At 40.3% G+C, this 142,076-nt stretch overlaps 9 protein-coding genes and 2 long non-coding RNA genes across 21 annotated transcripts in view; 4 read left to right on the top strand and 7 right to left on the bottom strand.

Annotated features, from left to right (window-relative positions):
* vap (vascular associated protein) overlaps positions 1-7,454 on the bottom strand; it is a 10,878-nt gene extending 3,424 nt beyond the window's left edge. The window contains exons 1-8 of the mRNA XM_078276268.1: positions 6,964-7,454; positions 5,839-6,225; positions 3,391-5,436; positions 3,202-3,290; positions 3,005-3,063; positions 2,319-2,482; positions 889-1,054; positions 160-351 (exon numbers count right to left, since the gene is read on the bottom strand). Coding sequence (XP_078132394.1) covers positions 160-351; positions 889-1,054; positions 2,319-2,482; positions 3,005-3,063; positions 3,202-3,290; positions 3,391-5,436; positions 5,839-6,225; positions 6,964-7,006 — 3,146 coding nt within the window. The 5' untranslated portion in view covers positions 7,007-7,454. The remainder of the gene's footprint in view (positions 1-159; positions 352-888; positions 1,055-2,318; positions 2,483-3,004; positions 3,064-3,201; positions 3,291-3,390; positions 5,437-5,838; positions 6,226-6,963) is intronic.
* A 1,204-nt stretch (positions 7,455-8,658) lies between these two features.
* Positions 8,659-17,054, bottom strand: LOC144534351 (perforin-1-like). 2 transcript variants are annotated; one of them, XM_078276256.1, is made up of 11 exons: positions 16,791-17,054; positions 16,677-16,707; positions 15,950-16,236; positions 15,783-15,862; positions 14,389-14,434; positions 13,977-14,119; positions 13,751-13,889; positions 13,558-13,638; positions 11,563-12,056; positions 11,373-11,466; positions 8,659-9,458 (listed from the first exon to the last, which is right to left on the bottom strand). In XM_078276256.1, the coding sequence occupies exons 3-11, from the start codon at positions 16,217-16,219 to the stop codon at positions 9,246-9,248; spliced, it is 1,560 nt and encodes a 519-aa protein (XP_078132382.1). In that variant the 5' UTR covers positions 16,220-16,236; positions 16,677-16,707; positions 16,791-17,054; the 3' UTR covers positions 8,659-9,245. The 2 variants fall into 2 exon arrangements, with proteins under 2 accessions (XP_078132382.1, XP_078132372.1); XM_078276246.1 differs by having other exon boundaries at positions 16,677-17,054.
* A 15,850-nt stretch (positions 17,055-32,904) lies between these two features.
* pin1 (peptidylprolyl cis/trans isomerase, NIMA-interacting 1) lies at positions 32,905-39,689 on the bottom strand. Its single transcript, XM_078276221.1, has 5 exons — positions 39,539-39,689; positions 36,447-36,529; positions 35,539-35,647; positions 35,334-35,444; positions 32,905-33,752 (listed from the first exon to the last, which is right to left on the bottom strand). Exons 1-5 carry the CDS (start codon positions 39,594-39,596, stop codon positions 33,643-33,645), a joined length of 471 nt encoding a protein of 156 aa, XP_078132347.1. The 5' UTR covers positions 39,597-39,689; the 3' UTR covers positions 32,905-33,642.
* Positions 39,690-39,799: 110 nt separating this feature from the next.
* ubl5 (ubiquitin like protein 5) lies at positions 39,800-43,592 on the top strand. The gene is made up of 5 exons (XM_078276234.1): positions 39,800-39,909; positions 40,270-40,334; positions 42,856-42,939; positions 43,033-43,070; positions 43,248-43,592. Exons 2-5 carry the CDS (start codon positions 40,279-40,281, stop codon positions 43,289-43,291), a joined length of 222 nt encoding a protein of 73 aa, XP_078132360.1. The 5' UTR covers positions 39,800-39,909; positions 40,270-40,278; the 3' UTR covers positions 43,292-43,592.
* A 294-nt stretch (positions 43,593-43,886) lies between these two features.
* On the bottom strand, positions 43,887-61,463 carry vav1 (vav guanine nucleotide exchange factor 1). Of its 7 annotated transcripts, none has more exons than XM_078276173.1 (29): positions 61,306-61,463; positions 60,611-60,705; positions 60,389-60,505; positions 57,723-57,839; positions 56,432-56,490; positions 55,299-55,364; positions 54,254-54,362; positions 53,404-53,499; positions 53,176-53,244; positions 52,969-53,072; positions 52,733-52,832; positions 52,202-52,297; positions 51,201-51,269; positions 50,741-50,827; positions 50,571-50,656; positions 50,345-50,480; positions 50,148-50,257; positions 49,331-49,432; positions 49,125-49,219; positions 48,989-49,011; positions 48,757-48,790; positions 48,416-48,552; positions 47,506-47,571; positions 47,172-47,200; positions 45,851-45,961; positions 44,934-45,021; positions 44,622-44,754; positions 44,219-44,370; positions 43,887-44,132 (listed from the first exon to the last, which is right to left on the bottom strand). In XM_078276173.1, the coding sequence occupies exons 2-29, from the start codon at positions 60,695-60,697 to the stop codon at positions 44,079-44,081; spliced, it is 2,532 nt and encodes an 843-aa protein (XP_078132299.1). In that variant the 5' UTR covers positions 60,698-60,705; positions 61,306-61,463; the 3' UTR covers positions 43,887-44,078. The 7 variants fall into 7 exon arrangements, with proteins under 7 accessions (XP_078132299.1, XP_078132309.1, XP_078132326.1 ...); XM_078276183.1 differs by having other exon boundaries at positions 47,172-47,197; XM_078276200.1 differs by having other exon boundaries at positions 48,536-48,552.
* Positions 61,464-63,396: 1,933 nt separating this feature from the next.
* On the top strand, positions 63,397-80,654 carry sh2d3a (SH2 domain containing 3A). 4 transcript variants are annotated; one of them, XM_078276117.1, is made up of 20 exons: positions 63,397-63,616; positions 63,831-63,922; positions 64,057-64,174; positions 64,819-64,848; positions 64,950-65,008; positions 65,108-65,265; positions 69,688-69,727; positions 69,866-69,982; positions 70,735-70,878; positions 71,307-71,599; positions 71,724-71,809; positions 72,338-72,457; positions 73,489-73,646; positions 73,764-73,958; positions 75,949-76,110; positions 76,695-76,810; positions 77,345-77,516; positions 77,626-77,737; positions 78,387-78,563; positions 79,448-80,654. In XM_078276117.1, exons 2-20 carry the CDS (start codon positions 63,833-63,835, stop codon positions 79,639-79,641), a joined length of 2,541 nt encoding a protein of 846 aa, XP_078132243.1. In that variant the 5' UTR covers positions 63,397-63,616; positions 63,831-63,832; the 3' UTR covers positions 79,642-80,654. The 4 variants fall into 4 exon arrangements, with proteins under 4 accessions (XP_078132243.1, XP_078132260.1, XP_078132235.1 ...); XM_078276109.1 differs by having other exon boundaries at positions 63,398-63,616; positions 78,378-78,563; XM_078276125.1 differs by lacking the exon at positions 64,819-64,848 and having other exon boundaries at positions 63,398-63,616; positions 78,378-78,563.
* Positions 80,655-82,365: 1,711 nt separating this feature from the next.
* Positions 82,366-97,622, bottom strand: trip10b (thyroid hormone receptor interactor 10b). The gene is made up of 14 exons (XM_078276146.1): positions 97,390-97,622; positions 92,024-92,139; positions 91,814-91,867; positions 90,715-90,862; positions 90,541-90,603; positions 90,092-90,196; positions 89,711-89,839; positions 89,353-89,499; positions 87,751-87,912; positions 84,524-84,633; positions 84,018-84,150; positions 83,369-83,436; positions 82,654-82,760; positions 82,366-82,568 (listed from the first exon to the last, which is right to left on the bottom strand). The coding sequence occupies exons 1-14, from the start codon at positions 97,411-97,413 to the stop codon at positions 82,423-82,425; spliced, it is 1,512 nt and encodes a 503-aa protein (XP_078132272.1). The 5' UTR covers positions 97,414-97,622; the 3' UTR covers positions 82,366-82,422.
* Positions 97,623-101,281: 3,659 nt separating this feature from the next.
* LOC144529305 (microfibril-associated glycoprotein 4-like) lies at positions 101,282-110,695 on the bottom strand. Its single transcript, XM_078268317.1, has 5 exons — positions 110,620-110,695; positions 106,812-107,009; positions 103,533-103,629; positions 103,138-103,305; positions 101,282-101,664 (listed from the first exon to the last, which is right to left on the bottom strand). The coding sequence occupies exons 1-5, from the start codon at positions 110,632-110,634 to the stop codon at positions 101,387-101,389; spliced, it is 756 nt and encodes a 251-aa protein (XP_078124443.1). The 5' UTR covers positions 110,635-110,695; the 3' UTR covers positions 101,282-101,386.
* A 4,412-nt stretch (positions 110,696-115,107) lies between these two features.
* LOC144529295 (P2Y purinoceptor 14-like) lies at positions 115,108-123,765 on the top strand. Its single transcript, XM_078268307.1, has 3 exons — positions 115,108-115,223; positions 116,843-117,099; positions 121,748-123,765. Exons 1-3 carry the CDS (start codon positions 115,200-115,202, stop codon positions 122,331-122,333), a joined length of 867 nt encoding a protein of 288 aa, XP_078124433.1. The 5' UTR covers positions 115,108-115,199; the 3' UTR covers positions 122,334-123,765.
* Positions 123,766-130,311: 6,546 nt separating this feature from the next.
* On the top strand, positions 130,312-133,683 carry LOC144534265 (uncharacterized). The gene is made up of 2 exons (XR_013503526.1): positions 130,312-130,660; positions 132,834-133,683. It is a non-coding gene; the product is annotated as an uncharacterized LOC144534265 (long non-coding RNA).
* A 112-nt stretch (positions 133,684-133,795) lies between these two features.
* On the bottom strand, positions 133,796-135,121 carry LOC144534256 (uncharacterized). The gene is made up of 4 exons (XR_013503525.1): positions 134,933-135,121; positions 134,297-134,411; positions 134,135-134,194; positions 133,796-134,052 (listed from the first exon to the last, which is right to left on the bottom strand). It is a non-coding gene; the product is annotated as an uncharacterized LOC144534256 (long non-coding RNA).
* Positions 135,122-142,076: the final 6,955 nt, after the last annotated feature.

Here is a 142,076-nt window from a genome sequence, read left to right as displayed (position 1 = left end):
TCTTTTTAACTAGATCGTCGAAACATCTAATTGTTTATACAACATGTCATGTACAGGGTATCTGTGTGATATCTGTGGATTGTGTGTATTAATCTTTGTATTGCAGGTTGTATGTTTTGAGCTGTAATTGTATGTGTACATCAGTGAGTCAGTGCATACCTGCTCCGAGTCTGATCTACTTTGGCCTGGATCAGAATGGCTCGGTAACGTCGCACTGCCACAAAGGCCAAAACGCCAATCACTGTCACCATGATGAGTAAGATGGCAAGACATGCGCCCACGAGCCGCACTCGAGTCATCCTCATGTCACACCGCTGACCCATGTACCAGAAGTCCTCTCCAACAAGGCAGCTGAGACACAAACAAAAAGATGCTTTAATGCACAAAACGTCCTTGGATGGACAGAGCGATACACAATTTGTGTATGTAAGGCTGGGCGATATGGAGAACGACAGATATCACGATATTCTTGACCAAATACAATGATATTGCGACGATATTGTAGGGTTGACAATTGGTGCTTTTGCAATATTTTTTTACAATGACATTTTAGATAAATAATCATCAATAATGTGGTAAACAGTTTCAAGTGAAATTATAGAGAAAAAAAAAGTTAAAAAATTGTAGCGATATACTGACGATGTTTACATGCATGCACAAAAATAGTGTGATGTTAAAACAAATCTGCAATTATTCAAAAGGATATTACCTCAAAATGTTTCACAATAGATTTTCTGAGAAAATTGAGTTAGTATGTGCTTGTAATTATATAATTAGACAATCGATATATGATTTCATCACAATATGATTCCGTTGAAAGACGATAAATTATCATATTGAATTATTTGCCAGCCCTAAGTGTGTGTATTAGTGCCTCTGTGCTCTTACCGGCAAACTGGACGTTGGCCCGGGTGGTGAGTACAGATGCCATGGTGGTGGCAGTAGTCAAAGTGGCAGACAGAAGAACAGCTGTAGTTTGAAGGGCCAGGCTGGAACACACACTTGTAGCCTGCTGGACACTGCAGTAACCAGTCACACACATCACCCTGCAGACCTGGAGGGAAGATGTGTTGAAGGATGTGGTTGGTGTTATTCTACAGTTTTATTACTGTCAAGAAATGCCATAAAACAACAACAAAAACATCGCATTAGTCAGTCTCAGTACTTCCCTACCCTGTCTCTGGCACTCCCAATCATTCTAGTACCTACTGAAGAGGTAAATCTTTAAAAATGGGTCACAAATATGTTTGTGTCATTTATTTCAAAAAAGCAATGTCTAAAATCAGCTAGAACCGTAGTTTTTAGCAAATGTTACTCAAACAGGAGTAAATAGTGCATTTGTTGGTGCAGTGCTGAGTATTCAAGGTAGCAGGATGGTATGTTTGGAATTGACTTAAACTAAACTGCAGTGGCCATGTTCATCATAATGACAGTACATACCAGCCAGTGTGACTTATTTATGGTTTAGTTTCATAACAATGGCGCTCTATGGCACAAAGGAATAATATCAGGCATTGGCTACACAGACAATACTTGTTAGTAGGATACTTTTTTTTTTTTTTTTTTTTTCCCCCCAAGGAGTTTGTTGACTGTACCAAATATAGAATATTACCAGCATTATCCTTTAAATGTCCTTGTCAATGTTAAAACAATAGCTGGAATACCTTGCAGATGGCGGGGCATGTGTGCCAGAAAATGTATACATTAAATATATATGTTTTGGAAGTCTATATAGCGTAATTTAGTGACTGTTTAGATGTAGAGTTGGTTGACTTTTGTTTATACTGTATTATTTGATACAGTGCAAACAAGTATCCTTATTGCCCCAAATGATCTACAATCAGAATACACTAACCTAATTTGTCCACCCATAAACATGCAGCCACAGCACAACAACCGAAAGTAAAAGGAGTACAGTAAGATGATTACATGCCACAGTAACAGGTTTAATATCTGAGTAAACCAGACACATTAATAAGATTTCTCATAACTGTATTATATGCTTAATTAAGTCAATCTAACTGAGTTATAATGTTTACATGGGTCTGTCTGTAACCAGGTTAATTGAGTAAGCAGGTTAAGAATGGAGTTCCCTCCCAGGTAAATGTAGCCACTGTGGCTGACTGCTAAACTGGCTGTTAAAGTATTTTTTGTGCCGAAGTAGAGATGACAGGAAACCAGGGGAGCGAGGAAGAGAACGACATGCAACAAAAGGTCCTCGGCCGGACTCGCCTTAAACCACTAGGCTACAAGGGCGGCCCAAAAGTTAGGAATCTTTGGTCAGCTGTCTATAGGTGGCCATCTCAACCTAGCCTTACCTCCGAGTGTGATGTTGGTGATCTTGGATGATCTGAAGCTCCTCCCGTCACAAACCGCCTGAGCTAGTCCTGTTCGTTCCATCAGTGATGTGGGTCCAGTCATGCTGAGCCACTGCAGAGCCCCACTGGTTTTAAACTCCACCAGACTCTGCACTGCATTGCCACTAAGACGATAGCACATTCAACTTATGCAACGTAAGCCCAGTCTGTCCCTGTCATGTATTACCATTATATTTGAGTCACAGAGCTTGGCATCCGATTTTCTGAAAAATTAATACCTGGCCATCTCTGAAAAACTTAGAAGGTTATTCAACAACAATTCTTTGCTGTTCTGAAGGTATATTCAAATGGCAGATAGTTAGCAAATACTGTAGCTGATGGACATACTGCAGCATTCAGCTAAAGAGCCAAATATGTCCCTCCTCTGGAGTTAAGAGGAGACCACAAGAGAGCTAAAAAGGACACTGAACATTTTATTTACATTTGTCAATTGGGAAAAACACGACTTTAAATGAATAGATAGGTCTGCTGGATGCATAAACAACTTTATAGTGTGTTACATTGTCAATGTTGTGTTTAAAATTTGAAACTTGAATTTAATGGTAATATATGAGAGACACAAACTAGAGCTGACTGGAGCTTACTGTAGCTACAGAACATACAGTATGTACTCTGTAAGACCTCACCTGCTCCAGACTCCCAGCAGTCTGCTGAACCCCGGAGCTTTCTGTAGGTACGGCTCCACCTGGAAGAAAAAGGTTTCAGAAAAAAAGTTAGAACTTTGTAGCAGTTACTAAATCAAACTCTAAAGCTATTATACAATACCATTACTTATATGTGCTTTTTTGTATGCCACTATGTATGTGTGTACATAATCTCTTACCCAGGCAGTGGTGTCTTCCTCCAAACCTGAAGTAAAAGACGACCTGGATTCTCCAACAATGATCTGCAGCAGCAGCTCAATGGACTCCACTGGACAGAACAAATACAGACAGGCAGAACAAATATTTCCATTACAACAGGCCTGGACACCCCAACCTATGATTTAATTACATACAAATATGTACAATACCTCTGATGGCTGTAGGTTGGTTTGGCACAATGTAGAACTTGGGTGTCTGACTAGTTGTGGAGCTCCAAGTGGAGGTTAAAACAGAAGGTGTGAGTGTCAAATGGTTCTCTTGGCTGGGGTGTGGGGTTGTCCTGGATGGAGATCCAGCTGTGGGAGTTTGTGTGGTTGTGCTGCTGGGAAACCATTGCCAAGACTCATCCTCTTTAACTACTTCTACCTCTCCATTATCTGATTTTGCAGTTATGAGTGAGAGCAGAGAAGTATATGTAGTAGTAATATAGTTGTGGGGCTGTTTATGCATAACTGGGACATCAGTAGAAGATGGTAAAGACAGGTGGTTCTGTGTATGAGGTGTGTGTGAAGATGTAGATTTGATTGTTGAAGTTTGTGAGGGTTTAGGTGTGGTTTTATGGCTGTTCAGGGGTGTGTGTGCAGCCACTACCACTTCAGTGGTAGTGGAGAGCAAAGGCGGAGGTGTGTGCGTTAAATGTGAACTACCAGGAAAAGTAGTGTGTGTTTGAAGTGTGTATGAAGGTGTGTATGAGTGTACGGATGAACTGGATGACAAAAGAGGAACAGGAGTTGATGAATCTGTAGACGAGCTGTCATGTAAGAGTGTGTAAGTGGGATGCAGCGTGTATGTTTCAGTGTCAGTAGTGGCTCCTGTGGGGGCGGAGTTCTGGACTACATCTCCCAGTGTCAGAGCTGCTCTTGGCGTGGAAGAAGAAGAACCGGGGAAACTCGAAGTCCGGTCATCAACTTTGGTAATGTCAGGCGAGTAGGAGATAGTGTTAGTAGTCATGTATGCATTAACAAAATTGCTGTGTGTACTTTGTGTTGCTGTTTGTGTCTCTTTGTTGCTTGTCTGTGTGAATGGGAAGGACGTGTCAGGAAGTGGCGAGCGTGTGAGGCTCTCTGTGCTTCGTGGAGAGTTTGTTTGACTCGGCGTGGAAGAAGTGAAAGTGTGAAGCATCTCCGTGTTTTCAAATTTATCAGAAGACTCAAGCGCAGCAGTTTGACTGTTAACATCTGATGCGGCTGATAAAGATGAGTCAGTTCGACTAATGTTCGGATGAAATGAAGCAGCCTTGACAGCATCAAAAGTTGTGTCATGCCCTGTGATGTGGGTGGCGGACGAATGAGTCCAGCTGGAGCCGTGTGAGGATGACGATGATGACGCAGTGGGTTCAGTATCAGTGTGCGCGCTGCTTGAGTCATCCTGCTGAAGTTCGGTGGGTGATTTTAAAGGATCAGAGGTGATGGCGGAGGTCAGTTCAGAGTTAAGTCTGGCGGTGCTTCGCTGGCTCCTCCAGGAATGGGGACGTTTTTCTCCAGGTGTCCCACTAACAGCTCCACCATGTGGGATTAGGATGGTACCACTCTCCCAGGTTGTCCTGGAAGGTAGCAAATGGGGAGAAGAGGTGAGAGGTGGGGCGATGGAGCTGGACACGATGGGGTGAGCTTGTACGGTTATAGATGGTTTAGATGTCTGAGTGTCTGTATATTTGTGTATATCTGTGCCACGCAAGGCGTTGGAGCTACTGTCTGTTGCATGTGTCAGTGCCATCTGGGTTTGAGGGAGCTCGTTGCTTGATTGTTTTTCTGTGTATGCTGTGTCTGATGTGTGAAACAGCGTATCTGTACTGAGTGTTTGCAGAAAATAGGGGTGTGTTCTCTGTCTGGCAGACATTTTGCCATCAGTGAGGTGAGCAGCTCCAGATGTATCCGCTCCATTGTGTGGTTCTTCCTCAGGAAGAGGGAGAGTTTCCCTATCGGCTCTCCCAGCCACAGTGACTCCCTGCAGAGGTGAGGTGGGGGGTAGCAGCCTCTGTCCCTGAGAGGAGGGACTAGATGCAGACTGAGGCCCAGAACTCCACTCCAAACCTTCGTAGAGGCGACCTCTGCCCCCTTGTGTTCCTCTTACCACCTCTTGACCAACAGGAGCTGTGCTTGTAAAGCTTGTTCCTGTCTGAGACCAAAGCAAGAGGTCTTGGTCTGTATGTGGGCTGGTGTGGTCCTCTGAGGAATTCCTCTCATCTTCCTGGACTGGATAACCAGGAACAAACACAAAAACAGAGAGGGAGAGGGTGAGGAGAGACAGAGTGGAAATCACAACAACATAACATGTGATAAGAACTTTCCGACAGACAAATTTACAGCTCACAGGACAGTTTGAACAATACATTTCCACAGAATGTTTCCACAGTTACACATGGTAGAGCTGAGGTAACCATACTTTTCTTCTACTGTAACCAAAAAATGCTTTTCATGTATTCATTGAGACAACAAAATGTAAAAAAAAATAAAAAAAAATAAGCAAAAGGCATCTCAAAAACCAATCCAAATGTCATTACAACAATTAGATTAAACTCTCGTGATCAGGGTGAAGGAAAGTGGGCCGTCCTGACTCAATAAATTAAACTAGATAATTGAGTTATGGTTTCTCACCATCATAGGACAGCTGAATTTCATTTGAGGAGCGTCCTGGTCCTGTCCAATTCAAGGTGACTTTGTTTCCATCACAGCCGGAGAGCAGAGCCGTCCCCCCACTCTCTAGGACCTGATCTTCCTCGTTCAAAACACAGCGCACTGATACGCTCAAACCACTTTCCAACCATACTGACTTTAAAAGTACTGTCTGACCCAAAGGAATACCTATCGTCCAAGTGCAAGTTAAAACACTTAGGGTTTTGTCAGACTGGTGGTTCAATGGGTTGAGTCTGTCGTTTGTGTCAGTAAAAAGTCCAGGTAAAGTGAGATTGATGCGACCAGCAGGCTTTTGGTCCAGGCTGACATTTCCACCACAGTGGTTGTGCGACAAGGCCAATGTTTTATCTGAGGAAAGAAATAAAGATGCTGGTAAACTCTGGCATATATCTCCTAACCTCTGTGTGATGTTGCAGAGAAAGCTAGTTCATTATGGATAGAAGAAGAAGAAGAAGAAGAAGAAGAAGAAGAAGAAGAAGAAGAAGAAGAAGACATGCCTTTATTTATCCCATGAGGGGAAATTACATTTTCACTCTGTTAGTACAGTTGCACACAGGCCTGAAATATATACACACACACACACACACACACACACACACACACACACACACTCAGACCTATACATGCTATCAACCCTTATGGAGAGATGTCAGAGTATAAATTGTGGACAGTTTAACCAAAGGGCTATTCATTCTCAGATAATCTCTTTTTTTAAAAAGGAAAAAGTAAAAGCAAAAATAAGAGAAAATTTGTGAAAACAAAACTTAATTTTGCAGTAACAGATCACAGATATTTTCCCTTTTTTTTCTTATCCATATATTCCATCTATTGGCCCCTTAGATTTGGGTCTGGGCTTGAAGCATTCAGGTTAACACAAAACCCAGCTCTATTATACAGAAACCTACCAACCTATTTCATATTGACAATAGAGCATGCACTATTGTGACTGAATTTAAACTAATCAGTTTTAGTAATACAAAATGTGTGTCCAGTTGCTACAAAGCCCTATGATAACAAAAGGATATAGTATAATAGTGTAAACAATAGGATATATAACAGTTCCCAGGCACTAGCAGATTTCCTTACCTGTTGTGATAATAAAAAGCAACAGGCAGACGTGGAGCTGCATTTCCAATCCTGAGACATTTCAGTGTCGGAGAACCTATTAATCCCAAATCCATACAGATTGTTCAGATTTACAATTATCTGTGCGTTATGAGGAGTAGGCTACGACCAAACTGCGCAACGCGAAAAATGATCTCCAATTTTCCTGCGTACAGTCCCAACAAAACGGAGAGGCGTCAGATTAGAAACTTTCCTTCTCCATCATTTCCTTCTAACGGAAACCGCTGTGCTGTCAGGGGCTCAGCGTCGGCACACTCACCTAAATTAGATGCACGTGTGTCAGACGTTATGTCCTGTAATGTGGGATGGACAGAGGGGCAGTAGGGAGAGAGGTTTTTACACCGCCTCCAGGCTGTTCCGTTTGTCCGTTTGAATCAATTGGCATTTCCAAAGATGAGAGGAAGGAATCCAGTGGTCGCGGCAGGGGCTGGTTTTTACACACATGCTTAAACTCAGCACAGGAAACCTTTACCACAGGAGGCATGAAGACATAACCGGGCGGGGCAGTTCATTAGCGCTTTTACATTTACACCCCACTGTGTGTCAGACCTCCTACTTTTTATACAGTCTGTTTGTCTGACAGATAGAGAGTGTTGGAAACCAAAATCCGGTAAGCTACCAGAACAGAATGGCTCGTTTGGGTTTTGCTTCAATATCCCTCATCACACATGGGCTACTAACAGATAAGCAATAGAGTTGTAGGCTAGTAATTGTTTTTTGGCCACATTGGGGCAGAATTGCGCTACTCCAAAACAAGCTGCCAAACAGACAGCTCTGAGGCAGTTGCCTGGTTACCGGTCGCAGAGGAAATATTTCGATCCACTGTGAAACATTGCCTTCTGTAAGTAGGCTATAGGCCTGTGTCAAAGTCTTGCATTGAAAGGATTCGAAGAAAACCAAACGCTGGCACTCTTACATAAGTAGGCTAAGGTTCTAATGAATTGTCTAAAACAAACGCGTTGCAGCTAGTTTTGTTTTCTTTGTGTTGTAGGCTAAATAACCTTTAGAAATGTAAGGATGAGTGTCAGATAGAAATGTCTCTCTAATACACCACACACATACACACACATACACACACACACACACACACACACACACACATACACACACACACACACACACACACACGACTTGTTTAAATAAATACATACATTTATGTTGTTAAAAAATAACATTGTTGTTGTATCAGCAATATCTCCAAGTTTTGTTTTTCACTGTAGAAATCTCAAATGTTATAATGATTTGCCGATGCAAGAGAGTACCGGCACCTTTTCTTTCCCACTTCAAGCACTTCAACCAGCCAAGCAGTTTGTGTTGGAATTTTAAACTCTGGTCAATTTATGAGGACAAATGTTAACTGCTCCTCAGATCTCTGCAAGGTAAGACAGCTAGCTAGACTATCTGTCCAATCTGAGTTTTCTCTCGCATGACTAAAACAACTTTTGACCGTACACGTTAAACCAAGTTTAAAGAAATGCCAATAAACCAGAGCACGTTTTTCTCCCATCCCAGAATGCTGTGTGGACTAGCCAGACTCTCCTTTGCAGCGCTGTTAAGGAAGGTGTGGCAATGCGAGACTAGTGCATCCTCGGTTCCACCCGTCCAAAGGAGATCCGAGCCGAGGAGTCGAGGAAGAGACTCGAGGAGTCAAGGAGGTACAAATTTGGGAGCAAGGCCCCATGGGTCTTTATTTGCATGAGAAGCTGACACAAAAAAAGTAAGGATATGACAGATTTTATGCAAGTGAAATTTGAAAATAAACAGCTACATAAGTGCTAAAATACCTGTGCTCACAGGCCTATATTCTTAATTATAATCAGCTGAAACCAGACAAAATGATTATTTTCCATTGTATAGTGAATATTAGTAAGTATGTGAATTTAACCATAATTTAAGTGGTCAAAATATGTTTTGTTTAAAGCTTTAACAAAGAAAACTGAATATTGTGGTGTCTTAATAGGAAAAAAAAAGGTCCTTAGTCATTTCACCTATTACATTACTGGTTCATTGCACTTAAAGCAAGTAATTAACAGATCTGATATCACACTTGAGTGAGTCCAACTGAAACCAAGATGCTTTTTTGGTTTGCTACAGCATACATATCTGCTTTGTACATACCTTTCCCTGTGTTCCCCTTTAAGAAAGTTAACAACCAACACGTTGACAATTTTGACTACAAAAAGGGATGACTACATGTGATTTCAGTTGAACTAGAAAAGCGAGCAGCAGTAAAGGCATCTTTTTTACTGTGGAGATGGTTTGTAAAGGTTACACATGTCTCCAGTCAGATGAGGGTCACAGGTCAGAGTATACTCAAACTCAAAGCCGCCCGCCTGGTTTTCACAGGTGAATCTGTGTGTTCCCTCTCTCAGGTCCGTCTTACATGATATCAGAAGGTCATCGTATTGCAAGTCCTCGTCCCAGACCTCCAGCTTCAATTGATGGTATGTGGGCACCTTCATAAAAAAAACTCATCCTGATTAACTAGTAACACAGAACCATCTGAGAAGTTGTCATTGGAAACTGTTTGGAAAAGGGCAGGCACTTTTAAACAATACATGGCAGGTGATTGGATGAACCGTCTGTCTATCACGTCCGCAATTGTTGTTTTGAACAAACTGTTACCGTCACACACACCATAGTCTCGCTTTGCCAGATCATCCACACTCTGCAGAGCGGAGGACTGTCTGGCTAGTCCACACAGCATTACGGGATGGGAGAAAAACATGCTCTGGTTCATGGGCATTTCTTTAAACCAATCACAATCGTCATGGGTGGTGCTAAGCGCCGGACGGAGCCGCTGCAAAATAGTTGTGCGAGAGAAAACTCAGATTGGACAGATAGTCTAGCTGTCTCAATTTACCTTGCAGAGATCTGAGTAGCAGTTAACCATAGTCCCTTATAAATCCACCAGAGTTTAAAATTCAAACAAAAAAGAAAGCAGAATGAAACGGAAAGCGGCGAAAATACATGCATTTGGCAGAATTTCCTGCGGCACCGGCGCAATCTCAGAAGTGGAACGTCAAGGATATAGACTACACACACCAATAGAATAGATCGATAGAATCGCTCACCGGCGATCGCCGCCCAATGCATGTCGGTTAGATTTGTGTCCGACTTGATCCCGACTTGCTCTGACTTCATGAACAAGTAGGCAACGATAACCTCACGAGATCTAGGTGGCCTCAGTTTTGGGAGGCAGACAGTTTAGTATTAAGGATCTTTGGCAAGACCCAGGCGGACCCAGGGCATGATGGCAAACGCCTGGCTCTCAGCTGATCTAACAGCTGATTTGTTCAGAAGCGACTCAACATGATGACGTTTTATATAAACTTTTTATTGTTTTTGTCTGATTTAAAGTTGTGTGGCTGATGGTGACGTTTAGAAGTCAGAGAGACTACATCCATTCAGATTACGGATATTCTACAGTCTGTTGTTTATTAACATCAGCAACAGATCGCATGTAGCCTAGGGCATTTTAACAGCTGCTCTGTCATAATAACAACAACTGGAGACTGTGTACAAGCTGATATATGGGTCTGATAACATTTATTAAATTGGAATCGGTCCTAACAGGATGTGAGTGTTTCTGTGACTTCCTGTTCAGACTGAAGGCTGCTGGAAACGGCTGTAAACTGTCCGACTTGACCGCAGGTTTTGGTCACCACCCCCGGCTGCCACTGCCTGCTCTCGTCCACTTTACAGGCGAGGCGCAGTTCATCTCGAACGAGCCTGATGTGTTTGTGTCTGAACTACCAACTCACCGAGCCAATCAGTGTTCGGTGAGGAGCTACTGGCACCGGCCGCAACTGTTAAATAATGGTGGACATGATAGACGGATTGTTCATCCAAAAATGGGTTAGTGTGCATCATATGAGGATCCAGGAAGTTGAAATGTGTGGCCACTATGCAAAAATCATCTCATAGCCCACTGCTGTCCCTGGGGTTTTGGTCAGATGGTTTGCAACTTACTCTTTGTTAAACACCACCCCCCTTATGTTAATGTTGCTACACCTCTCAAGGTCGCATTGCACATATGCAGTTTACAGTTATATAAATGATGGTGTTCTTTTGAAAATGGGTCTTCAATTTTAAACAGATGTAAACAAGAGCAGACTTCTCATTTCTAGTTGACTATGCATTTTGTTGTCTGCAGCTAGCTAATTTGATCCGCTAACAGGACAGGCCCAATATTGTCACTCATGCAATTCCTGCCCTGAACAGGTATATTTCTAGTGTAACTTGTAACACACTTATCTTTTTACAATGCTAGGCTCACACAGGTGATAGAAATAGTAACTTTAGTCTACAGTTCATCTAAAAGTACATCAGACCTACTGAGCTGATCTGTAATGAGAAGATTTACTGACCGTGCCCAGAAAATAACGAGCGTTCCATCTGGGATTGTTTGACTGGATCATGTTAGTCCTGTGATAGAAGGATCCGTACCGCATCTTAGCATAGCTGTGAATAGGAGGAAACAAGGAAAAAGCAACTCTTGAATTAATGTTGTTTGATATACCACCTTCAGATCTTAATTCCTGACCTCATTTTATTCACCTATCAGTCTCGCCAACATAATCTCCGTGCAGATCCCATGCTCGGATAATGGTCACAACCACTGTTCCCCTCCAGTTTTGTAGAGGACAGCAGTTGTAAGCCAGGTTAGAAGTGTACCAGCAATTTGGTTCTCTATGTGAGCTGCTCATGGCATTGTCTTTTAAGTACTGCTCTATGGCCGCCTTCATCCCTGCCTTCTGTGTCTCAGTTGGCATCAGCTCATACATTGGCCTGAGGGAGTACGAAACAACATCCGGGTGGTCCTTAAGGGTTTTCAGCCAATTCCCATAGCCAAAGGAGTCACTGTGAGTAAGAGAAAACTCCCCCAACCAACCAATGCCTCCTGACACCTCTGTGAAGTGATGGTGGAGACCAGAGCTGTACGAGGTGGAGACGTCCTGGTTCTGTAGGACCTTGGTGCAAGACGGTTGGTTACCTGATAATTTCACCTTCCCCAGGCCTACAGAAATACCCAGTGATAGGCAGGAGTGGACCTAGAGGACAGGAGGGAAAAAATACTGTTTACTATACTATTTATATTCATTCAGGCCAGCTTAGGTCTGACTCTCGCATTAAATGCACACACTCAGGGAGAGACAATATTTTTAATGTTACAAGCTAGGTTAGTCTTATGTTTCGTTGTTCAATGAGCCCAGGCTAGCTTTGCCTTGTAACAATTGTCACATTCTCCCTCTCTGTCCCTCCCTCCAGCCACATTTCCACTCCCCAGGCCCTTCATTGCCATTCTTTAGCCAGATGCCCTTAGACTTTTACACCTGTCCCAGTCACCTGACTCTCACAACCAGCCAGTACTGCCAGTAAGTCTTTGTATCTACACCTCTTCAATAAATCGATGAACTCTTGCTGTCTTCTGGATTGTCTGCATATGGGTGCTTCCCTTGTCACCTCGCAGTTGCCCCAGTGACAGAACAATATGGGCAAAAATGGACGCGGAAGATTAATCATTTTTTGTGGATGAACTTAATAGAGTGACTCACACCATTCATTGCCTTCTGAACTACTGCAGTGAACACCTTCAGTATTAAGCAAAAATATGCAGCTCTGTTACTGGCCCTCTGGGCAGTGTCTCATAAATCTTTGATGAAATTTCTACCTGGACTGGCAGATAATTTTACTTTTAACACTCCAGCCCCCCTGTCTACTGGTGTTGGCCTGCCTCTCAGTCGGCTAGACTCGGCATCTAGCCTGCCCAAATCCTGTATTTCCTGGACCATATGAGCCTTCAATGGACTAGGTGAGCCTCCCTGATGTTCAGCAGCCATAATTAATTGGGACTCACCTTGCCTTTTTCCATCCCTGTGTTGGAACCCCAAGAAGGAGTGGTCATTACGGCACACAAGGCCATTTGCTTTCTCTGCTTTTTTAGCTGGCCATCTCTGCCAAAGCCCTGCCAGAACATCAATTGGCCATCCGCCTGAGGTTCCCTGCTCCGCCGCGCTCCATCATCCAGGCCACCCATCTCTTAGGTTCCCTCTGAGCCCCTTTTTGCAGTCAGTCGCCTGATTGCCATTGTTGCTTTGCACCTATGCATTCAACCCTCTAATAATCCTTTAACCTAGAACTTGGAACCTGTACCAGTATCTATCACTACCTGCCTGCATGCCTGACTGCCTGACTGTCTCGTTGCACCTTTTTTTGGTTTACCTGTGGACTCTCACTTACTTCTATTTGGACTCTATTCATGGTAATGAGACTTATCTACACATTTTCTGATCCCTGAACTCTTCCTGTCTACCTGAACTGTTTGCATTTGGGCCCTTCCCTTTTCGCCTCAACCCAGTGACATTTATGAATTTAGCATAAAATTGATTGACATTACTGTATGATAATTGTTGCATAAATCAAAAATGTTTTTTTCTGAGAGTCTTTCAAGGCAGTGTAAAAACCTTTGTGTTTGTGTGCATGTGCAGTGTGTGTACAACTATCCATTTTGCTTACTGCGTACACTGTAAAAGGTACGTCTGCTACATGTACCTCGCTTGAGGAGAGCCCATTCAGTGAGGACAAACAGGTACGTACAGCTGTGACTCGCCTGAGTCGGCCCCCTAGGTAAACCTGAAATGAAGTACAATGTTGTTAAGACAAAGAAATATGGCATTTTTTTAAATTTGTGAATTAAGGACATTATTAATGGAAATTAAAATGGTCTGTGTGTATGAGTTTTAACCTGGTGGATGTAGTGTGTGCCATAGGTTTGTATGAGCTCACTGTACTGAGCCCTGGTGGAGGAGACGTAGACACTCGGCAGCCTGGCCAAATCCATACTGAACTCGGAGCTGAGGGGCGGTCTGAGGGACACACGGTAACTAGACACAAAGAGACGAATAATAAATTATCCTAAAACAACTGAAGAATCCAAACTTCAGTGGGGATGCATGGTCTTCAAACCCTACCTATAATGGCTGCAGGTGACCATGTGAGTGCTGAAGGAGTAGCGGTCCTCTCTGGTCCTCTTTGTAGCAAAGGCATACGCAGTGGAGCGTGTTCCTCCGACCTCCAAGCCGGCAGTCACAAACTTATCTACATTTAGGCCACTCTGATAAAAAAAAAATAAAAGCTCATGAACTGCTTGATGTTTACCCATAATCACCAAAAAGGAGGTAAAATAAAAAAAGAATCATATGTCTACATATACGGAAGAGGATTAGGGCCACGTGAAAAATTTGAGTTCTGAGTTTAAAGTCAGAATTCTGAGATTTTTTCACGTGACCCTAATCCTCTTCTGTAGTACACATCTATCAGTTATAATAATACTATTATAAAATTATAATTTAATGTCAACAATAGCTGTGAGAAGTTTCCCACCTTCCAGTTGTTACTGTCCTGGGATGTGAAAGTGTTAATCAGTGAGCTGTGGACACAATTTACAGGAAAGAAGAACCATTAAAGCTTTTTCATTTCTAAATTCATTTGTAGCTTTTTTTTTTCCTTTTTTTTTTTATTTATTTTTTTTAGGCTCATGTTATTAAGGGTATTGACACCAGAGTTGATCCGCACCAGAGTTCAGATGAGCTTTCGCACCGCCACAAACTAACCGGACTATCCGACCAAACGCTCCAAGGTTTGGAGCAAATGAGGTAGGCCTAGGTGTAAAAGCAACCTTAAACCTAACATCTATGTCAGACTTTATGGAGAGACCCCGAATGGAAGAGATAATTGGTGTCCAAGTCTGTGATGTTCAAGATATTACGAAAGAACAGAGAAGTAAGTCATTTTGCTTTTAGCTTTAGTAAAGTCTGGTGCATATTTCACAGGAATTGACTGACATGTCATGGTGGATATGATCCATTCAGTAATAACACTCACCTAAAGGATTATTAGGAACACCTGTAAGATTTCTTGTTAATGCAATTATCTTATCAACCAATCACACGGCAGCTGCTTCAATGCATTTAGGGGTGTCGTCCAGGTCTAGACAATCTCCTGAACTCCAAACTGAATGTCAGAATGGGAACGAAAGGTGATCTAAGCCACTTTGAGCGTGGCATGGTTGTTGGTGCCAGACGGGCTGGTTTGAGTATTTCATAATCTGCTCAGTTACTGGGATTTTCACGCACAACCATTTCTAGGGTTTACAAAGAATGGTCTGAAAAAGGAAAAACATCCAGTATGCTGCAGTTCTGGGGGGTGAAAATGCCTTGTTGATGATAGAGTTCAGAGGAGAATGGGCTGACTGATTCAAGCTGATAGAAGGTCAACTTTGACTCAAATAACCACTCGTTACAACCGAGGTATGCAGCAAAGCATTTGAGAATCCACAACACGAACAACCTTGAGGCGGATGGGCTACACCAGCAGAAGATCCCACCAGTTACCACTCATCTCCACAAAAAATAGGAAAATGAGCCTAAAATTTGTACGAGCTCACCAAAATTGGACAGTTGAAGACTGTAAAAATGTTGCCTGATCTGATGAATCTCGACATTCAGATGGTAGAGTCAGAATTTGGCGTAAACAGAATGAGAACATGGATCCGTCATGCCTTGTTACCACTGGGCAGGCTGGTGGTGGTGGTGTAATGGTGTGGGGGACCCCTTTCGCCTTCAGAACTGCCTTAATTCTTTGTGTCATTGATTCAACAAGGTGCTGGAAGCATTCTTTCGAAATGTTGGCCCTTATTATATAGGATAGGGTCAAACACGGTATTAGTATGGTGTTCCTAATAATCCTTTAGGTGAGTGTATAATGCGGTATAATACCTAACAGAGTTGTGCACACTGTCGAAGAGATGAAAATTGCAGCGGCTGAATGAGCGCCAATCCACTGCAGAGACTGGAAGCTGAAAATGAAGGTGGGTACACCATGTTTAACATTCACAAATGTTAAAGTTGATGTAGATGTATTGTTTACTTAATTAATTAATTACTTTCTGCAGGCTGTTGCCTTGAAGAGGGTTGCTGCAGAGAGTACAGGTGCCAGCTGGGGTGAGGAAAGTCTTCACGTCAACCACGTAGGCTCCTTTACGCCGCAGGGTGACAACGTCAAAGCCCTCCCCCACCAGGTTGTGGCCTGGTACAAAGGGAGCGGACTGACACTGGCTGGAGTTTTCAGTCCGACAGGAGAGAACAGGCGAGTGGTGCGACAGAAAGAGCAGGAGACTCGGGTAGAGAAGGAATGGGGTTGAAAAGGTGAGCATGGCTGCAGTCAAAGAGACTGAAATAATTCAGAGAAAGACAAAGAGAGTGGATAAGGACAAATACATATTTGGGAGCTTAAAAAGCAATATATTGGCATATAGCAACTGTCTCTAACCTCAGTCATATTGATTTGCAGACAAAAGGAAAAAAATACTCCTCTTCTAACAATGGCTCCATTTAGGGAGGGGCACGACAGAAGCAGTCTAATAAACAACCTTGTTTAATCAGGCCGCAAACCACCACACACGGAGACAAAAGGATAAATGTTGTAAATGAGGTGCAATGGGCTAGCGGTTGTAGAGTCAACAGCAATTATTACACGTCAAATCACATCAAACCCCTCCTCATACTATGTCCGACCAATTCGGAAATCAAAATCGAGCATACATAGAGATCTGTACAGGAATACAGTACAACTTGTGATTCAAGCCAATAAAATGTAATTGTCAAACTCACCAAGGCACGATCCAATGACCAATGTTGTGATCTGCAAAAAGCAGAAAATAGTTATGCTGGTTGGCAGAGGAGCTACTCTTTCGACAGAAGGTAAACGAGTACAAACTTGTGAACCTTTGTCAAAGCGTGTGGTCACATTGATAGAGCAAGTTTCTCAACCTCCTCAGTCTTATTCTATAGTGGCTGATACAATATGATCATTTGTCTTTCTAGTTGATGCTACAAAATGTCTAAACGTGGCCCAAATCAGTTCCAGCCTTATGAGTTTGTTGTGCAGCAAAGATGACACTCTATCTTGCAATGCACAGCCGCATTCTTTCTTCAGCCTGTCTCCCTGCCAGCTTTGGATCAACCAACTTCCTTATCTTCGCCCATTCACATCTGCTTGGTCCAGAGGGCTGTGCTGTGGCAAAGACTCGGACTAATTTGCAACAAGAATTGTTTGGCGTCATTGACTCTTCGCCTCACATTTCTTTTGCTGTCTTGCCCACTTTCTAACCATGTGATCTGGGACTATGGTAAAGGTGTTTTGCTTAAACAGACTTTGCATTTGGTTACATGTTGGTTGAACATGGTGTTGCTCTGTAGTTTTGTTGGTTTATGTTATTAAAAGCTCATCTGGCTCAAACTAAAAATAAAAGTTTATGGATGCAAGATGTTACCTGTACACTGTACGCCATATTGCAACCTATCCATCCAATCCATCCATTTGTTGTTGTGGGAGGCTGTTACGTCCCTAATTTGTCTAGGGGTGGAGGATGCAAACAATTTAAAATAACAAAACTGGGAGATCTAGACAAACGGTAAATAAGGTAATTTACTGGACACAAAGCAACTGAAAGCAATCTCTAAAAGGAAGACGATTACTGGCTCTTTGTCACTGATTCGATTCAGGTTTTCACAGCTTCTCATGGCAGCACTTCTCTGCTCACACGGCTCACTCTCTGCTCACTCTGTTGGCTTCCACTGAAGCTTCACCTTCACTCTGGCTTGGCACCTTAGCGTCCACTGGCCGCATTTGCCCCTGGCCAACCTGCTTACCAGGTAACAGTAGCCTTACCAAACTCACACTTGGCCAAATTAAGGGTAAGAGAGGCGTCTGCCAGCCACCGGAATACAGTTTCCAGACTGGACATGTGACTCCCCCACTCACTGGAGTAGACCACCACATCGTCAAGATACACACTGCAGTTAGGTACATCTCCTAATACACGCTGCATTAGGCGCTGAAAAGTGGCAGGCGCGTTCTTCATGCCGAAAGGCATCACGGTGTACTGCATAAACACATCAGGCATGACAAAGGCTGATATTTCAGAAGCTCGCTGTGTCAAAGGAACCTGCCAGTATCCTTTGAGTAGATCAAGCTTTGAAATACAATTCAATTTTATTTATAGAATCAAATCATTTATCTATCTATCTAAATACAGTTATCTCGAGACACTTTACAGATAGAGTAGGTCTAGACCACACTCTATAGTTTACAAAGTCCCAACAATTCTAGTAATTCCCCCAAGAGCAAGCATTTAGTTTGACAGTGGCGAGGAAAATCTCCCTTTTAGGAAGAAACCTCGGCAGACCCAGGCTCTTGGTAGGCGGTGTCTGACGGTGCCAGTTGGGGATGTGATGAACAGTGAAAATAATAGTCACAATAAAGATAATGGAACAGTGACTAGAAATAGTAGTCTTAGTTTATGTCATAGTAGGGCACTGCGGGGCGTTACAGGATGTAGCGTGGTACGCCAGAGCATAGCTGGATGTAGCAGGACATGGCAGGGTTCAGCTGGATGCAGCAGGACACTGCAGGGCACCGCAGAGCGTAGCAGGGTGTAGCAGGGAGTGCAGCAGGACCACGTTGACAGCTGCAACCAAGATCTTGGTGCCATCCTAATCCAAGGAAATATGCTGGGCGAAAAAAGAAAACATAAGGACTCCGGGGAGTAAACTCCCCAGAGCTAGGTTAGTAACAAGCACTTCTGGGACAAGGATGCACACAAATGGAAACAAATGGAAAGAGTGAGGAGAGAGCAGCTCAGTGTGTCGAAGGGAGGAAGTCCACCGGCAATCTAGAACTATAACAGCATAACTAATGGCGCTTTTCCATTACGTGGTACCTGCTCGACTCGCCTCGACTCTACTCGCCTTTTTTGGTTTTCCATTACGAAAAAAAGTCCCTGGTACCTGCTAACGGGTACTTTTTTTAGTACCACCTCAGTCGAGGTTCCAAGCGAGCTGAGCCAAACCCAAAAGGTGACATGAAAGCGACAGACGGGGGTGTCCTGAACAAACCCGCCATTTTTAAATAGTTTAGCCAGCTGTGTTTATTTTTGCTGCCTCCAGCTTCATTTGAAACAAAATGTGTCTTCTGGCTGTGGCAACAACAACACATCCTCGACGTTCTGTGTGTGTGTCGCGTTAGGTCACGGCAGTTTACTGCGGCGCCGCTATGACGACCAGCCACGCTGAGGCGGTACTAAAATCTGGAATGGAAAACGGACGCACAGTGAGGCGAGTCGAGCAGGTACCATGTAATGGAAAAACGCCATAAGAGAGAGAGAGAGAGAGAGAGAGAGGTTAAGGAGAGGAGCCTGGTGGGGCTAGAACTCTCCCCAACTGGATCGGGCTGTACTGGCCTGCCTCCCTCTACTTTTATTATATTATTGATTATATGGTAGATGAGTCTGACAACTATGAAGAGAAGCAGGTGGGCCGGGCTAGGTGGACGCTGCAACTCCTCACTCACTAACTATAAGCTTTATCAAAGAGAAGGGTTTTCAGTTTATTCTTAAACATGGTGACGGTGTCTGCCCCCGAACCCAGACTTGGAGATGGTTCCACAGGAGAGGAGCCTGATAGCTGAAGGCTCTGGCTCCCATCCTACTTTTAGAGACTCTGGGAACCACAAGTAGCTCAGAATTTTGGGAGCGTAGTGCTCTAGTGGGACAATAAGGTACTAAGAGCTCTTCTAGATATGATGGTGCTAGACCATTTAGAGCTTTGTAGGACAGGAGAAGGATTTTAAATTCAATCCTGGATTTTACAGGAAGCCAATGCAGAGAAGCTAATACAGGAGAAATATGATCTCTTAGTTCTTGTCAGAACACGCGCTGCAGCATTCTGGATCAGCTGGAGAGTCTTAAGGGACTTATTTGGGCAACCTGATAGTAAGGAATTACAGTAGTCCAGCCTGGAAGTAATGAATGCATGGACTAGTTTTTCAGCATCTTTTTGAGACAGGATGTTCCTAATTTTGGCAATGTTACGAAGATGACATTTTTTTAGATGGGCGTTAAAGGATATATCCTGATCAAAAATAACTCCTAGATTTCTGACAGTAGTGCTGGAGGCCAGGGCAATGCCATCCAGGGTAGCTATATCTTTGGATAATGAAGTTCGGAGGTGTTTGGGGCCCAGCACAATAACATAAAAAAGTTTTGTTTGAGTTTAACATTGTAGGTCATCCAGGATTTTATATTTTTAATGCATGCTTGAAGTTTAGCTAACTGACTGGTTTCGTCTGGCTTGATTGACAGGTATAATTGGGTGTCATCCGCATAACAGTGAAAGTTAATTGAATGTAAAGCATATATACGGAGAATAGAATTGGTCCAAGCACTGAGCCTTGTGGAACGACATGACTAAATTTGGCGTACTTGGAGGATTTATCATTAACATTAACAAATTGAGATCAATCAGAGAAATAGGACTTAAACCAGCTTAGTGCGATTCCTTTAATGCCAACTAAATGTTCCAATCTCTGTAACAGGATGGTATGGTCAGTAGTGTCGAATGAAGCACTAAGATCTAATAAGACAAGTTTGGAGGCAAGTCCTTTGTCAGCAGCAGTTAGAAGGTCGTTAGTAATTTTCACCAGTGCCGTCTCTGTGCTATGATGCTTTCTAAATCCTGACTGAAAGTCCTCAAATAAACTATTGCTACGTAGAAAATCACATAACTGATTAGTGACTACCTTCTCAAGGATAGAAAGGGAAGGTTAGATATAGGTCTATAGTTGGCTAAGACTTCAGGATCGAGGGTGGGTTTTTTCATAAGAGGTTTTATCACAGCTACTTTAAATGACTGCGGTACATAACCTGTTAATAAAGACATATTGATCATCTCTAGTAATAAAGTGTTAACCATGGGTAACGCTGGCAAAAGGAAAGAGTCTGACACAGTAACAGCATTCACTTTGCAAAAATCAGTACAGAAGCAAACAAGGAGTCAGAAAAATTAACCTCTTGGGCCTGCTTATGACCCTGCACCCTAGTGGTCACACTAGCTACAAACACATGAGGGTGTTTTATGGCTAGCTCATCGCTTTCCAACTCAGGAATGGGGGTGCACACAACTTCCGGAACAGGATACACCTTCCCCCCTGCAATATCATTCCCCATGATATGGTCAACGCCATCAATAGGGAATCCTGACCGGGCGCCTACTGTAAAGAACCCTGTCACTAGACCAGACTGTACATGAATCTGATACAGCGGTGCCAATACAAAACTCATTTCAATGCCCCTTACACCTGCACTCACACTTGAGCTGAGACCTAGCGGCAGAACATCAGACAGGATCAGTGACTGCGAACAAGCCCTGTCTCGCAGTATTCTCACTGGATGCTGATCCTCAGATTTACCTGAAAGAGACACAAAACCATTAAAGATGAACGGTTTAAAACAGTCATCAGGCACTTTAGGAGTTAGAGACTCTAAGGACTGGACTTTGGGAACATTTTAATCAATCCCACACCCTTAGGCGGTTTCTGAAACGACCCCTACTGCTTCCGCCTCCAAGTGTCACAATTAGCCACCAAGTGACCGGACTTACGGCAGAAGAAGCATAGTTTATCAGACCTAGGACGCGAGGGAGCGCTGTCATAACGCACGGAAGATCAGATTTTTGGGTAGCTTCATGTGGAGAAGTATCACGTTTATTAAAAACGGCCTTATGCGTGAGCGTAAACTCGTCAGCAAGGGTAGCAGCTTGCTGCAGGGTGGAAACTTTCTGCTCATTTAAATACACAGTAGTACGCTCAGGTACGCAGTTTTTAAACTCCTCCAACAACATCAGGTCACGCAAAGAAGACAGATCGGCAGCCTTACACGCTGCACACCACCTGTCAAGAAGGATCCCTTTCTCCCGCGCAAAGTCAACATATGACTGGCTCTGCGTTTTCCTAAGACCGCGGAAACGCTGTCTGTAGGCCTCAGGCACTATAACTCATACGCCTGCAAAATGGCACCTTTAACTTTATCATAAGTGAGCCGGTCCTCCACAGACAAAGAGGAGCAGGCCTCTTGAGCTTTACCCACTAACTTAAGGACATTTTATAGTCGTGCGTAAAATCAACGGCGTACCTACGCCTAGCCTGACGTGCACCTCTCGAAAAATGTAACTACACATCGCAGCGATGCATGTCGCTCAGCCGTGGCTTGGTAGCGTTGCATTCCCCCTGACTCATTGAATGGTTCTCCTTCTCCATAAGGGACCGTTCGGTATTTATGGAATGGACCACCGGAGGAAAATAGGGGAGGGTCATGTCTTTTTTTTTTTTTTTTCAAAGTTATTCGTCAATTGAGAAAAGCTAACAAATGGATCATTAATAAATAAATTGCCAATGCAGATTAAGCCTTTTTTATGCCAGATCTTAAATGCACCGTCTACTGTCGAGGGAGCAAGCAAATGATTAGCTGCAATTGGGCTGAGAAGTGAAAAAGTCTGCAGACCAAAATTCTTCCTAAATTGGGTCCAGATTCGAAGGGAGTGCTTAACCACAGGATTACTGTTGGGAATAGCAGAAGAGAGTGGGAGTGCGGCCCTTAAGAGGGCAGATAGAGACAAAGGGCTAATAGCGCTGGACTCCATTGTTACCCAGACTGGGGCTGAGTCATCAAGGTGAAAATGCCACCAATACACTAAAGAGCGACTGTTAGCAGCCCAGTAATAGTATTGGAAATTAGGCACGGACATTCCACCTGTTTGTTTGGGTCTTTGAAGAAAAGCTTTCCGTAAACGAGGGTGTTTACCATTCCAAATATAATTTATCATTAAAGAGTCCAGGGCCTGAAAAAAGGATTTGGGGAGAAAAATGGGGAGACATTGGAAAAGATATAAAAACTTTGGGAGTAATGCCATTTAAATTGAATTGAATTTATTCTACCTATAAGGAGGGTCATGTCTTTTGTATTCATAAAACAGCAAAATTTCAAAGTGGCTTGTTTGGTGCATATTTTTCCATGTAGCTAGTTTCGACCCTCCTTCGCTACCAGATGGGTCTGACCCATGAATTTGCTGGGGAGCAGGCCCCCTGGTGGCTGAAACGGGTAATTGCATTGTTTAAAAAATTAGTGGAATAATTACGTCTGGCACGACCAGATATTTTATAAATATCTTAAATAACACAAAACTAAATGGTGGTAGGTAATACATCAGATTTCATATACTGCTTTAGTAAAAAAAATATTACCTGGCTGACGATGGGAGCAGCAGGACATAAAAAACGAAAATGACTGTTGCACTATGTCTGGACACTTTGCCGTGCCAAGGTTGCAATAAAGGTTTCCTAAATGCCACATTTGATGTCAGCTTACTAATTGATTGCGGGTTTTGTTGTAGATTTTGACTTTCATACGTTTATTCCACTTTGTTTAAACAGCGAAGTGGAGAGGCCTCGACCTGTTTGGAGCTGGCTGGTGAATGTGACGCCTTGCTGGATACACCGTGACTCTGTTGGTGGATCTACTGATCGCTGTAGATTACTTTTTTTTCGTGTCATTGGATTACTGCAAAATATGGATCTTTTTTCTTAACATTTTCTGGTGTGACTGCGCTTGGTTTCTGCGTTTTGGAGAGGCATCTCAACAGACTGTAGGTCGAACACTGATTGTTCACTGTTACATTTTAGTTGAATTTAAGTGTCGGGGCATTCCGCCACCGTTTGTCTATTGCGTTCCATGACAGCCGTGCCGCGATTGGATTTCATAAGGGCGGATTGTTAAATTGTTACAATGTAATTTAAAATCTGCTTTAAAAATAAACATATATGTTTTGAATATAATGTTCAACTTCGGCAGCTTTACCTATGTGCTAAAACATACAATGACTGAGGAAGCCTAGTGACGAGTCCATAGCAACCAGTGTTCAATTCATTTCCCAGTGTGCTTTGCTGAATGGTCTCAATGTTTTATTGTTTTATTTCATGTGAATGCTAGTTTACTAGATGAGTAACTTAGGTTAACTCATGTATATCATAGCTGTAAAAAAAATCAAAGGGTGTCTCTACATCTATGCAAAGTGCAAACTAGTAGGGGTGGACGATACCAAGTAAATACAGGGCTAGTATCGCCGATACCAATACCCTTACTTTTTACTTGTAACGTCACGATCATTGAATAGTTTTGTGATTTTTCCTTTAGTAAGTTGATTATGATAAAACACAGGACAAAGATTTTAGGCAAATCTAAATGTTTTTATTTACTAACTAGAACAATAAAACAATGTAACGGTATAAAAATAATAAAATAAGTGTATATTTTTGAGTTCCAGTGAAACAATTAAGTTTTTTTCAACTGGCTGAATTTATGATAGTAGTTCTATCAGTCTGCTAAAATTGCCTCTCTGATCACTGTGAACAACATTGCTTAATGCTGGAGATTACCTGGATACTCCTGATTTCTTGGCTGAAAAGCCTCTGCCAGAGACCTCTGTCTCTGTGTTGGGGGTCTGGTTTGGGATTCTCCCCCCTCCTCAACTTTTTTTGCAGCTTAGAGTTCTCTCTCGGGTGAACTACTTGAATGTGTTTATGCAAATTGGTTTCAAATTCTCTCACTGTTCTGACTCTCTGCCAGAGAGAGAGAGAGAGAGAGAGAGAGAGAGACTGTTTGCACACTGCGCACAGACTTTGAGCAACAAAAGTATCAATCTCATCACGACAGTATCGTTCCGATACCAATACTCATCTTGGTATCGATATTTAGATCGATACGCCCAGCCCTACAAACTAGCACATAGAGCATCAATAAATTGCTGGGGAGTGTCATGCCTTTTTTTCAAATCATTTTGGAGGGTCATAGAAAAATTAATACTGGCGAGGGGAGGGTCAAGTCTATTTAGACTAAAGATCCCAAAACTCCTCCGGTGGCCCCTTAAATAAATAACGAACAGTCCCTAAACAACATGAAATCAAGGAGAGGGTTAACTTTTCCTGATACATATTCCCCCCTTGGTCAGAAAGAACAGGGGAGACACTTTGTTTCTCTCACATTCTAGAGTCGGTATTCGCTCCAAAGCTAATCCCCATCACTTGCTCTATCACCCACTCCCCCACACACACACACACACACACACACACACACACACGGGCTCGACACACACAACAGCGCACAAATATAAACATCAGGTCACTTACGTAAGCTACGGCGAAAGCTCTGCGTGGAGCCTCCACAGAACTGTAAAACAGGCTTTTCACAATGCCCACACGTCCTTAGGCCACTGTAAAGCAGCAGCAATACGCTCAAATGCACCAAAGTAAGCTTCTACCTCTGACTCACGGAAAACAGGCACCAGTGAAATGTGCTTACTCACATCAAAACTGACAGCAGAACTGGGAGAATGTGCGCCAGCAGTGGTAATATTATGGGAAACTCCCAAACCCGCCTGTATTTCCATCTGACGCATCTTTAAAACAGTCTCCGTATCCAACTTCTTCAACTCTAACCCTCTGCGGAGCTGAAAATCCCTCTCTTTCTCCTCCCTCTCTACCTGAAGGCGAATTAACCGCACCTTTAACCTGGCATCCAGCTTAGACCCCGGAGATGAATCAGACATGGGTTCAAACTGCGGCAAAGTGACCGGCTGTCGTTCGGCTCCCTCATGTCGAACAACCAGAGTAACATTAATGGCCTGATCTGTCACATCATGTGCACTCACCTCTGGATCAGGGCCGCTCACGGGTGCAGAGAAAACTCCCTGACTAACGAGACCAGTAAACACAAAAGCCTTTAGCTCAGCTTTTCGGAGGGAAACTGACACAGAAATACCATAATATTCCGCGATCTCATGCAGATCTTTCTTTGTACATTTATCAAACTTACCCAAAGTGGAGTCAGACACAAACGTACCTAATGCAAACACCACCATATACACATGCACAATCACGCTGACACAACTAACAGAGGCCTTGACATTGTTTGCAGCATTTACATGTTCTTGAGTGCAGAATACATCACATGTATCTATATACTGTATACAATAGCTTCCATTTCAAGGACATGAAGCAAATGTTTTGACAGTATTTATTAACATGATAAGATGAAAAAAGAATTTGACAGATTTGACACAAATTAAATTTGAAAGTCTGCAGTCCAAATATAAAATGCTACACCACCAAAATTCACCACTCACAAGTTGGTGAGAGTACACAGTAGCTGATGTTATTAGTGTTTACATCAGAATATTTGTGCTCACAGGCCTAAACTTATAATTGGTTAAAAACCAAACGCAATTCAAATTTTAAGTAAATATAAGTCAGTATGTGATCAAAACTAAATGTTTTGAAGGCTTTACCACAAAGAGAGAACCTAATATGGTGGTGTCTTAATGGTAGGAAAATAAATGTATGAGGTCCTCAGTCATTTCACTTAATACATGAGTGGTTCATTGACTTAAAGCAAGTAATCAACAGATCTGATATCGCACTTGAGTCCAGTGTAAATTTGTGAATTGTGTGACCCAAAAAATGCATTTCTCACTGTGGAGATGGTTTGTAATGGTTACACCTGTCTCCAGTCAGATGAGGGTCGCAGGTCAGAGTATACTGGACCTCGTGTCCCCTGGCTCGGGTACGTCACACATTAACCCAGACGGTCATCGTATTGCAAGTCCTCGTCCCAGACCTCGATCTTCAAACCCAAGTGTGTGTCCACCTTCAAAATAAAAAAAATAATATCTTTGAAATAACATTTTAAAAAACTATTTCTATTCCATCTATTCTTTACATTTCCAGCATGTTTTTACTTACTTATTACTTATGGCCCTTTTTTTCATTCTTCAATGTTTCTATTATTTTTTTTATGTTATTGTTAATTGTCTTACGATGTTTAATCTCTACAGGAAGGCTTGATGCTACTTGTCCATGCAATGTTTTTTGTAATAAAGAAGTGGCCCTTGTTTTCTAGCCTAGGGCGTAATTTCCACTGGGGACAAGGGGGACATGTCCCCCCCCCCCCACACTTTTTTTTAAATCCTGTTTGTGTCCACTTTCAAATTCATTTTATTGGCGATCGGCCCCTATTTTAAATAATAAAGAAAGTAAGACATCTTTTTATATACATTTACATTTTATATACATTGTTTTATATACATTTCTTTATACATAGTTTAGAACTATTCTTTCTGGCAGAACTTCAGAATCATTATTATCAACTTAATTCTTTCCTGGATTTTATATCACAATAGTCCCTAAACTCTTCGAGCCACTCCCCTCTGGCAGGAGGCAGAGGTCCATCAGGACCACAGCCACACGCCACATGAACAGTTTTTTCCCCTCTGCCACTAGCCTGATGAACAAGGCCTGGAAACCACCCTCTCTCCACACTCCACCTCTGGCTCTGCATGCCACTGTACTTACTCGCTGTAGCGTTCCTTTTTACTACTGTTTAACTTATTTTATTATTTATTTTACATTTATTTGTATCTTTATTAATACATACTGTGTGTATATGTTTATACTTATATTGTTTATATTCTTTTTATCCTTCTTATATTTAGAGAATGTGTGACATGCACCAACAACACCATGACAAATTCCTTGTATGTGTAAAAAACGTACTTGGCAATAAAGCTCTTTCTGATTCTGATTCTACCTATAATGGCTGCAGGTGACCATGTGAGTGCTGAAGGAGTAGTGGTCCTCTCTGTAGCAAAGGCATACGCAGTAGAGCGTGTTCCTCCGACCTCTGACCTCCAGGTCGGCAGTTACAAACTTATCTACATTTAGGCCAACCTGATAAAATAAATAAGAAATAAAAGCTCACAAACTGCTTAATGTTCACCTGTAATCAACAAATGAAAAAATAAAAAAGGCCAAAAGGTGCTCCCAATATCTCAGGTATTTATTTTATATTATGTTGTTCAACTTCAGGAAAAAAAGATGCTACACTAGTAGTAAAAAAAAGTTTATTTATCAGAAATTATGATTTTATATCAACAATTACTGTGAGAAGTTTCCAACATTCCAGTTGTCACTTGTTACTCTGAGAAAACATCTGATCTGTAGACAGAAAATGGAGAGCTGAATTAAAGGAGCCAAAAGATACTGACTTGAGCTTTGGAGATATTAGAAAAGATCAGAGGAGATATCACAAAAGGCTAGGTTCTCTTGCTTTTAGCTTAAGTAAAACTGGTACATATTCAAAGAATGAGCTGACCTGTCTTGAAGCACTGGAGTGACATTGAAATATAAAAAATAAATAGTAGATATAATACAATACCTAGCAGAGGTGTGTTCACTGCTGTAGATGTCGGCATTGCATCGGCTGAATGAGCGCCAGTCCACTGCAGAGACTGGCAGCTGTAAATGAAGGGGAAAACACCATGTTTAACATGCACAAATGTTGCTGTAGAATTATCGTAGTCTATGCTTCATTTATGAATTACTTTCTGCAAGCTGTTGCCTTGAAGAGGGTTGCTGCAGAGAGTACAGGTGCCAGCTGGGGTGAGGAAAGTCTTCACGTCAACCATGTAGGATCCTTTACGCCGCAGGGTGACAACGTCAAAGCCCTCCCCCACCAGGTTGTGGCCTGGTACAAAGGGAGCGGACTGACACTGGCTGGAGTTCCCAATCTGACAGGAGAGAACAGGCGAGTGGTGCGACAGAAAGAGCAGGAGACTCAGGTAGAGAAGGAATGGGGTTGGTGAGCATGGCTGCAGTCAAAGAGACTGAAATAATTCAGAGAAAGACAAAGAGAGGAGAAATGGACACATTTTAGTTGTAGATGATTATGGGTGAAAGTAACAAGAGCTGCAAATGTTTGCAAACAGGCTTTATGTTTCTTTCCAATTGTTGTTTCATCACCAGGTTGTGGGATGTAAAATGTCAGTTCCCTGTTACCCAAGTATAAGTATAGCCTGACGGATACTAGATTAAGTTTGAGTCAGGTGTCGGTATCAATATACATAAGCATAAACATTTACATAAACACACCATATCTTCATGATGAGATGTGATTGAAAGCTCAGAAAAAGTGAGTTAATAACCAGTGTGTAGGATTTAGGGGGCTCCATTGGCAGAAATGGAATAAAATATTCATAACTATGTTTTCGTTAGTGTATAATCACCTGAAACTAAAAATCGTGTTTTTGTTAGCTTGGAATGAGTCTTTCATATCTACATAGGGACTATGTTGCACCACCATGTTTCTACAGTAGACCTCAACAGACAAACCAAACCCTGAGAGGGCCTCTAGCGTTTTTACCTACAGTCTATTTACATTACCTGAAGGCCACTGTAGGTTTTACACACGCTTGGAAAGAGAGGGTAGGCCTACTGCTAGATGCCACTAAATCCTACACACTGTACCTTTAAAACAAGATTATTTTGTCAAAACTATATTATTTGCATGAATAAATACCATTGGAATAAATATTCTGTATTCTTTTCTTTAACTATTGATTTTTTTGTTTATTTTTCAAAAACAGATTACCTCTTCAGCAGGGTTTCTCACGTACTTGTGTACGTTTATATCTTTTGGAGATGAGAGTGTGCCAGGCCAGCCCAAGATGCAGTGTGACTGTTGAGTCTACAGCAAAAAGGAGGGATAGCAATACAATTAAGACAGGTTAGTAAAAAAAAAAAAAGAAGAAGCCCAGCACAAATAAAAATTTGAAGATTTATGGGAAACTGTTTCCCTGAGATATGCACAAAATATAAAGTATTTAAGACAGACTAACACATTGATTTTGGTCTTTTTTTTGGAACTTTGCTGACAATGAGAAACAATAGATGACAATAGATGACAATGAGAAATAATGCCACCTTTACCCTAAAAGCTGCAGTTTTTGTTGTGTGCAGAGAGCTAATTATGAGTAGTGTGTTTATCATCCTCATTAGTTGCTGATATTGTCTGGTTCAGAGAGTAACACCTACTGCTGTTAAAGATGCAGTAGGTAAGACTTATAAAATTAACTTTCTGTCATATTTGCTGAAACTCACCCTATGTTCCAGTAGAACTACATGAAGCAGGTAATTTAAAAAAAATTCCAGCTTCTCTGGCACCACCTACAGCCTGTAGTGCAATTTGCAAAAATCCACAGCTCCCTGTTCAGATGCACCAATCAGGGCCAGGGGGGGTGTCTAACTGCGTGTCAGTAGGCTCGTTCGAGATGAACTGCACCTCGCCTGTAAAGTGGACGAGAGCAGGCAGCAGCAGCCGGGGGTGGTGACAAAAATCTGCTGTCAAGTTGGACAGTTTCCAGCCGATTCCAGCAGCCTTCAGGCTGAACAGCAAGTGACAGAAACACTGTGTTCTGATTCCGATTTAATAAAATGTTATCAGACCCATATATCAGCTTTTACACAATCTCCAGTTGTTTTAATTATGACAGAGTAGCTCTGAAAATGCTGTAGATGATCAGTAATCGAACGGATTTAGTCTCTCTGATTTCTGAACGTCACTATCAGCCACACACGTGGTTTGTACAGAATAAACCTTTAAATCAGACAAATAGCAGTTAAAATCCCTCCAATTAAAAATCAATAAAAAGTTTATATAAAACGTCATCATATTGAGTCGATTCTGAACCAATCAGCTGTTAGATCAGCTGAGAGGCCAGCGTTTCCCAGCATGCCCTGGGTCTGCCTGGGTCTTGCAGTCGGTGAAAAGCAACTGCACTGCCTGCGTCTCAAAACTGCGGCCGCCTTGACCCACGTGTGCATGACGTCAGAGCAAGTCGGAATCAAGTCAGACACAAATCTAACCGGCATGCATTGGGGGGCGATCGCCGGTGATCGATTCTGCGCAGACCTGGCTCATCTCGAACGAGCCTAATCACTGCTCACTGCTTCATTCTCCCTTGTGGGGGGAGGGGCTTAGGAGACCGTTTTAGCTTTAGTCCCTCCCCTCCTTTAGCAAAAAGGAGGGGAGGGACTGAGAAGTTGTCGATGTTCAAATTCTTTGGCTAAGTCCTGGATCTTCACAATCCTACCTACAGCACCTTTAATGTTTTTTCACAGTTTAATCTTGCATTGATGTTCATTTTATGAGCAGTTTCATTGTATACTATAACATTTGCCAAGATAAAGAATTGGATGTGTGCAAGCAATAACAATTTATTGGCAACAGCACAGTTTTCCTCTGTAGTGTCGCAGTTTTATTGCTATTTCTCCACAATGTAATATGCTTGTTGCTGGCATACCTTTTACTATCTATCAACATCATCTATACCTTATCTGCTATATCTGAATTCTTCTAGTATTGGCACTGTGTGAATTACAGAATATTTAGGTAAATGGATCACATCTGTTGCTTTAAAGCTACCGCAGCAGTGAAGATAATCGTAGCACCTATATGGGCTGTAGCACATTCTTACTCAATTGTGGTCAGATTATGATCACTTTAATATGATTGAACATATATCACAATTCATTTTTAATTCTTTATTTCTTATGGTAATTTCTTTAGAACCATGTAATCCAAGATAATTGTAGATCGGTGTCATTCCGTCTTTGATTCATTTGGTTTGAACCAGACAGCCTCAGAGTAAGTTACAGATGTTTATCAGTTTATTGTTAGGAAATCCAACTGAAAACAAAACCACACTCAATTAACATAAGAATATGTTACCTGTATGATCCTCTATAAGAAGGAGAGAGGCTCAACTTGAAGAATTCACACAAATGACATGCAAACTGCGACTCCACTCTGGTGCACCTGTTCAATGCTAAAACGAAGCCTTAGATCTGCCTGTTCAATGCTAAAAAAAAAGCCTTAGATCTGCCTTAGAACATCTGATCCACAGAATCAAAAAAGAATTAATACCGATCAATACATTTTGGATCTGTAAAAGGTGTTTTTAGCACTGCATTTCTTAGCGTGGATACAGTTAAACATTCAAAACCTTGGAGTATTACAATCTTGAACTGCATCTGCTGCTGTTGGGAGCAGAAGTAGGAGCCACACAATCCCAACATGCTATAACTACAAACTCAGAAGAATCAGTCTCTCAGAAGTCTGTTTAAGTCTCCTGCTAATCTAGAAGATTTTTTTTTTGGTCCTGTTTTATTGATAAAGTTCTCAGCATCAGAGCTCAAATGTGTCTACTGTATCATCCAGGTGTTACTGATTACTGATTTCATTTTAAAATGTATTGTCCTGTAACATTTTTAAACGTTTTCTATACCTGTTCCAAATGTGCAAAAAGCTGATGTTGCTGCTCGTCTTCCAGTCACCGAAATCTGAACCAGCAAGAGGAAAAGTCTTTGTGCTTTGATCAGACATGAACGGAGGATGGAGCTTTTTATCTTCTATCTCAATGGAGAGTATGAGGAAATAAAGGGAATAAAGGGAGTAGCAAGTCAGAGGAGATAAGGATAGTTAAAGCAAACAATGGCCCTTACATCTTACAGTACATCCAGGTCAAAGGAAATAACCTTGGAGTAAGTTTCTGGGGTGTGAAAACAACACTAAGATAAACATTCCTTGAAGAACGTGTCAAAAGAAATATGCTAAAAACAGCATGTCATTAATTCAAAAAAAGCAAATTGGGTTTGGAATGAATGCAAACTCTTACTAAAATACTATGATTGACTAGCTTTCCCCTACCCATATATATATATATGTGTGTGTGTGTACGTATTGTATGTCCAACTGAATTAACTATAGACTATTTTCGGTAATACTTTACTTCAAGGTATCTACATAAGAGTGACATGACACTGTCATGACACATGAACCCTAACTTGTCATGACAAAAACCGAATGACACTTACTAAAAGAAGCGTTATGTCATAAACATTTGACTTGTTTATGTTTATGACACGTTCATGACAGTGTCATGTCACTCTTGTGTAGATACCTTCAAGTAAAATGTAACCCTATTTTCTTATTCTCTTAGGTGTGAAAGGGGTATTAAAGTGTTTCTCTGTGAAGCACTTTAAGCTACATGTTTGCCGACACGATTGCAGGACTATTATCACAATTCTGTTCTAAATAAACCCCAAAAAACAAGATACTTACAAAAAAAACCAACCTTTTTTTATTGAAAGAAAAACTTCAATTAATAGCACAACAGTGTAATATTAATCTAAACGTTGATGCTTTTAAAAGCTGCGGAGCTGATTGTTAAAACCTGGAAGTATTCATCTGTTCCATCTTTGCATATTCTAAGGGGGAGGAGACATTCTTACTTGTTCTACTTCTTAATGGAAACAAATGATTCTGTTCCTGGATATCTGCAAAAGGACAACACATTTACAGCAATGCTAAATGTAGAGAACTCAGCAGAACAGTGCTTTCTCAAACTGCAGGGGTTTTGCAATAACTACAAAGTATTTTAAACGTCTTATGAATCCATTTTCCAAAACAAGATCGAGGAACTGCTTTGGCACACATACAGTAGGAATGGAAAAGATTACAGGAAAACGTATGATAAATGGTCCTTCTGAAGACATGCACTCACTTCAACAGAGTCACAGGCACTCATGTTTTATAAAATGGCATTGCCATGGTTAATAAAAGCTTGAGGTCTCAAAGGAATAATCTGCAATACTCCTTGATGTTCAGTGTGATTAAATTTTTCATACAACATAGTGCTTGGAACAAAATGATCCCGCTTAAAATAATGCGATTCAGACCTTTGTTTATTGGGTGGTGTGTGTCATTAAATTAAATTAGGTCTGGATGGATCGGACTGTGTGTGTGTGTGTGTGTGTGAAGATATAAGAGGAAGTACAGTATGTGGCGTCTTCCTTTCAACCAGTGCGTAGGATGATGTGGACTCCAGAGTCAGTAAAAACAGGACCGCTCATGTCTCCAACTTTTAGAGCAAAGGAGGCATCTTCAAAAGGCTTCTGCATTTGACCTAAAACATAAATGGATACTTTATATTAAAAGTAATACAATTATCCAGATCCAAATAAAAATTCACACATAGAATATGTTGTACGTTATCATCTGTGACTGGTCTGTTCATAAATTCAGAATCAAAAAAAGGATTTTTTTCCCCCAAGAAAGTAACACTTAGTGCATACATAAAAATATTAAACAGTAATGTTTATATGCTTTTGCTTAAAATATTTGTTTATTAACTTTTACAATAACCTACTTAGGGTAATTGCATATAATCATCTCCTTGTGGACGTGTCACATTGGCACGGCCAGTAATAGCTATTCAGTCCCTCCAGGATTTCGCGATCGCGGCAATTCATGCAAACTCAACCAATCACCGCGAATTTGGTGCGACTCGCAACTTTGACCAATCACCGCAACTTTTCCGCAAATTTGACCAATAACCTCAAGCTTCCCGCGACTTCAACCAATCACAGCAGTCCCACGTGCACTCTGAGAGCCAATGACCAAGTGGGAGTAAGAACGGGTTGATAATTTCCTTGTTTGTGATATGAAGACGAGACGTATGTGACTCGAACGTCTCACATTTACCAAAAAAACGTACAGTGAAAGACCGTGCAAAACATTTGAGACCGTCCTGCCAACCTGTATACATTTTAACATTAATGTACGCTGTAACGATTTTTCACTCTAAAGTCGCTGCCGTTTCAATCCTGTCGGCTATCTGCAGTGGGCGGGGCTGCAGCTCAGTTCCCCCCGCGACTGACGCTTGCACACGCGCACACACACACACAAACAACACACGCGGTGGATGCAGGGAAAAAAAGGAGATGAGACGACACGATGAACTAAATTGAGGACAGCTGCGCTTGTTATTGTAAGTGCAATGGTAAGTTAAAGTCAGTACTTTATCAAACCGTATGAATGTGTGTCCCAGGCCAGAATAGGAAAATAACAATGTAAAGATCAACAAGCCACTGACACGTTTTAATTTGATTCATGCAATAAATTATTATTTTTTTGTCTTAAATCCACCAGCCATTTTCATATTATACCAACATTTGCAGCATCCTGGGCCTTTTTGGTAAGGTTACTAGGAAAACCCAGCCCAGAGTAGTTTTATTCTCCCCAAAACAAGTTTCCTTTTTATTTTTAAAGAACTATACGAAATACAATTTTTTTTTAAAAATCGCAACTTTTTTGCAACTTTCACTGTCTCCCGCAACTTTTTTTTTACAAAAGCTCCCGTCAAATCAGGCATTTTGGGCCGCAACAATCTCAAAAAAAGGCCGCGAAATCCTGGAGGGACTGGCTATTGAGTGATGCTGACGCATGTTTTTGACAATAACTAATATCAGTCAAAAATCTTATTGTTGGTCAACTGTAATTATTAACATCCATCATTACATCTTTTGGATCCATTTCCCTTATGCAACAATGTTTATCTATATCATCCTGCTATATAAACTAGGCAAAAATCAACATACACATATATGCATAACTCTTGCGGATTTGTACATTCATGAATAAGTAACTGCTGTATCGTGTGTGTGTGTGTGTGTGTGTGTGTGTGTGTGTGTGTGTGTGTGTGTACCTTTGCCAAATAATCCCAGGTCTCCACCGTTCTTAGCTGAGCTGCAGTCGCTGAACTGAGAAGCCAGGGACTCAAACATCTCCTCTCCAGATTTGATCTCTTCTATGTACTCTGCGCAGGACATAGAAATAAAGAACAAATGAAACATGTTAGTCAGACTTGATCGAAGCACCCACCCTCCCCCCTCCACCGATGCCTTACTTACTCTGAATGAGATCCAGGGCCTCGTCTTTAGTTCGTGTTATATTTTGTTCCCGCCAAGAAGATGGACGACGTGACTGATTATGCTTCACCAGGAGGTGAGAGCAGCGTACCTGAGTGAAAAAAAAGTGTCAAATCACCACAGAATTAATACGACTATGATTACTACTGTGAAAATATTAAAACCTCCCTGGTCTCCCGTACACTCACTCTACAGTTAAACTCTGAAAAGACCTATATTCTTATTATTGGCTCTAAACATACCTGTAGTTAAAATATCTTGTAATAACATTTGACCTCGTGTTTAATTTTGACTTGGCATGTTTGGATGATACATAGGCACCAAAGCTTGTTTGTCAGAGCCTAAATGTTGACCATGGAGGAAAAGCACACACCAATAAGACAACAACAATATTTTATATGTAGGCTATTGAAAAAAATTAATTAAGTTAATTATTTCATTATTTTATAATTAGTTTTTTTATTATTATTTTATTTTAGGATATTGTGCAAATATATATGTGTATACTGCAGCATTTCTGAACAAAAACAATACAGACTAACAAACAAAATCCAGCCTTTTTACTACACACACGGGACTGCAACTGCTGTATGAAATGAGCGGGGTGTTGCAGTGGTTCAGCTTCAGTCTAGAAGGGCTGCTATACTTTCTGCAGACCACCAATTGTCACCATTTCTCCGAAGCTTTACAGTTTCCCGCCCTCAAAGTCTCAAAAGGCCTTGTTCACCTATCGCTTATTTTAATCATTACATCACTAAGCTAGTTCAGTCTTGGTTTTATGTCATGTTGTAAACTAAACACTTTGTAACTATTATTTTGAAAAGTGCTCCATAAAAAAAGTTGATTGTTGTTATAACAATAATTACATTTAAAATATTACACATAATAACCTTATCCGGCTCTCCACGGCCATCTCCCACCGGACGTTCCCACTGGCTGGCATTGGTGATGTGGTTAAAGTAGTACACTTTACCTGGAGGGCAAAAAGAGAGAGAGTTGTGAAAGCTGCTCATTGATTATTTTTTTTTAAACAAATGGAAGCAGATGAACAACTTGAAAACAACATTGACACATTATGTTTAGGGATGCACCAATCCAATACCCCAGATCAGTATCATTGGCAATGCTAACCTTATCTAGTGGATTGTGTATCAGCTCTGAAGTGACCAATCCACATTACTTACTGTTTCTTTGTTAATATTGTTCTATCATCATCATCTAAAATCCAGGGTTTCTGCAACCAGTTGCATTCATTTTGTCACAGCGTGTTGCCCAACTCAATATTAGTGACACAGCACTGGGGCTGGGCAATACATCGATATTAGGGCTGAACGATTAATCGCATTTGCAATAATATCGCGATATGTTAAAACGCAATTTCCTAATCACAAAGGCAGCGATTTGGTCACGTGACTCGCGAGAGCAAATCAGTCTGCACTCCGCAGAGAAAGCATTAGCTTGGCACGCTAACGCTACGCTGTACCTTGAGCAGATTTCTGTCATTCAAACAACTCTGAGTTGTAGTTTAAAACTTTTACAGCCATTTTAATAAAATGAAGGGTTTTATTCGGGCTTGAGTCCATACATGCAGTTAATGGATACAGGCACGCAGAACTGAAGGCTCGGTTGGCAACGATTAGCGGTTAGCTCCGGTTAGCGGTTAGCGCCGTTATAAAGATATGGAGTGGAGGAGCTGCCACTGAGAGAGGTAACAACCATAGACTGTATATAAAATGGACCAACAGATCCCGTTGCTCTGGACGGAGACCAGTGAAGGATATTAGAAGCACTTTTCCGGTGATGGCTGAGCGTTACTGCGCAGCCTCAAACTGAGAGAGACGATGTAAATGTGACGTGAGCAACCTGTCTGAAAGTTGTAAGTCTTCTGGTAGCTGTGCCAAGAGAAATCTCAATCATTCCGAATATTGCAGAGATGGAGAGCGTAGATATATGTAAGGAGATAACATGGGCACAGGCTAATTATTGCTAACTAAAATGCTAGTTAGCATTAGTAATTAAACTTAAACAGCTGATGTAAGTCCAAACTGCCTGCGATCTTCTCCTGTACTATACGGTAATTCCTCTACTATGCGACAGTAAGTCGCGTGGTTATGACACAATCGTTAGCCTATTTTTACAAAAACGTCTGCTACGGAGCCATAACGTGAGGTACAAGGTAATGGAGCCTTTTATAAATTGTCGTGTTTCTTTAGAAATAAACAATGGACAAATAAAGTCTTTAAACGCTTCAGCTGTAAAGTTATTCGCTGTCAAAGTGACGTCAAAATGAATGGCAGTCAATGGAATGCTAACGGGAGGTGATGGCTTGTTAGCATCAAAATGGCACCATAGGAGCTGCGCGGTCCGAGGAGAAGCTTACCCCCTTGGCAACAACCAGACTCTGATAAATGACGTTCGGGGAGCTTTCACAGCAGCATGGCTGCGTTGTTTCTATGATTTTATTAGTACAGTTAATCTCACGACAAGACCAGCAGCAGTATGCTACTACTAACGTAACGATAGCCTCTCTGAGCAAGTGCAACTTTGACGCGGTCATGCACACAGCACGCAACTGTCTGAAGGCAGCTCCTCTCTGTGCGCTGTATAAAAAAAAAATACACCATTGTGTGTGTGTGTGTGTGTGTGTAGACACACACACACACACACACACACACACTTAACTGTATATTACACACCATCATGTCATTCAATTTCAATGTAACAACACCTCTCACCCCCTACATGAGACTGTGAGTTCCCTGAGCAGCTCCTTCAGCAGCAGACTGCTGCACCCTCAGTGCAAGAAGGAGCTATACATATTTATTTATTACTCTGTGTTACCTTCAACTGTGCAATATGTCATTTCTATTCATCCGCACCTTACTCATCTGTATATCTGTGTTTATATACTGTCTGTTTATATAAGGGTGTTTATTGTGTAAATATTTGTTTTATTACTATTATTATTGTTGTTGTTGTTATTATTATTATTATTACTAATTCTATTTTTCTATTTTTTATACGTTATGTATATTTTTTTTCTCCTATGTCTACATAATGTGTATTTATGTTATTCTGATGTGTGTACATTTTTTTCTTTTGAGCTGCTGTAGCACAGGAATTTCCCCAGTGTGGGATTAATAAAGTCTATCTTATCTCTTATATTATCTTATAAAGAAAACACTGATTAGTGCAGTTTAAAAAGGTATTGAAAAACATATTGGGACATAAACCACATTGTGCTGCACTGGTGTAAGTACATTTACTCTAGAACTGTACTCAAGTACAAATTTGAGGTACTTGTATTGAATATTTCCATTTGATTCAACTTGCTACAATTTAGAGGGAAATGTGTCTGACAGCTTTAGAGCATTTTCAGATTACAATTTTTCGTACCCTTCCTGTCCAGTGAAAACCATGATTGTCCAGATGACGTGTTGATGTTGAATGTTTCTGATAAACTGAAAGATTAAGTATTCCTTCAACCCTACTTCTTAAACTAAATAAACAATTTAAAAGCCCTCTTGGATCAGCTGGAAAATGCTAACACACAAACTATAAAAGATTTATGTTTTAATGGAATAAGACTCTACTAAGCTTTTTGGCCTCCCAGCATAAATATGTAAACCCTGCTGAGGTCATGGATGTATAGGCTGAGGCTCCTATGGTCTGCACGTGAGGCACTGGAGCAGAATGACGTCATGCAGGGGCCCTGCAGTAGCCAGCTTGAATGGATCAGCTCTGGCGCGATCGTGAAACAACACCACATTTAACAAAACACACCTATAAAACCAAGTTACCCATCACTGGTTTCAGCATATCTCTATTATAGTTTAAGTCCCATATGCCTCGTTTAAACAGTAAACCACGATGCTGAGGCTGCTAGCTCGTAAGCTAGCTGGCTAAGTTTACTAACATATTGCCATTTAGCTAGCTAGCTAGCATGTTTAGCTTCTCGTGACTTCGGTTTCATTAACGTTACCTGAATTGCGGCTCATTCTTTTCTCCCATCCACCCGGTAACTTTTCGTCGTCTGCCATTATTTTTTCTGCAGCAGCGTTTTCAAATTTAATTTCAGTAGCTGCCGTGTGAGTGGTCGGACTGCAGTTAGGCAAAGTACGACAGTTAACAACGTGTTTATGATACGAGTTGTTTTCAGATTGAGGTCCGCCTTTGACGGGTTTCTCTGTCCTGTCATAGGTTAATGAGGGCTGTCAATCTTCGTTGTGCCCATTTGATTGGTTGAGAAGCTAACACCACAAACTGAATCAGCTTTACGGTAAATAGGACGGAGAGCGGTCCAGAGAATATCATCGAAGTGTGAATATTTGTTATACTGCTGTGAATTTCCAGGTAGGAATGTCACAGATAACACACCGTTATTATATATGTAACACAATGCTCGACATTTTCTAAACAGAATGTGGGTTTACGTGTGTGCTTTGTAACACTGCACACATTGGTTTGTAAAATATGTAACATTAGCTAGCGAAGTTGTGAGCTCTAGCTAGCTAGCTGATGTTAGCTAATGTCAAACAAAAACAACCTGCTTTAAAGGCTCTGTTTTTTCATGTGGCGTACTGTGAATGAAGCACATTAGCTATCGCCTCTAACTAGATACATAATGTATTTTTGGCATAAGATATATGGGGAATGGCTTTAAATCGACTCAACACTCCCACATGTTATGCTAACATTTCCTTTGGCTGACAGGAACTGAAGATGATCGAGGTGGTTTGCAACGATCGCCTGGGCAAGAAAGTCCGGGTCAAGTGCAAGTATCCTTCTCGAAACTGGAGATAATCCTGAATAATAATAATAATAATAATAATAATAATGATGCGTCCTTCCACATGTGCAATGCTTGGGCCCACGCCATAGGCTGTAACGTACGGCTAACGTAACCTAGGGTTAGATTGTTAACTTCTTGGTATCTGGAGCATTTGTCAGAGCATCAAGACTTTAATTTCAAGCATGAAGTGAAAGCGTAGGTTTAAAGCCGCAAGTGCTGGTTAACTGTTTTTCAGATAAGTTTTTTTTGATTTTTAATTGATTTTGTTTACAATGAATCGATTTCCTAGAGCCCGAGATGACATATTCATATACATAGTTTTATCTGACCAATATTTGAACCCAGTTTACTATGATGAGACAGACACAGAAAAGCAGCAAATCCTAATATTCGAAAAGGTTGAACCAGAGAATGTTCCAGCTTCTCAAATGTGCTGTATAAAATGCATGTCAGTATCCACAGTGCCATGGCAACTAACCTTCCTCTTCCACTTTGGGTTTTAAGGGCTGCTTGCATCCTTAATATTGCACTACTGCAATCTTCTGAAGTAAGTTAACTCCTACAGTGTCCAGTATGTCAGATTTTCATCATCAGTACTGTCCTCATTAGGAAGCTGACCAAGCATCTTCTGCCTCGTCCACTTTCCCTACACTCCAGTATGTTCTTTAGGTTGCTGTGTTCAATTCTCAGCTTGCTTATTGTTACTTGCGCTTTCCGTTTAGTTCCCCTACTTCTTAACATACCTACTCCTTTTTGGAGTGAGTGTAAATGTCTGTTTTATTGCGCTGTTTCAATACTGTTGCCACTTTTTAGTTACTTTTCTCCACTCTATGCTTTTCCTTCTTTGCGTCTTTCATTTCAAAATAAGTGCACACTTAATTCAAGACAACTTCCTCCAAGATCAACAAATAAATCCTCCATTTGTGTCCGAAACAAAGTTAGACAGACCAAAATCATGATGACCTGGGTTAGTTAAACCAGAGGTTCTGAATCTTTTTTCAGCCAAGGACTCCTTAGAATATACTGGGGACCGCCTCGTGCATGTCCCCTGTAATACTTTGACATAGCCTAGTTTTTACACTTTTGTAGTATAGTTATGTGAAAGACGACACTTTTGGGCGCCTGGTTAGCTCACCTGGTAGAGCAGGCGCCCATATATAAAGGTTCACTCCTCAACGCATGTCATTCCCCCTCTCTCTCCCCTTTTAATGTCTTCAGCTGTCCTATAGAAATAAAGGGCAAAAAATAATCTTAAAAAAAAAAAGAACAACACTTATTTGTGTCTTTATGGACAGGTCTGCTATGTCAGTGTGGTCAGATCCGTGAGTTCCAACCAGACATTTTTTTGTGGTAGTTACTGACCGCCTGGCTTGCTGGTGGTCTTGTCAAACCAATTTAAGGGAATAAAACAACTCCTGTGCCCAGTTTTTCAAAAAAATTGAACCTGGATCAAATTGATGCAGATTTGGAAATGCCATGTTTTACTCTTCAGGATCACCTGATCCACACTACTTTTATGACCGTTTTTTTAAAGGAGCATTGGATTGGATCACTGTGATCCAAATACCAAATTTCAGGATTACCAAATCCTTTACCAGAGCCTTAAATGGAACCAACAGTGTAGCCTACTGGCTTAGCAAACAACAACAGGTAGGCAAAATACCGGTGACCACAAATAGCCATTTCTTGTTTTAATTTTAAGAAACAGAAACACTGTAATAAACAGAAACATTTTACATTCCTTATTTTGTTATAATGTTAAATAGCAAAACAAAAACAATACTATCCAATAGTCCATATCTCATTAGATGTGACATGCTTCATATATGAAGAAATGTATATATCATCAGTAAACCTTTTATTTTATGATAATTCACTTAAAAAGAACCTCTGATTTTGGTTTTGATTGGTTTGAAAAATCACAACTGAATCCACCCTTCTGATGGGATCAGGATAATCCTGTTTTTTTTTTTTGTTTTTTTTGACCAAATGGATCCCAAATCGAGTTCCAAGTTTTGAAAAACCCAAAGGGTAGGTTTGATCCAGATCAAATGTAAGATCAGATTACATGATCTGATCTTGTTCGGAATCCCTCTTTTGCTTTTGAAAAACCCATTTCCAAGATTTGATCCAATCCATGATCCTAAATACCACTGGAGAGATGTCAATGCCGGCCTTCTAAATGTAGGGTTTTTATGAGACCCCTTTTTAAGGTTGGCGGCGTAGTTTAGGTCGTGATTAATTTGAGTGTTAGTCTGAATATTTTCCAACATTGAGCATTTGTTATAGATTTAACAAATAATATTTGTTGAACTAAGAATAAAGACAAACTTTTTACATCATGATCATTTTAATAAACGTAATGAATCTGAAAATGTTTCACCGACCGCCCCTGGCAGCGTGCCACGGACCCCACTTTGAGAATCACTGAGTTAAACCACGATTCAAAGTGCTCTAAATGTCTTCTATGCCACCATGTTGCTCCTTCCTTAACTGAAATGTTTCAGCTCTGAGGACACTATTGGAGATCTAAAGAAGCTCATTGCTGCCCAGACAGGAACTCGATTTGACAAGATTGTACTAAAGAAATGGTAAGTTGCTTGTCTGGAGTACTGCCCTGCTGTTACTATAACAAATATTTCTATTTCTTCTATTGGCTAAATGTCCCTCCTCTGTTCCCACAGGTATACCATATTCAAGGACCACGTGTCTCTCGGTGACTGTATCCTTTTTCTTTTTTTTAAGCTGCTCTGCCACTAGCTCGGTACTGATACTGTAGCACCGTTTTTTGTATTTTCACAGAAGTCTACATTTTTTTTCAAATACGTAATACGCAGAACAGACAGTGGTGCAGAACCCTTTTATACTGATCTGTTGTACTTAACCACGACCTCTGCAGATGAAATCCATGATGGGATGAACCTGGAGCTGTACTACCAGTAGACCACAGGAGGACCACCACTCAATTGCACACAGACAACCCTTTTGCTTAACACACAGACACACACAGACACACACAGACAGACAGAGATGGAATCTGTTGCAGGAAACCACCATGATCAGACAACCCAACTGATAGGCGCATACCCTGAGAAGGCGCACTAGCTACAGAGCAAGAAACACAGACATAACATTGATCTCCATTTTAGCTCATGATTTTTGCCCTTCAAATTGTGTGAAAGATGTTGTTTTAACGTTTTTGTTTTGATATTTTGGAATTAAAGCAGATATTTACCTACTTACATCGCTGAGTGCTGGTCATTGTTGTCCTGTAATATTAACTGTAACCTGTTGTGTACCACTTCATTACAATTCCACTGTGCACAAAGCCAGGCCTATAAAGAAATGGTTTTTAGTTTGGTGTGGCAGAACTTGACTGTCCTGCTCAGAGCCCTGACTGGAGGTTGTTATAGCAGCAGATTAACGCCTATAGTTTTGAAATTAGATGTTCAACAATCACATGTACAGTAGGTGTAAAGTTTGAGTGCTAGCTTTGGTCCAAGTAAGTTGTACATACATGAAGAAGACATTCATCAGATCAGCTGAACAAACGTTTTATTAACATCACTAGAAAGTCATTGGATCAAAAGTTACAGTATCTCTCTCTCTCTCTCTCTCTCTCTCACACAGCCACACTTGTGTATATGGGTTAATGCAATCGATGGAAACCAGGCATCACATAGACCTCCACACATCAAGTATGGGTCTACACAGCTCCTCTGGAGCCACGTCAGCAGTATTCAGAGTATTCCTCCTCCACATAGTTGGCAGGAAATAACCCCACCTGGAAACACAGAAGCAGTGCAGGTAAGACGAGACGCCTCAAACTCTAAATGGTTTTGTTTTGTTTTGTTTCTGCAAATTCCTCACCCGGCCGTACACCTCTCCTCTCCACCAACCGTTGTGACCTTTCTTGGAGAGAATCTTGATGGTGTCTCCCTCCCGCAGCGACAGCTCCGAGCGGTCCCTGGCTGAGAAGTCGTACCTGGCCCTCACTACGCCGAAACTATTCACGCTGCCTCCTGTCAGACAGGGCCAATGTTGCAACATGGATGAGCTTTAAAGAATAGCTGGACATTTTGGGAAATTACCATTCTCTTTCTTGCATAGTTTGACGATAACGTTGATAACACTTTTACATCTTCATTGTGGTGCCAATCTTTTCAATTGACTCTCGGCAAGAAAACGAATAAGTGTATTTCCCAAATTGTCAAACTAGTCCTTTAAACAATATTAATAATGAGGTGTGTGAAGAGACCGAGATGTACTGTACCTGGTGTGGGGTTTGGCGTGTTGTTAGGCGAGTTGCTCTGTTGTTCTGGCTGTTTGTAAGGCGTACACAGCGTGGTGTCCACATCCTTGAAGTATTCCTTCAAAGAGTTCTGCTGGTAAAACTGAATCATCTCCTAACGCAGGAAGAACAACAGTAACAGAAGGAGAAGAAGAGTGTGAGGAACATATGAGACAGATGTTGGATGTTGTTTGACAGGAGGAAATCAGGTTACTCGCAATGTAAATGACAGTTTCAGTGTATTTCTTTCTGGTCAGTGTCATATTTTAGCCAGATGAGGTTTGTTAGACTTACGACTAAACCCTTGAAGGCTTTCTTCTCGTTGATGCGGTAAAGGCCTTCAGTGGACGTGATCTTAATGTGTCGGATGTCCATGTTGAACCTGGAAGAGCAGCGCAAGTCCTCTGTGATTATTAACATTTAAGGGAAAGTTCAGTGTGTCTGATAGCCGAATGGTGTCGCAGCTCCTCTCAAAGGATGGAAAACTGACTTTTTCCACTTCTGCAAAGATGAATGGCGTTCATATGAGAATTCTTTTATAGATCATGTTTGTTTGAGAAGATGTATTTTTCTGCTTTTGAGAAGAAGTGATACCTGAGCTCAGCTATCTATCTAAGATTAGCTGAGATCATGACCTGAGTGTGAGGTTAAAACTTAAGACATCTGGGTAACATACAGGGCTGCAACCAACAATATTTTTCATTATCAATTATAACTGCAGATTATTTTCTAAGATTAATCCTTTGGTCCCTAAAAATGTCAGACAATTGTGGAAAATGCTCCCAGAGCCCAAGGCAATGTCTTCAAATTGCTTCTTTTGTCTAACCAACAGTCGGAAATCGAAAGATATTTAATTCACTTTCATTTAAGACAAAGACATGCAGCAACTCTTGCAGCTGGAAACAGAGAATTCAATTTAAGAGAATAGTTACATACAACCATTGTTTCGACAGCATTTCAACATGTATACAGTAGGACCTGCTTCACACCCTGAAATATAGTCATTGAAATGCTGTTAGAACAATATTATATGTAACCAAGATGTCTAAAACATTGTTTTAACCAAATTTATCCCAGGTTTAACCGAGACATCTAGCCATCTTTAGACCAAATCAAAAAGTGTATTGGGAGGCCATCTTCAATCTGTAAACAGAAAAGTAAACATTCCTCTTGACAAAACTCTCTTTACTGATAAATCTGCGAAGGCTTACTTGATGCTGATAGCAAACTCTCCTCCATCTTTCTGCCGCACGAGGAAAGTTCCATCAGACCGGGACAATAACAGGTTTTTGGCAGCGGTTCGGTCCATGTTCCCTGCGAACCTTCAAGCACAGTGAGAATCCGAACCTTATTATTTGCTTAAAGCAAGGACTATTGTAAATCTGTTTTTAATTTTTTTATCTGTTTTCATGTAAAGCACTTTGAATTGCCCTGTTGCTGAAATGTGCTATACAAATAAAGCTGCCTTGCCTTGCCTTGCCTATAAAATATCAAACAAAAAACAACAACGTGTCAGGCCAACATGTCTGTTTCAATAAAAAATTACAAAGTTTTGCAGTAACACAGTAATAAGGGGTTTATAACACACTATAATGTAGTTGTACGCAGCTATAAGGATATTTCAAGTGCTTATTAATGTACAGTATTTGTCAGCAGTTATAACTTCTGTAAAGACATTCAATATTGTTACAACTGCATCTTACTGTATTGTTGTTTATCTGTTTATACACCAGCCTCTAATATGGGTGCCCACCGGAAGAGTTATTGTTGTTGACAAATACATTAAAAACACGTATATCTGCTTACAACGTTATAGTGTGTAATAATGTATTACGTGGGTATGTACTGATTATAAATGCTAAATAGAGGTGTGAAAACTAGTGCCACCAAAGTGTTTTTTATTATTTTACATGACTGACGCTTCTTTCAGATTACTCTGATGACGTATGTTTTTTTTGTTTGTAGAAAAATGATGTGAGTGAAAATTGGTGCAGTCAGTGGGTTCCTTTATGGTTTTCTTTCATTCCACAGTGGCATATTTGATGTTACCACTAGGTGGCACCAATGTATATAATTTTCAAATCCTATCCAGGATGACTTAAATGACAATACCTGGTTTTTTTAAAGACCGTTTTTGAGTCCCCTAGAGTTAGTACATCGTTGTTATTATCAAGGTATCAAGGGATCGGTGACGAATAACTAAAGGTTATTTTGTTAATGGAAAACAATGATGTGAGGTTCTAGATCGCATCAGTGTTACAATCAATCAATTTGTATTTAAAGTGTAAAATCACCATTGAACATGGTCTCATGTTCACAATGATACAATTTGCCCCGAAAAGCTGCTTTAAAAACATCAATACTTTTCAGTATCTGGTTCTGTTTTTGTGGCTATTAGTGATATTTTCTATCTCAGCTCTGTGGTGTTAATTGTCCCTGTTGCAGTGCACTGCAATACAGGAAGAAATGAAGCTATGAGGTGACAGGCAGGTGTTGAGAAAGTTATTTAACCTAGTTCCCATTGACACTCACCAGTTGAAGCCCGACAGGTCAGTGGTCTGCTTCTGGCAAAGCGTGAGATCACACAGTGGTTAGATGTAAAACAAAGGTGGTCATGTTGGTATTGTATTTGTTCTTCACTTCCTAATACTGCTAATGTTGGTTTCAGTACATGAAATGGTAGTCAACATATGCAAGCAGACATACTGTATACCACTGGACCTATCTGAACATACATGTCATTTGTTTCCTGTCTTGTGCTCAGGTATTTGAAAAACTTTGCTTTCTTTTAAAGGTTTTTATGGCATTTTCAGTTTTCGTGGAGGGTGGCTGGTGTTTCTCCTGTTGGCTGTTGGATTATACTCACAGAGACGTAGGGCTGAACTTTTTGGCAGGGGAACCATCCCATTTGACCAAGAGTCAGGTTCCTTCCCTGAGTGACATACACAACAACAAATCACATGGCCGGACTGAGTGGATCAAGCAGTCATTGCAACATATAAATGATCATCAGAATGACATGACTAAGTAACTTATAAACTAACCACTACAACAACAAATTACTCATATGCAGTTGATATTGAACTGAGGCAATTCACACCCAATTTGCATGCAGGAATTACTGAGGAAGTCTTGCAAAGCTTGAAACAGTATGACAGATTAACTCACAAGCCAGTGTTTTGCATGGTTTACCACAATGACATCAGATTACTTATAATATTATTACAAAATTGTAGCCGCTTTATCATGCAACAATAAAATAAGTAAAAATGCACAAATCAACCTACAAACTACGGTATGCTTTAGAAAAATGATCAGTAACAAGGTAAATGGTATTTGATAGGTCTTTTTTCAAGGCAGACTTGTCATAGCAGGTAAAGCACAGGTGTTACTACCAACATGAACGATGGCTGAATTCCATTCAAATGTCCCAGTAATGCCATGGCAGTGTAACAGTCAGTCAGTGAGCCAGCATGAACTATACCAGACCCTGAAACCAAAGCAGCTAAATGGAATTCAGCCATTAGTTTTGAGTTATTTTCCAAATCAAAACCTCTTTAAATGAATCACACACTGGAGGTGTGCTGCCCGGGCACGAGGGAGGAAGAGAAACGAGAAACAGAGAGGAAAATGACAAAAGAGACTAAAAGAGACGCAAACATCTCACACCTACACATTAACCACAGGAAGCAAGGCTTGAAAACATAACAAAAATAATGTGTGACACCCCGACCAAACCCCCAACCCCCAACCTTATATTTGGTTTTTAACGCTACCTCCCACCATTGCAGTTCAGGACCGGCCCGGGTCAGCTCAATGATGTGACCTTTGGAGAGGTGAAGCGGTTGGCCGAAACCCACAGGGGGCGGCGGCAAGCCATAATACTCTTGACACACCTCCATCTTAGGAAATCCTGAGATCAAGAGCGAGGAGGAGAAAGAGGAGACGTTGATGAGGAAGGAGATCTGACAGGCAAAGCAAGAACTTTGACTCCATTAAATGCATCCTTAAACATTTAGGAGGTTGCTTTGGAGAATAAAAAAATGACCACAACACTGAAAGGTTTGTCTAAGACTTTTTCAAAGTAAAAAATGTGCTGTAACATGTTATTTCTTACCAACGCTGGAAGGTCCGGAGGACCTCTGTGTTTTCTGGAGGGGAAAAAAGACAATAAAACTGGTGAAAGCGTACTTCAAGATTGATCTATTTGCACACAAAAAAAGGACATTCAAATTGACGTGTAATATATTGTGCAGGGCGACGAAAAATGTCCAACAAGGGCTTATTCATCACCTCGACCTGAATAATATAAGACATATCAACAATGTCAAAGATAAATGTAGTCCTACCTTTTTCGTTGTACCAGCATGATCTGTAATTCCAAAAGGATAATCCGTGTAAGAAGTGATAATTATACTATTCAGAAGTATTTACGCACACACACACACACACACACATTCACACTTTTCACACCCATATACAGACCTGAGTTTCGTCCGCAGGCAGGGACTCTGCCTAAACACTCTTTATGTGCAGCCATTTTACAGCGAGTGCAGCGATAGCCCTGGAAAAATATCCCCCTGCAGACGACAGATGGCAAGATACAGCCTCAAGGACAAATCTTTAAAAAACAAAACTGGAGCTACAGTAAGAGATGAAATGGAGAGAAACAACTTGTGTAGATAAAGTACCTTAACAGCATCGAGCAGGCCTTGCAGGAAGTGGTTTCCTCGAAGCAGTGCATCTGGAAGTCGTGGTTGTTGGCTGTGGAGTTATCTGGACACATATTCGACCTGCAAACATGAAGTAAAATGGATTTGACAACGCTGGGGTAACAAGAATTCACAGAGGTGGGTTTTACTAGCAGGTAGTTTGACTTTGGAGAGAGTAAAAAAGTTGCCCCCTGCCCAGAAAACTTCTATTTGGTATTCCGGAGACTGAAGAAACCAACAGCAGCAGCAATACAGTGCAGTCTGCAAATACCATAATCAACAAATGCAACATGAAACCATGACAAGTGGCTGCAGCTAAACTTCTCCAGGTCTGTCAGTCTGTCAGCAGCAACCTAAACGGTTTCACTTCTGTTTCTCTTCTAATATGTTTAACATTGTTTAATTTAATTATGGATCACTTAAAAAAAATGAAATATTTGATGACAAAAAAAGAAGTTGATTAACTTAAACCTACAAATAACTGACAAATCTTTGGCCACTTAGAGGCAGCGAAAACAAGATTTGAACAAAGAAGTCACAGGACAAAAAGTCAAAGTATTTATTCCAACTCCTAAGGTAAATATATTGCTGGTAAATGCTCCATTTTAAGAATTCCATCATCAGATGCTGTACCATCATTATGAGGCTTTATAAAATTTGATCAGCAAAATTACCAGATTACTAATAACAATTTTGTAGCTGCATGAGATTACTACATCAATCCCATTACTATTATCTTTGGCAAGAATTCAGTGTGTGTATGTCCATGCGTATATGTGCATGTGTGATAACTCACAGAGCCATCTCAAACTGTTCCAGCCATTTCTTCTTCAGTTCTCGGGTTTTGAAGAATAAATCGTATCCACACCTCCCATAGCAGTCCAGCAGAAGGAACAAATGGGACCACTGTTCACAAACACTCACTGTTAGCTTCATGGATGCCTAATAGATGCACTGTCTGGTATAACTGTTGATACATTATAGTAGAAATACCTTCTTATTGTCCTTTTCTCCTGAGGTTTCGTCTCGTATCTGGTAGTGCTGTAGTTCAATGGTATCCTTAAGCTCAAACGTCTCTCCGCTCTTCTTTTTACAGATAAACATGGCCTTATCGAAGAGGAATGCATACCTGACGAACAGCCAAACGCACACAGATACAACAGGTCAGATACGTAGCATTAGCACGTGAAAAACACACTGAGACACAAACAACACACACCTGTCCTGTTTGGACTTTTTCTCCGGGCTGCAGATCTTTAGCTCTCCGTCGATCTTGGGGCGACCATAGAGAGCTAGAGACTGAGTCTAAAGGGCAGAGGAGAGTGAGGATGAGCAGTAAGGGGGAAAAAAAGACCAAAAAGAAATGAAAAGTGAATCTTGTGACCTCACCATGTTTTCTATGGACAACTGGAAGGTGGTGATCTGTTTGATGATCTCGTTGTCTCGCTTCACCTCGTTCACACACTGCGCCAAGTCCTGCACACACACACACACACACACACACACACACACACACACACACACACACACACACACACACACACACACACACACACACACACACGAATGAATGAATGAATGTTTAAATATCTTAAATTTAAGTTGATGACAGGCACAAACACATAAAGTGTACATAGAATAGAATATAATACACTTTATTGTCCCTGAGGGGAAATTTGTCTTGGGCATAGTGCTACAATCTGTTGCTTTATACCACAAACATGTAACAGAAAAAACATTATAAAGTCAACATAAAATCAACGTAAAAACAACATAAGATCCACAAGCCTTTTAGGATATGAAGGAAGTACACACAGGACTGTAGAGACAATACAACATACACACGTACTCTCATGGCATCAAGAGCTGTGCGGAGGTTGTCTTTCTCTGTATTGTCAGTGGTGTGCTTCACCAGCTCCTGCAGGAACAAACACACAAATTAAAGACAAACTGGAAAAATGAACATGCATGAGCGTAATGCAGCTACAGTCCAGTGGTGGAGAGAATATTCACATCCTTTAGTTAAGTACGTGTACTTGGGTTACTTGAGTAAAAGTTTGGAAGTATAATCAGGAAAATGTACTTAAAAGTAAATACTCAATGCATCAATTATTATATAATATATCATGAGATTATTATAAGCAGGATTTTACTGTTGTAGTTGGTTGAGGTAAAGCTCATGTTTGGCTATTTTATATATGACTGCAACTACTGATCATTTTTATTTATGGAATAATTTGCAGATGTTTCTCTCTCAATTAATCAATTAATTGTTTGGTTTGTACAACTTCTGAAAATAGTGAGAAAAGCCTGCCTCAATTACCCAGAGCCCAAAGCGACGCAAAGTGACATATCACATTGCTTGTTTTGTACAACAGTGACCAAACTTCTAAGCTATTCCAAATAAACTAAAATTACTAAACTAAAAATTCACAAAAAAAATTAGCAGCAAATCCTTGAACTGCTTTTGCACGAAATATGACTTAAACGAAAATATGAAATAGTTGCGAAATAATTTTTGGTTAATCGGCGTATTGCTGTAAGCTGTACTTGTATAACAAACAGAACATTTTATTTATTTTATAAGCTGTTGGTACAGCAAAAATCTTTTTAAAGTAACTAGTAACTAAACTGTCATGACATGAAGACACGGATTTAAGTAAAGTACAAGTACCTCAAATGTGTACTTAAGTACAGTACTTACATAGTAAATATGCTTAGTTACGTACCATCACTACCACACGCGCGCGCACACACACACACACACACACACACACACACACACACACACACACACACACACACTTTTACGGTGAGTCCTATCAGATATGATCACCTGTACAAACATACCTGTAATAGCAGGTGATATTTGAGGACCCTCTGCATAGGGACCATGAGTAAATCTCTGAGAGAAAAACGTCGACTATTTGCTCTGTTCGAACACTCCTGAGAGAGAGAGAGAGAGAGAAAAGGAAGTAAATATCTGCAGTAAACCATAGATGGTGGTAAAAAGGATGTTGAGTGTCAGACTCAGCCTTCCCGCCAGTTTTCCCTCATGGCCATGTGATACTGAAACAAAAAATCCCTTTAAGGCCCTGAAAGCATTTCCCATGTAGACCCTCCTTATGTAAGCTAAATCTGACTGGACACCTCAAACGGCACACAAGGTCAGTTATTCAGTTATTTTTAAACCTGATTGAGACATAGAAATTATGTACAGCGACTCCACCTTCAATTCAGACTGAATCGGCACAAATTTTTACCTTAAACTATCCAAAACTACAGTACTTCATGCCTTTATCAAGCTCTGTGACAAATTACTGTTCAGTGCAAAATCCCACATCCCCTGTGCTTCGGTGTTTTAGAGTGTGTCTTCCTTACCTCCAGTTTCATTCTGATGTCCTCTCTCGTATTTGAAAGCTTGTCCAGGTGTTTTGTCGCCGTTTCCACCTGACTACAGTAGCGACCGTACAGTAAGAGCCTGAGGGGGGGTAGTGTATGTTAAAACATATTGTTATAACATAAATGTTTTGTAGTGTAACTGTATAACAGAAAAAGGTGTGTGTGTGTGTGTGTGTGTGTGTGTGTGTGTGTGTGTGTGTGTGTGTGTTGTGTACTTTTCCTTGTAGTTCAGAAACACCTGGTACAGGTTCTTGGCTCCATAATTTAGGATGGAACTCCGGACCTCCTCCAGCATATTACGATGGGTGACGGCCAATTCCTACAAATACACATACGTAAAAAAACATGTAAAAAAGGCCAATACATTAAGGTAAATAGGAACTTTACACATGACCAGGTGTGTGGTTAATCTCCTCCATTACCTCTATGTTGATAAAGATACTCTCAATGTCTGGAACCTTGAGAAACTTTTGAAGAGGCTTCATAAAGTGCTGCACAGAAAAAGAAGGCATGGTTGTCATTCTTTTTAAATGTGCGTATAAATGTCTGTTTGCTTGTGTGTCTATGTGTGAGTGACTTTTTCCCGTGTGTGATTTATATGTGTGTCAATGCATGGATCGTCTTTCATCAGATTGTTAACGTGTGCTCACCTGTAATATAGATTCCAGTGTATCGGAGTATTTCTCTTCCGTCTGTCTGATCTCCTGCAGGCAGCACTCACGTTTGTCTACTCCGGCCTTCTGCTGCTGCAGAAACACACAAAAACATGTCAAATGAAGCATGAAGAGACCGTACCGTAGGATTAAAAAAAAGAATTACTCATAATGTATTTCCTGGTTGGGGCGTCTTTCTGAAGTTAACTTTTAAAGTAGCTCCTATCTGCAAGTAGAGACACATTGCAAAAATCTCTGCACAACTCTGGGTGGTTTGAACGAGTGGGTCATAACACCCATTAAATAAATCTGATGGATCGTGAGATGATTAAAAGGACAGGATAGCAGAAGAATATATTTCTGCTAAACAAAAAAATGTTCAGGCTGTCCAATCTTTGCTTTTTTCTTGCAAATTACTGAATAAGTTTACCTACTAAGGTCTATTTTTAACCTTTATTTATCCAGGTAAGTCGATTGATAATTTGCAACAACGAGCTGTCACATTCACACAGTTACACATTCATGGAAGCTGCCCCAGTACAACCACAGTCTGATCTGCTGACCACTGAGCAGCTCCACTCAAGCGGTTGGGGTTAAGGGCCTTGCTCAAGGGCACCTCAGTGGTGGTAACAAGGGAGGGACAAGCGCTGCTCATTAACTTTCTACACCCACGTTTTCCTGTCGGTCTGGGGATAACCGGTGACCTCCCGGTCACATGCTCACTTCTTAACCTCTAGGCCACCACTGCCCACAACTATCTAAATGCAACCAGTGACAGGAGGGTTACAAGCTGCTGTTGCTGAAAAAGACAGCCCCAAACCTTCCTTTTTGTTTGAGGTTCACTCACAGTTTCAGGTTGTTCTTCCGTCCTCATCAAGTCTTCATAGATCTCATCTCCTTCGTTCTCCTCGTCCTCCACACAGTCGTACAAGTCATCATCCTCGTCCACGGTGTCACTGAATCACATGATACATGCACACAATGTTATGATCCCAGTATTGCTCTTGTCTTCATTAAAATCCCAACAGAGAACATCCCATGATCACTCCACAGAGAGGTCAGAGGTCACACTCGGCTACAGAACAGCATCTGTGTGGGTGGTGGAGATTAAATGTGTTGCTCAATGATACTGGATCATGATGGATAGAAAAAATAAAATAAAGAAGAAAAAAAAACATTTTAATGATCCAATGTTTGGACCATCAAGGTCTATATTAATGTTTTTATGTACAAAACAGATGGGTTTGGGGATGATGGGTGCTTTTCTTAATTGTAAATGCTGCTCTCATTTTTGTAGCCTTTTTTTTAAGCAAAGTTTTACCTAAAGAAGATTTTATTGGTATAAATGTTGCATCATTACATTTTCTTTGGGAAGAGACAATCACTTGAAATAAAAACACTCCAGTCTCCTAATTGCTCATTGTGCTCTAATGGCAATCTAATAGCTGTATGGTTTGGGAATGTCAAGGTAAATTTGAAGTATTCATTTTGTTTAATAACTGCTTTCTTGCACATTGGAAGAAATTTTGCTTTGCATTTTTATTTTATTTTTATTTCTGCTGGAGCTGCTCCCCCTGCGACCCGATACCGGATAAGCGGATGAAAATGGATGGATGGATGGATTTTTATTTTGTATTTATTTGTAGTTTTTGCAGTTGGCATGAACTATACTGTATGGATGCCATGTATACTGCATGTACTGATGTGATCTAACATTGGAAGTGGATCTCGCTGTATGTATTGGGAAGGATGAACCACTGGTGTAACTATGTACAGATATAAAGATACAAAACAACACCAAAAAGAAAATCACAACAAACAGGGAGCTTTGTAAAACTACCTTCCTTCATCCTCAAGATTTTATTTTAAACATTATTAGAAAAAGAGCTTACTCTATCTTGTCAGACAGGCCGCTGTAGATCTCATCATCAGGAGTGCATCCTTCCAAAGGAAAGGGCCTAGAGGTGGGGAAAGTGTGTGTTTGTAGGTGAGGGTAGTAGAGAAAGAAAAATGTAGGGAGAATAACAATAAAAGGAATATTGTCATCAAGTGATTAGCCAAGATGCCGTTATGGCGGTGGCACTTAACACTGTAATGTATGTAAAGGATTTCACTTTTTAAGGGATTTTGCCAAGAAAACTGTTATATCTTGAAAATCTTTATCAAATGCCTAGAAAATCAAGGTTTTAATCTACACTATAGAGTATAGTCTAGTTTTAACAGAGAGCAAGAAGTCTTTTGTGGCAGCAGGGCTCTGCTGCAACCAGCTACTCCAACTTTGGAAAAAACAGAAAGTATAAGCTACAGTTTTTGCTCCATTAAAATCACTTTTATATATGTTATATATAATATTTTTCACTCCACTACATTTATTTTGAAAGCTTTACTTATTAGCTACATTGCAGACTCCGATTATTAATGCTAAACATAAATCAACTTATAAATCATGACATATTTTTAGGGATAAATCCACCAGGCGGGATATAAAGTAGGTCAAATTTGCACCACCTTTACCAGCTGTACACTTAAATGCATCAATAATCATGTTACAATAATATCATATATTTCATTCCGAAATGGGCCTTTCTGCATAACGAGTACTTTTACTTTTGGTCCTTCAAATTAATGCTTATACTTTGGTACTTCTTAAACTACAGTAGTAATACTATACAATCCTCCTCCTATCTTCATAGGAGAAGGTAATTGTTAACAAATACTGTACATAATAAACACTTAAAAGGGTCCTTATAGACCTTTTCAGTGGAATCCCATTGCTAGGCAACAGCCTATGACCTCGTTAACTTCCTGTCATGTGATGCCGTCATTCATATACACTGCAACAGGAAAACAACTTGGGCACATTTAGAATGTTTATGTTTACAACTGTGACATCTATATCTGTGTACAACTTCATTATAGTGTGATATAAACCATTTATTTAATGTTTGTACTGCTTGTAAATGCTAAAAATGGGGGCGTAAAGTAAAGTGCTCTGCAATTACATAACAGTAAGGAAGTTACTTACTGGAGTCTTCCTTGTAGAGCAATGGATGAATGAGAGAGGATGGACAAAGTGTCTATGACCTGCCACAAACAGAGACACAGTATATAGTTAGTATTCCCTGAACAGATAGAGAGATAGAGATAGAGAAACAGAAAGAGCTGTTTCACACTTTAACCATTGATGCTGAATAATTCTGTAACCTGGTTTCACTCTTATTTTAACACTATCTGACTAATTCTCTGTTTAAGTGAGAACTGCAGTATCATGATGAGTGAGCGCAGATAACCAATTTTGTGAGAGATGTGATCAGAAACAATCTCTTAGAAGTCACACGGTAGCCCAAGTGAAACTGTTTTTTCTTATTAAACGATGTGTGTCAGTGAGTCTGGACTTGGTGTTATGTGTTTTAATGTTAGGCCTATATAACTTCTTATACACTAAATCATCTTAGACTTCTGTCCTAGTTGAAACTTTCTCCAGAGTTATAGTGAGAAACACTAAACCTAAAATATGTTTCTTTTCTTTCAGAAAGACAAATAAAAAGAAGGTGGGCCTGCCATGACATTTCTGGTAAAATAAACCTACTGTCCAAATAAAGAATATTTGTCTCAGTCAGACTGATTTCTATTCAAGACAGAGAGAAGTGAAACTCTGAAGGAGAAGTTTAGAGAAAAAAACGTGACTGATTTACAGTCATCTTGCCATCTAATAACTAGACTATAAAGGAATAGTTCACGTTTTTTTTTAGGAAAGATGCATTTGCTTTCTGGTGGAGAGTTGGACGAGAAGTCCATACTGTATATGTATACTGTATTTATTGTAATGGTTGACTAACTGGATGCAGTAAATTTGAAGTCAACCTATTGTTAAATTATTTTGTTGTGTATTTTGTTTTCAACTTTGCGTCTCCTTACTTTGTACATACAAATCAAACAAGTGCACATCTTGAATCTCCCATTAGTCTAACTAAACTGCTGTGGCTGCACTGCACTGAAAGTGAAAGACTGTAAAAATACGGAATACATTCGTTCACTCAGCCGCAATTATAAAATCACCAAACTACTTCCTGTTAGTGCTGTGTGGGTGTCTGCAAGCTGCAGTGAGGAACCAGGAGTCTGTTCACACTTCTGACTTTTACCATAATGACTGGAGTATGAGAGCACAATGTGTTTCCCTCGTGCAGGAGACATAATTACGATCGGTCAATCGATAGATAGATAGATAGATAGATAGATAGATAGATAGATAGATAGATAGATAGATAGATAGATAGATAGATAGATAGATAAATAAATATTTGGTGGGGTGATACCTTTGCGAAGTCTCGTACATCAAACAGGTCAAAGGCCTCAAACAGTTCACTCTTTCTGAGATGAAACTTCTCCTGACAAACTGCCAGAAACATCCGGATATTCTTTAGGCACAGGAACTAAAAACAAACACAAATGTTTACTTTACTTTAACTGAAATGATTAGTTGATAAGTTGATCAACAGAACATTTATCAACCACAATTTTGGATAATCTATTAAGAGTTTAAGTAATTTATCAAAGAACAAGACTATACAGCCACGCTCGAGGTTATGTGAAGCTGCACTTGACCTGCTGAACTGCTACTAAGCTATATACTAACATAAGCACAATGACAATGTCAATTATGTTTAGCAAGTATAATATTTGTTATGTTCACCCTTATGTCGTAGCATGTTAGCATTCCAACATTGCTAGAAAATGAATTCTGCAGGTATGGTCATAAACTAAAGTATAGGATAAATTACATGTTTGACCTGATGATGGTGCTGACAAAAAGTCAGAAGGACCACCAAAGTCAGTAGGATTCATAAACTGAAAATAATAAATGTCTAGACTAAATGGTGTGCCAATCCGTCCAGTAGATGTTGAGATATTTCACAGGAAAAGTGACACGGCGATCCATCAAAGAGTTGTAAAGATATTTCAGTCTGGACAAACATTGGTGGCCACCGATCAACTAACAGACCGGCTGACTGGCTGACATGCCGCTAGCATGGCCAAAAAGACAAAAAGTCAAAAAACTAAAAGCAGGCAACAACATTCCACATGCAACATTCAGCATAAACATAAACCGTGACAACTACAAATTAGACTAAAAATGTAAAAGACAAAATAATGTGGCTTTACAAACAAATAGAAGATGAATATAAAGTAGACACAAAGTGTTACACATTACATAAAACATGCAGATTTCAAACACTTTTGAACACTGTAAGAAGTATTGTTAGATATCATGTTGACACTGCTGTTTGTCTAATGAGCAGATTATTTTACTTTCCCACATTAAGTGACATAGATACCAAATAAACAGTTGCGCTTTATATCAAGGTGTATGTAAATGCTGCTCAGCCACACGGCCACAGTAACTCGAAGAACAATGAATCGACGAAAGATCTGATACTAAAAGAAGCAGTATGAACGGCAGACTTTTATAACTAAAACATAACTACAAAAGAAACCACAGAGAGTGCAGTGCACAGTACGACTTATGTGGTGGTCAGACATATGTTGTTTTACATAACTTCCTGTACCAGCTGCTCTCTCTCGCACTCTTTCAGCAGTGGGAAATGCGGAACTCTAATTTGAGAAAAGAGGAAACGTTGACTTCTTACTGATACTGCTACACATATCACATCACTCTGTCAGGAGTGCACACAGGCATATATACATACATCGCTGCAGCATAGTGTAGTGTTGCAAGAGCACAGGGAAGATCCTCTACTTGTTTAATATCATCATGTGTGTGTGTGTGTGTGTGTGTGTGTGTGTGTGTGTGTGTGTGTATGTATGTGTATGTATGTGTGCATGTGTGTACACGTCAGAGTGGACTCCCATCCTCTGTTATTCACCGGATGTTTCCTAACCACTATTGACCTCATAGGATTTCCCAGAGTTTCACATGCACGTGTCGAAGCACATTTAGCCCTTCACACACACACACACACACACACACACACAAACACACACACACACTCACTCACACTTTTAAGACATCACGTTGAGTCCTATCAGATATGATCTTAGACTTCCCTTGAGACATTTAGGCCAACCACGTGACATCTATAACTATCTCTTCTTCTTTGTCATATCTTTTGTTTTCTGTCTTTCTCATGTCTTCATCTCATTTTTTGCTTACACGCCGACTTCTAATTCTCTCTGTCTCTTTAGACACATCTTGATGTTTTTCTTACTTCTGCTTTGCCAGATTATGTTTTCAATCCAGTTTGCTTGAGTGCTTGTTTATTAGTTACAGCAGCATGGTATCTGAAAAGCTTTCAGGATCCAAGTTTTTAGTGTGGATGCTGATCAAGGTGAACCCAGGAATTTTCAGAAAAGATTTCTTAGATGAGAAGATCAATGCCATATTTACATTCGTACAGTAAACATGCTGGAGCCAGCAGCCGGTTATCTTAGTTCAGCATAAAGACTGGGAACGGGGAAACAGCTAACTTGGTTCTGTCCAAAGGTAACATAACCTGCCTACCAGCACCTCCAAAAGCTCACTGAAATTTGTTTGTTTTATCTGTATAAAAAAGAAAACGTATGTGTCTGGCTGTTTCTTGGCTGAGAGCAGTTGCCAGGCTACAGAAAGTTACTGCTAACGGCCAAAAATTGTTCAGATAGAACGGGATATATAACAGGGGTGCTAGTAGGCAGATGTCACATGTTGACAAAATCTCATTGCAGCAGTTTTTTTTTTTAGAAAACAAGAATTTTAAGGTTCAATAATAGAGTTTCTTGCCCTCTCTGAGTACCTTCTAGTTGTTTCTCTTTGTCTGTTGTTCTTCATCCGCTCCTCATTCTCTACACCTTTATGCTCCCCTGAACAGATATAGATCACAATATTTTCCTATCGGACAGCCATGGGGCTTCAGTGCTACCTCCTGGTAGTTATGGAAATGGCCTATGGAAATGGATCAGGAAAAGATTTGTGTGTGTGTATTACCTGGGACATCTGTGGCCGCAGGTTGATCTCTCTCAGGTTGACGGCCTGAGGTAGCAGGTTGTTGAGCAACTGGCAGAGCAGCACGCCATCTCTCAGAGCCTGAGCCAGGTCACACACCTGGCACAGCACACACACAAACACGCACATAAAATCAGACTAAGGGATCTAGCAGGATGTGTGTTCATGAGCAGGTGTGTGTATTGAATGTTCCAGCTGATTTACCTGTGCGCCATCCCATGTGACCCGGTGGTTCTCAGGAAGAACTCGACAGTCGATCAACCACATCGCACACTGCCGCCACAACTCCATCTTGTTTTCTGATGGATCGATTGATAGATCAATGAGATTTGAAGTAAGATATAATTACACCGTATTCATTCTCGCGGGCACAATATTCAGTATCCAGTGATCACTATCGCTCTACAACACCCAGTAGCAGTAGGTCAGTCAGTCAGATCAAATGAATGCTTTCCTGACAGTCACAAATGAGTTTGCCTCAAAAGAAGCCAGGAACAAAATTTTCTAGATAATTTGTAAGTTTACACTTACTAGAAATTAAATGTATTTGCAGTCTAAATTCACACAAATGAAAACCTCTTGAAGTGTGAAAATAGTTGTTCCTGCATTACACAAATAAAGTAGCTCTGAATCTACTTGACACAGTTGAACTTCTCTTAAACTAGACGCTGGATATGGAAATTATTGAAGATTTATTCACTCAGTCTGAGACTAAATCAGAAGTCAGTCTACAGCGAATATGAGCAGTCACTCTCACTTCGTCCTTTCAGAATGAAATATTGAAGCAGCCTTCTTGAAAGCCAGTAAAACAAAACAAAAAGCCACTGCTTCACTAGAAAACTTCATTTCATTTTCTGACTGCATATCAGTGTAGAATAAGTATTACAGTTAGCTCTCACCTTCAGTTTCTCCTGGCCGTTTTTCTATGTCTTCTTTCTCAATTTTCTCCTCCTTTCATTATCTCATTGTCAGACTTCAGCGCTCATGTTCTGCCTTTCTTCCGTAGTGGGTGTTCTGCAGAGCTGCACTGTGTCGAAGACTTTTAACTTCATCCCGCAACTTCCTTTTTCCTCTGACGCACCCTCAGTTGCATTCACACTCACAGATGCACACACACACACACACACACACACACATTATGCATACACACAAAGCTGCTGCTGCTGCTGCTGCTGCTGCTGCTGCTATGAGTAGTACGAGTTGATAAAAGCAAAGTGTGATCTCTGTGTGAAATGGTGTATATCATGAATAGAATAGGAGGGAGTTTGCATGTGTGTGTGTGCAGTACAGAACACTTCACTATCAAATGATAAATGTGTTACAAGGTCAACCACAACATCATTTAGACAGCCCCCCAGACAAGCCTCTAATGTGGTAGAATGACCTTATTTGAGTATACAGCCGATGCATACATGTTATTCAAGTTTGTGGAGGCCATATGTACGTTTCTTGACGAAGATCCAATTTGATGTCTCTAAAATACTGTAAGAATCACAATAACAAAAGATTAAATCTTTTACAGTATTACAGTACAGGGGGGAATACTTAAGTAAAGTCATATATGTATACAGTATTGAACAGCTCATATTTAATTTGTGAAGCCTGCCCTAGAGCTGTGCAGCAGAGAGACAGACTGCTGTCATGATATAATATAAAAGAAAACTCCTGGAGCTGCTTTTGAATAATGAAGCAGCCGCTCTGTCACTGACAGCACCCAGTGGTGGGTTCTCTCTAATCAAAACTCCTTCACATGTAACATCTCAAACAAAAACTCTATGAGTCACTTATTTAGTTTCACTGGATCAACAAAAAGTGTAACTAGTGATATCAGCAATTCCAGTCATCAATTTCAGATGTACAACACAGGAAGACAGCAGTTGTGAAACTATGTACATTTAGGCCTAATACAATACTGAGATACTTGCACCTTTTTTGAGAACTTCCATTCCATGCTAACGTTGTACTTCTATTACACTATAATTAACAGGGAAATATTGTACATTGTTTTAAATGCTGTATAGTTACTTTTTGCACAGTGGATATTCAAGATTTGTATTATTGTACCACCAAGTTCAGTTCTGTCTTTTGTTATTTTTGATGCCCCTGATTCAAAAGACAAACTTTTCCCCTTCCCAGCATCTTCCCAAAACCCCTCATGTTGACATTATCCATGTAAGAATAAGTGAATAATAATAAAATGAAAATAATAATACATGGAACTTGGTCTATGAGAAATTGTGTTTCTGCTTACACCCATCACCTTGACAGCTACAGTTCAGTTTCTGAAGCTTTGAAAGCAGGTTTCTCTTAAAGGGGCACTCAACTGATTTAGTATTGCTCGTCCATAACGAGAAAAATGGCGACAGAGGATGAGCTATCCTAACTTTTAGTCCATAGTATGCATCAAGCTTCAGAAATGCTTGATCCTATATTACCCATAATGCTCCATGGAATCTTTTGTTACTCTTTGAGACACTTCCTGCTTAGTAATACATCCACGTCTTTCAAATTCAATGCCAACAGTTTGTCATCAGTCACAGAAGACATATTATAACTTAACAGAGGCTGAGTGGTAGTCCTCATAATGAGTAAATTGACCTTTATGTGTAAACTTGGTGAGGTGGCCCTTGAAATCATCCTGAGAGGAAAAAGCCTGTGTCACTTTTTACTTCAACACTAGGTGTCATCCTTGTACACATCACCTTTTTTTTTTCCTGCAGATGCTGTATTTCCTAAGGTACTGTCTGGACAGACAAGTTGCCAGACATGCCAATGTGCATGCATGCCTAGCTATGACTTTACATGTTGACATCTGTCATTTTACATAGTCCCCCTTCTTGTTTTACTGAACTCTATCTCTCTCTCATGCCATGCCTCAACCTGCACTCTCCGCCTCCCGAGTTCATGCTAATTCCTGCACTGTGATTTGCTGTTGTCTGTGTCTGCATACTGTGTGTCCACTGTACGATCTGATTGGCTTTTTGAGAGACCCTGCAGGTTTGAGGGGGAGTGGGCTTCCACTGTTACCACATAGAGAAAGTGAGAGACAGACTTAATGACAGAGGTTACAACACAGATGAGAGCAGCTGCAAAGAAGGAAGGAAAACGGAGGGAAAGTAAGAAAAGAAAGAGGCATTATGAGATAGAATTATTACAAGGAGAAAGAAAGAAGTAATATCCCAGAGTGCCTTGGTGGACCCATACAAACAGGTAGGTGTTACATACTGTAGCTGCTGCAAGGCAAACCACACAGGAGCTCTCTGTTGTGTGTCTGGTTGGCTAGTTTCTTAAAGTAAGCTGATGTCAGACTACTCTTTTATTAGTAGTGTACTGAGAAACTTGTGCAGAAAGAAACATGTACAAGCATGTGTGTGTGCATGTGTGTTGGTATGTAATAAGTATCTCCTCTGCTTCTGCTGTTCAGACATGAATAATCGCTCCATCGCCTGGTGGCTGAAGCAGATCGGCCTGCCCCAGTACACCAAGACATTAGAGAGGGAATATTATGGTCTGGAGGTATGTGAATATGCAAAATGCATCTGTATGTGCTTGTTGATATCTCTTCTTTCTTTTGTTATCTGCTTCAATCTTCATAACTCTTAGTTTCTCTATATTCCTTTCTCACTCTCCCTGTTTTTGTTTCTCTCCAGGGTTTGCTATGTGTAACAGATGGAGAGCTGAAGGATTCAGGGATAGAGGATGCAACACACAGAGAAACCATCCTCAATCAACTTTCAAGACACAGACAGAGACTGGACCCACACTCTGGTGACACGCACTGGCCAGATGCAAGCACACATGCACACAAGGGCTGGACAATAATTCAATATTCTAAAGATTATAATTTAAAGTTTATCAAGGGAAACATATTCTATTGTATTGCATCCAAGCCCTTCAAAGTTGTGACTAAAACAAACAAAAAATCCATATAGCTCATGCTTAAGGTTTAAGTGCAGACTGTTTTATTTGCTCTTCTGTTTACATACTCATCTTGGATATTAGTTTATTCAAATATTTGATGTGTTCAAGTGTTTCTGTGTTATGAAACAAGCCTCAAATAAACTCTTATCTTTTAATTATCCTATCAGCTTGCGGATAGCGGTCTCTGTTGAAGGAATTCATGCTTAGCGTTGGCACTTTGTTTAGGGTGTTTACTGGCTTGTTCCTCCTTAGTGTAATTTAAAGAACTGAAATGTGAAAATCTAGAGAATATAAATGTTTATGTCACATATTAAACCATGTCTTGCATATAGGGGTATAAATATCCATGCACACCAATGAAAGGAATAGTTTTGCTTATTAGCTTTGTGTCTGGATACAGATGGAAACATCTAGCTGAAGGTGACAAAAACAACAAGGATCTCTAAAATTCACTAATGAAGATGTTATATCTTGTTTTTGTTTTTTTTCAGTATCATATTTAACAGAGAGACCTAAGAGTGGTATGGATCTTCTCTTCTTTAACTCTGCAAGACAGCAAATATGCATATTTTACAAAATGTCTATTAAACTATTCCTTTAAAATGTCCTTTTGTCCTCTCAGGTGTGCAAGTGGAGCGCCGGGTGAGCCGAAAGTACTCCCTGGAATCGTCTATGGATCTGGTGAGACCACTAGGTTATAGCGCTACATAGCATCAAAAAACAGTAGACATCACCTGTGACAAGGACGCAAACGTTTTGGGTCTCTACCATTTCCTGCAGGGAAAGCCGAGGAAGGATCTGTTTCGTCAGAGTGTCCTGCCCCGCCTCCAGCGCGCTGATAAAAAAAAACGCCTCTCCGTCTCCTGCTCGCAGCTCCGCCCCCTGAACGAGGACAACACTATCAGTGAGGCGGAGGGCAGTCAGGACAGCAAACGCAGGTAAGCTGGCCCATAATGAGTGGTTTGTGTGTGTGTGTGTGTGTGTGTGAGACCCACTTTCTCCAGGTTCATGGCTAATAATTAACTAGTGTCTCATAAAATGTGAACATTTGTAAGGTGAAGTAGGTGTACTCACTAAACCAGTGGTTCTCAAAGAGGGGTCCGGGGACCGCCAGAGGTCCTTGAGGGAGTTCCAGGGGGTCCCCAACAAAAAGGAATAATTACTTTTAACCATAGTTCCATTCCATAAGTAACACAATGACAGAATGTATGACTATTTGGATCATGGGTTTCATACACTATATGTAATAAAACAGCTAAAAGATAAAGTCCTAACAGGTGGGGGACCCCGGGACAATTTCGCATCAAATGGGGGTCCGTGATCTCTTTTGTGTCAGTTTAGAGGTCCTTGACGTGAAAAAGTTTGAGAAACACTGCACTAGACAATATGAATGAATCCTTTAAGGATATAAAATAACATTATCTTTACTTTATTTACTTTCATCGACCAGGACCAACGGCTGCTTTTTGATGACTAACATAATAAACATCACACCTTGGGACTTTGATATGTTGGTCACAGTGACAAAGGTGTGTGTGTGTTTGGAAGTTGTTAATATTGAGGTCGGCCTTTAAAAAGAAGTTTAATGTGGGCGGACTTTTAGCATTAAAGGGCCAGTTCACCTACATTAATTTTCACTCTATCCCTAGTGCTATTAAACCATGCAGATCATTTTGGTTTTATGTGATCTGGTTTGGAGTTTTGCCACCAAAATAAAATGGGAGAGAATGGGATTCAGTTTGTTGTGCTGAAAGCACCGAACAAAATCACTTTTGAAAACCTCAATAGCAACTAGTCTTTTCAGAAACACTGTTCCAGTTCCAGTGGCTTCTTCTGTCTGCAACACGACATGACCTAAAGATTTTAGTTTACTATAATGGAGTAGGATAAAGAACAGCAAATTCTCAGAATTTAAATACTAGAACAAGGGAATATTTGGCACTTCTGCTTGAAAAAATGATGTACACAATTAATAGATAATCAAAACAGTTGGCAATTATTTTTCTGTTGATTATTTAATAAAATTGTTTTTCAGCTGTACGATATAAGGAATTATGTAAAAAAAAATTAAAAAACAAGTTATATGTTCTTAAAGCAGAGCAACTCAGCTGTCAAACATATGTACATTTGTACTGAAGCCTGTACTGTACAGCTGTATTACTACTAAGTAATTTGATTGTGATCAACAGCAGAAAACATGATCAGAGATCCCTACTTTGGACTGAACAGTTTGACTTCCCAATAAGAAATGTTCAGAGGCTCTGGGTAGGGCTCCAAACCTGTGCCAGATGTTGCTGTTGAATTGTATTATGTTATTTTTCACTGCAAATAAACCCCAAATGATTTAATTACTAGAAAATATAAGAGGTAAGTGAAACAATAATGTATGCTTTTTTGTTATTTGGATGAACCAACCCTTTTATCTTGTTGTAAAAGGTGTTTCCTTTCATACATAATTGAGTTTTACAACTGACAAGTATTGTAAGTGTGTAAATGGAGGCTGGCTGTCAAGTTCAGGCACATCTGTCTCAGGCTCAGTGAAGTAGATAGTTCCGGTCCTCCGCTCTGATTGGCTGGGGCAATCATTTTTAGTGTGTAGGCTAATAAAAAGTTAGTCAGATCGACATGTCACCGTTTGAAAAGAATAAATCAGTAGCCTACCATATATGGGATGTATGGTCATATACGACTCTGTACAGCAACCTACCATATGTGCTGACTGCAGACAGGTGATGTGTTAGCCCGGCTTGTGTCGGTATCCGAGGAATGCCAGGCAGATAGCGGTGTTTCAGCACCGGGGCCTGGTAGCGGGGGGAGAAGGAGAGCTCGGGAGGACTTGTGGGAACTCGTCCGAAACTGCGCAGGGAGGGGGAGAAGGGGGGCGCTGGGAGGGACCGGAGACGGCTTGAACGACTGCAACTCCACAGCTGTTGTTTGGCGGCGTTAGTTTGGATCACAACCCGCAGAACATGTCTGGGACGAGTGAGCTGTGAAGCGGACTGACAGGTAGGACAGTTGGCCCATGGCAAGAGAACGTTTTTTTTACAACGGAACTTAACTTTTACGTTAACGATAATTTACGCAAGACTTTCGTTTTTAGTCAAGTTGTTGTTTGTTGATTTAACTTTTGGTGTGCAGTGCTCTCTGAAAATGTATTCCTAGTTCTGACAAATTAAATTATATGTTTTCTTTAGTGTTTCTTATGACAAAAAAAAGTCGACAGTGTTACTTTGGTTATTTCTTGTTTGCTTACCTGTAGCAGTTAACGTCAACTGGCTACCTATTGCACAATCTTGACTCAGAAGACTCTATGTTCCAAGTTAAAGCAAACGAGACCACAGCAGCGTTAGCTATTAGCTTTGAGGTGTGTAACACAGAGGAATACCACTTGGCTGGTAAGGCTTATTAAAACAGTTTGAAACATAGCTCAGTGTGCTGTCAGGTTGCATGTCTCAATAGTGGCTCTGCAGCACATTGCACAGGTGTTTGTGTTGTGCCTGGGCCAACGCCCCACAAACAGGATGTTGCACCTTATTAGCTCATACCCAACAAATCTTAAAGCTGTGATTTATTTAGATCTCTCTGTTTGTATGTGTTATGAATTATTTAATTGTGAACATATGCAGCTAGAATAGTTGTCATTTTATTAAGTTGCCTACCCAGCTAAACCTAATACCGTTTGAAACAACAGACCTTCAATAAAGGCTGCATTATGAAGGTTATAAAGACGTGTTAGTTTAACATCAATGGTAATTTTGGGTACTGTAGTTTGTGTCGTTGTTGAATTGTTTTTAATATTTTATCCACCCAATGTTTATCAAGTAGGTTTAGACTAACTATTGAAGCACCTCTCAGTAGCCTATGTAAAAATATTAATATTAATAATAGTACATTTCATTTACAAAGTTCTTTTCTAGATACTTGAAGACACTTTACATGATGAGTTAGGTCAGTAGGCAATTCAAAGTGCTTTAGATTAAACATTAGAGAGCAGTTAAAAACAGTTGAACATTTAAAAACTGATAAAATACGATAATATAAGTTACAGTGCAGTAGTATTTCAAGACACAACCTTGGGTTGTAGCAGAATGGGAATAATAAGGGGAATTAGCTAATAGCTACAGTAGCATTGTAGACACAGAGGTCATGTTCTTGTTATTTTTTAGTTTGGAGTTTTTAACAACATTAGGGGACATTCTACAGTTTAAAACTCTCTCTCTCATAAGCAAAGGCAAATGGATTTGCTAGAAATTCCTGAAGATGTTTCACCTCTAATTCAAGAGTGGAGGGTTCCAGATATTTAACCTGTGGTGGGTGTTGACACCAGAGTGTCCATAGTCACACAAGGGTCGTTGAGTCACATGAGAGTCGTAGGGGGTTGTAGGGAGTCACATGGGAGTCGTAGGGAGTTGTAGGGAGTCACATGGGAGTCGTAGGGGGTTGTAGGGAGTCACATGGGAGTCGTAGGGAGTTGTAGGGAGTCACATGGGAGTCATAGGGAGTTGTAGGGAGTCACATGGGAGTCGTAGGGAGTTGTAGGGAGTCACATGGGAGTCGTAGGGGGTTGTAGGGAGCCGTTGGGAGTCACATGGGAGTCATTGGCACATCCAATCAAAGTGGAGTAAATAAGGTTGAATCAACACCTTGTGAAACAGTTTCAAAGAAAGCTAAGCATTATAGCATTCATGAAAGTAGGACTTATTGCAGGACTGTTATATATGACTGAACTATCATAATATCAAAGAAAGAGAGAGAGAGAGAGAGAGAGAGTGTGTGTGTGTGTGTGTGTGTGTGTGTGTGTGTGTGTGTGTGTGTGTGTGTGTGTGTGTGTGTGTGTGTGTGTGTGTGTGTGTGTGTGTGTGTGTGTGTGGCTGATGTGCACACATCAGATGTTAATAGTTGTATTGAGGGTGAACGCAGGGTAAACAAGAAAACATCACTCCACTGTTTGTGCTCATCCCTCCAGCAATCCCTGAACACACAATTTGTTCCACATTGTTGACCCATGTTCACACAGAGGCAGGCATAGATGTAGAATTGCTAGAATGGGAATCAGTTCATGAGATGGCTGGGAGTTATCCAGTTGAGCCCTGCTGTGAGTTCTCTGACCTGTTCATCTGTTAGCCTTGTGTTTACAGAGGCAGGAAGGTGGAAGCTTGAGGAGGAAGGAAGAAGGAAAAAGAGGCAGGCTATTAAAAATCCCTCAGTTTTTTGTGGTGTTAATAACAGCTCCAGACCTTGGCAGTGGCCTTCCATCCTTGTACTGTTTATGGTCAAAGGGAAAACATGGCACCGTCATCTGTGGCTCCCTGGGGTTGAGTTTAGTAGCTTCAAATCACCTCTTCTCTCTTGTTTTTCAGCAAGAGGAGGAGTGTCAGTGCATACTTCAGCCAGCTGAAGGTAAGAGGTTAAGCACACAGCCTCTCCGTCTCTCTCACTAGTTGCCTCTTTTTCTCTACATACCTTCCCTCATACCTTTGCACATACAAAATGTGAGCACAGAAAACATGCTATAGAGTAACTATGGTCTGGTTGTAGGTGTTTGGCGGTCGGAGAGACATGGACTTAATAAAAAAGGAGCTGGAGGAGGAGCTGAAGCTCAGTACTGACGACCCGACGAGCCATGCATGGTACCACGGGCCGCTGAGCCGAGAGGTGCTCAATGGACCATACTATTCTCACTGCATTTACATTTAAATTAAACATTTTTATACACACAAATTATGCTGCAAAGAAAACTCCCGCACATTATCTATTGCAAAAATATATAAAGTTTGATAGTAAGCAACGTTTCGGTACTAGACCATCTTTATAATATTTTAAACGTTATACATTTTTGCAACTTAGACAGTGTGTGGGTTTTCTTCGCAACTTTTGACCTGCTTGTCCCCCTTCGACGCACCTATCTCACGTTGTACGTAGATGTGCAAAGTATATTTCTATACACATTAATTAAACAAATTAGATTGACTATTAGTTAGGAAATGCGCTTATTGGCTTTGGAAATAGTAGAGGATCAATGCCACTCTCACGCCTGTACAATTAAGTATTAAACCAGCAGCCGGTTAGCTTAGCTTTGCTTAGCATAAGGACTGTAAACAGGGGGAAACCAGCACCCCTAAAGTTCACTAAAGCATACAAAAATATGAAATATGCCGGCTCATTGCCTCTGCTCCTTTAGCTGTTTTTCATGTTAATTAGTGAGCTTCAGCAGGGCTAGACTTAGTTTAGATTTAGTTATCTTTGGACAGAGCCAGGCTAGCTGTTTCCCTCTTGTATCCAGTATTTATTCTAAGCTAAGCTAACTGTCTGGGAACTAATGCAGTGTAATACCACACTCCTGCAATAAATCCTACGTTCATGAAGATTATAATGTTGACCAACTTAACCTGCCGACTTGTCTCCAGGCTGCAGAGTCTCTGTTTGAGAGGGATGGAGACTTTCTGGTCCGAGACTCAAGCTCTGCCTCTGGTGACTACGTTTTGAGCTGCTTTTGGAAGGATGCGCCCATGCATTTTAAGATCATACAAGTCATCCTTCGACCCAAAAAGGTGTGTCTATGTCATGTGTGCGAACAGTGGGGGATAATTGATTAATTGTTAGAATAATAAAGTTAAGCAACAATGCCAAACATTCATCGATCTCAGCTTCTTAAAAATGTTGTGCTTTGTTTTTTATTACTGTTGATTTAATCTTTTTTGGGTTTTGATTGTTGGTCGGGCAAAACAAGCCATTTGAAAATGTCACCTTGGGCTCTGGGAACGGACGATTTTTTGGGGACTATTTTCTGACCATTTTAGACTAAACAGTTTGTCAATTGGAAAAATAACAAACAAAATGATTTAATCTTTTAAATAAATTTAAGCAAATTTAATTTATTTTGTAATTCAATACCTTGTTTTGGATGGATTTTTGTTGGACTATTCCTTTAAAAGGCTCTGCTTGATATATTGTGTGTGTGCCTCCATCTGTGTGACAGGGCTACTCAAAGAAGCTGTTCCAGTTTGAGGAGGACCGCTTTGACAATGTTCCCGCTCTTATCCGATTCTATGTGGGCGGGCGTCGGCCCATCTCCCAGGCCTCAGGTGCTGTGATCTTTCATCCAATCACACGGACCCTTCCTCTGCGTGTCATCAGCGAGCGTCAGGCAGAGCCCACAAGCAGCAGCAGCAGTAGTAGAGGTGCAGGGAGAGAAAAACACACTGAAGCCAACAAAAGGCGCAGTTTCAGCTCTGGACACACCGACACACTGCAGGTCAATCAACTGCTAAGGTGGGAGGAAGTCTGTTGAAAGTTGTTGGAGTGCAGTCCACATACACATGTATAATGGTGAAACAAACTGCATACACAAATACAAATAAGCTATTCTCATTAACTACATTTTTATGCGTGACAGGAGTGGAAGTCAACCTGCTAACTTGGAGAACGTTGGACGTGGGCCTTCACTTCAGTCTGCACAATCTGACAGCAACCTACGACCTGGTACATTATACATACATGTGTCTGTCACCGCTAATCCCTAATGTCCACTGGATGCAGCTCTGTCGCAGCCTCCGGAGACAATCCGCAGCCATTCTGCAGCCATTCCAGCCACTGTGCTGTCATGCAGCAGAACATCTTGCTCACGGCTCATGTGGGGCTCTTCTTTCCAATCCTCTTTCCAATCCTACTCATATCTCTGAAACATGAAATTCACTTGTAAATGTATATAAATGCTAGTATTTACTGGCAGTTGACATGAAATGAATATGTCATGATTTTCTTTTTCTTCCTTTGTCGTAAAACACCAAAAAATATCAGCAAACCAACTTTAGATATTTGGCTTCTGAAGAATTGTTGCAAAACGCATCCAGTGGACATTTGTGGTCAGCCTATATTGTTTCTCCAGAACTGATTTGCAGAGGTGTTAAAGTGTAGAGCAAAACCATCAGAACACATAGAAAAACACAGAATCCTATAGCACTGTGCTGTTTATCTTTTAACTTCCTGCTGTCACTCTTCCTCATCCAGGTGTTCCACAAAACTCTCAGTCGGAGGACACTGGCCCCGCCCCCATCTCCCCAGTGTTTCGCACAGGCAGCGAACCCCTGCTGAGCCCCCGACCACGACACACACGCCCCTCCAATCCAGGTGATACGCATTTTCATTTATTTATGGTCCGATTTGAAAAAGAAACAACACATAAATATTGAACAGCACAATAGACAGCATAATACACAGCTGCAACTAAGGCAATGTGCCCATTTAAAAATCATGTGTCAGAAACCATAGCCTGCGCGCAGAGCAATAATTGCCACCTTGATGCCAGAAAAGTATGCATAATGGAAGATAACTGTAGAAGACAACGTGGGTTTGCAGACACACATGCCTTTTATGTTTTGGTTCAAGCATACTGTAATTCCTAAATGTATCCACCTCCCAAAATACAAAGAGAGAAAGAGCGAGCTGCAGAGAGAACACAAAAGAAAGAGTGGGCAAGCAGAAATAGAACATACATTTAAACTGCATTTGTTGCTTATTTAAATGGGATTATTTACAAAAAAACTTGTAGAATTGAGAGTGACATATTAGCGAAGCATTGCCAATATAAAGCATGTATGACAGGGCTGTAGCTCAGTTCATGTCCTCACTATCTTTCTGGGAAATTGTGGGTTTAAGCAACCTGAAGGAAGTTTTTTTAATTTCACAATAAAACAACCATCATTTTATTTCTGGCAGTGTGGAGAGGGATTAAGAACTTCATGTTGGGAAATTAAACGTTAACGCTTTATTTAAGGGTCTGTATATTCAGTATATTTTTTCTATGGAAGTTTTAATCTGGTACTAATTACAGGTAAAAGAGACACAATTCTGAGACACCGAGTTATTTAAGTTTAGTGAGTTGAGTTTATAAGCAGTTACCAATTTTCTGAACTATTCCATTTGAATGAAATTAGCAGGAAATATCATTGAACAGGTAACTATAAGAAATACTGAAAAGTCACTACATTTAAAAAAAAAAAAATGCATTTCTAAGATCCTGGTTATGGGCTTTATGTTTGACACAGAGTGGACTAGTGACAGGTCAGGGCCAAGTAAAGGGTTCAAGTACCATAAAAGCACCTCCTCCAAATACGGAGACCGACAATGACACAGACACATAACCTCCTCCGTCCCTGCAGGTGGTGGTGTAACTTTGCGAGGTTCAGATGGACAGCTGCACCCGAGAGCTCCTCCTAAACCTCTCAGGGTCTCTGCATTTTTCGGCAATGCCATCCCCCCCCCACCCACAGACCAGGATGGTGACCCCTCCTCTTTCTACGATGAGCTGGTCATCCGGGTAAAGACCCCATCACGGCTCAGCTTTCATGTTTTTTTCTTCTATTATCTCTCTCTATTTTTGGAAATGAGTCTGCAAATCCTCCATGGAGAGTTTATGTCCACATGTTTTGTCCAGGTGCCACAGTCCCAACGGAAAGGTCATGTGGACCGACTGCGTGCAGAGGAGAAGTGGCAGAGCCGCGCCCGCCTCACGGAGACTTCCTTTGGCTTTCTGGAGGCAGAGAAGAGAGAAGCATTATCACAGCTGCCGTTGCTGACGCAGGAGAGGACGGCAGTGGAAGTGGAGGACTGGCATTTTGTAAAGCCACATGTCTGTATAAATTATATATTTTTTGTTCATAGTTTTCACATTTGCATTTCACTTCTAAGTATATATGGAGGTAATACAACATTTTAAAGGATTACAATAGAGTTAGCTTTTTGATTTCCAACCATGTACAGTATACTTTACATAATACATGCTGTACTGTTTTCATTTTTCAAATTCCATTGTCAATTGGTTTCCATTCATTTCCTCGTAATATGAAAAGCAGACTCTTGAAATTTGTTGGAGTTGTGTAATCAGTAACAGCTGTCAGGTCTGCATTCAATTTTGTCAAAGTTGCGTATTGTTGCAGTGCAAAGCAGTTCCAAATTTCCAGATCAATCTGCAATTTAAAAAGCATTACTGTGAGCTGAAATGATTAGTCGATCAGTCATCAACAAAAAGATATTGAGCTATGACTAGTCATCTTTTCCTAAAATGCCAAAAATTCAGTGTTTCCATCTTCGAAAATGTGACCGTTTCGTGTTTGTCTTCGTCTTCTATGATGGTACATTTTAAAGTGCCCATATTATGCTCATTTTCAGGTTCATAATTTTATTTTAAGGTTGTACCAGAATAGGTTTACATGGTTTAATTTTCAAAAAACACCATATTTTTGTTGTACTGCACAGCTCTCTCTCACTGCTGCAGATCCTCTTTTCACCTGGTCTCTGTTTTAGCTGCTGAGTGAGACCTCTTTTCTTCTTCTTCTTCTTCTGTACTATCTTTGATTGCACTCGCACATGCGCAGTAGCTCAGATGTAGATCATGTCAGCTAGCTAGCTCCATAGACAGTAAAAGAGGCTGTTTCTCCACCTTCGGTCAGTTACAAGGCAGGATTAGCTGGGAGACTTCTAAATGAGGGCGCACATGTAAGTAGTTCTTTTGTAGATTACGGTGAACTTGTGTGTGTTGTAGCAGTGCTTTGCTATTGAGAATGAGGTAGCATGCTAGCGTTAGCATTCGCGTTAGCATTAGCATGCTAACGCTAATGCTACGAGCTAACGGTTGCGGTTAGCCAGCTCGTTTCGGCTTGTGACGTCACAAGCCGTGCCGGTTTTGAACAGCTCACCCGGAGACTGAAGGCAGGACACATTCAGAAACCGTATCTCACTCTAAACAGCATGGATGGATTATTTTCAAAGTTTGTATGCGTGTGGAAGCACCAGAGACACAAAAGAACACCCCAAATCCCAGAAAAAGTGTTTTTTTTTCATAATATGGGCACTTTAATGCTTTTGTGGTCAGACAAAAACAGCATGTTTTAACATTTTATTGAGCAAATAATTTATCCTTTAATCAGGAAAATCATTTTTTAGTTTAACTGAAAACTAAAATAATATTTTTTTGCTTTTCACAGTAGTTTAGCATTGACAAAGATAAATGCAGACTTGATGTTCATTCTAACTGATTACACAACTCAAGCAAGTTTCACGAGTCTGCTCGTGAATGTTCCTATCAAACAGAAAATAAAGTAATAAAGTGTAAATGATTTGTGGTAAAATATTCTAACAACACCCATCCATCCATCTTCGTTCACTTATCCGGGGTCTAACAACATGCAAAGCTAAAAGGTGTAAACTACAGGGCTGTAGTTATTATCCTAAAATTTAAAGATGGTGATTAGGAGTATCTGATCAAGATTATAATCTTGCAAATTAGTGTAGCTAGCAATCTGAGCTACACTATATCTGGAACTACAGCAGCATCAAAGAAACTTGGCATTTTCCTAAAGTCATGTCTCTCTCTCGCTCTCTCTCTCTCTCTCTCTCTCTCTCTCTCTCTCTCTCTCTATATATATATATACCCCACTTTTAAAGCTGACACATTCTTGAGAGAATCTAAGCATCTATCCAATTCCTCATCCTATCCTTGTTTTTAACCTGTGCCATGTCTATTTGAAAAGTGCTTTATAACGTTTATTATTATTTAGAAATAACAGCTTCAGCATAAAGTTGTGCACTAACGTTATAATATCCTTCCTACTCCATCACAGGTGGAGTCTGTTTCGTGTTTCCAGTTAGATCAGTTTGAGTCGCTGCTCTTGCCGAAGAACAACCGACCTCTAGAGCCCAACGTCCTGCTGGCACTCAAAGAGCTCTTCAACCGCTCAAATGCCAACACCACCGCTCTGCACATGCTCAGTGTTGACTGCCAGGTAACTCTCAATGTTCTGTATGTTCAATTTGTTTCGTACACCAGTCACAGAGAGCGACATCTGGATCTGTCTTTTAGAGTAGCAGTAGCTCCGTCTGTAGGGAGTTAAGTTGGGAACCGGATGGTCGCTGGTTCAAGTCCCCATATGGACTACAGTACAGTGGTGGACTGGTAACTGGTTTACCTCCTGGGCACTGCCAAGGAGCTCTTGAGCCGCAGCCCCCTCACTCTGACATCTCACCGTTTGTATAGGTACTGAGGTACAATGTATTTCAGGCCTGTGTGTAATGTGTGTTTTAACAACAGAGTGAAAACATTGTAATTTCCCTTGCGGGATTAATATATTATTATTATTATTATTATTATTATTATTATTATTATTATTACATTTATTTATATATATATATATATATATATATTCATTTAGTATTTTCAATTTGTTAGAAATTTGATTAACGGCTTTGTGAGTAAAAGTGAGGAATTTTTACTTCTACTATATCTTTTGCTTAAGACCCACATTTTCCTTTTAGTTGTTTAATAAATGTAGGCCGTGGCCATTGATCTGTCATTGTTGTTGTGCTGCAGGTAGCACGCATCGTTGGTGTGACTGATGAGCAGAAGACGGTTATGGGAGTTGGATCAGGGCTGGAGCTTGTCACTTTGCCACACGGACGCCAGTTACGACAGGATTTGTTAGAAAGGTACATGCAGTTCACACATACAGTATAAATTAAATAGTCGGTTTACCCATATAACACATATTCCTAGTATCTAGCCAGCCATGCAGATATCTTTGGTTTAATTTGTCCAGGTTTTAAGGTATCTCTGATCGCCGACTTCACTACAAACAATGAATGTGAATGGAATTTAGTTTGTGGTGCCAAAGGTATTGGAAAACTAATTTGACAGCCACATATTTTCTACTCACAGTCCCCCATCAATATGGATAATACACAGAAAATGCTGTTAACAGTTTTAAGGGGGACTATTTCTTTGGTAAACGGTAGTATTGTGGATCTAGAGTAACTATGATGCTGTGGACAGAAATGTTGCTGCTTTTTTTTGTACAATTTTTTTTTCAATTCTTTGAGTACCACACAATTCCATTCACCTTTTGTTGTTTCGGGGTGGACTCACCACACCACTAGGAAGTGAGAAAATTGTCCCCCACCTACTGTTTAATTCAGTCTTCTGTTAACTCAAACCTCTAATCCAGTAATCTCTCTTTTTTGTAGACATCACCTAATAGCACTGGGAGTCGCAGTGGACATCCTGGGCTGCACAGGGACTCTGAGCCAGAGGGCAACTGTTTTACATAAATTAATCTTATTGGCTCAGGCCCTTAAAGAACACACCCACAACCTCTACTCCTTCTCAGCTGTGATGAAGGCTCTGGAGATGCCTCAGGTGGCGTAATTGTGACAAATGTATGCTTGCTATATTCAAACTAAGGCCAAATGGAAAGTGGTTGAAGTTTTCAAACACTCTTGGTCTGTTTGTGCGTGCACATGTGCAGATAACGCGACTGGAGATGACGTGGCGAGCGCTGAGGAGAAACAACACAGAGTCTGCTGTTTTATTTGAGAAGAAACTCAAACCCTTCATGAAATTGCTAAACGAGGGAGACGGTGAGTGGTGGTGTTTAAGACAGAGATGCATTACATTACATTCATTTGGCAGATGCTTTTGTCTAATGCGACCTTTCAGACTCAAATGTCATTACAAATGAAGTAATGAGTAAGGAAGTGCAACTCTTCCAAATAAACGCCTAAAAGCGTGCTACTGTACAAGTGCTTAGGGCTTCTTCTTCTTCTTCTTCTTCTTTTAAAAAAAAGAAATTAGATGAAATTAAGTGCTGGTATTGGCTGTTGAGGTGTAAAAGTATTTGAATTACAGAACAACTGATGGGAGCTGCAGTCAGTTTGTTTGTCTCCAATATAAAATCAAACAGAGAGAGAGAAAAGTCATGGGTGAAATTGATCTTCTCTCATTACTTGAGACAATTTATCAGACTTCATGAGGCTTCCTCCGGAGCCACAAAAAGCTTTATACAACGTTTTAACATACTGTGTGCAGTAGTACTCCACAAGACCTATAAAAAAAACTTTGATGGGTAAAATCCGCTTTTAATTGAGTGAAGGGAAGGGAAGAAACCAACTGTTACACCAGACAGGTTTAAACAAGTGCTGTATAATTAGCACTGTCAACCATTTTTTAAGTAGTGAATGTATTGCATTGAGTCTTATGTGTTCATATGACTTTCTGTAGCCTCTGTAGTCCAAGGTCCCATAGCTGTGCCACACCTGGTTCCTCTGCTGATGGTGATGGAGGGTGACGACCCGGTGGAGAACAGTGAGCGAGGCTGTCAGCTCCTCTACGATGTCCTCCAATCAGCTCGCAGTGCCGCGCTGCATGCACATGAGTATCAGCAGCACGCACACACTCTGCTCACAGGTACGCACATGCACGCACAGTACAATAGTGTCATTTTCTTTTAATAGGCACAGTTATAATACAGACAATGGGTCTCATGCAAGAACATTACTGTATTCTTATCCTAAATCTCTTACTTATTCGGCTCCAAGTCACATTCACCAAATTCTCTTAACTGCGAAAACTTGTCGTAAATATCTTGAATGTCACCTGTTCATGAGGTGTGAGTTTGGGAGTTTAGATAATTAACACAAACATGGCACTGAATCGCTGCATAATGCTACATAATCGGTTTGGGCAAGTTCCATTCACAAAAAAGGTTTTTTTCAAACAGTAAAAAGATGAATTTTCTAACAATTACTGATTTGTAGAAATTGACAATTATAAAATGTAGTATTTGTTTTTGTCAAACCTCCAATTGGCATTCCAAAGACAATGATATGGTAAAGACAGTATTACATTTACACAAATTTATTTTAGTTAAGTCGCTATCTGTAGTGTGTGTGTGTATATATATATATATATATATATATATATATATATATATAGTTGTATTTGAGTTGATTTCTGTAATGAATTCATTCAGATTAAGGCATTACACTGTAATTATGTCAAACGAGTGGAGAGAGGCAGACGTTCTCTCTGTACAACTGATGAGTTTTGTTTGTACCGAAGAAAAACATTCATAGTATGAGAAAACATACAACAAATCTGTTCATATGAGTGGTTCTTGCATGAGGCCTGCTGTAACGTAGAGTTAACAAATGCAAATGTGCACTGGCAGGAAGAGCAAAAGTAAAATGTATATTATACTTAAAAAAAAAAAGACGGGTACATTGTGAAATTGATGTGAAATGACATGATCTGTTGTATCTGATCTGATGTCTGTCACGTTGCTTCAACAGGAAACTGGGAGCCAGTCCCTGAGCTGCTGGAGGCTTTCCGGACTGAGTTTGCCCTGCGGCTGTTCTGGGGTCAGTCGGGGGCAGTGGCTGACAGAAAGGAGCGCTATGAGAAGTTTGACAAGATTCTTTGTGTCCTCTCAGATAAACTGGAACCCGCGGAGATCACCCCACATCAAGCTGACCCTCTAACCTGAGCCTCAGGGTCTGTTTCACTAAGTGAGAGGTGAAATCAGCAGCTTTCTTCACAAAAGGGAATAAAAGATGAAAGTGAAATGTTTTTAGCCGAGCCTCTGCGTATTGCGTTAGCCAAGGCTGAAAAAGGAAATGATGACTTTCAAGCTTGTCAAGCAACAACTTCACTTATGAAATAAATCATATCTTGAATGTGTAAAACCCTGGGTAGTCCTTTACTGTGGAAAGGGCCGTTATTAGATAGGACAGCTGAAGACAGGAAAGGGGAGAGAGAGAGCCTGGGCCACTGCATCTGGTGCTTAGCACCGCCCAAGATGATTGTGATTGGTTTAAAGAAACGCCAATAAACCAGAGCATGTTTTTCTCCCATCCCGGAATGCTATGTGGACTAGCCAGACCCTCCTCTGCAGCACCGTGGAGGAAGGTCTGGTAATTTGAGACTACTTTTTTTTTAATCAATCCACACTACTTGTTTGATACCTAAGGACCATCATAAACATAATTAAAACTGAGTCAGTTCCCTTTGTACATGACCTGCTGCAGCAAGAGACCACACTGGAGATGGTGTTTTTCATTTCAGTCTTTCTAAAGCAATACATGTATTTGTTTATTTTTTGCATGTAATATTTCTCATAAATGATACTGTAAAGAAACAAAAGACATTTGTTTTCTCTTTTCATGTTTTCACTTTGACTCAAACAATACATGTAAATACATACATTTTCTTTTTAAAAACGGATCATACAATTATACCCCTTAAAGTGGTAGAGAAAAAGATAGGTTAACATTATGTTGCTCAATGAGTTAGATTTTTAAAGAATTATGATTGTGCAGTTTGACACTAGAAGTTTGATTTTCTGCTGAAGGAAGAACGTTTCTCTGCACTCGCCTTCAATCCAAGTTCCAGGCGTGTTCAAACGAATGTTCAGTTAGTGTGATGTGGAAACTTGAAACCTCAAATGCACATTCACTAAAAAAAGTGAACTTTTCAGTGAAGTAGGACGAAACTTAGCGTTTGTGATGAAAAAATATTCATATTCATAGATTGGAGATAGGAGTAAAAGTAATTTAAATATTTTTAGTTAATTGACCATATCAGACAAAAAAGTATTTTCATGTCATAAAACATGTCTGGAGTGCGTCTTTAAACACTCCTATCAGATTTTAAAGGTGTCCATTTCCTTCCTTAGAAAGTGACCCTGGTGTCATGAATTCATTTGAAATTTGGTTGAACTGGTAATCTGGATTTCAATTCAGAATAATGACAAAGATCTTCAAACATGTCTATTGTTTCAGAGAATTTGAGGTCAATAAGAGAGCTCAAAGTATGAAAACAGGTGGTTAAACCGTGTAAAACCAGTATACAAGTAGACATAATAAACCGTTAAAGAAAAAAACAGTCTGCCATTTCTGTTTTTTTCATAATTTTTTTAGAATTATTGCTTGTTATCCACTTTTGAGTTGCACATATTATTGTAAGTTTGTTGTTGTCAGTGCTATGTGATGAACTCGGAAGCATCAACCTTAAACGCAGGCAGTTCACCTGGTATTTAAGCCAGGAATTAATCCTGTCTTTAACTTTGAACATTATTGCCACTGTGCTTTTTCACCCACCATGTCTTACATTTACAAAAACATTGCAAAGCAAGTTTCCTTGCAAGTCTCCTTTCAGTAGACACACTGTAACATATCATATGGAAGTAAAAGATTAGGTTCACTTTTTCTTTTCTTCTTGAAACAAAACGTTCCCATACAGTATATACACTGAAGCAGTTTTTGCTTGCTGTAACTATTCTTCCTGTTCATACTGGGCATTAAAACATGCTTTCCTAAAGTGCCTCTGATGTAAGTGATAAGGGACGAAATCCACAGCCCTTGTTTTTGTGTGTGTTTGTTGTTAAATCCCAATGTTTATTTGAAGCAAGTATGAGGCAGTCCTCCATTTTTACTCTTTTTAGTATAAAATTGTGTTTGGAAGATACCCACTTGATTAGTCCCCCCCCACCCCCATCACTTACATTAGAAGCACATTAGAAAGGGATCTCTTTAGGGCCTGCATGAACAAGAGGAATGGTGACAGCAAGCAAAACCTATTTCAATATTCATATGTGCACCTCACTATTGTTGTAAGACAGACATTTAAAAATGTGAACCCTTTACCATGACAGTCCATTGAGAGATATTGGAATGTGTGCACTCCCTATAGAGTAGTGGTTTTCATCCAGTTATAAGTCAAAAAAAAACATATCATCACTATGACAAAAAGAAAAAAAATCACATTATCCTATCAGGCAAGAAGTTTTAGATGAGGGCCGGTGTTACAAAAAGAAGAAGTTCAGCAGGTTATTAGAGATGACAGTGGGAAAGTCAAGTGAGTGGATATAAAGATATGCAGCTTTTAGGCTACTATTATGCTGAATATGTTACACAAGTAGTCACTTAACGCTGTGACAAAAAAGTTCAGATATACATTCAAAAGTTTGGATTTAAAAGCTTAAATCTATAAAGATCAGACAGTCTGCGTTTAGAGACAGCCTGTCCTGCCACAGAGACAGGGACTGTATGATATTGCAATCATCATTGATAAAAAGCTTTCTAATCACTCACTTTCATCTCACTATAAACGTCACTGGCTGAGATAAAAGATGTAGAAAACAGCTTCAATTATCGTGGATGACTTTGTATTCACCTTTGGCTCTTTACTTGTTTCCCATCACAAACTCTAAGTGTGTATGTGTGTGTGTGTGTGTGTGTGTGTGTGTGTGTGTGTGTGTGTGTGTGTGTTATGGGGCAAGTTTGACATAGGATGAAGGTATATAGCCCTCTTCTCCACTGGCTCTAAGGACTCTCATCCATCCATCTCCTTTATCCTCCTCCATTATAGTCAACATCTCTCCCTCTGTAATGGAAACGGTGCCCTCACTGTTGCCTGCACACAAACACAAACAATTAAGTCCCGTATAAAAAGGCTTAAATAAGACATACGCATGAACAACGTGAATTTTACAACGTACCTTCGAAGGTGTACAGAGCCGTGCACTGGCCGACAGGAGTTTCTACGTCGTCAAACTCGTCATCGAACTCTGTGTAGATGTTCGGAGGCTGTTCAGCTGCTACAACACTGGAAATATACATATCCAAGATTTAAAAAAAAAAAAAAAATCAAGACATGTCATTTACTCACTTACATTCACATTTTAAGAAATAGTTCTACGTTTTTTGAGAATTCTTTTATTCGCTTTCTTGAATTGTAACACTTTGTACAGTAAACTGTGGAAACACTCTCAAGCTAATAATCAAAACGCTGCATTTCTTTCACCTCTAAAATAATGATACTATTATAATAAATGCATTTAGTAATGGATTCCATTTAAAAAAAATGTTTTGCGAAATATTTCAAAGGGGGTACATTATTGAAAAAAGTTTGAGAACCACTGGTCTAACCCACAGTCACTGTGGTCCATTAATGACACTGTAATAGCTTGCACAGCCAGCAGTAAACATGCTAATACTCCTAACTCTGCTACCCTCGGTCACCCTCGCCTAGCAGTTCGTAGAGATTATTCCTTCTTCCACTCTTTATGCTAAACTAAGCTAATCAGCGGCTGGCGGTAACTTCATATATACTGAACAAACATTAGAGTGGTGTCAATCTCCTCATTTACCTCTCAGAAGTTGGTAAGTGAATTTCCCAAAATGTCAAACTTCTCCTATAAATACAGGTCTTACCAATATTGAGAATTATTGTTGATGGCATTGGAAGTCTCCTCTCTTCCCACTGCTTCTGACAGCCACATCTGCAAGGAACCAGCAATAGATGTTAAAGCTTGCACAAATACTGTAATCTGATCTGTCACGCACAATTTATCAGCCACATGTGTATGTATATGACTGTAAAAAGAAGTAATAACTATAGATGTTCCGATTCCAGTATCGGAAAAGCCTCCGATACTGCCTAAAATGCTGGTATCGATATTGGCAAGTACTGGAGTTTATTTACCGATCAGATAACACATAATTTAGCCCTGAAGAAAATCTACTTTAAATTTGTTTATTTTTTTGTTCTTTTACGTTCTTTTTACGTCCCTTCCGTCATGACCGACTGACAAACTGGATAATAAAAGAAAGTTCTACGTCATTCATTGTTTGTGTTTGTTCATGTTTTACAAAGAGTTCAACCTTAGCCAGGCCATACACAACAATGACAGAAACCATATCACATCCATACAGGGATAGTAGTATACAGCAGTTAAAATATGATAAAATATATGACACACTGGTATCGGCTTGGTACTCGGTATCTGTCGATACACAAGTTCAGGTATCAGAATCGGTATAAGGAAGAAAAAAATGGTATCGGACCATCTCTAGTAATAACCTCATATTTGGCGAGCTCCCCCCTCAGGCGGCCAATGTTCTGGGCAGTTTCTGAGATCTGAGGCTCCAGGCTGGAGGGGTCTCCCATCTGTGGATTCTTCTCGTACACACCCTTCATCTTCTCCAGTGCGTCACTGAAGTCAGACGGAGGAAGAAAAGTGTTATCGTTTTGCAAATGTGTGCACACATTAAGGAAGCTTGTCTCCTGTGCAGAACCGCTGATAAGAACAGGAGGGACGGGCAGAAGTTTTTTGGAAGTTGGAAAACGGTCCTACTATTTAATATGATATTAGTGAGGTCGGCCACTGATGCCTGGCTCGCAGTTACAATTCATCCCAAAGGTGTTGGAGGTCAGGGCTCTGTGTGGACCAGTCAAGTTCTTCCACTAACTAATTGGGTGTCCACCAATGAAACAGTTAAAATGGTTCCTAACACACCAAAAATATCCAGGTTTGTGTTTTTTTGTTGACAAATTAAGGCAAAATGAGGTCAAATGAGGAATACCACCTTTGGTCCTGTGTCTTCTGCAGCTCTTTGGTGATGTCGTCAATCTTCGCCTGTAGCTTCTTCTTCCTCTGCTCTGGAGGAAGGTGAGAGAAATCTTCTGCAGCATGTGCCTACACACACACACACACACACACACACACACACACACACACACAGTAACTATTCTGTATCATGTATACGACAACCTTATCAATGATCACCACCAGATGTCACTCCTTCCTGTTTTAATCTCTTTCCCACTGATATTAACACGTCTACACACAGAAAGACATATGTAGCAACTGTAAGTCTCTTTGGATAAAAGCGTCAGCTAAATTACGTGTAATGTAATGTAATGTAAAGAAAGAAACCTAACAAGAGAGAGCCACTTAAAGAAAGTAAAGAAAATAAACCCTGTTCAAGGTATGAAAGTAATGATGGGAAAACAGAGAAAACACACATAATTACAGACAGAGTGAGGAGAAAGACTGTATTCAGAACCATATCCCCTGAGAATACCACTACGTTTCAGCTGTGCAATGTTTAGAACTGGCTCTGTTGTCAAATTAACTATATATTTTAGACAGTGTGTGCATTTGCTAAATGAGAGTTGCTTTTTTTAATAAATAAGTTTGGCATCACAGAATAAAGACTTGGCTCTCTAGTTTAGAGATAAAGTTAATAATGTTCCTTGAATATAAATGTAGTGCCCTATGCAATTTAAAGAGTAACTGCACTACAGGAAATAATTTAGCTTGCTAACTAGTTGTGAGAACATGCACTTTCTTCTCTTTGTGCAGCATCACAGCTGATTCAAGTACAGCAGACCTCACCTGACCCGCCCAGCAAGCTGTGATTACAGGTGAAGTCCCGTAGAGCAGGATCTCCAAAATGGAGGAAGCTATTGTAGCTTGTTAGCTGTGTTGCACTTTTATTTAACCTCTGTGAAGAGTATAAACTATTCCACAAAAGAGGAAGGGTTTGCAGACGGTTATGAAACAGGAGTCAATGGTATAAATATGTGTAAGAAATTGGATGGAGAGTTTAGTGACTCAAATGTAAAGGTAATACATTAAAAGGAACAAACTGGGGCTTGCCTGAGCCAACTACCTAGCTTGGCTTATTATTTCCTCTTTAATAACTCTTTATTGCATGAAATGGCCTGAGTACAAAATGCCACAGTACAGAAAAAATAGAAAGATTTTTTTTGGCTGACTAACACGCTATGCACTAGTTCACCAACTAGCCCTGCAATGTGAGTGCGTAGCCTCTAGCCTTACTCAAAGACGCATGGATGAATTTCAACTTTCTCAAAGACGCGTGGACTAATTTAAGTGCGCCATTTTCTGTTTTGACCAGGCCTTTATAGCTTTATCCACACAGAGTTTAGTGCAGCATGATCCAGTGTGAAGTTACTTCTTAAATATTAGTTCCCCTTGAAAAGAATTCAGCACCAGAATACTGTCATTAACACCTTTTAAGTCTACCCACTATGTAATGATAATAAGTGTTACCATGCGTTTTTCAGTGTGCAATATCTAGGCAGAGAGACAGGGACACTGAATGAGATAGGTGTACAACAAACACACCACATGGGAAAAACACTTTTACTAACAAGCATGGAGCTATACGAGTGTCCAGGTATAACAGCTTATTTAGATGAGTAGCATCAAAGAGATAAGTACATGAGGGGGGAGACGTTTACACAGAGGACCCGAGCAGTTGTCTTCACTCACCAAGTGCGGTTTGTGTAATATCTTTAAGGTGGAAATCCCAGGTTTGATAGAGCGATTAAACTCTCTAAGGCAGAGAGAGAGAGGGGAGTGCCGCAGCTTGGAGAGGGGAAAGGAGAGGGGGATGCTGCCCGGTGGGAAAGGGGATGGGGGAGAGAAAGATGGAGGGGTGAACTGAGGAAGAGGAGGGGGGGGGGAGGACAAGGGAGCGGAGGAAGAGGAGCAAAGGAGGAAGAAAATTACACTGGTAAAGACGGGAAAAGAAGAGAAGAAGAAAGGGGAGTCAAACAGATGCAGGGTTTTTGTAATAAAATGGACAAAGAGCTGTGTTTTTGGGGCAAGTCTGTGCGGCAGACTGGAATTAGAATTGGCCCCTGAGGGCAACAGGGTGGTGCGGTAAGACATGAGTGGAATGTGTGTTGAGTTTCCTTCGTGTGGGTGTGGGTGTGTGTGCGTGCGTGCGTGCGTGCGTGCGTGCGTGCGTGTTAATGCATTGTTACGAGCGTCAATTTGCACTTCTACAATGGCCGACAAGAGCAGGATAAGAAGAAGAGAACTGGCTCCTTTGTATGGATTTGGTTGATTTTTAAGTTCAAAGCTGTCTTAAAATGTGTCTGCAACAAGTCGTCAAACCAAAACGACAGGTTTATTCACAGTTAGCTTCACACCTTTTCTTAGTGGTGTATTGAGAAATGTGGATGTAATTATAATTTAAATGAAAACATGTCGGTTATTAAAAAGAGAAGTCTGGTGATCTACATTTTTAATTATGTCAACAGATCCCATTAAAAGTCAAAGCCAACAATTAATTGATTGCTGACTACTAACAAAGCCTGATCTACAGTAGCATGTTCTTCTCTGCCATAGAGCTCCATTGTTGTCTGAAAACTATTAAAAACACATCAGTGAGACACACCTTTGCACTCGGTGACATATTTCTTTCTTGCATAACATGGTCGTGTGGCTGAACATAGTCCCCAACAGATGCATTATTAGTGTAACTCCTTTTTGAGTAATGTTTGCTAAAAACTACAGTGCCCACTTGTTTTGGTAAAATGACTGAGCTTTTTTTTTTTTTTTTTTAGATTTAACTATATATTTGTAAGCCATTTTTAAAGATTAACTTTGAAATGTCTGAAGGTATTTAGAGCTGGACTAACACTTTGTTGATTTTGGTCTTTTCATGGGATTTTTTGATATTAAGAAACAAACACCATCCTTATCCTTTTAAAAACCATCACAACCTGCTGGTGTTATTTAATTTCAACACTTACCTATACCTTTAGATGAGAAAATATAAAGCAACATAACATGCATAAAAAAAGGAACCAATCCAAATTTGTTTTGGATACAATGAGCAAAGAGATAAACTAAACTAAAACTTTTTTTTGGTTGTCAAATGCAGAAGCAGGCTAAGCAGAGAGGGGAAAGGCAGTCAGTCTTGTCCTTGAGACGCTGCACTTTTTATGCAATCCCAAAGCAGGCAAATCTCATGTGAACAGAGTGTAAATTCACCTTGTTCTTCTTGCTGAAAGGCCAGAGCTTGGCACGAGCTTTAGGGGGGTTGAGACTGGAGTCAGAGGTTGCTGGTTTGATTCCTTGGATGTAGTCTTCAAACTCAACATCTGCAGGTCGCTCAAAACCAGACTTGTGCTGCTCTATGAACAGTACTGAGTCCTGCAGGGAGACAAACAGACACTCATGATACTGGATTTTTGAGGTTGGTAACCATATTAGCTGATATAACACTCAATCACTAACAAAGTTTACTGAGCAAGACATTTTACAGCTCAAACACAAACTTACATTACAATTACAATTTACATATATGGAATAGCAGGGAAACAAATCCATTACAAGCTTATCTTGTCAACAGTTAGATTAGAAGATTAATAGTAATAAAGGTGTATGGCAAACAATTAAGCTGCAAGCAGCAGATTATTAGCTTAGCATAGAAACAAGACTAGAAACAGGGGAAAACAGCTAGCCTGGCTCTGACCAAAGGTACAACATCAGGGGTTATGTGTGGGACTTTTTTTCGCAGTGACTTCATAGAGTCTCCGCTGGTTGCCAGTCTTGTTGCCTCAGAGTGACAACACAGTAGGTAGTGAGCAAAAAAAAAGCCTGAATTTCCAAAGCTTTCCCTCTCCTCTCCCCTGTCTGTCTGGCATGCGCACAACAGCCGATAAGAACTCTCTCTTTCTCTGAAATGACCTGTAATTGGCAGAGGTTAGATATTTTAGAGCCTGAAAACACAGCCAAGAGGAGATTTTCCAGGCCAGTTGAATTACGATATGCTGAAAGATTATTATGGAGTTTTTGCCCAACAACGCCAACAATATACTGCCTACAGTACCACAGCTTTAACCATGTGTTAATTAGGGAGCTTTAGAGGTGTGGTTGGACAGAGCCAGACTAGCTGTTTTCCCCCTGCTTCCAATCATTGTGCTAAGCAAACTGGCTGCTGCTTGGAGCTTCATATTTAACCGGCAGATATGACAGTGATATAAATCATCTCATCCAACTCTCAGCAAGAAAGTAAATAATGACATTTAAACACCAGAACATGGAACAGCATCCCTCCAAGTTTCACGACAATTAGATCAGAGGTGTCTTTGATATGACACTGGACAGACAGACACAGCCAATTAACATTCCCCTTATTTTTATCATGTGGGCGATAGACAATACAACAAAATGTATGAATGTATGAACAGACCATCCACACGCTGCGAAGCGGAGGATGGTCTGGCTACTCCACATAGCATTGCGGGATGGGAGAAAAACGTGCTCTGGTTTATTGGCATTTCTTTAAACCAATCACAATCGTCATGGGCAGCACTAAGCTCTGCACGGTGCTTCTGCAAAAAAGTTGTGCGAGAGAAAACTCGCACAACTGGACAGATAGTCTAGCTAGCTGTCTCAATTTACCCTGCAGAAATCTGACGAGCAGTTAACAATAGTCCTCATGAATCCACCGAATTTAAAATTCCAACACAAAGAAAGCGGAAGGAAACGGAAAAGACGTGCATCCGGTGGAATTTCATGCGGCACCGGAGTAATCCCGGAAGTGGAACGTCAAGGATATAGACTATAGTCTAACAAACAAACATTTACCTGTTTCTCATTAATTTTCTTCCCTGCTGTAGAAATTCCGTCTAAACACTTGGTGATGATGGGCAGCACCTTTTTCTCGATGTCTGCAAACTGGCAGTATCCCTCCGCCAGCCGCCGAATCCTCCGCTCATCCATGTCCTGCATTTTCTGTTCGACACATAGACATACACCTGCCTCCTCAAATTTCATATCATATTCACACTGTCTGTGTTTATGAATTGTATATTCAAATGAATATGAAAACACTGGAGAAGGATTACATTTTGAAAGGGTGTGTTTGGGATGTATAACGTCACATAAGCAGGTGTGTAAGCTCTGCTCAGTTGTACTGCATTGTGAATGTGTGTCTTTGTCTCACATTGAAGATCTGCGGTATCTCTGAGTAGTAGAAGAAGTTTTGTTCCTTGTTGTATTTCTGGAGCTGTGCGGCATAGTCGTTCCTGCACTCCTCCGCTGTGTGTGTGCGGGCATGGGCATGTTGCTTGGCCTTCAGAGCAAAAGATAGGTGGAACCACAGAAGAAAAGGGAGGGGAACATGAAAGGATGCAGGAAAAGGGAGAAATTATGCAAAACAAAGTGCAAAGTGGGAGAAATGTGGGAACAGATGCAGGGAGGAGACACAAGGAGGGATTTCTCTTTGACTGAAAATATAAAAACCAAAGGTGAAAAAACATCTGCACTCAGTTGTTGAAATGTGTGTGTGTGTGTGTGTGTGTGTGTGTGTGTGTGTGTGTCATACTTTCTCTACATCAAGCCTGGTGGCATTAAGGTCGTTCTCTATTTTCTCTGCTTGTTGTGTGGCTTTTTCCGCCTCCACCCACTCCTTGGCAAAGCGCTTCTTACTCTGCAGACATAATGATAATAATACATTTTATACATAAAGCACTACAAAAAAGGTACTCAAAGGCACCTTTCATTGAATAAACTGATTATAAACTTAACATATATAGCCAAACTAACTAAAAATAAAAGGTCTTATAACTTTGGTTAAATTTCCCCTATAATAATAATTAGTACCGAATTAAACAGTTCTTTCTAGGAAATGTTGGGAAATTATAGGAAAAGACGGACCTGTAAAATAAAGCCACAAAAACAATCTGCATGTCGAGACACCACAAGTGAGGCAAGTGAGAATTTTCTTTCCTAATTTAGGTGAACAAATCCTTTAAATAACAATACGTGACTTACACTTTCTAGGTTTTTTAAGCTGATCTCTAAATTCTGCTGGGCCTTCTTGGCATCAGACAGGTGCTGCAATAGAAAGAGGTTTCAGTTACTGTGTTCCACGTCAATCTGCAATTTGCCAAACTTCCCTGTTCCCTCCCTTCCTCCCCCCATGTGATTTCCCTCTCTCTCTCTTACTGTTTTGCGTTCCAGTTTTAGATCTTGAAGGTACTTGGTGAGTTCCACACAGATGCCGGTCATCATGTTTTCAGCTATGAGCTCCCGTTGGCCGGCATAATCGTTCAGCTCGTTCAGAATCTCCTGAAGTGATGCGTGATTGCTGAATCTGCAGCAGCAGGGAGACAATTTGGAAAATCATAACAGCTGAAAAGACCAACATTTAACTGACCAATCGCTAAACCTTCCCCTGAACAGAAAGCAACTTTAACTAAGGCCTGTCAAGCTTTGGATTTCTCCACAGGCCGAAGCATTGAGCATGGTGCTCTAATAAGTATGATGGTAGGTTTAAAACACATGAGCAAAAGTGAATGGGATGGATTAAACTGTTTATCTGTGTTAGTTACAAACATTAGCATGTTCTGCTAACTAACTACAGTAGAAACCTGGCATTTTTTTTTCAAGATAACTACTTTATTCAGTTGGATAACATTTTTTCCAGGAATGGAACATCCACCCTGTGGGAGCCAAGATGCTACTATATCAGAGTTCAGTTGAACTGTGGTGGCTCTGTTTTACTTACAATACAATACTGTACTTTAATACTAGAACGAACTAGTATTTCCATATGTTTTCTATTCACTAGTTAGGATGCTGATTTTCTTTTGCCTGAGACATGTAGCTTTAGCATCAGTCTTTCAGTATTATATCATGTAGCCATCATGTGCGTATCTAAGACCCTTTACAGGATTATCATTTTAAACGAGTCAGCGCAAAACATCAAAAAGTCATCTGGAGTTGGAGTTTTCAAACAATTTACATACAATGAGTTTTAGCGTTACCATTACCTTACGCTAGCTAGCTACCCTTGTCATTTCAGCCGGCAAAATCCACGGTTGTCAACTAGAAATGAGAAGCTTGTTTTTTTTTTTTACTTCTGTGTGAAATCAAAGACCTATAGTTTTTCAATGTACTGCGTGTCGTATTTTGAGTGGTAAATCTGCCAAAGTTACGATTTCTACTGTGTGGTACAAGAATAACTAAGGGGGTTTAGCGAACAGTTAATTGTAATTTTTATATATGCAAAATAAGGCCAGGAAACATTTTATCGTTTTCTCACTTGCAGTCTTGCTCTTCCTTGCTCCCTCGTTTGGCATATTTCCTTGATAGACTCCTGTTAGACAGTGTAAAAGAAGCAGCGTGACCCTCTATTACACACACACACACACACATGCATAAATGCACAAAGACACAAATACATTTAAGTTACCAATTTATGTAAATATCAATACACATTCAGAAATATGATCATCAAAGCCAAAAGGCACACCTGAGTTGTTTGGCGTAGTTCTGCTCTATTTCTGTCCGTTCCCTCACAAACTTAATGTAACGATCCACCAGGTCGTGGCCTGACTGCGTATGCTTTTCGATGTGATCATACTGGTCCTAAGAAAGGAAGAGCACAGAGTAACACATTTTCATCATACATGTATGCACACAAACACTGGAGCCATCTGTTGAGAAACAAAGCTGACACAGTGCAGTCTAAAGGTTTTTGGAAAGTGACACATTTTTTATTGTTTTGGTTCGGTGCTCCAGCACTTTGGATTTAAAAAGCAAGTGAATAAAGTTCAAGCTGAGGGTGTTTACATCAGTGTAGGACTTGCAGCCATTTTCATGCATAGACAAAATGTAAGACAATGCAATAGGTAATTTACCCCAAAGCATGTGCACAATGCATAGGAGGAGTTTTTTTTTCTTTTAAAGGTCAAACAGGACTAGCCGAGTCAGTCACATGGCCTTAGTCTTAGCTAGACTGAAAGCGAAAACTCCCGAAACAAGAAGTGATGCAGTTCTGACAGAGGAACACTGGGAACATAATGAGTGTCTGTTAATGTCAGTGAGACTTAAACTCTGTTGAGTAATCAATTAGCTGATTGATAGAAAATGAATCTGCAACTGTTTTGAGTAATTATTTAAATTATTAAAATAATTTCTAGTTCTGTAGCTTCTCAAATGTGGGTGTTGCTTTCCTTTGACTTTTTGGACTGTTGGAAGACATCACCTTGGGTTTACAGGATATTTTGATGGGGAATTTCTTTACTAATTTCTGATATTTTATTGACCAAATGATTAACCAAAACAACAATCTGCAAATTAATAACTAACAGAAAGTATTTTTAGCTGCAGCCTTACTTCAGACAGGCACTGCCAGGAAAGTTTATTTTTAATTTGTCCAATACATTTTGGTTCCTTAAACTGGAGGACTATGTATAAAAAGTGCCACAATTCCTTCATTGTTGTACTATTAATCCTTTATTTGAAATGTCTGGTTTTGTTTCAGGTCAATCCCACTACTTTCAATTGTTAACTGTCAATATATTGTAGATGCATAGCTGTCTGTGCTTTCACCATATCAGATTTGTTCCACTCTATGATGTCTACTACTTAGTGAGAGACAGAGAATAAGAGGAAGTAAAGTAGCAAACTGTTGAGATAAAGATGGCTACTTTGGCCAAATAAACCTGTGGCACTGAGACATGCTATAGGGTTGAAACTCATAATTATTTTAATTATCGATTACTCTGCTGATTATTTACATTATTATATAAAATGTCAGAAAAGTTACTGATCACTTATCACTCTATCCTAAAGCCCAAGCTGATGTCATTAAATTGCTTCTTTCACTTGATAATCAGTTAAAAACTCAACGAAGTTCAGCTGACATCACTAGCAAATCCTGAGAAGCTAAAATTAGCTTAACATTTTTTCTTGAAATGCAGTGACGTAAACGACTAATGTATAATTGCATTATTAATGCAATCAGTGTCACTGACATCTGCAGACACTGAGAACAGCCCTGAATTGGATTTAGGGCTGCAAATAACGATTTTTTCCCCCCAAGTTCCCCGAGCCCAAGGTGACGTCGTAAAAGATTTTCAGTTAACTGTCACAGACGAGTAAGAAAACTAGATAATATACACATTTGTGGAGCCAGTGGGTTTTGCCATTAGTAAACAATTAATGAATTCATTATTAAAACAGTGCATCAATTTCAATGGTCGAACGACTAAGCATTTCAACCACAAAACCACATTTCACCAGGCTGTGGATCTGACACAAATGGAAACTGGAATTCTAAAAAATAACCACACACACAACCACACACACACACAGACACAACCACACACACACAAAAACAACCACAGACACACACTATCCTCCCTTCTTTCAATTTTCTCTTATACAAAAAAAATACAACAGTGTAGTAGATATTAACAGCAAACTCTCCTTTCAACATTCCTCTCTCTATTTACACACATTCAAGCCTTCAAAACACAATCTCACACACAGACAAACCTGTCAGACAGGTAACATTTGTCCTCTGTCTCCACTGGCTTATATCTACAAAGTCTCATGACATACAGTAATGTGTGTGTGTGTGTGTGTGTGTGTGTGTGTGTGTGTGTGTGTATGTGTGTGTGCGCTGCAGGGTCTTATGAAGCCAGAGACACAGATATTGAGTCCTCAGCGGAGAGGGAAGCTAAATATAGCAATTAGCGATGTCCTGGATATGAAAGGGCAGGAAAGAAGGAAGGAACAGGATTAGAAAACATAAGGAGGACGATGGAGTGAAATATACATTTTGGGCAATCTAGGGAATCAATAGACGACAAACTGCGATGAAGAGATTGAAGAGCTTGTGAAGAATCTTTGAGATATATTCCTGCATGTAATTACCACTTCTGTTACTACGCCCCATTACTCTATTGTAAAATATCTGCATGGTTGTGTGAGAGGAGGAAATACTGATAGTGAGGCAGAGAGGCTTTAGGCATGAGATAATCATTAGCTCAGTGTGAACCGCCGCCCTATGAATGACAGTCCCAGGGGTCTCTACAAACCCTGGAACCAGTCGGACTAGTCCCACCCCTCATTGTGACGACACACAGCAGCATTCATTTCCTGATCCAGACTGATCTGAGGTCAGATTCTAGCTCACCTTAATCATAATGTAAGCTACGTAACTGGTTGCACCAAAGTTTGTGCAAAGCTCTTATTAACTACTCTTTCAAATTAGTAATTTACTGAATTAGGTTGCACCATCAAAACTCAATTGTGTTAACAAGTAAATACTTCAGTAATGTGTAAGTCAGTTGCTAGGAAACACCTGTAGCCCTGTCCTATCAAAAGCAATAAACTATGCAAACAGGAAGTGACAGCAGCATCACATCCTACACCACACCTTCCAAAAATGAGTTTTATTTTTACTTTGGATATACTTGTAATATGCAAACAAGGAAGTGACTGCAGCATCACATCCTACACCATACCTTCCAAAAATGAGTTTTATTTGTACTTTAGATATACTTGTAATATGCAAACAAGGAAGTGACTGCAGCATCACATCCTACATCATACCTTCCAAAAATGAGTTTTATTTGTATTTTATATATACTTGTACTCTATATGTGTGTACATGCCATCTGCTTATGCACGTGACAGCTGATATCTATAATAACATAATAAAGTAATAATTTGAGTTCTCCCCATGTGGAGACCCTGCTTCGGATGGTCGGCCTGGTTTGGCTCAGGGATGCAACTAACAACAACAACTTGGTCAATAAAATGTCAGAACATTGTTTAAAGCCCAAGATGACGGCTTCAAATTGTTTGTTTAGTCTGACCAGCGGTCCTCAAACCAAAGATATGAAGTTCATTATCGAGTAGGACAAATAAAAGCAGCTCATTTGAGCTGCCTGGAACTTGGTAATATTTGACATTTACGCTTGAAGAATGACTAATTGATTATCAAAACAGTTGCAACAATTTTTTTTTTTATGATTATTTTTCGGAGCATTTTTAGGCATTCACTTCGACAGGACAGATGAAGACATGAAAGGGGAGAGAGAGAGAGGAGGAATGACATGCAGCAAAGGGCCGCAGGTCGGAGTCGAACCCGTGGCCGCTGCGTCGAGGACCTCTATACATGTGCGCCTGCTCTACCAACTGAGCTAACCCGGCCACACCCGATCAGACTTTTTCAGTCCTGATACTGATACCTGGGCTTTGGGTATCTGCCGATACTGAGCACTAATCCAATACTAGTGTTTCATTAATAAACTGTGATTGGGATCATTCTTTAATGTTTAAGGCAACATCTGGCTTGAATTAAACATTGCTTTCCTAACTTTGTAAAACAAATAAATACATACATATAAATTTACTGAATTATTATAAAATAAATTGTGCACCAGCAACCTGGTAAAAACAAATCTTCAAAATTACTGGAATAACAATTCAAGGGTAAAGCTTTTTAAATGCAGCAACAAATTGGTCAAAACTTTAGAATTCCAGTATATAATGTATATAGTATATAAACATAGAATCTTCTGACAACTGACTTAATTGATTAGTTGGCCAATAGTTTCAGCTCCAGTTATGAGATGTTTTGGTTTTCCCACATGAAGTTGATCAAAACCCATCAAACAAAACACAAGCGGCAGCAGCTGGACTATTTTGAACTTCAACTCAACAAACAGAGCCTCACCCAGTCTGTGTTTAACTGTGGAATAATCTCAGAGGCACGTACTGAGACTCTGAACACAATCACAGATTGAATTAAATTAGTCTTGGTTGCTCTTAATCGCCAGCCATTGAACCAACCATCACAAACAGTCAGGATGTTTTGTTTGAGCCAAAACATTTCTTGAGGTCATCATCTTCCACATCTGTCTGTCTGTGATCAGTGTAGAGCTGAGATGATTCGGATTCATCAGTCGATGGTCAGAAAACTAATCAGGAACTATTTTTAACAATTGATTAACCGTTTATGAAGCACAAATACCAAACATTCTCTAGTTACAGCTTCTTCTGTAATGTGAGGATTTCCTGCCTTTCTGTGTATTGTATGGAGCCGTAAACAGGACGTCTTTGGGTCCTCTGGACTGCTGGTCAGACATGACATAAGCAATTTGAAAGCACAATCTTGACTAATTTTGTAATGTGTTTCTCATTACTGACGTTTTATAGACCAAATGATTGATTGAATAATCAGGAAACTAATCAAAAGGCAAATTCTGGGATCAATAAAGTCTATCTGAATCTAAACTAATCCAAATAACTATGTAACTTGCAGCCCTAGATCAGTGGCCACTCCAGTTCCTTCCCTTTACTGTGACTCCAGGGGCCACTGATGGTGTGAGTGATGAGGAGGCTGCCTGACCTGATGGCTGTCACCGCTGATTCACAGCTGAGAGAGACGCTGACCAAATGCAGTGACAAGTCCCACAAATGAGCCTTCAACACTTCCTGAGAGGTGATGTCACAAAGCAAAGCTCAAGTTCGGGCATGCATGCAGGAGAGAAAAGGTGGTGGTCTGTACACCTTAAGCCTACAGTGTGTAGATAAGGTGGAGAGAGAGTAATAAACCTCTCGTCTTTCCCCTCTGTTTATTAAACGGTATGCAGGCAGCAGGAGTTGCGAAATCCTCTGGCTGCAGGATTTACAGATCTAATAGACTCCTGTTTCAAGATTACTTAACCCTGGTCTGCCGTGGAAAAACAACAGCCCCGTGTGCATATTTGTGTCGACGAAAACAACAGCGGGACAGCCTACTCTTAAGGGATGTTGAAGGTATTTTCTTTTGTAATGACTTATCCCAGAGGACTCTTCTTGCGTCAGCTGTCAACTTACCCAAAGATCTGTTCCCCAGTCCATGTCTGCAAAACAAGTTGAGATGTTTGAGGAAAAGCTGGAATCCCTCTAAAGGAAAAAAAAACAACCAGGTGCTTTTTGGTGAAAGAAATAGCAGGTAAAAAAAAAAAAACAACCTCTCCTCTCGTGACAAAGATTCCACCAAAACGTTGAGTCTCGAGAGCGGAGATGGCGGAGGAAATGTTTGGAGGAAGTCTACGCCTTCTCCTTGGCACTGACGCGGCCGTCCTGTGTCGTTCTAGCTAGCGAGAGAGAAAATATGTTCAGGCGCTTTTCCTGAAACAAGTTTGGGTCCCTGTGAGTGAGAGAGAGAGCGAGAGAGAGAGAGAGAGAGAGAGCGAGAGAGAGAGAGAGAGAGAGAGGGAGGAGCGGTGGGAAAACCTAGCTACCAGCGGCGTCTTTGTTTGTTTTATCTTAAAGAAGCAGCTATGTTATTTTCATCATAAATGCTTCTAATGGCCGGAAACTTTAAATAAACACACATTGTCCGACAGTAACACGAATACAATTCAGTTTTAACAAATAGGCCTAGCCTATTGGACCTAAAAGCAGGTCAAAATTGTAGCCTATTGGCCTATTAAAATGTAAAATTTTGGTGTAAAGGTAGCCTACAATTTCAACGAGGGCAAGGGGGAATTTACAATGATGTCGAACCATAAACCTAATTCTTTCAACATGGAGTAATTGCGATTAAATAAGTCAGGTCTGATATGACAATTTTTTATTTTATGCTGTTTTTCTGGTAGGCTAGCTTTCTGCTGTCATGCTACTGGTATATAGCATATATAGGAACATATCTTGGTCAGTTCATCACTCCAAGTTTGGACTTATTTCTGCATATGATCTGACGTTAGCCTACCTGTGACCACACAGCACCGCAGCGTGCAACACAATGGCGACACCGCGTGTTCAGTTATCATCTGTCCTGTCTGTTTGATAACTGAACACCTGAGAAATGCTTCTTGGTTCAAACAGCCTTTTTTTTAAGTTTTATTGTTTAAAGTGCATGGTGCGCGTGGAAGAGGACATGTAGGCCTATTTATCAGAATACATGAAAAAAATAAACAAAAAGCCATTTCTACTTTTCAATTAGTCTCGCATTGCCAGACCTTCCTACACCTTCCTTCCGTTATCTTGCGGCAGTACCGGAGCAATCCCGGAAGTGGAACGTCGTGGATATAGACTACTTTTCCGTTAACCTCCAAATGGTAAAATATGAGCAACAAAAAAGCCTATTTTTCCCCCTTTAAACTTTGTTGATGTAGGGCCTATTCAGTTGTATTTTTTAATTGTCACTTTTTACTTCTTCTCCACTACATTTCAGGTTGAAATATTGTAATTGTCACTTCACTTCATATAGTTGACATCTTTAGTTACTTTACAAATGAAGATTTTTTTCATACAAAACATATAATATGATGCTTTGTTCTGAATTTCATTACCAAACAGTACAGGTCTATACAAGTACAGCTGACATGATTAGTCGATTCATCAATGGCTGGTTGACAGAACATTTAGATTGTTCTAAGATGCTTAACATTGCATGGTTCCAGCTTCTCAAATATGAGGCTTTGCTGCTTTTCTTTTTAATTCTTTTTTAATTTATTTTAAAATATATAATTTAACAATTTTATGGTTTGGATTGTTGTGTCACAAAACATTGAGAATGTGTCACTTTGGACTCTAATAATAATAATCTGATGACATAATGTATAACAGTCAGGATTCTTTTTGCATTAAGTCCTTTTAATACCTTAAGTACATTTACCTGATTATAATTAGGCTACATACTTTTATTTAAGTAAATTTTTATGCAGGGCTTTTAACATTGTATTTTTACAGTGTGGTATTGTGTTTATTTAAGTAAAGGATCTGAATACTTCGTCCACCACTGAACAACAATATACAGCACAACAATAACATGTATTTATATAAGACTTATAAAATGCAACATTAAAAAGACTAAGACTGAATAAAATGTGGCTTTCCTAAGAAGCCACATCATAGTGAGCTAAATGACTTTAGGCCAGTCGCTCTAACTTCACACATGATGAAGACGATGGAGCGACTTCTACTTCACATCCTCAGACCTCAAGTCAGCCACTCACTTGACTGGCTCCAGTTTGCATACCAGGAGAAGGTGGGTGTGGAGGATGTCATCATATACCTACTGCACAGAACGTAATCTCATCTGGACAAGGGGAAAAGTGCTGTGAGAATCATGTTCTTTGATTTCTCTAGCGCCTTTAACACCATTCAGCCTGTCAGATTGGGAGACAAGCTTGTGCAGATGGGGGTTGATGCTCACCTGGTATCCTGGATAACAGACTACCTGACGGAGAGACCACAGTTCGTCAGGCTGAAGGACTGTTTCTCTGAGACTGTGATCTGCAGCACCGGAGCGCCTCAGGGGACTGTGCTTTCACCGTTCCTGTTCACCCTGTACACTTCTGACTTCAGTTACAACTCCGAGTCATGCCACATGCAGACGTTTTCGGACGACACTGCAATTGTGGGGTGTATCAGGGATGGACAGGAGTACGAGTACAGGAAACTGGTGGATGACTTTGTGCAATGGTGCAGGCTCAACCATCTGCAGCTGAACACAACAAAGACCAAGGAGTTGGTGGTGGATTTCAGGAGATCTAAGCCACACATGCTACCAGTCTCCATTGAAGGGGTCAATGTGGAGGTGGTCAGCACATATAAGTACCTAGGGGTACACATGGACAATAAACTGGACTGGTCAGCCAACACAGATGTGCTGTATAGGAAAGGGCAGAGTTGGCTCTACTTCCTGAGGAGGCTGCGTTCATTCAATGTCTGCAGTAAGCTCCTCTGGATGTTTTACCAGTCAGTCATTGCCAGCGTCCTGTTTTATGCTGTGGTGTGCTGGGGAGGCAGCATTAAGAAGAGAGATGCTGGGCGACTGAATAGGCTGGTAAAGAAAGCTGGCTCTGTTGTTGGCATTGAGCTGGAGTCGCTCACAACAACTGCAGAGAAACGGACTATGAGTAGGATGCTGGCGATCATGGACAATGACCGCCACCCACTACACAGCACGTTCATCCAACAGAGGAGCATGTTCAGTGGCAGACTTCTGTCACTGTCATGCTCAACAGACAGGTAATGGAGGTCCTTTGTTCCCAGGGCCATCCAGCTCTTCAATAACACACAAAGGGGGAGGAGAGAAATAGACTTTTCAGCATGAGCCTGTCTCTCTCAGCCCCTACCATTATATCACTTTGTCTGCTGTACAACTGTCTTATAGGCTATATTAGCCCTCCTACACAATCTGGACTGTGGTCATAACAACTACATCTTATAACTTATTCCCTGTTATATATTGTTCTTATTCTTATTCAATCAGTCAGTTAATATGCTATTATGTTAATATTTCATAGTCATAGTTAATATTTAATAATACTCTACTGCACTGTTCAATCCTGCACTGTTCACTTTTGCACTATCACCATTGCACACAGTCTACCATAGCACCTTATCATGGTCATTGCATTTCTGTGCGTGATTTTTATTTTTATTCTTATGTATATACGATATATGTGTGTATATGTGTTTGTTGTGTTAAGGTTGTCTAAGCTACTGGATCCTAAAATTTCCTTTGGGATGAATAAAGTAAGTATCTATCTATCTATCTATCTATCTATCTATCTATCTATCTATCTATCTATCTATCTATCTGTCTATCTGTCTGTCTGTCTGTCTGTCTGTCTAAACAGTAAAAATGAACATCAGGTAAGAACATATGTAGCAGATGCATTCAGACTGTTTATCCCTAAAATATTGTGACTGATAAATAAATGAATAAAGAACACTGACATTTATTGATAGTTTTACACATATTGTTGGTATTGAATTAAGTAGGAACGATGATGCTTCCCCATATCAAAACTCTCACCGGATTGAGGGTGATCACCATATCACCATAATCTGTCCTAATAATTTACAGGCAATATCATAATTTACGTGTGCATGTACATGTAGCGACTGATCTGATCTTCATGGCAACAGTCTTCAGGGAGTAGTTCCAGCCCTTCCACGTTTGCCAAATGACGTGGACGTTTTCAAATCCGATGGCACCATGAGGTGCGTACATGCCAGTGGGATTAGCATTGTGGCAGGCGTTGTACCAGAATCCACCTAGAAAATGCTGAGCACAGTTTTTATCCGACTGGTCCTGATCTTTGTCAAACGTGGTGAACTTCATGTTGTTCTGGCCTGTCAAACTGTCCCCTAGAAATAAAGACAAAAACAATGTTAGCTGAAATATATCTGATGTTTAAAAGAAGTTCAGAAGCACTTCGTCTACTGTTACTGTGTTATTATTTTGCCAGTGAATGACTTTAGTGACCTTTTTTGCTTTGAAAAGTTTTGGATGTACAGTTAATTAAGGTTCAGGAATGTGCCTTAAATAGTTGTGGAATGTAACAAAGTACCTTTACTCATGTACAATTTAGGTACACATTTTGAGGTACTTGTACTTTACTTTGAGTTTTCTTTTTTTATGCTTATTTATTATATACTTTTTTTTTCTCAAATATATTTATTTAACATTACTTTTCAGATTAAATTTTACATTAAAAAACATGCAATAAGCTTATAAAATACTGTAAGCTGTTAACACATTTCGCCTCTAAACCGCTCACGTGGTTTCATTTAAATAACTGTTTGAGGCTCGAAAAGGTAAAATGATCCAATATTTCACAAAAAAACACAGATTTGAGAAAAGTCCAAAAGAAGAATGAAAATTTATGAAGCAGAACTTAGTTTTTTCTTCTTTCCTCTCACATTAATTATCTCCACCCTTCAGATGTATCTTGTGACCCTTATGAGGGGACCTGCACCCTAGGTTGGGAACCACTGGACTAAACTACCTAACAGTCTATAAAGAAGTTTAAGTAGCTCCACCTCAACCAGCTACAGAAGTAAAATGCCGCTTCAGCAATGATGCGTAAACAAATGTATAATACTATATCAGTCACAGAGGGGATTTTTCTGCAGAACGAGTACATTAGCGAATAATACTTCTGTACTGTCTGTTCTACTTAAGTAAAAGATTCTCATGCTTCTTCGCCCTTGGCCTTAAATAATGGATTCAGTCTGTTAAGTGTACTTGAAGCAGACATTATTAGTGTGTAAGCAGTAGCCCCGTCCAGGTAAATAATCACCAGCTGCCACTGGTTTTAGGGCTAGTTTTTTACAAAATGGAATATAAGATTCAGAATTCTGATTTTCTGCACAGTTTCTTAGTGGCTGAACACCCTTCACAGACTCCAAATAAATGGGCCATGCAGGCATACTATTTAAAAAAAATGAACCTATTATCTTGGAACCCTTTTTCACATTAAAAGGGCATTTATGTTTCATTTTTCATGAATCTGACAACAGTTTAATCTGTCTCTGGAGAGCCACATTTCACTGGCATCACAAAAATCAATGTAAGCTGTCATTAGGGGCATCTAGCCTGTTAGTCCACAGTATTACATCTAACTTTTAAGGACACTACAAAACCTACATTGGAATATGAATGATTTAAGGACCCATTTTTATACGAGTCTTAATTTTTTTTTTTTAAACCCAAAGGAGAAAGTAACATTTTTCATTTAAAAACATCCTATATCACAGTTCACAGTAATTACATTCATCCATATATCTTGACATTTAAATCTAGACTCCCCAAAGTAATATGCACACTGTAATCCTCACCTGCCGCTCCACCAGTGAAGCTGCCTATGTCAAGCTGATAACCGGCATTCTCAGAATTGATTGAGAAGGAGGAGTAGTGAGCTGACGCCTTCTCTCCCTCCCAGTCCTCCATGTCGACCCGCAGCTCATTCTTCTTCCTCATAGTTAGCAGGAAGATGTTTTCCAGGCCTGAGAAGGTGCACAAAGATCTGTTTCATTTCACCTCCTGCACCAAGGCCCTATATGCTATCATTACTCTGCATTTCTTAACTATTTCTTTAGCTATTTCTTTCCCCCTCAGACGTCTCTCAACCCCTCATCTAGTTTAAAATCATACTCCGTCTCAAACACCAAATTAAGATGGAAAGCAGCACAGGCCCCTCTGTGTTTAATGAATTTTTCCCTCAATAACTCACCAAGCCAATATTCTCCTGCCACATTCCCAAATCCAGTCTTATAGTGCCTCCAGGACCTGTAGAAGTTTTCAGTCCCATCCATCCTTCTCTGAAATACCTGAGAGGGAGAATGGGAGGAAGAGAGAGAAAAAAAGGTTACTTACATGAAATATTATGCATTCAATTAGCAAGACTTCAGATAACTTTTTTAAATCTAATGATTTACTAGGTTCATAGGCGGTGCCAGGGAGGGGCTTGGGGGTACTGTACCTAGGATTCCCACACCCCCTTAGCACCCCCAAGAAATTACTGTGGTTTATTTATAAATGTTAAATTAATGTGTAAATAGTATAATTTATATTTGAAAAATGAATAAATACATGACTAAAACAAACCGATTATTTTTAGACTAAAAAAACATGAAGCAAACACAGGTGATCCTATTTGGCCAATGGGCGCAGCACACATTAAACTTTTGACCTTAATTCCGCAATAACGTATTTACACAGAAGAAGAACAACGCAACATTTGGCAGCCATTAGGATTGGCGAAGTGAGTGTAACATTAGCAAAGTGTCATTTTTTTACTCCCTAAACGTCAACCTGTGGAGACTTTATCTGTTATATACAGATGTGACTACTTTATTTTTACCATGTGTGCAAGTATGAACACTGTGTGAGGATGCGTGCATGTGTGTTTATGTGTGTGGTTGGCTGTCTGTGGTGTATTTGACCTGCTGCATTACTTCTCTGCAAATATAAGCTACTGTATGAAAGCTGCAGTAATGATTGTGTAAACCCGGCTTGTTGGCTGGTATTTGAAATATGTTCGGTGGGCTAATCAGAGTTTTATGGTGCTGTTGTATTGGCAACTTTAGTTTTAACTTCAGTGCGTATCTGCGTGTGTGTGTGTGTGCGTGTATTGTTTGCATGTGTGTCAAGGGAAACTCTACATTTTAGAGCACCCTCACTGAAACGTTGAGCAACCCAATAGCACCAGCAAAAGAAAATCTCTGGCGCCGCCACTGACCAGGTTACACCCACAGGTAATGTGAGTATGTATAGCACATGTTACACCCACCAAACATGGAGACATATACAATTTCAAGCTGCATTCATTTTTAGCCACTTGGAGGCAGCAGAACAAGCTGAAAGCACAGCATCTGGGATTTTATCACCTTACAAAGTTGTTATGGCGTGCTGCATTTTTACACATCCAGCAAACCAGGAGCAACTTTAGCATCAATCTGGAGTTTCTGGCCACCTGATGAGAGTAAAATATTTACTCTACTACTCCACCAACTCCTGAGGGAACTATTTGGCTTTTTGTCTGTCGTTTTGTGCTGTTTATAGTGTGAGTTTATCAGTCTTAAAGGTCCCATGGCATGACAAATTTCACTTTATGAGGTTTTTTAACATTAATATGCGTTCCCCCAGCCTGCCTATGGTCCCCCAGTGGCTAGAAATGGCTATAGGTGTAAACCAAGCCCTGGGTATCCTGCTCTGCCTTTGAGAAAATGAAAGCTCAGATGGGCCAATCTGGAATCTCCTTCTTATGACGTCTTAAGGAGCAAGGTTACCTCCCCTTTCTCTGCTTTGAATTTGGCCCGCCCATGAGAAAGAGAGCTGAAGAGAGATGAACTGCACCTCGCCTGTAAAGTGGACGAGAGCAGGCAGCAGCAGCCGGGGGTGGTGACAAAAATCCGCTGTCAAGTCGGACAGTTTCCAGCCGATTCCAGCAGCCTTCAGGCTGAACAGCAAGTGACAGAAACACTGTGTTCTGATTCCGATTTAATAAAATGTTATCAGACCCATAATCAGCTCCTACACAATCTCCAGTTGTTTTTATTATGACAGAGTAGCTGTCAAAATGCTCTACATGCAATCTGTTGCTGATTTACACTGTAGATGATCTGTAATCTGAACAGATTGTCTCTCTGACTTCTAAACGTAACTATCAGCCACACAACATGTGGTTTGTACAGAATAAGCCTTTAAATCAGACAGTAAAATCAATAGCAGTAAAATCCATAAAAAATCAATAAAAATTTATATAAAACGTCATCATGTTGAGTCGATTCTGAACCAATCAGCTGTTAGATCAGCTGAAAGGCCGGCTTTCCCAGCATGCCCTGGGTCCGCCTGGGTCTTGCAGTCGGTGAAAAGCAACTGCGCTGCCTGCGTCTCAAAACTGCGGCCGCCTTGACCTCGTGAGGTTACCGTTGCCCACGTGTGCATGACGTCAGAGCAAGTCGGAATCAAGTCGGACACAAATCTAACCGGCATGCATTGGGCGGCGATCGCCGGTGATCGATTCTGTGCAGACCTGGCTCATCTCGAACGAGCCTATCATGGCTTGCAAACAAGCAAAGTGGCAGTTGGTCAAGGCCACACCTCCACCCTCCACCTTGCCCCCCCCCCCTCTCTCCTCCTCAATAGCATTTAAAGCTACAGACACAGAAATGGCACATTCTAAGGAAAGCTCATTGTGGGACTGGCTCTAGTGGCTGTAATTCTGCACCAAGGCTGAATTTGGGGAAAGAGACTTCAGATACAGTATTAGGGGACCACTAAGGCCTATATAAAAGAGACTTCAGATACAGTATTAGGGGACCACTAAGGCCTATATAAAAGAGACTTCAGATACAGTATTAGGGGGACCACTAAGGCCTATATAAAAGAGACTACAGATACAGTATTAGGGGACCACTAAGGCCTATATAAAAGAGACTTCAGATACAGTATTAGGGGACCACTAAGGCCTATATAAAAGAGACTTCAGATACAGTATTAGGGGACCACTAAGACCTATATAAAAGCATCCAAAAAGCAGCATGTCATAGGACCTTTAATGATCTGGAAATGAGGTGGATAAGATTTTAAACATCAGATAAGCAAAACAATAAGCTAAAAGGGACTAAAAGGTTTCTTGGAGCTATGATAAAAAGTTACAACTGAGGTGATAATTCATCAGTCTGAGTTACACATTTGACCCAGTGTGAAAGGAATAATATGACATTTTAGGCAATATGCTTATTTGCTCCCTTGCTAGGAGTTACATTATTTGATCTGAGATTAGATTCACACCACTCTCAAGTTTGTGTGCTAAATATGAAGCTACTGGCTCATAGCCTATATATTTTGTTATAACTCAAGTCTGACTCAAATCCAAGTCTCAAGCCTCTTAAGTCAACAGCTCTGCTCGTGCTTTTATGTTCTACAAACAGGTTTACAATGTTTAAATGAGGCACACAGTCTCATTTGTTTATGTTTATGATGATTAAATCTGACGTGTACTGACAGTCCATCTGCCCCCGTCAGTGTCCATGTCACAGTAGACATGCAGAGGCGTGGTGGGACCTCCTGGGTAGATGGTGTACACCCCGCTGGAGCTGGTGTTGTCATGGCGCTGAATGTCATCACAGTCGATGGGCAGATAAAACTGGGAGTCGGAGTGAACTGAGGTCGCAAGAACCAGCAGAGCTACGAATAATGTCCCCTGGATACAAAAGCGAAGAGATTAATAATATCTACAGCACCTTTCACAGTGGTTCCCTGCACTCATTGACAGATATCATACCAACACAAATTAAATAGCAAATGTTAGGTGAAAAGAAAATCAGCAATTGCAGGACATTTGTAGTCAAAACATGGCACAGACAACAATTACTGCAATTTTTAGAAGACAAAAAAATAATTAATTTATAATTTGTGGCACAATAATTCAATCAACGCTGCAGTAACGGCCTGTGTTACTATTAATCATCCTAATTTGCAAATTCTGTGTTTCACACATACAAAAGCAAGTATTAAAATAATAATAATGTATTTGCCTTTGTTTCTTTCTTTTTGAAGTCAAAAGCTGAGTTTAAGTTCCAGTTCCTCCTAAATACATTAACTTAAAATTAGGGCTGTCAGCATTAACGCGTTAATCGCGATGCGATTAAGGGCCGAGCATAATGCGTACATTTTTTTAATCGTATTAATCGCATGCCGCCATTTATTAATTTATTTTCACTTCACTCGGCTTGGCGTCGTGCCTAACAGGCTACTATTTTGCCGTACTTCCTCGTAACACATCCTGCTGCTGCAGGAATAGAAACGCGGATTTCGGTGCCTCATTCTGGTGCCACTGATATGTCTGCGCTTCTCTCTGATGCTCTGAAACAGACGCTACAGGCAACAGAAATATTGCTGCACGTGACGCTAGTTAACACTATACTCGACAGCAGCTAACGTTAGCCTACGGCTAGCTAGTAGCTGGATTAAACAAGGTTACAATGCTGACAGCTAACGCTAAAAGGTGTAAAGTGTGACTGTATTTCACTGTAGAGGATTCAACACCGGGATGTAACAATCTGCAGCTGCTGTTGTTGGAAAAACACAGACGATGCATTCAATGAAACTGGTAATTTACAGCCTCGTGGTGCATTCATAGTTGTTGTTAAATTCAAATGCGTGACTAGATTAAATATATAATAAACAAATACAAATCTTAAAATCAAGTTCATAAAGTCACTTTCTTTGCATTCATTTGATTCCCAATCAAGATACACTGGTAAGAATGGCGTTCCATTGTTAATATGTACTTAAAACAGTTCTGAAATGCAAAATAATAGAATTTTAATCATGTGATAAAACATGCGATTAATCGTGATTAACTATAGAAATTCAACGATTAATCGCGATTAAGAAAATGTAATCGTTTGACAGCCCTACTTAAAAACATTATTTCCTTACACACCTCTCGTGATATCCAGATTATGGAAGCTTCATTTAATATGTACAAACAAAAGAAAATCCACTGACCTCGCTGTCAAAATGAGTTTTTTTGTATTTACATGGAAATATTTAATTCCCAATTACCCAAAGAGTTACAACACTTGCAGAACAACTTTATTGTTGGACCAATGTGATTTGGCTTGTGGCCTCATCGGGGGTCATCCATATGACAAGTGTTGCTGGAGTTTACCTCTTCAGACTTTTTCCTTTCTCTGTGCAACTTGGAAGAAAGTTGGGCCAGAAATCCCTATTCTACTTCTAGTTCCCAATGACTCCCAAATGACTGTAGTTTGAGTGTTCTGACCCTTTGAGGTTTTGTTAATCATTTTGTGACTCTGCAGATTAACATTTCCTCATTATGTTGAAAGAAAATGTAATCTTGGAATCATTATTTGTCTCCTTAAAAATGTGTTTTCTATTGCACATTAGCAGTATATAAACACAGTTTAAAGGGACAGCATTGCATATCAATACTTTTTATCATTAAAAACACCTAATGTACTATACTTTATGGGAGAGCCATGTGTTCATCGATGGGCAACCTCTGAATACATTTTCATTACATCCGAGTGATTCTCCAAACATCTGATGTATTCAACAGCTTCGTCACATGCATGTTAACACACAGGACAGTATTTCATGTTATTCAATTCATTGTGTAGGATATATTCTCTTAACTGAGAGGCTTGCACACAACAGCAGCAGAGAAGAAGAAGAGTGTCCATGTGTTCAGAGTGGAATCAAGTGTGAGGCAGATCAATTGTTTTAGTATTGATCCTTTGACGCTTGTAACAATACAAATATATTTGTGTGTGAGATTGAGAAAAAACTAAAAACAAAAAAACTTACAGTTGCACTTTCATATGGCTCTTTGTAGTTTGGCTTATTTAAAGCTAATGTACTTGCACTTACTTCTTGCTGTCCAGAGTTTGTACCTTCAAGGTTGAAAGCACTTAATTGGAAGGCACTTTGCATAAAAGCATCAGCTAAATGACATGTAATGTAATGTAATGTAGTGTAATGATACCAAGATATTAAGCCCATCTACCTCCTTTACTTTCTGCTGCTTTATAAGTCACATGATTTGTATTGTTTGCATGTTTTGGTTCACTGTGTTTAGAAAACTAACCAGTTACATCACTGGGAGCATTCACCAGTTACAACCAAGGTGGTAAGCCTCTCCCCGGAACGCGTGGCTCCTATGGCGCCATTTTGATGCTAATAAGCCATCACCTCCCATTAGCATTCCATTGACTGCCATTCATTTTGGCATCACTTTGACAGCGAATAACTTTACATCTGAAGTGTTTAAAGACATTATTTGTCCATTGTTTATTTCTAAAGAAACACAATGTATAAAAGGCTCCATTACCTTGTATCTCACCATATGGCTCCGTAGCAGACGTCTTTGTAAAAATAGGCTAACGATTGTGTCATAACCACGCGACTTACTGTCGCATAGTAGAGGAATTACCGTATAGTACAGGAGAAGCTCACAGGCAGTTTGGACTTACATAAGTTTAATTACTAATATTAACTAGCATTTTAGTTAGCCATAATTAGCCTGTGGCTATGTTATCTCCTTACATATACCTATGCTCTCCGTCTCTGCAAGATTCAGAATGATTGAGATTTCTCTTGGCACAGCTACCAGAAGACTTACAACTTTCAGACACGTTGCTCACGTCACATTTACGTCGTCTCTCTCAGTTTGAGGCTGCGCAGTAACGCTCTAATATATCCTTCACTGGTCTCCGTCCAGAGCAATGGGAGCTGTTGGTCCATTATATATATATATATATATATATATATATATATATATATATATATATATATATATATATATATATATAGTTACATTTGGGATTTCCCTGCTGAGTGAGTCTGACCACGTCCCACCATGTTTGCATTACAGTAGTGCTGTATTAGTCTAAGCCTCTTTGGAGCAGAGGTTATCAGGTTTGATGAAATTAAATTAATTTTTAAAACAAACACAAAACATTGTAATCTAAACGATCTATCTACATCTGTTGCCTGTGCTGTTTCATTAGATAGTCTAATATTTTATATAAATTGACTCTTGCTGTTTGTTTCAGCAAGTTCACAGGTCTGACGTATGGAAACAATGTTCACTGATGCGGAGTGCCTGTTAATATGTAACTAACAATAACTAAGACTATAAAGTCAACAATAAAATCCTCAACATTAATCAACACCAAAACATTTGTAGGTATCAAAGAAACTGGGAGCAGCATTTGTTCGTCAAATGAATAAAATAATTTGGTTTCAATGTTTGAAGAGTTTTCTGTCAATCCCACAGCGCTTACCTGTATGATCATCATGGAGAGGAACGTTTAGAGCTGGGTTGGACTCTGTCAGGTTCGTCTGTGGAAAAACAACCTGGGAAACATTTAAATTGTCTGCGGAGGGAGTGTCTGTGGAAGCATGTGACACTGACATGTGACACTGACAAGATTTGTTTACACTGTCAAAGTTAATCATTCTTCAAGAATCCATAGAAGCTGAGGTCATACGGTTGCTTTGTTTCTGGGAATGTGGTGGGTTTACAGACCAGTTATTCTACAATTACACACAAATCCACAAAGCCATTGTGTTTTTAATAAAGATTTCAATATTTATTTTATAATATATTCATGCTGTGTGCACTTGCATATTGTACCCTAACCCAACCACCACTCCTGAAAAATAAGGCTGCCCTGAAAGCCATAGAATAATTTGAATACTAGCGTTCAGACAGAAAGCGGTGCAAACTGACTGTTTGGCCTTTTGTTTATTTGACCAAAAAAGCAAATTTACTTATTGTACACGTTAGGTGTAAGCTAGCTAGCAACAGACACACCAAGTTCAACCACACCAAGATTGGGTTCAATTCAGCCTGAATTTACCAGAAACTCTGATTCTGTTTTTTCACTACAGTCTCTTTTTTATCTGTATACATTAATTAAGCAAAAAAAAACTCTGAATGAGAGGCAGCGCTGCCTGGAAGGCACTAGGATTAGGCAATGGTTAAGGTTAAGGTTAGGTACTGTAGCGCTCTTCACGACAACACAGACACAGGTTGGTTCTTATAAACGGCCGTTTATTGCTTTGCTCTTCTGTCCTTAATGCATCCACGTCACACCGTGAGAACTACATGAACGAACATAGTAAGCACGTCAAATTAATTATACATTACTGAAGAAAAAGTACAAATTCCACTTGCGCGAATATAAACAAAGTTTCACATGTAAGATAAAATAACTCATTGGCTGCTTGTCCTGAAAAGGTTCTTAAATCCTTTGGAAATCCTTCACAGTTCGCTTTGACCTCCAACAATAGTGAAACTCCAACTTAATTAGAGCGCCGTAACCATAGACAGTATATAAGAATGGACCAACAGATCCCGTTGCTCTGGACGGAGACCAGTGAAGGCCATTAGAAGCACTTTTTCCGGTGAGCGCTGAGCATTACTGCGCAGCCTCCAACTGAGAGAGACGACGTAAATGTGACATGAGCAACCTGTCTGAAAATTGGAAGTCTTCTGGTAGCTGTGCCAAGAGAAATCTCAATCATTCCCAATCTTGCAGAGACAGAGAGCATAGGTATATGTAAGGAGATAACATGGACACAGACTAATTATTGCTAACTAAAATGCTAGTTAACATTAGTAATTAAACGTAAACAGCTAATGTGAGACGAAACTGCCTGTGAGCTTCTCCTGTACAATACGGTAATTCCGCTACTATGCAACAGTAAGTTGCGTGGTTATGACACAATCGTTAGCCTATTTTTACAAAAAACGTATGCTACGGAGCCATAACGTGAGGTACAAGGTAATGGAGCCTTTTATACATTGTCGTGTTTCTTTAGAAATAAACAATGGACAAATAGAGTCTTTAAACGCTTCAGATGTAAAGTTATTCGCTGTCAAAGTGACATCAAAATGAATGGCAGTCAATGGAATGCCAACGTCGGGTGATCGCTTTGTAGCATCAAAATGGCGCCATAGGAGGTTTGAGCTCTGAAGCGAAGCTTACCCCCTTGGCCGTAACATGTGCAGACGTTAGGTTCTCTTTGGTCCATTAACAAATTCCGCAGCAGTGGAAACAACAACAGAGAACTTTAGTTCCGAGAGAAACAAAAAACACAATGGACTAAAATCTAACTATTACATCACATTCATTTTAACCTTTACATTAAAGACATTTCCTATTTATTTACTGTATGAGACTATGAATATAAACTATAAATTTACTATGAATTTTGCATTAATTATGCGTCAAACACAGCACATCTTTAACAGCACTTACAGGTACCTTGAAGTCAATAATCGCAGCGCTGCCTGGAAGGAGACGGGGGCTTAAAATACCATCGAGCCGACCAAGACCACGATGGTTCAATGATCTTTCCAACACTAATTTATGCTCACGAGCTTTGGATAGTGAGCAAAATAATTAAATCATGGATGAATTTTGTTTGCTTTGCAGAACACCAGCACTCAGACATCTGGAAAAGCTTGAACTGCTGCTCTTTTGCAACAGTTTGGGGCAGCTGAGGTAGTTCAGTAATCTGACAAAGGACACCTCCTGGACATCTTAGGCAAGTCAAACTGGAGGTGGCCCCGCTCCTGCAGGCCCAGAACACTGGAGGAATTATTTTGTATATAGGTGCTGGTCATATAATTAGAATATCATGAAAAAGTTGATTTATGTCAGTAATTCCATTCAAAAAGTGAAATTTGTATATTATATTCATTCATCACACACAGAGTGATATATTTCAAATGTTCATTTCTTTTAATTGTGATGATTATAACTGACAACTAATGAAAATCCCAAATTCAGTATCTCCGAAAATTAGAATATTACTTAAGACCAATACAAAAAGGGACTTTTAGAAATGTTGGCCAACTGAAAAGTATGAACATGAAAAGTATGAGCATGTACAGCACTCAATACTTAGTTGGGGCTCCTTTTGCCTGAATTACTGCAGCAATGCGGCGTGGCATGGAGTCGATCAGTCTGTGGCACTGCTCAGGTGTTATGAGAGCCCAGGTTGCTCTGATAGTGGCCTTCAGCTCTTCTGCATTGTTGGGTCTGGCGCATCGCATCATCCTCTTCACAATACCCCATAGACTTTCTATAGGGTTAAGGTCAGGCGAGTTTGCTGGCCAATTAAGAACAGGGTTACCATGGTCCTTAAACCAGGTACTGGTAGCTTTGGCACTGCGTGCAGGTGCCAAGTCCTGTTGGAAAATGAAATCTCCATCTCCATAAAGTTGGTCAGCAGCAGGAAGTGCTCTAAAACTTCCTGGTAGACGGCTGCGTTGACCCTGGACCTCAGAAAACACAGTGGACCAACGCCAGCAGATAACATAGCACCCCAAACCATCACTGACTGTGGAAACTTTACACTGGACTTCAAGCAACGTGGATTCTGTGCCTCTCCTCTCTTCCTCCAGACTCTGGGACCTTGATTTCCAAAGGAAATGCAAAATTTACTTTCATCAGCGAACATAACTTTGGACCACTCAGCAGCAGTCCAGTCCTTTTTGTCTTTAGCCCAGGCGAGACGCTTCTGACGCTGTGGGTTGTTCAAGAGTGGCTCGACACAAGGAATGCGACAGCTGAAACCCATGTCTTGCTTACGTCTGTGCGTGGTGGTTCTTGAAGCACTGACTCCAGCTGCAGTCCACTCTTTGTGAATCTCCCCCACATTTTTTAATGGGTTTTGTTTCACAATCCTCTCCAGGGTGCAGTTATCCCTATTGCTTGTACACTTTTTTTCTACCACATCTTTTCCTTCCCTTCGCCTCACTATTAATGTGCTTGGACACAGAGCTCTGTGAACAGCCAGCCTCTTGCCCTCCTTGTCCAAAGTGTCAATGGTTGTCTTTTGGACAGCTGTCAAGTCAGCAGTCTTCCCCATGATTGTGTAGCCTACAGAACTAGACTGAGAGACCATTTAAAGGCCTTTGCAGGTGTTTTGAGTTAATCAGCTGATTAGAGTGTGGCACCAGGTGTCTTCAATATTGAACCTTTTCACAATATTCTAATTTTCTGAGATACTGAATTTGGGGGTTTTCATTAGTTGTCAGTTCTAATCCTCAAAAGTAAAAGAAATAAACACTTGAAATATATCAGTCTGTGTGGAATGAATGTATACATTATACAAGTTTCACTTTTTTGAATGGAACTACTGAAATAAATCAACTTTTTCATGATATTCTAATTATATGACCAGCACCTGTATGTCACCATGCCTGATGGCTCAGAGAGGACCTGGCTAGAAAATGGATCAATAGAAAAAAAAAGTTCAGGCACCATCACAAATGTGGGATCACAAAAGTCATGAGAATATATCTTACAGTACAGACTTGATTGCAATCCCTTGAGCTGCTAGGATGGCTGATATGTGTATTTATGAGTCATTGTAGCCTGTTCTTAGAAACTAGACAGGAAGATAAAATGTAATCTGTGGGGAGGATGTGTGTTATTTAAAAAAGTAATGCTGTCTTACTGCGATACCATCATACCTACGTCAGTGTTTTCCTGCAGCCCTTCTTCCGCTGTAAAAGCTGCGTAGAAAGAAGCAGTAAACAGGTTAATACATTTTTACACCATACACCTTTACTGCTATATATATATATATATATATATATATCTTGATCTTTTGGTCACAGTATTCTCTTCTTGGGCTGACTCTGGCAGCGGTTTTGTTAGTGTTTTTGGGTATATGCGATCTGTAATTTTGGGTCACCTTCGTTAGATTAACCAGAAAAATGAACGATCGAGGAGAAGAAGAAGCGACTTCATCCTTCAACTGGTCATCAGTTACAAACCAGAAAAAAGCCAACGGTTCGACTAACTGTGTATGGAACGATACCTCAGCCCACCCCTTCTTCTTGATGGTCTACAGTCTGGTGTTCCTGGTGAGTTTCAACAATTCCAGTGGTGGAATGTAACTATGGTTACTCAAGTAGCTTACTGTACTTAAGTACAAATGTAAAGTACTTTTACTTTAGTTGATTCTTTTCATGCCACTTTCTACTTCTACTCCACTACATTTCAGAGAAATATTGTACTTTTTACTCCACTACATTAATCTGACAGTTTTGCTTTAGTTACTAGTTAATTCACAAATTTGCACACAAAACATGTAGTTTATAAAATACGATGTTTTATTATAAAATAAACTGTAGGTTTATTAACTTAAAAAAGGCTTACAACAGAAGGTGTCTTGAGGCAGGCAGGCAGGCGAAAGGAATATAACGCAAAATCCAAAAAAACACTTCGAAAACGAAAGACTAGGAAAGGCAAAACCACAAGGATGATGAGACGCAGGGAATGACACTGGGAGGAACGCTTTTGAACCGACAAGAAACAAAGAAAGCACAGAGACTAAAGGTAACGAGGGTAGTAATGAGAGACAGGTGACATGAGGGCTGATGACCAGGTGGAACACATCAGGGCAAGGCAAACAATCACAGAGGCGGGAAAACACAAGGCAGAAAGTAAAGCACACAGAAAAAACAGACAAAGTAAAACAGAAAACTGAAGCACAAAACATACACATGGGTAGATCAAGAAAAACAAAACACAACACAGGTAACGCACAACCATGAACAAATAACAGGGAAACTGAATAGACAACATAACACAAAGACAGGCTGACGAGGGTAGACATGCTGTGCAGGACAACAGAGACACATGAGATAAAAAGTCACATGGTCAAATAAAATAAACTAAAAGCCCGAAGGACCAGCAGGTGAACTAGCATCTCTCAAGCTACCAGTGCAAAATCTGTATTTTGATCCATATGGGGACTCAAACCTGTGACCTTCTGGTCTGGACCCAACTCCCTACAGACTGAGCTACTGCCACCCCAGTTAGCATATTAAAGACTTATTGACAGAACTGTTTTGATCATTTCCAGTTTCTAAAATGTGAGGATTTTTCTGAATTGAGTACTTTTACTTTTAATACTTTAGGTACATTCCTGATGATACTATATGCTACTTGTAACAGAGTATTTTAACAGTGTGGTATTAGTAGTTTTACTTAAATAAAGGATCTGAATACTTCTTCCACAACTGAACAGTTCAGATGACTTTTAGATGTGTTATGCCTTTTCATGAGAGGAAACCTTTTTGGGACGAGTTAATCATTTCCTGAGGAAATGACACTCACAGTCGTGATCTCACTCAATCTCATACCCTAACTGTTGTCACTGGCCCTCTAACTGTTGTCACTGGCCCTTTGCATGTAACCAGACCTCTGCACAACCTTTAAAGACTCTGAGGCAGCCAAGACAAAGATAGTATACAAGACAATGATAGTATCATGGTTGTTTTTTGGTTGGGCAGATACAAGTGTAGTGACAGCTAAATGTATCTTCACCTTTTTCTAACTGACTTGTGTTAAAAAGCTATGCTATAGAAAATAATTAACTTCTGTCTATCAGGTCAAATCCTTTGGTCAGCTCAAAATTATTTTGACTGACTGTAATTTGTAAAGCTTCATCCTCACTCTGTTCACTTCTCTTTTATAGTTGGGTCTCCTCCTTAACGGCTTCATGATGTTTTACTTCTGCCGAGCTCAGCAGAAGCCATCCAGCAGCATGATGATCTACCTGAGGAACTTGGTAGTCGCTGACTTCCTGCTCTGCCTCAGTCTCCCCATCCGCATCACCAAATATGCCACCAGCTCTGCCACCTTCCACCAAGTCAACTGCAACTTTGGCGCCTCCGTCCTCTTCCTCAACATGTACGCCAGCATCATGTTCATGGGCTACATAGCCGCTAACAGGTAGACCAAGGCAGTAAGCCATTTTGAATCTCCTGTTGCCTAAAACAGTCTTCACAATTTAATCAGATCAATCTCAGTTTGTTAATGTTAACGATGAATCCTTCAGCCACGCTAAAGTTAGCCATGGCGTTCTACAAGGCTCAGTGCTTGGACCAATTCTATTCATCTTTTATATGCTTACTCTAGCCAATATTATTAGAAAACACTCTATCAAAGGTCCTATGACATGCTGCTTTTTGTAATATAGTAGTATAATAATACTGTATCTGAAGTCTCTTTCCGGAAATTCCGCCTTGGTGCAGAATTTCAGCCACTACGAGCCAGTCCCACAATGAGTTTTCCTTAGGATGTGCCATTTCTGTGTCTGTAGCTTTAAATGCTAATGAGGAGGAGAGAAGCAGGCAGGGTGGAGGGTGGGGGTGTGGCCTTGACCAGCTTGCCATGGGCAAAGCACAGAAAGGGGAGGTAACCTAAGATTCCAGATTGGCCCATCTGAGCTTACTTTTTCTCAAAGGCAGAACAGGATACCCAGGGCACGGTTTACACCTATCGCCATTTCTAGCCACTGGGGGACCATAGGCAGGCTAGGGGAATTCATATTAATGTTAAAAAAAACTCATAAAGTGAAATATTCATGTCATGGGACCTTTTAACTGGAGGATTAAAGGATGATACCCAATTATACCTATGAATCAAGTCAGATGAAACAAGTCAGTTAAACTTCAAGCATGCATTAAGGACATAAAATCCTGGATGTTCTACAATTTCCTGATGTTAAACTCAGACAAAACTGAGGTTATTGTACTGGGCCCTAAACACCTCTGAAGCTTATTATCTAAAGCAGGGCTCTCAAGTTTTGAAGACATGCAAGAGTGACATTCCAATATATGTGTTCTCTGAGATTTGGAGGAGTCGTGATATTTTGAGAAAAAATAAAGTTATAATAGTCACAATATTTCAGAAAATAATCTACCTGCACCATAGTCTGCTGTGCATTACGTGATTGCTCTGCTGAAATGGTAGATCTCTACCTTCTGACAGACTCAGAGCCCCGTTTGAGACTCTGGTCTCTGAATGAAAGCGAACATTTAGGGAAATTTCTGTACGCTGCTCTATGCTTTTTTTTCATTGGTTGTTGCGTTAAATCTTACCCAGATACAATAGTGCTATTTTCTGATTGGCTATTGTGTAGCCCCCTTTCTTTTTTTTGCTTGGCTGATAAGTGGCAGGCTCAACTAAGAACTCCAGGGAGACGCGCTTGATCCCTGCCGGTTCCATAGTGAGAGCGCGCGCCAGAGAAATTTTTGATTTAAATAGTTTTCCGCATGAAAAAATACAATGTGTGGCGGGAGTGCGTGACAAAAGACCGAAATGAGTGACTGTCACGCTCAATGCGTGACACTTGAGAGCCCTGCTAAAGATATAGCTACTCTGGATGGCATTGCACTGGCCTAGATATATCCTTTATGGCCACATAAAACAAATCTCAAGAACCAGCTTTTTTTTACCTGACTAACATTGCCAAAATTAGACACATCCTGTCTCAAAACAATGCAGAAAAACTAGTCCATGCATTTGTTTTTTCAAGGCTGGACTATTGTAATTCCTTATTATCAGGCTGCTCAAACACGTCCCCTTAAGACTGTCCAGCTGATCCAGAATGCTGCAGCACGTGCATTGATATACATATTTCTCCTGTATTAGCTTATCTGCATTGGCTTCCTGTAAAATCCAGGATTGAATTTAAGATTCCTTCTCCTGACCTACAAATCTCTTAATGGTCAGGCACCATCATATCTTAAAGAGCTCATAGAACCTTATTGTCCCACTAGAGCACTGCACTCCCCAAATGCAGAGTTACTAGTTCCTAGAGTCTCGAAAAATTAGAATGGGAGCCAGAGCCTTTAGCTATCAGGCTCCTCTCCTGTGGAACCAGCTCCCAGTCTGGGTTAGGGAAGCAGACACCGTCTCCACATCATGGTTATAATCGTTAAGAAAAAAGCGAACGAAATAACGAAAACTAGGTGGGAAAAAAACATTGTCGTTAACTGAAATAAAAAATAAAAACGAGGTATTACAAAAAAACGATAACTAATCTAAAACTGTAATGTCTGTTTGCAAAACTAAAACTAATAAAACTAAAAAATTATTGAGTAAATGTCCTTAGTTTTCGTCTTTGTCGATCTTTCATAGAGCAAATAACGTTATATCTCTCCGACCATGACATTTCCCGTAGACATGTATAGTTTCCGACTGGGAACCCAGAAATCCCGACATTCCACGTCAAATTGAACACAACATGTCCGTGGCTCCGTGCCTCTCGCCTGGCATCATAGCGGTACCGAAAGTCGGAAGAAAGCGGCAGTCCTATTTGATTATGACTGTGTCAGATAAAAGCGCCTTGCAGTGGAAGGTGGTAAAATATGTGGTCAATTTATTACAGGGAAACATCCCACGAATTTGAAAGTACATTTCAAAGTACACAAGCTAGGAGGCTAACCTAGCTTACCTTAAGGAGAACGCAAAGCCCCCTTTTCCCCAAAACAGAAACTAACCCCGGTAACGTTACAGGCATGGAAGTATGGATACAGGGCCAGGCAGCATGACGGAGACAACAGCAGGACAGAGAACACTACAGGAAGGCTTTCACCAGCGACCCGATAGCTGCTGGTTATTACCAAAGCCGGTATACGGAAATCCGTTCCACTCCCTATTAAGCCCCATTGTACCGAATTTGGTTGCAGTTCTATCAGAGTTCCACTGGGGGTGATCGCAGTCCAGTGCAAAATGAATTGGACTCTATGGAGCTAGACGGCTAAATTTGTCTCTTTCGCCTGATTGTCGTTGAGAAATCTCAGATTTGATTGTAGTTTTTGCAAGTTCAACGTGGATTATAGGTCAAAAGTTGAATGAACGAGTACTTATGTCCTTTCGATTTCTTACAGGTTGAGTCGTTGTTGCCCATAACACGCTAGCATTCTGCTAATGAATGCTGATTGGTCAGTGAAGGACTGATTACGATCGGAGAGCCCGCTTGACGGCATCCAAAGCAGAACCAGAATATCAGAGTGAATATTTCGGCGTGGTCTTTAAAACATTAGCAAACCTCTTTCTAGCACGTGTATTAACAGGGAGAGCCTAACCTGTCAGCTGTGTTGTCGATGCTTCAAGAGAACAAAGGAAGTGACTCAGCTTGCGTAAAGCAGTATCTCTGGCCGTATATGTGTATGACATCATTGACATTTTAAAAGGCTTTTTAGAACAAAAAAAGCCACTTTAAAAAAATCTAACACCCAGCAGTGTGTATTTTCTTAGCCTCCCCTATCGAATGCAACATTCAAATTACTAGACAAAAAATTATATCCTAAGAAAAGTGGATTTTGAGGGCTATAGCTCCATAGAGTCCCGTTCATTCTGCTATATGGAACTCTGGTGGAACTGCAACCAGTTCAGAAGCCGGAAGTAACGAGAGAGTGCAACTTCTTCCCTTATTAGAAATTCTTTGTTATTACATACGCAGGAACACCAAAAGCGGGAGGAAGCGTGGGTTAATACGTGGATTGCCACTTTACTCAAACCAAAGTTGAAAACACCTGTTCATGTATGTCTTCTTTAGTCTGTTGGCTATTTAGTTTTTTTTTCCTGGAACACGTCACTTACACATTTTGCACATACTACGTCTTGTGTATATGTAGGCTACATTTTATATACTGGTGTTATTGTTGAATACATTGTGAATACATATATTTCTAAAATTGTATGATGTTTTTGTTTAGTTATTATTACACAATACTTTTTCTGACCTTTTTGAATCCTCTGACAAATAACCCATATTACAAAAAAGACTAAAACTAAGACTAAAACTAATAAAAACTAAACTAAAGCTAAGCATTTTCTAAAAACTAAACTAAACTAGCAAACCCGCTTTAAAAACTAATTAAAACTAAACTGAATTTGAAAACAAAAAGTCAAAACGAAATAAAAATAAAAACTAATGAAAAATGCGAAACTATAATAACCTTGCTCCACATTTAAGAGTAAACTTAAAACTCTCCTCTTTGATAAAGCTTATAGTTAGTGAGCAATGAGTTAAAGCAGTTATCTAGACTGGCGGGGGAAGGTGTACTGTATAGCTGCAGACATGACACCCCTTCTCTTCTCTGCTTCTCTTCATAGTCATCAGATTCATCTACTGACCCTTATAGAGCTGGCTTAGGTTTGCCATGGACTAGCTCTTAATTATGCTGTTATAGGTCTAGTCTGCCGGGGAACTTCCTTTGACACACTGAGCTCCTCTCTCCTATCTTTTTCCATCCACAATTTTACTTGGATTGGGGATGGCACCTAAATCATGGTTGCAACTGCTGCCATGGTCCTGCTCAACACCCTGCTACACCCTGCAATACCCTGCTATGCCCTACTAAGCCCTACTTCACCCTGCAATGCTGTTACTGTTACTATAATTGCCACATACCAACTGCTGTAATTATTATGAATCATATCTCTCTATATCTGTATATCTGTATCGGTGTCTCTGTGTCCCAACCGGCACCGGCAGATGCCCGTCAGCCATAAAGTAACCCAAACTTATGCGCAGACTCTGGCTTTCCAATGAAGTTATTTATTGACGCTTGCCTCTCCTCTCCAGGTATCTGAAGGTAGTCCAACCTTTAGGAACTCACATCCTTCAGTCAGCACGGGTAGCTCACATCATCTCCATGGTAACCTGGGTTTTCCTCCTGGCTATGACATGCAGCTACGTCATCCTGTCGTTCCACACCCAGGAACCTTTTATCTCTGTCCCAGTGAGCTGTCAAGGCTTTCACAGTGGCCAGCACACCTTGCTCTTTAGGATCATACACGTCTCCTCCACTGTCATCTTCCTGTTTGTCCTGGTCTCTCTGGTCTTCTTTTACTACAGTACCTCTCGCAGGCTGTCACTGGCGCAGCAGAGGCAGCCGGCGTCCTCCAACTCCATGAAGTTTGCAAAGTCACGCAGAAACATGTTAGTGCTGGTCAGTGTCTTCTGCTTTTGCTTTGTCCCCTACCACCTGATTTGCCTTCCCAAAGCTTTCCTGTGGAGGAATTGTTCATGGAGCAAGGTTTTCTACTACGGGATGGAGCTGACCATCTTAATGTCTGTTCTCAACATCTGCCTGGACCCAATCATCTACTTCCTCCTCTGCAAGGGGTTCAGAACCCAGTTTAGGCTGGGAGTGGTGCGTGGAAACTGATAATACCTGCTCATAACATGCCAATAACAACTGCCAATAATGTAATAAACAAAATGTAATAGTAACAGATAATGTAATGAGACATTTAAAACAAACTGATAATGTAAAATATAACTGTCCATTATATTATAAATAAATGCAATGTACAATTTTACATAATGTAATAACTGAATAATGTAAGAAAGATTATAACAAAAACTAATAATGTTAAACAAATTAACTGTTCATAATGTAATATACAAAACGTGGTGTGGGACATCCCGCTGCACCTTCCGCTCTCTGTGTGTTGCTGTTCTCAAAATTCCTTCAATACGGGAAACTCCAACAATCTTCAAAATAGCAAGCCACACGCTGAAACTGGCAAGTTTTGAAGAACATTTGGATTGTGCGATAAGGCAGGCCTGATTGGTTCTTTAAGTGAATGCTTGTAAAGACTAACAAAGACTATTTTTATCTAACTGGGACGTTTTGGGACTGATTGACAGGATTGCTGTGCACGAAGTACAAATGGCGATACACTGGTAAGAGCAAATTACGTTTAACCATCCAGCTACGAACGAGGCAGACACACGAGCGCACAAGTATAAATCCTCACAACAGCGTAGGCCATTATAGGCTACGGTGTAGGCTCTGCTACGTACTATTATAAACCAGCCTTTACTAGACAGGTACAGAGTTACCTGTCCTCTCCTTTTCCATCTCCTCTGATCTCCCTAGCAGATAAGCTGCTTGACTTTAACAGCACAGTTATTGATGGCTCATCTCGAACACAGAGAGGGAAATCAAAACCAGGGCCTTCTGAATGATGAACCAAGAAAAGGCCAATTATGGTCAATCTTTCTTCTGTTCTCATAGGCTATATGTCTCTGTCTTTTCTCTCTCTCCATCTTTCTTTTTCTCTCAATCTCTGCAGATGGTGCATTGGTTCAGAGAGAGAGAGAGAGAGAGAGAGAGAGAGAGAGAGAGAGAGGTGTAGCTTTTGTAGATTTGTGTTGATTTTCTGCCAGCTTTTGTTCCTGTCGACAAATAATCCATGTTAATAAACGGCTTTTGAGGTCATCACAATGTAGCCATAGGGAAAACAGGAGCGATAAATCGGCAGGCAGAAAACAGGTCTGTGTGTGTGTGTGTGTGTGTGTGTGTGTGTGTGTGTGTGTGTGAAGTACAATGCCTGCACACACATTGACACAGAGAGCTTTGAACAGGGTGTATGCTGATATGCTATGTGGGCAAAAGTATGTGGACACTTAATCATATGGGATCTCCGTCCAAAACCATAAGCACTTCCTCTGGCCGAGGAAAAAAACAGCCCCAGACCAAATGTATATCTAAGTACTTTTGGCCATACTGTATAGTGTATCACATTATTAATGTATGATTGGTTGTTTTTTTAATTATTCTTTTTCTTATCAAAATAAAGAATAATCATATGTGCACATTATTTATTAAGGGAGTTCTGTTTTGTGCAAGTTTGTGTCACAATGTGTCTAAATGTGTATTTGTGTGTGTTACAGTCCCAAAATAGCAGGCTCAAGGTCAGAGAGTGTCACAGAAACCATATGTTCCCTGGTTTTAACTCTGCTTCTTCTGTGCCAAAAACGAGGGCTGAAAGGAGCCAACATGCTGTGCCTTTGGCTCGTGTAGTTATGGATTAGCAGCTATCTTTGTAAACACACATACCAACACAGATGAGCACACATTAACAGATGTTTATCAATGAAACAATAAGAGAAACCCCTCAGGGCTGCAGCATTTTCCTGCACCACTGGATGGCACTGCTCCCCCTCTCTCGTCTCTCACTTCACTACTCCCTCCCTCCCTCCCTCCCCTCCCTCTCTCTATTTCTCTCTCGCCCTTTCCCTGCGTCTCCGCATCTTGTGTCGGAGGAAGATTAATATCGCCAGAGAGCACAACGAGGATTACTAGATCGATATCGGAGACAATCTCTTTCTCCCATCTCTTTTACATGGTCTATTCCTCCATTTCCCTCTCCTCTCTGCCTCTGTCACTCACTTGCTCCCAGTGGTTAATTTGTGTTTTCATCCTCTGCCCTTCAAGTCACTCATTGCTTCTGGGCATATAAGGGAAAATGAGAGAGAAAGAAGGGGTGGAGGGTGGACAGATAAGACACGCATACCGAAATATTGGAAAGAAAAAGACAGATACATCTGTGAGACAAAGATGAGAGATTTAGTTTTCTTTCATACCACAGATACTATTGATTTACCATGACCTGCTTGCACACAGTTATAATATGCAAAGCTGTTTTCATTACACAGCACCAAACCAGCTAAACTGAGGCTCAGGGAGAAACAGCAACCCATTTCACACACGGACACAGATTTGTAGCTGAGTGGCTATGATAAAAAACACTGAGAGGTATTTTTGTGTCCTCTCAGACTGAGGCCTGAGGGGGGCTAGAGAGAGGAGAGGAGAGGTGGAAATAAACACAGGTACACAGATCCATACAGGTTTAAAATAAGTGGAACTGAGGTCACTTGTTTGTCCAGTTCCAGGGTGGTAAATGAAATCCTACTAAAAGAAGATAGTCAATAAACTCAGGTAAACACTTATAGATATAGCGGTGTGTATGAAGTGTGAATCTGTGTGTGTGTGTGTGTGTGTGTGTGTGTGTGTGTGTGTGTGTGTGTGTGTGTGTGTGTGTGTGTGTGTGTGTGTGTGTGTGAAAAGTGTGAATGTGTGTGTGTGTGTGTGTGTGAGTGAAGGAGGTGGAGAGGAACTCATCTTTTATGTATGAGTGTTTGTTTAGCTGCACTTGCAGCTGTGTGCCTGGGTTACTTCCCATCTCAGTCACACACAGCTGACTAATAAACCCTCTCACCACTTTGAACACACCACTGGACTCCAACTCCAATTAGAACTGTCTGAATGTCGCTATATTTACCATATATTATGTCCAAACAATCCATTCAGAAACATGACATTTGGTAAATGTATAAATAAATGTAAATAATGTATAAAAACATAAACCTTTTGGTTTGGTGTGGCACTGTTATTCGCATAAATGGACTTTCACTTGTTTGTTTGTGCAGGTTTTTTTTGCCAGTCAACAGAGAGAGAGAGAGAGAGAGAGAGAGAGAGAGAGAGAGAAATGTGTGTGTGGGTGTTTACTGGCCACCTCCTGGAACAGAGTTCTGCCTGGGACAGTGTGCCTCACAATCATCTGTTCCCGACCAAACACCCATTTCCTGTGTCCAACTGAGATCCAAGCTGGCCATACAAGCAAAAAAAAACACACACACACACACACACACACACACACACACACACGTCCCTTCCTCATTTCTCTATTGCATAATCAACCAAAGTTAAGTCTGCCAAAACGCATGGCGGTATCAACAAATGCAAATATCAAAAAGACTAATGTGAACATACACACACATGCCAACACATACACACAAATTAAACATGACTTTACAGATGTGTGTGTGTGTGTGTGTGTGTGTGTGTGTGTGTGTGTGTGTAAAAAAGCTCATTGATATGCATGAGTGAAGGCGTGTTATTGGTTCCTACGGGCTCGTTTGGGGCTAATTAGAGAGAGTAATGAGATAAGAGGAGTGGGAGAGGGAGGCGATGCTCTGATGGATGTGGGGAGGGGGATGGCATCTCAATGAAGAGAGACTGAGGGAGGGAGAGAGATCAAATTAGAGGATGAAAGAGAACAAGAAGGGAAGGTAGCGAGGATGAGGTAACACAGAGAATCAATAATGTGGGTTGAAAAGGAAACCTCGGCATCCTGGGGTAAACGTTCCCAGCAAGGTAGATCATCTTGACTCGGCTGCAGACATGTTTCTGCTCACTTAAACTTCACTGGAATGCATAATCACAATCAATTATTCATTCTCATGTCTGTCCCAAGTACTTAACAGTGAGAACCACAAGGTGAGCTCTTCTGTCAGGGTTAACTCCAGCAGACCAATAACCATAAAATGTAGGCTATGTGAAGAAAACATAAAAGGAATCAATTCAGGGGGAGCAGAGTGATGTTTTGTGGTATCTTAAAAGCAACATTACAAAGCCAAGAATAAAGGATAGTTTGTTTGAGAAAAAAAACTTTCGGAATATTCGTTATTTTTCTTGCAGAGAAAAATCACTCTAATATTTGTCAACTAAACATTAAGCCACAGCCAGCAGCTTAGTTTAAACTGAAACTGCCCCCGGCCAAGAAATAGTCTTACACATAACCCCCGGATAAACCAACAAACTGTCGTGGTCAGACTAAATGTGAAGCAATTTTTTTGGGTCAAAGTCAATGGAAATAGGCTACAGACACATTTCTGCTGGTTTTGAAAACATGTCAACTTGTGTGAAAAATGTATGCAAATCTGCTTCATAAACATACAGAGAGAAGAGGGGAAAGGTGATGGACAGGAGGAAAATAACAGAGCTTTTAAATAACAGAAAGAACTGTTTCTGTTGAGTTCAGTCGGAGGCTGAGCTGAACACAGACACACATGCACTACCACAGATGGACAATGTGTCTGTTGCTCAGTTGCTTAAAGCTAACAGCTACAGCTGCAGTTGATCCATTGGCTGTTTAGGGCGAATATTTGACATGGACAGCACAAACGATGCAACGGTCAAATTTGCGTGAATGAAGCGAGGAGAAAATTCCCTTTGCTTTCTGTCTGACCACTTACATTTCGGTTTTTGTGTGTAATAAATAAATTAGATATTACATGTTTATTAGTGAGCTTTGCGCATGCTGGTTGGTTGATTTCTTTTTAAATCTTTGGACAGAGCCAGGCTAGTTGTGTCCCTGTTCCCAGCTTTTATCATAAGCTAAGCTAACCTGCTGCAGGCTGTAGTGTCATGTTTAGTGGACAATGTCATCAAACTTTTAATCAAACTCTCGTCAAGAAAGCGAATAAGCATATTTCTCAAAACTCTTCCTTTAAAAACAAAAATCACTTCCAAATATCTTTAGTTGCAAAATTGAGATCTTGTATTCCTCATGTAGTTATTAATGCTGGCAGATTAGAAGATATTCACATGGAAACTTGTTCTGTGTTGCACAAACTACTGTGTCAATATTTCATGAAATGACAAAATCCTGAACTATTGAAAAAATTGTCAGACTTTAAATAACGTCATGAAAAAATGTATGCACTGCAGTCTGGAGCTGCTTCATATTAACTTGTGGTATCTGCAGGCTGAACATATTTGTATGTGAGACGCAATAATAAAACCATCATCATCAGTCATCGGAGCGGAGAATAGTGCTGTCTACATTAAGTTTAAGTTTCCCAAGTGATTCTGCAGTGCAGTCTGTGTGTGTTGTTTGTTTTATGTATGCAGACATTTACATCGTCATTTGGGTTTTAATGCTTTTAAAATATAAAGTTTGCTGATACAGCAGTTAAAGGGGAACTATGCAGTTTTTTTTTTTTTAGCTTAATTTACCTTAACTGAACAGCTTCGGAGTAATTGGAATGGTTATATAACTTTTTTCAGGTTGAATGGTGGCCGTCTCGCTTCCCCCTAGCGCCTGTGAGCGGAAAAACCACCCTTGCAACTTTCGGCCGGCGAGCCGCCAGCCTCAGCATCAGGAAGTATCGCGTGATATCAGGTCTCACGATGTAAAGAATTGCTTTAGGCACTCCACACATACACTCCCCCATCCAGGAACCGGCTAGCTATAAGAACAAGGTAGCGATGGAGTTTTGCACACTATCGTCACGGCTGAGCCGTCAAAAAAGAAGCAGAAAGCTAGGAAAGCATTGTCGGAGGAACAGAGAAAGAGGAAACGGCAGACTGACTGAGCGAGGACTTGTTTTCAGAATGGGGAGAACTGAGACAACCAGAAGCCTGCAAAAAAGTATCTTTGGGATAAACTCTGTTTAATCTTTGTATTTCTTGTTATTGTGACCTGAGGATGTTTGCTATTGTCTGTAAAGGTTTTTATTATGATCGCTGTCTGTTACGGGCTTACTCACTAGCTTACTACTTGTCTACCTCAGTGGAAATGGCTCTGTGTGTTCGCCGGCTTCTTTGAAAACAAATGCACATGACCAGAGAGAGAAGATGGGAGGGGGTAGAGTCGCCAACGAGCTTTTACGACAGTGTTGCCGAATATCTATTCCGAAGCTGTAGGGGGAGCTCTATAGAGAAACCTGCGAGCAAAAAGCTAGAAAACAGCGAATAAATTGCCAAAACTGCATAGCGCCCCTTTAACTATCATCGCAGCAAAAACGCCCCAATAAGGCATCATATAGACTGTTCAAGGTGACATGTTTTTTGACCGACTGATTGATTAGGTTAATTTCATTGTAACAGAATGGCACAACAAAATCTAATACTGAGAAAACCTTGACAAACTCAAATAATGGTTTGAGGGTTTGTGTTTATTGTAATATTTTATTTAACCCAGGCAGCTTCTACCTTTGTCACCATTACCTGAGTTCGAGTCCGAGTTGATTCACGAGTCCAGAGAATAGCAACTCAAGTCGGAATGAGTCCGAGTCCAGGACTCGAGTATTCCATCAGTGCCTATTACACATAAAAGTCGTCAGAAACTTCATCCAACTTCCATGTCCTATTTCATGAATCCTCGAGTCCAAGCCCAAAGTCATCAGTGTGTGAGTCCAAGTCGAGTCACGAGTCCATATAATAGCGACTTGAGTCCGAGTCCAAGACTTGAGTACTCCATCACTGAATGGAGACAATGACAAAGAGCCAGGCCATACAAAACAAACATCCTACTAGAAACTAATGGCACCTGTTGTAGATGTCCATTAGGGTTCCAAAGTTTTCTCAGTCAGACAGGTCCAGATAGTGAACCTGTCTAACAACTACGGAGCGGTGACCATCAAGAACAGCCTGAATACATGAGTTGTTAAACATAACAAATGATTGAAGTGACTGAAGGGCAAAGGGGCTCACTGAAGGGTTTAATGAGCATGAAAATTATGTGAATTATATGCTTTTGCTGCGTTCATGTTAAATCATTCAGACCGTAATTACGAGCAGTGAGTGGGGAAAGACATTCCTGGCAACATGGCTGCAAAGCTTCTATCGGTTTTAGTTACATCTATATTAAATTCTGTATTTACGCTGATAGGAGCTGTACACGGTTTATTTGTATCAGGTTTCACTTATCAAGGAACCGCTCCAAAAACAAAACACAGCAAAAGTTTAGTCTATTAAAATGATGCGGCTGCAGTGGGGTAACCCAAGTGTGAACGCTGCAGAGTTGGAATAACAGGTAATCAGAATCAGAATCAGAAAGGGTTTTATTGCCAAGTATGTTTTTTAACACATACAAGGAATTTGTTTTGGTGTTGTTGGTGCACGTCACACAACCTCTAGATGGAATATTAAACAATATAAGTATAAGACAGCACTCTCCACCATTATCACCAAAACATCTTTTAGAAGAACTGTGTTCATCTATCAAACTAGAGTTGAGAGACTCTATGAAAAGGCAACTTGTGATGGACTAACACCTTACTGAGACACATTATGTTAAATGGCAAATACACCACACTAACATAGCGCTTTTACCTGAAGCACTTCAGTTTTACTTTTAATTCACCCACAATAACAGTCACACACACACACACACACACACACACACACACACACACACACACACACACTGTTGACGACAAGTAGCCATGCAAGGCGCTGACCTGACCATAGGGAGCAATTTGGGGTTCAGCGTCTTGCTCAAAGACACTACAACTGACCCTTTGATTAGTGGACAACCACTTTTAATAACTAACTAATGTGATGAACCCTCCCACCATGTGGGTGTCTCTTTGGTATTTTCCCTGTCAGTTGTTTAGGAGGCAGGCTGAGTATGGAGTTATATTACTATATTTATTCAAGAGCGCATTACTTCAATTTGAGAGCATTTCTCAGTGATATTACGTTCAGATTTATTGCTCTCACACTCAAATAGTCACTGCTCGCGCTTGGATTTGCTCTGCTTGTGCTCAAACTTTCTGCTTGGACTCAGATATGTTGTTGTTTGGACAGATTTCCTGCTCTCAGCTTTGAACCTTCTCCTCGCACTCAGGCTGATTCTGCTCGCTTGCAAATTTTATGCTCTCGGATTTCTCCTGCGCGCTCGGATTTTTTTGTGTTATAACCCTGTTGAGGGTGCGTTCACTTTACGTTAGAACGTCTGTTGAGGGCGGCTGCTCTGTAACCAAGTTTATTTACCCCCGCGCCGTCCATTGCTTTATTATAAGTATATGTCAACAATGTGCACAGAATGGTCGACGCACTTTCACCTGCACCCGTCAGGAAACGGGAGAAAGCTTTGAAGTGGGACGTATGAAGTTATGTCCACAACTACGAGGGTGAGTAACATAACTTAAGCACCTAGCTAGCTAGCATATGGCGCTAGCATATAGCCTAGCTTGATGTCCATAACCAAATAGATTTTCTTTATTGTTTAGCTAGATTGAACGACATATGACGGACAGTATGTGTATATGTGATGACCCCACTTTGTATTTTTTCCTCGTTTGGTTAACCTTGTTCCTGGGGATTTGGCTAATTTCATGTTAGAGCCAGTAGTAAAAACTAAACTGTAATATAACTGAAAGAACACAAGAAACTGGATTGTTGGTGTCAGTTTCTGCTTCACTGTTGTGTGTTGTTCATCAGAATTTAGTCTTCATTCCACCGCGGTGAAGATAGTTTAATGTTTGACATTCGTCGGTTTTCGCGGATGTTACCTTCAATAGCTTCGTGTCAATACTTCGATTTCCCCCAGTTTCAGGGTATGTTGGAGAGCTTATTTAGACAGACGTTTCACACTTATTTTTTTAACTCAAAATCACCAAAAATAACGACACAGTTCAGAGCGCAAAGAACTGAATGTCTGTCCAACGCGCCCGTCACAATAGACGTACGTAGGGACCGTCGTAAAATTGCAACTCCACTCATTTTAATCTTTATTAACTTTTTTGTTTTACAACATAGACATCTCAAACCACTTCCATTATAGAGAGGGAGAGCCATTAAACATTTCACACTTGTGAATTAGTAAAAGTAAATAAAGATAAATAAAGATGTAGGCTATAGTTACCAATAACGATGGTAGTTACAACCATTTTCTGATTAATGAATATATTGACATCAAACCACCTGTAATAGGTGTCAGACATCCTCTTACAAATTTCACAGCTGTTATTTTGTGAAAAAGTCTTTATCAAATCCCGTAGCATCCTCATCAGTGACCTATTGTCTCTAAAATGCATATTTAAAGCTTTTCAATTCAATGGCTTGCTCATTTATGAATATATTGGCATCAAACCACCTGTAATATTTCTCAGACATCTTTATACAACTTTCACAGCTGTTAGTTTGTGTAAAAATACGTTGAAAATACCTTATCAATATCAGTGATCTGTTGGCTATCAAATGCATATTTAAAGGTTATAATTTTAATAGGTTTCTCTTTAATGAATATATTGACATCAAAACATATGTAACATGTCTCAGTTATCTCACAACTTTCACAGCTTTTAGTGGTTAGTACTGAGTAAATTCTGCATCATCTTCAGTGACCTATTGTGTAAAAAATGCACATTTAGAAGTTATCACTTCAATAGGTTTTTCATTCATGAATTTCCCATTCAGCCATACAAGTATGCAATGCATCATTAACAATCAATAATAGGTAGGAACTGGAACCGTCCAACCGAACCTCAACTTAACAGCCTTTGCCCCAGCCAACCTTTAAATATGCATTTTATATACAATAGGTCACTGATGAGGATGCTAAGGGATTTGCTAAAGACATTTTCACAAACTAACAGCTGTGAAAGTTGGGAGAGAATGTCTGAGACATATTACAGGATGTTTGATGTCAACATATTCATAAATGAGAAACCTATTAAGATGTTAACCTTTGTATATGCATTTAATAGCCAAAAGATCAGGGATATTGGTATTTTTTTCACAAACTAACAGCTGTGAAAGTTGGGAAAAGATGTCTGAGAAATATTAACATTCACTCCAAATGAGAAAGCCATTGATTGAAATAGTTGGTATTGCAATTTTACGACGGTCCCTAAATACGTCTTATTGTGACATGCGCGTTGGACAGACATTCAGTTCTTTGCGCTCTTAACTGCATCGTTATTTTTGGTGATTTTGAGTTAAAAATAACTGTGAAACGTCTGTCTATATTACCTCTCCAACATACCCTGGAACTGAGTAAAATTGAGGCTTTGACAAGGACCTATTGAAGGTAACATCGGTGAAAACCGATGAATGTCAAACATTAAACTAACTTCACCCCGGTCTTCATTCCTTCATATAACATTAGTCTGAAAATGAGGAATTCATATCAGTCTGTTTAAAAAGTTGTAACATTAAGTACAATTTCACCACTATAATAAAAACAGATCTAGAAATGATATGCTTCTTATTTGCTCCTTAAATAGCAGTTATTTGTTTAATAAATACAAAACAAACTGAACTGAAAAAACAAGTATTTTGTTTTACTTTCTTTTCATCCAGGTGGGGCTGAGTGGCTCGACCACTGTTGATCTGTGTGTGTCATATCACCAACCCATGATAGCTAGAATTCACCCTGCTGCTCCAGATCTACCTACTGTACGGCTGGCTACAGACTACAACCATCTGCTCCAGATCTACCTACTGTATGACTGGCTACAGACTACAACCATCTGCTCCAGATCTACCTACTGTATGACTGGCTACAGACTACAACCATCTGCTCCAGATCTACCTACTGTACGGCTGGCTACAGACTACATCCATCTGCTCCAGATCTACCTACTGTATGACTGGCTACAGACTACAACCATCTGCTCCAGATCTACCTACTGTACGGCTGGCTACAGACTACAACCATCTGCTCCAGATCTACCTACTGTATGACTGGCTACAGACTACAACCATCTGCAAGTTTTGTTTGTAGTGAACATCATCAACAGCTGCACTAAAAGTCTCTTGGGTTCATATAGGACTTGGTTGTTCTCCATACTGCATCATACACTATATTATTTTTTTGTTTTGTTATATTAGTACAGACAATAGTAAGAATCATTACTTAATCACAGTATATATTATATTAAAATTATTCTTAATTTGTGTTGCAATACCTAAATCATCCCTCTTGTGAACACTAGGCTTATCTTTATTCATAACCCTGCTCACAAACTCACCTGAACCTGGGTCATCTGTTTGCCAATATCAATGTTCCTGCTACAGTAAATCCTATAGGCAAATTGTACTGCTTCACCATAGTATGAACCATACACTTTTAAGGTTTTGTGTCAAATATTGTGCAATTTGTTATGAATTACTCATTGTTTTGACAAGGTAAATTAAAGCCATTTACCAAGTGTCAGCTCCGGTCAATTAAATTATTTTTTTTATAAATGTTATAGAAAATGAAAAACCAATTTGCCTTGATCAGGGTTTTAATTTGTTGCAAATATGAACATGGTTTTAATAATCTATCTTATTGCTCTGAAAAACTACAATGATTTAAGACATATCAGTGATACTTATCAACATTTATTGAATTGATTGAATATATTGGCAGACATTACAGGCACCTATTCATGTAAACAGAACAACAGTTCTCTCTTTTATCACTTGGATTATGCAGGTGATGGTGTAGAAACGTGTGAAGTCCTTGTAGATCTCTGGCACTTTGAGGACAGACAGATCCAGCAACTCTCCACTGTTGTCTTTGTATAGTGTGCTCCTATTAAAGACAAATTCATAGACATCAACACATAAGATATTAGGTGTCCATAGCTTTCTTTAACATTACTATCTTACCTTACCTTCTCTGATTTGGTTTTGTGGACATCAGTAATTTTCTCTCCCAGGCCTGGTTGTGCACCCTGTGAATTTAAGCAAGAAACAAATGATAAGTGTATGTAACATGATTTTACTATTACATTATTTTTTTTTTTTACAATTACATTATTATCAGACTTGCCAACCTTCTTGGTTTGTGCCACTGCTGCCTGTCCTCTGCACACAGGTGAGTAATGTACTGACTGGAACAACACTGGTCCATGCACTCAGTGCAGCTCAACAGGAATACTTCAGTCACACCTGGAAGAAGAGAAACAAACAAACAAAATACTTGTTCTTCTCTGCTCAGTTTGCTTTGTATTAATTAAAAAAAATAACCGATATTTAAGTTGCAAATAAAGCATATCATTTCTAGATCTGTTTTATTATAGTGGTTAAATTGTACTTAACAGACTGATATGAATTCCTCATTTTCAGACTGTTATATGAAGGAATGAAGACTAAATTCTGATGAACAACACACAACAGTGAAGCAGAAACTGACACAAACAATCCAGTTTCTTGTGTTCTTTCAGTTATATTACAGTTTAGTTTTTACTACTGGCTCTAACATGAAATTAGCCAAATCCCCAGGAACAAGGTTAACCAAACGAGGAAAAAATACAAAGTGGGGTCATCACATATACACATACTGTCCGTCATATGTCGTTCAATCTAGCTAAACAATAAAGAAAATCTATTTGTTTATGGACATCAAGCTAGGCTATATGCTAGCGCCATATGCTAGCTAGCTAGCTAGGTGCTTAAGTTATGTTACTCACCCTCGTAGTTGTGGACATAACTTCATACGTCCCACTTCAAAGCTTTCTCCCATTTCCTGACGGGTACAGGTGAAAGTGCGTCGACCATTCTGTGCACATTGTTGACATATACTTATAATAAAGCAATGGACGGCGTGGGGGTAAATAAACTTGGTTACAGAGCAGCCGCCCTCAACAGACGTTCTAACGTAAAGTGAACGCAGCCTCAACGGGGCAGGGATCATTTCATTGGTCAACACTACAGCTGACATTCTATTGGTTGTTGAATTTTGATAGGGTTATAACCTAGAACATTTGCAAGCGAACAGAATCAGCCTGAGTGCGAGGAGAAGGTTCAAAGCTGAGAGCAGGAAATCTGTCCAAACAACATATCTGAGTCCAAGCAGAAAGTTTGAGCACAAGCAGAGCAAATCCAAGTGTGAGCAGTGACTATTTGAGTGTGAGAGCAAGAAATCTGAACGTAATATCACTGAGAAACGCTCTCAAATTGAAGTAATGCGCTCTTGAATAAAGATAGTAATATAACTCCATAAGCTGACATATAAAAATATTTTGTCTCTGTATAACAGCGGTTAAACTAGAATCATTTAAACCAGATTTAAACCTTGCGTACCAATTTGTTACTTAACTGCTGCTACATTGCTGATTTACATCATGGCTACCACACACAATTCCCAAGTGCATCACAGCCCCTCAGGGCCAGGTGAGAGAGTTTCAACTTTTGCTGCACTGTTCCTGCACACAACATGGCCGACCGACTAAACATCGGCAGGAGTCGTCATTAGCGGTGTGGGTCGGATAACGACACCCACAGCTTCTCACAGAGGTCCCTGAAGAGATGATCCGGGTGACAATAAGTGACAACAGCAAGTCTAACAGGCTTGTGAGTGCATGTGTGACCGAGTAAGGGTTTACCATCGGTAGTGCAGCTTGATTCTAATTGGCTGTTTTCCCAATGCGCGCAATCTTCTATTAATAGAACGGCAGCCCGGGTGGAACCTGATGAACCTCTTTTCTCTCTCAGATCCCCACATCCTCTCTGCTCGTTTATACCCCCTCTTTTTTTTTACATTCAACGAAAGAGAGCATACTATCTGCAACCTCTCTGACCTCCTCCCACCCGTTTGTGTTTCCCTCCCAGGCTAGTCTTTCAGTCGGTGTCCTTTTTCAATACGCTGATCCCTCCATCATTATTTAAACATGATCATAGGCCATGTGTCTCTCCCTGCGCTCGGCTCTGCGTTTCAGCTGCGCTCTGTTCCCTCTCTCCTATATAAGGATTATATTTCTCAAATAAAGGTTCTACTCTCTTTTTTTCCTTCACTTCACCTTTCCTCATTCCATTTCCTTCTCTCTATCCCCCTCAGGTAGGCTCCTTTAACAGCAGTAAATTATTCATCAGGCTGATATCCGCTCAGGAGACCAAAGCCAGTGGATGGATGATGGACAGATAGAGATGAATAAATAAAAAGGTAAAAATGATAATCAGGCAGCGTTTTGTCAAAGGATGTGTGTATGTTTGTACGTGCACCGTGTGTGTGTGTGTGTGTGTGTGTGTGTGACTGCGTATCCCTGTGTGGAATTATGGTGGGTCTTACGGAGAATCACTTCCACGATGCAGAAAATCGGAGCCAATGATGGTGATAGATGGAGAGAAGGGAACCTTGCAGCAGGGACAGTGCCAACGCGACTGGGGCTTTGCCAAAGACAGCAGGGAGGTGGGCAAATCAAGAAGAGAGAGAGAGAGAGAGAGAGGCGCAAAGGGATGGAGGAAAATCAAATTAAATTCTCGAGGGAGTCCATACAGTCTGTCAGTGCAAAGTGACTCCAGCAGTATCCCCCCTTGTGTCAGAAAGCAGAGTTAAAATGTGTGCAAACTTGTTAGGCAACACGTCTGTCACAAACTGCAATACTACACATGGGCATGATTTACTGTGTGCAATAGGCTGCAATGAGAAAGAAGACAGCTTAAAGAAGAATTGTGTTCGTTAATTTTGTGATCAGATGTGCGCTGCATTTTGGGCCAATATGGTTGGTGTTGGACTACAAGGTATCAGGTGGACAGAAACACGATTCTAAATGAATGCTAATGTTGCTCCGTGTCAGCTGGATGTGTAGGAAACGGTTTGCTAACACTTTTGCTGCATCAATTCAAATGTGTAGTATGTAGGCCTATGTGTTTGGAAATGTAGAAATCAATATTCTAGTGGTGAATCATCTATTTGTGCACAATATAACAATACAAAACCATACAATATACAGTAAACCAGACTACAACCTGCAGTACTGCTATTCTTATATTTATTGATTAAGATCGAAACCTTCACATCTTTTTTTCAGGGCTGAGAGAGGGGCAATTTAGTAAAGCAGAAGACTGATGTTAGGGCTGCTTGGTGCACACGTTTGTTAAGCAACCCAGCTCCTTACAGTACGACCTTAATGCAAGAAAGAAAAAATTAAGGCATTTATATAAGCACTGTAATTATATGAGTGTTGCCTCGTTGTGGTTATAATCAACTAATTATTGTTGATGGAAAGGAAATGAGCAGGTGGAGCAGGTTCACATCTGTTCTCTCTCAGGGCTGTTCAGGAAAACACACGCTGAAGAAGAAGTCACCGAAGCAGGCTGAGGAAAACTGGGACTCTTCGTGATTGAACTTCACAGTTTATTGACAAATGAGATTGGATTCCCCCCCCCAGCCCCAGGTATACGGATGGATTACTAATGTGTCTGTATGAAGTTTTCATTAATTCATTTTTGGGTAAAATTAGAAGGAATAATTTCATCATTCATTTCATTAAATATCTTTAATTTAAAGGGGTGATAGAACACAAAACCGAGTTTACCTTGTCATAGTTGAATTACGATAGTTTGGAGGGTAAATAGCAGTGCCGCAAACAGTGGGTATGCGCTATATGGGGCCCCCCATAGGGGTGCAGCGCCATGGCGCCAAAGCGATGGTAAAAAAAAAAAAAAAGTAATTCTTTTTTTGGTATTTTCTATATGTAGATGCTGTTGTGCATTTCTAAATCATTTCTGCATTTCCTCAATGTTATTATATAATATTTTAGAGGACTAACAGGATAGAGTCGGTGCCCTGTCTCATAAGATTCCATCATAGAATGTTGACATAGAAGGGGGGGGGGCTGAGATGAGAACAATCGGAACACGGCAACAGCACGCGCAGCACTGCAGACAATTAACCACTGCGGGTCAACTACATAACGCCTAGTGTCTACGTTGGTAGGATTAACAGATACAATGCCTTCTCCTAAAGCTAAAAACCCCGTTCGCAACGGTGGAAGCCTAAGCCCGGTGCTCGGAAGCTCCAACAGCCGCTACGAGTTCATGTCGCTGACCAAGCCGTTGAACCGGTCCTCGCCGTCGCACACGCGCGTGTCTGGTGTGTGTGTGTGTGTGTGTGTGTGTGTGTGTGTGTGTGTGTGTGTGGTAGTAGTAAAGAGAGAGAATGGGAGAAGGAAGTTTGTGTGAGGTGGACTTGGTCACCACAGACCCAAATATTGTCAGCTGTTGCTACTGTCATTCATGTCTTTTCATGTGGCACATTATGTTTGGCACATTGTATGGGTCACTTCTTATATCGTAATACAATGTGTGATATATATGTGTATCAAGTGATGACTGATTAACAGTAATGTAAATGCTAAATACCATAATACCTGTTGATACTACAACAATGTAAAGTATAGGCTCTTAAACTTGCAGTTTTGCACATATCATGTAAGACTCGATTTCTCCATTTCTTTGCACAAAACTCTCCAGAAGGTGCCATTTACAGTTTTTCTTGATTGCTTTGATGCAGCAGTCAACTCAAACTCCACATTTTTCAAAACAGTTAACACACAGGCCGAAACAGTGGCACTCATGGTCTAAATGACACATTTTGTTTGCAAAAGGCTCTAACCATGCCAAAACATTTAAAATATGCAACAAAAGAAAATGTTACCTTCAAACAACACAACTTGCAAACAAGTGGATGAGCTCTTCCAATCAACCATTACACAGTGGACAACAAAATACTAAATACAGCAGTCAGTGTGAATCAGTGCACCATTGCTTGTCACTGTAGCCTATTACTCTACGTAGCTTTCATGCCAGCGACATTTGTTGACAATGTGCCTTCTTGCAAAGAATTGGATCCAGAATCAGAAATGCTTTGATGCAAATTTTATTGATTCCATTGATTCTTATTTTGAAACTGTGGCTGAAAACTGAAATACTGTAAATATTACACAAAATACATACAATAAAATCTATTAGAGTATAAGAAATTAAGAAAATAAAAATAAAATCTATTAGAGTAAAGTATAAACATCTATTACTGTAGAGTATAAGAAATAGCCACTATTGAAACTCAGTCTCTTCTGTCTTTGACCTCTTCCATCCATGTTGGCAAAGAACAACACAGACGCTGCACCTTTAAGGCCTGCAGACTGATTGCTAATTGAAGATTTGTGTGAAGGAGCGTCAAACAGGTGCTTCAGCGATTTCATACTGATGTAGATAGTTTCTAATAGTTAGGAACAGATGGTTTCTGTTTGGTTACCATAGCTAAAACGATGGCGTTTGGACTGCTTGAATGACATCCGTGTTAACTGCTCTGCAAAAGGGTGGGGAAAATGTGTCAATCCAATGAGAAAGGGTTAACATATTTGCAAGAAGTGTCTTCTGCTCTGCTGAGACAGTGATGATGAAAACCGAGTGGATCCCAGTTTCTCAATCAAGAAAAACTGTAATGGTTTATTTTTCAAATTTTTTTTTTCCGGGGGAGAATACCCCCGGACTCCCCTAGGGAGAGCCTCCCCCCCCACATAACAAATTCCAATTTAACCCCTGGTGAGAGGCAACAGGTAGGATTTAAAGTGTGACGTCTTGGAGGCTTGCAAATATTCATGCTAACAGACTAGCTAGCGTTTGCTAACACTGGGGATGTAGCAGCCAAATGGCGGTTTACAGCTAGCTTAGAATCTGCAAAACCAAGGTTGCTGAGCTGAAAACTGGTAAATATAAGGTAGCATGTACAATAAATGACAAGAATCTGGAAAACCTAACTAATGCAATAATACTGTTTTACCATGACCATAGATTTGCTACCAAAGTTGGAGGCTTGCAAATATCCATGTCAACAGACTATTTGCTAATTTAATGTAAACCAATGTATCTGATAGCTACATTTAGATTTTGGTTAAACCCTATGGTACCAATCCCATGCATGACATATCTCAATTTTATTAAGGTCAAATAACAACTGGTAAATATAAGGTAGCAGCACAATAAATGACAAGAAGAAAAATAAATAAATAAAAATAAAAAAAATTATATATTTAAAATACAAAACGTGAATGTAATTTCAACAGCAGCACAACCTTACTGCATAATAGTCTTATCTGACATCGCTAGGCTGATTTAAGAATTGAGTTCATTTCATTCAGGTGTGAGGATGGTGGATCAGGAAAGACAGGGGAAGGCAACAGGTAGGTCTAACATTAGGTGGAAGTGTAGGGGGAGCCACTTGATACATATACTTGATACTTGAACAGATTAATTTCTTAATATTATTAATATGGAAAAACTAATGAAAAATCTATTATATAATGTTTGTTTGACAATATGTCTAAGTGGAGAAGAACACAGGCAAGGAGTGAATGAGACAGACATGAGGTCGGCGATGGCATCAGGTAGAGATGAGACCAGTGATGACATCACGTAGGACTTCTGTTAGTTAGACCACACAAAACTAAATGTCTAGTATGGTTTGAAGTTCTGTTGACCAACCTATTCACTGTGTCCTTTTTGGGGGAAAAATAGTGCAGACAGAGATGGTAAGCCAGTCACCACACTTTTTTTTTGCCAATTGTCACAATTAGGTTTCAAAATTGTTGCTGCATACCCCTCTGACACTGGGTAGTTGCGCCCCTGGTAAATAGGACATACATAGAACCTCAAAGTCCCATTGACACCTCTTGCAAATCTCACAATTTGAAACTGCCTCTGAAAACGGGCAAATCTCGACAAAGCCAGTAGTTGACGTCAACTCAGGTGGCTGTACCTTATTTGGCTCTAGTCTGTACCTTTGTCACGCCCCAAAATGTACATACAAACCACTGGTCTGAGACCAGCTGGTGTTCTGAATGTTGGTTGTGCAGATCTTAGACACTTTATACATTGTTCGTCTGCTAGTTCATTACTAAATTCACTTCTGAGACTTTTTTATGCGAGAAATCAACTATGTAGAGCTCAAATGTGGGCTGTTTTACGAAAATTGATGGCTAATTGCAAATTTGGTTCGACTGTGTCGGAGTTCAGAAGCTCCACAGTCTGACGTGACAGCCGGCGGGTGCCTGCCTGGGTCGCTGGCAGGCCGCCCGGGCTGTCCACCTTCACAGACCCCGCTGTGAGCTGGCTGGAGCTCTATCAGGAGACTCGCGGACAATTATTTATTTTATTATTTATTTCCCCTTTCGTTTGTTTAAATATCTCAACACACATAACCAGTGGTTTTTCGAAGTTCTAATGCTCCACAAGAGATTGCGGGCGTAACAAGCTGACTCGCTGTCTGATAAGTGCTGCTGTATGAGGAGAAAGCAGAGAGGGGACGGGCTGCTCCTCAGTCACAGAACAGAAGAGAGAGGAGACTGTTTTGGCGGGTACAAGAGAGAAATACCTTTGCGTGCTCGCCGGACAATACTGATAAATAGATTTGTCGCTTTTTGAAAAAAAAGTCGCTAAGGGGGTCTGGAAAGTCGCTAAATCTAGCAACAAAGTCGTTAAGTTGGCAACACTGGAGCCTCTGCAGCTTCGCTCAGCTCGTTGTAAAGAGGGGTGGGCTGTGTGTGTGTGTGTGTGTGTGTGTGTGTGTGTGTGTGTGTGTGTGTGTGTGTGTCGCTCGTTGTAAACCAACCAATCAGCGCGCAGCTCATCTAAATATTCATGAGCATACCATATAAGGGAGAAAACCTCTCGTTTCAATCCAGGGCTATTTCACAGGGTTGCATTAGGGCGCATAGAACAGCACCCGGACCATTTTCAGCCCAACCAATGTTACATACCCTATTTGGAGAACTTAAGGAACAGTGTGAAATACCCTATATAATCATTCTATCACCCCTGAGGTAGAGAGAA

The sequence above is a fragment of the Sander vitreus genome, chromosome 2 (genome assembly GCF_031162955.1).
Source record: "Sander vitreus isolate 19-12246 chromosome 2, sanVit1, whole genome shotgun sequence".
NCBI lineage: Eukaryota > Metazoa > Chordata > Actinopteri > Perciformes > Percidae > Sander > Sander vitreus.
Note: the sequence above shows the minus strand (reverse complement) of the source record. Positions and strands in the feature narration are given on the sequence as shown.

Excerpts from the sequence above, each read along its gene's own strand:
- vav1 (XM_078276156.1), bottom strand. The coding sequence starts at position 60,697 with ATGGAGTTGTGGCGGCAGTGTGCGATGTGGTTGATCGACTGTCGAGTT. Across the intron at positions 50,828-51,200 it reads CAGCTCTTGATGCCATGAGA|GACTTGGCGCAGTGTGTGAA; the intron begins GTACGTGTGTAT and ends GTGTGTGTGCAG. Across the intron at positions 50,657-50,740 it reads AGTTGTCCATAGAAAACATG|ACTCAGTCTCTAGCTCTCTA; the intron begins GTGAGGTCACAA and ends TCTGCCCTTTAG.
- ubl5 (XM_078276234.1), top strand. The coding sequence starts at position 40,279 with ATGATCGAGGTGGTTTGCAACGATCGCCTGGGCAAGAAAGTCCGGGTC. Across the intron at positions 40,335-42,855 it reads AAAGTCCGGGTCAAGTGCAA|CTCTGAGGACACTATTGGAG; the intron begins GTATCCTTCTCG and ends GAAATGTTTCAG. Across the intron at positions 43,071-43,247 it reads CCACGTGTCTCTCGGTGACT|ATGAAATCCATGATGGGATG; the intron begins GTATCCTTTTTC and ends CGACCTCTGCAG.
- LOC144529295 (XM_078268307.1), top strand. The coding sequence starts at position 115,200 with ATGGTCTACAGTCTGGTGTTCCTG. Across the intron at positions 115,224-116,842 it reads TCTACAGTCTGGTGTTCCTG|TTGGGTCTCCTCCTTAACGG; the intron begins GTGAGTTTCAAC and ends TCTCTTTTATAG. Across the intron at positions 117,100-121,747 it reads GGCTACATAGCCGCTAACAG|GTATCTGAAGGTAGTCCAAC; the intron begins GTAGACCAAGGC and ends TCTCCTCTCCAG.
- pin1 (XM_078276221.1), bottom strand. The coding sequence starts at position 39,596 with ATGGCAGACGACGAAAAGTTACCGGGTGGATGGGAGAAAAGAATGAGC. Across the intron at positions 36,530-39,538 it reads AAGAATGAGCCGCAATTCAG|GTAAAGTGTACTACTTTAAC; the intron begins GTAACGTTAATG and ends TTTGCCCTCCAG. Across the intron at positions 35,445-35,538 it reads GGCCCTGGATCTCATTCAGA|AGTACATAGAAGAGATCAAA; the intron begins GTAAGTAAGGCA and ends TGTCCTGCGCAG.
- trip10b (XM_078276146.1), bottom strand. The coding sequence starts at position 97,413 with ATGGACTGGGGAACAGATCTTTGG. Across the intron at positions 89,840-90,091 it reads CCAGGCTTGATGTAGAGAAA|GCCAAGCAACATGCCCATGC; the intron begins GTATGACACACA and ends TTTGCTCTGAAG. Across the intron at positions 82,761-83,368 it reads AACAATAATTCTCAATATTG|TGTTGTAGCAGCTGAACAGC; the intron begins GTAAGACCTGTA and ends GTATATTTCCAG.
- sh2d3a (XM_078276109.1), top strand. The coding sequence starts at position 63,833 with ATGAATAATCGCTCCATCGCCTGGTGGCTGAAGCAGATCGGCCTGCCC. Across the intron at positions 64,175-64,818 it reads GAGACTGGACCCACACTCTG|TATCATATTTAACAGAGAGA; the intron begins GTGACACGCACT and ends GTTTTTTTTCAG. Across the intron at positions 70,879-71,306 it reads TCATCCTTCGACCCAAAAAG|GGCTACTCAAAGAAGCTGTT; the intron begins GTGTGTCTATGT and ends TCTGTGTGACAG.
- LOC144534351 (XM_078276246.1), bottom strand. The coding sequence starts at position 16,219 with ATGCTCACCTTTTCAACCCCATTCCTTCTCTACCCGAGTCTCCTGCTC. Across the intron at positions 14,435-15,782 it reads AGTGTGCACAACTCTGTTAG|CTCACTGATTAACACTTTCA; the intron begins GTATTATACCGC and ends TTGTGTCCACAG. Across the intron at positions 12,057-13,557 it reads ATGGGCTCTCCTCAAGCGAG|GTCCACTCCTGCCTATCACT; the intron begins GTACATGTAGCA and ends CCTGTCCTCTAG.
- LOC144529305 (XM_078268317.1), bottom strand. Across the intron at positions 103,630-106,811 it reads CTGACGGGGGCAGATGGACT|GTATTTCAGAGAAGGATGGA; the intron begins GTCAGTACACGT and ends TCTCCCTCTCAG. Across the intron at positions 103,306-103,532 it reads GGCAGGAGAATATTGGCTTG|GCCTGGAAAACATCTTCCTG; the intron begins GTGAGTTATTGA and ends GCACCTTCTCAG.